Source organism: Sorghum bicolor, chromosome 8 (assembly GCF_000003195.3).
Source record: "Sorghum bicolor cultivar BTx623 chromosome 8, Sorghum_bicolor_NCBIv3, whole genome shotgun sequence".
Classification (NCBI taxonomy): Eukaryota; Viridiplantae; Streptophyta; class Magnoliopsida; order Poales; family Poaceae; genus Sorghum; species Sorghum bicolor.
In genome coordinates, this window is record NC_012877.2 from 5,482,174 (window position 1) to 5,626,352 (window position 144,179).

The 144,179-nt window shown below is 41.5% G+C and overlaps 10 protein-coding genes across 16 annotated transcripts; 7 read left to right on the forward strand and 3 right to left on the reverse strand.

The window, feature by feature from the left end:
- On the reverse strand, positions 936-3,016 carry LOC8076285 (transcription factor PCF3). The gene has a single exon (XM_002442854.2). It carries the CDS (start codon positions 2,814-2,816, stop codon positions 1,500-1,502), a length of 1,317 nt encoding a protein of 438 aa, XP_002442899.1. The 5' UTR covers positions 2,817-3,016; the 3' UTR covers positions 936-1,499.
- LOC8076287 (dystrophia myotonica WD repeat-containing protein) lies at positions 30,563-37,288 on the forward strand. The gene is made up of 11 exons (XM_002441856.2): positions 30,563-31,010; positions 31,454-31,774; positions 31,858-31,966; positions 32,067-32,169; positions 32,920-33,007; positions 33,109-33,192; positions 34,741-34,837; positions 34,945-35,032; positions 35,545-35,650; positions 35,739-35,828; positions 36,384-37,288. The coding sequence occupies exons 1-11, from the start codon at positions 30,828-30,830 to the stop codon at positions 36,810-36,812; spliced, it is 1,698 nt and encodes a 565-aa protein (XP_002441901.2). The 5' UTR covers positions 30,563-30,827; the 3' UTR covers positions 36,813-37,288.
- Positions 40,073-46,712, forward strand: LOC8079885. Its single transcript, XM_002441857.2, has 4 exons — positions 40,073-40,120; positions 40,258-43,067; positions 45,316-45,626; positions 45,931-46,712. Exons 1-4 carry the CDS (start codon positions 40,073-40,075, stop codon positions 46,275-46,277), a joined length of 3,516 nt encoding a protein of 1,171 aa, XP_002441902.2. The 3' UTR covers positions 46,278-46,712.
- Positions 56,322-61,495, forward strand: LOC8079887 (uncharacterized protein At1g04910). Of its 2 annotated transcripts, XR_002446647.1 has the most exons (11): positions 56,322-56,973; positions 57,738-57,810; positions 57,931-57,998; positions 58,514-58,602; positions 58,838-59,035; positions 59,141-59,345; positions 59,420-59,587; positions 59,928-60,095; positions 60,311-60,501; positions 60,963-61,169; positions 61,281-61,495. XR_002446647.1 is itself a non-coding variant. In XM_021445650.1 (10 exons), the coding sequence occupies exons 1-10, from the start codon at positions 56,554-56,556 to the stop codon at positions 61,099-61,101; spliced, it is 1,719 nt and encodes a 572-aa protein (XP_021301325.1). In that variant the 5' UTR covers positions 56,322-56,553; the 3' UTR covers positions 61,102-61,495. The 2 variants fall into 2 exon arrangements, 1 of the variants encoding a protein (XP_021301325.1); XM_021445650.1 differs by having other exon boundaries at positions 60,963-61,495.
- Positions 66,420-70,917, reverse strand: LOC8079888. The gene is made up of 7 exons (XM_002442856.2): positions 70,891-70,917; positions 70,712-70,819; positions 67,636-67,739; positions 67,207-67,541; positions 66,988-67,090; positions 66,820-66,890; positions 66,420-66,734 (listed from the first exon to the last, which is right to left on the reverse strand). The coding sequence occupies exons 1-6, from the start codon at positions 70,915-70,917 to the stop codon at positions 66,887-66,889; spliced, it is 681 nt and encodes a 226-aa protein (XP_002442901.2). The 3' UTR covers positions 66,420-66,734; positions 66,820-66,886.
- LOC110429860 lies at positions 72,180-73,079 on the reverse strand. Its single transcript, XM_021446547.1, has one exon. It carries the CDS (start codon positions 72,820-72,822, stop codon positions 72,436-72,438), a length of 387 nt encoding a protein of 128 aa, XP_021302222.1. The 5' UTR covers positions 72,823-73,079; the 3' UTR covers positions 72,180-72,435.
- LOC110429657 (protein-lysine 6-oxidase-like) lies at positions 91,875-93,094 on the forward strand. The gene has a single exon (XM_021445927.1). The coding sequence runs from the start codon at positions 91,925-91,927 to the stop codon at positions 92,672-92,674; it is 750 nt and encodes a 249-aa protein (XP_021301602.1). The 5' UTR covers positions 91,875-91,924; the 3' UTR covers positions 92,675-93,094.
- LOC8079889 (dirigent protein 22) lies at positions 103,055-103,979 on the forward strand. The gene has a single exon (XM_002441861.2). It carries the CDS (start codon positions 103,205-103,207, stop codon positions 103,739-103,741), a length of 537 nt encoding a protein of 178 aa, XP_002441906.1. The 5' UTR covers positions 103,055-103,204; the 3' UTR covers positions 103,742-103,979.
- Positions 110,169-111,355, forward strand: LOC8079890 (dirigent protein 22). Its single transcript, XM_002441862.2, has one exon. It carries the CDS (start codon positions 110,568-110,570, stop codon positions 111,135-111,137), a length of 570 nt encoding a protein of 189 aa, XP_002441907.1. The 5' UTR covers positions 110,169-110,567; the 3' UTR covers positions 111,138-111,355.
- Positions 118,892-122,474, forward strand: LOC8079892 (UDP-N-acetylglucosamine transferase subunit ALG14 homolog). Of its 6 annotated transcripts, none has more exons than XM_021465939.1 (7): positions 118,958-119,249; positions 119,388-119,439; positions 120,281-120,448; positions 121,366-121,502; positions 121,602-121,751; positions 121,828-121,887; positions 122,078-122,474. In XM_021465939.1, exons 3-7 carry the CDS (start codon positions 120,295-120,297, stop codon positions 122,252-122,254), a joined length of 678 nt encoding a protein of 225 aa, XP_021321614.1. In that variant the 5' UTR covers positions 118,958-119,249; positions 119,388-119,439; positions 120,281-120,294; the 3' UTR covers positions 122,255-122,474. The 6 variants fall into 6 exon arrangements, with proteins under 6 accessions (XP_021321612.1, XP_021321614.1, XP_002441909.1 ...); XM_002441864.2 differs by having other exon boundaries at positions 120,295-120,448; XM_021465942.1 differs by lacking the exon at positions 119,388-119,439 and having other exon boundaries at positions 119,006-119,031; positions 119,068-119,249; positions 120,295-120,448.

Sequence of the window (144,179 nt, forward strand, 5' to 3'; positions counted from 1 at the left end):
TGCCTCTTGCTTCACTCTGTTTTTGGCCTCCCGAGTGTTCTGTCCAGCCTACCAGAAATGTCCATGCTCAGCTTCATCATCATCATCAGCATGGTGTTTCATGCGCAAACAAACAAAAGAAAAAGAAAACTGACCACAACGACATCCGTTGACAATGATTCTACTGAAAATGTGCTTTGTAAACTACCCACATGTGAAAGGGGAAAAAAGGAGAGAAACAGTTTTGGCCGTGTATAGTGCGGTGCCTAAGGACAAAAAAAAAATGCAGCTTTTGTTGCATATCTAGTGACCTCACAACATGCAGTTTTGGACCTATGCACTGCATGACAACGTGTAAAAACACACTTATTAGACTATCTCGTCACCCAAAATACAAGACTCATTTATCTTTTGAGTAGCGCTACAGGTAAAAGGTTCCATACCTATTTTTAGTCTTCTACAACAACAAGACCTAAAAGACAACACTCTCTGCAAATGGGTCTCGATGAGAGAGAATAACCAAACCAAAATACAAGACCCATTTATCTTTTGGGTAGCGCTACAGGTAAAAGATTTCATACCTATTTTTAGTCTTCTACAATAAGACCTAAAAGACAACACTCTCTGCAAATGGGTCTCAAGGAGAAAAGATAACCAAATTTGAGTTATGCCTCTCCTGATACTCAAAATAGATCTTCTATATGGATACTCTATTGTAGGCTATAGGTATTGTGTTGGAGAGATCCATTTTGAGTTTGGGTTCACGATGAGTCTCCTGTTGTAGACAGCCTTAGTACTAGCTGTTACTTCACAATGCATGTAGTACGTAGAGCAAAGGTAGAGAACAAGAGTTCCCAATGACAAGAGGTGACCCCAACAAGAATTTCTTTACAAACCCAGCAACGGAACGGAACAGCACACGACACAAGAACACAAAACAGCACACGATAAAACAATGCAACGGGTCACACAATTCACGGTGACATCATAATAGTAATGAACAAACAAACCGAATCAAACAACGCAGCAACAAAAAGAAAAAAAAAATTCAAGATGATCGATCAGCAGCTGTATATACAGATGATCCCTCTCAAACTCATCAGACTCCTGTCCTTTGCTCGGCCCTCCTAATTCGGACCCACTCACTAATCATCATCACCATCACACCCCGGTCTCAACTCAACAACGCAATCATTCATAGAACAATCCCAAAAAAAACAAAATATTCAACACAAACAAATTCATCAAAGAGAAAAAAAAAAACTAATGAACTAGTAGCAAGAAGAAGCTTTTGCTCCCGCATTCGCTTTGCCTTGCTTCACTTCTTGCTTCCTTCCTGCACAAAAGCTAGCAATCTCCATGATTGGATCCCCACGGGTTGGTTTCCTCCTCCGTCCAATCATCATCCAAACTCCAGTCCGGCGACAGCTCATGGCGATCCTCACGCGAACAAGACAGAGAGATGCGATCATGGTGGCGGGCGGATTCGCTGCTCATCGTCGTCGCCAGCTGCGAGCTTTTTACTGTGAGCTGTTGTTGTTGCCGTTGTTGTTCTCCTCGGCGCTGTCGTCGTCGTCGCCGCCGCCGCCGTCCTCGTCGTCGTCGTTGCCGTCGCCGCCGCCGTGCCCGTGCTGCTGCTCCCCCTCGGGCGGCTGCTGGTGCTGGTGCTGGTGCTCCTCGCTGCCGCCGCGGTTGTACGCATTCAGCGCGGCGAGCATGCCAAGATTGGTGTCCGACATGGCTCCTCCTCCGCCGCCGCCGCCTGCGGCGTTGTTGGGGTAGCTGGCCCTGGACATGAACTGGAGTGGTGCCTGCACGGTGCCCGTGCCGCCACCACCGCCGCCGCCGCCGCTGCTGAAGGACCACATGGGCTGCTCGGCGGGCCGTGCGGCGGCGGCCGAGCTCGCGGACACGGGCAGCATCCAGAACCCACCGGATGGAGCCGCGGCGTTGGGTGCCACGGCCCACATTGCCGCGGAAGGCGGCGGCGGTGGTGGGGTCGCGGCCGCCTGCTGCTGCTCGCGCGCCTTGGGCGCGCTCGGATCTTGGCGGTCGTCGTCCTCCTTGAACAGGTCCTCCCGGTAGCGCTTGCGCATGTAGGCGTCACCGCCGGCGTTGGGGTCCTGCTGCGGCTGCGGCTGCGGAGGGAGGAGGTGGTGGTGGTACCCGGCCATCATGGCGGACATGTCGTGCTGCGCCGCGGGGCCCTGGTGCTGGTGGTGGTGGTGGAGCGGGTGGAGCGCGAGCGCCGGGAACGGCGCGGCGCGTGCGGCGGCGGCGGCGGGGTTGCCTGCGGCGCCGCCGGAGCGGATGGAGATGTTGAGCGAGGAGTAGTTGGCCGGGATGGTGCCGGTTCCCGTGGCCGCCACGATGGCGGGCTCCGCCTGCTGCAGCAGCCACTCGATGGTCTCGCCGTCCGACTTGTGGCCGAGCTCGCGGGTGAGCTGGAACACCCGCGCCGCGCACAGCGCCGGCATCCGAATCCGCCGCCCACGCCCGTCCACCTTGGTGTGCCGGTCCTTGGACGGACGCTTGGCCGCCACCACGGGCCCCGCCGCCGCCGCCGCAGCCGGCACCAGCGCCTTCTTGTTGTTGTCGGCCGCGGCGGCGGACGACGACTGCGGCTGCTCCGGGACGGGCGTGATAGCGAGCGCGCTCGCGAACGCCGACTGCGGCTGCTGTTGTTGAGGCTGCGGCACTCCGGAGTTGGACACCCCCGGGCCGGCGTAGTAGAACGGGTGGTGGTCGCCCCCACGGCCGCCGCTCGACGGGCTGTTGCTGCTGGACGGCGCCCCGGTCCCTCCTCCTCCTCCTCCCCCGCCGCCGCCGTGGTCCATGCTCCCGCCCGAGACGCCCGCCTCCCGGGGTCGGCGGACAAAGGAAGCACCCAAGAACCTTCCTGGAAGGAAGGCGGAAAGGCGTGCGGCGGCTTTCGCTGCTTTCCGGACGCGGTGTGGCGGCGGCGGCGGCGGCCGGAGGGGGAGGAGGGAGCACGTGCAGGGCACGCACGGTGGGGGAGGGGGGGAGGAGAGGCGGCGCGGGGTTGGGTGGGGGTGGGGCGCGGGTGGGGTTGGGAGGGAAGAGAGGGCAGGGAGGAGCGCAGGGGGGGGGGGGGGGATGCAGAGAGAGAGAAAGAGAGGGACAGACAGCGAAGGGTGGTCGGGTGGGGCGGCGCTGCGCTGCGCTGCGGCGCCCTTTGCTGGACTACTCTCTCGTTTATGCTGCCGCCTTTTCGGCAATTCTCTCTCGTAATTTTTTTTTTTTCAACCCTAGGAGCAGCAGATATGGAGTGGCGTCTCCTCTCGTTTTCACATTCCCACTTTGGGGTTTGCGTTTTGATTGGTGGACAGACGACTCCGGAAATTCGCTGCTGATCAAAAGTGGGCTATAAAGAAAATGTGGTATCCTCGTCAAAAAAAGAAAATTGTGGTACACACATGAAATTGCACGGTTGCACCATGTTTATTACTATCAAATTATATAGTGTTTCGATTAGAGATAGTATATAGTGATTAGGTGCATTGGAGACTCTCTAGTACTCGTACACTTAAAACTCTAGACAGTGAATTGTTTTTTTTTCTCTCTTTTTGTCATTGTGATGAAGCACGCAATGTGCTTCGTTACCATGCCATGGTCGTTTGAGTTATTAACAAGTTTGTCGCAGACTCGAGTCTAACACCACGTTCGAATCGCTTCCATCACCATTTTAAGGTTGTCTCTCATTTAAATTCATTTTTACGAAGGGTTTAAAACTTTGTTAGGTCAAACCATCAAGAAACTCACCTACAAATAAGAAAACAGAATATGGCAAGATATCAAGGAACATAATATCGTTGATATGAAATTTTTTACTACACCATTTTACCTACTCTATTTTTTTAGTCAACCTTTAGCGCAAACCTAAATAGTTACATTGTTCTAGTTTCATACAACTACTTTATATCCACGATCATATCTTTTGGCTCCAGCCTATGGACTATTGGAGCATAACACGCAAAAACCCATAAATGCAATCGACCGCTAATAGATGAAGCTGCAAAACGAGTCAGTTGTTACGTGTTGGTTCTAATTGCTTATATTTTTTTACTATATCTTTATCCTACTCTATATGTGTTTTTTAATCAAACTTTTGCGTGAAGCTATACGGTTGCCTTCTTGTAGTCTTATACAACTATATTATACCCACGATTATATCTTTTGGCTCAAGCATAGAACACACAAAAGCCAATAGTCCTACCCAACCGCCAATAGATAAAACGTGTTGGTTCGAATCTTATTGATATGATCTTTTACTATATCTTTTTTCCTACTCTATATGTGGTTTTTTTAATCAAACTTTAGCGTGAAGCTATACGGTTACCTCCTTCTAGTCTCGTAGAACTATTTTATATCTACGATTATATCTTTTGGCTTCGGGCTATGGACTATAAGCGCAAGACACACAAAGGGCCAATAGCCGCACCCAACTGTCGATAGATGAAACACGCAAAACAAGCCAGTTTCTTACGTGTTGGTTCAAATGTTATTGATAATGATTTTTTACTATAATTTTTCTTACTCTATATGTGGTCTTCTTTAATCAAACTTTAGTGTGACGTTATATGGTTACCTTCTTCTAGTGTCGTACAACTATTTAGTATTCATGAGTATATCTTTTAGCTTCAGGCTACGAACTATAAGCGCAAAACACGCAAAAAAAACCATAGACACACTAAACTGCTAATAGATGAAACACACAAAATGAGCCACGATTCGCAAAAAATGGTATGTATGGTAACATAAGAGATTGATTTTTTTGCCATCATGGATGTAAAAACTCTACACAATGAATCATTTTTTTGCCATTGTCATAAATAAAATGTAATGAGACTTTGTTAATGTGCAACAACCATTGTAGTTGTAAAGCCATTAGTTATGAGAACAATTTTGTCATAGACTCAGAATCTTCTGATGCCACGTTTGAATCACTCCGGCCCATTGTCGTTTTACATGTGTTTCCCACCTTTGAAAAATTTTGTTTGGATCAAACCGTCTAAAAATTTCAAAGCTCGCATGAAGATAAGGAAACCGAATAAGACGAGACATGAGAATCCTAACATTGTTGATGCGGCTTTTAGCACACACTTTTCCTTTATTTTCCTACTTTATAGACAGTTTTTTTTTTAATTTAGTTTCGGCACAAAGCTAAGCGGTTACCTTCTCTTAGTGTCATACATCTACTTTACATCGACAATTATCTCTTCTGGCTTTACACAATGAGCTACAAGAGCAAAAGACACGAAAGGTAGTGGCAGTGGCACCTAACCGTCAAAACACTAGACATACAGAACAAGATATAGCTCTTACGTGTCGGTTCGTCTAATAGCCCCAACTGCATGATGTTTCATGTCGATCATCCTTGGACTAGTTTGATCCACAAGGTACGCTTTAAAATCATATATGTTAGATGTTACCATCACTTCTATCATGTCTTATAAACAAGGCGAGGACTATAGGATAAACATGTCTTGCTTGTTTCTAAACAAGTCGAGACTAGGATAAACATGTCTTGCTTGTTTACTATGACGTTTTAGACAAGGGGAATAGCCTTTTTGTCTTGCTTGTTTTTGTTATATATGAACACTCGGTTTATTGACTGATTGTAGTACTGCTCTTTTTATTCAAAACTACACGTCACTTTAGTTTTGAATAAAGTTGAATATCTCTATCTGTAATCAATTATGTGGCGAAAATATACTTATTAACATATATATAAGTTGAAATAGATGCAACGTCAAGACATACTCATAGGTGAATATGATGAAACCAGTTTTTGATGTTTGTAGATATTGGTTCGAATTTTTTTATATGAGCATTATTAAAGTTAGAGAGAGTCGGTTGACAACAAAACTGAAATGGAGTATATAGACAATAATTGGATTGGAGCCAACAGCACTCAAATCAAATATAATACATAAGTTGGGTTATCAAACGCGTGAGGCATATTCTTAGCATGATGGTCTCCCAAAAGTCGGCGGTGGTGCTATCCTGCTAGGGCAGAATTTTCCCGAGACCGTCCATAACTGAGAGTGGAATTCTCCTGTAAAATAAAATAAATAAAAAAAAGAAAAGAAAAGGTAAAAGAGCCTTTTTCCCTCTTTTTGTGCTGCGCTGCTGCTTTCCGCAGGGTCCTTTTTTAATTTGTTTTGGAGGGAAGGGAAGGGAAGGCGGGAGCCCGGTGGCGGGAAAGAGTAGAAGGTGTGTGGTGTAGGCCGCCACCCGTGGGGCCTCGGGAATGCATGCATCATGAGCAGGGAAGCGACCCTGGCTAGGGCCTTGTTTTTAGTTGCAATTTTTTTTTACAAAATAAATACTGTAGTAGTTTTGTTTGTATTTTACAAATATTATTCAATTATAGGCTAACTAGTTTTAAAATTTTCATCTAGCAAATTATAGGTAAAATTGTACAATTAATTCTTTTAGTTATATTTAATACACTTAAGATTTAATGTGACAAGAAATCTAAATTTTTTTTTACTATAAACAATGCCCGGCTCTCCTGACTCCTTTCCAGCCTTTTGCGCCAGGCACGGCCAAAAGCCTCTCTGCCTGTCTCTCTGCTGCACGAGCCCCACACGCGATCTTCCTTTTTCTTTTTTTTTGTTAACAAGATCCTAGCATACACTATGGACTTGTTTAGTTCACTCCGAAAACCAAAAAGTTTTTAAGATTCTCCATCACATCGAATCTTGTGGCACATGCATGAAACATTAAATATAGACGAAAAAAAACTAATTACACAGTTTAGCTGTAAATCACGAGACGAATCTTTTGATCCTAGATAGTCTATGATTAAATAATATTTGTCACAAACAGCCGAAAGTGCTACAGTACCGAAAATTTTTTACTTTTCGGAACTAAACAAGGCCTATATTTGTATATAGTGTAATCACAGAGGTTACTGCACTGGTGCTCTGATAGTCTGATCTTGGATGTGGCCAGCATTACTCGTAAGCGTGCTGGTAATCTCGCACGAGACCAAGAGTCAAAGAGCAAAGCACTGCAGCAGTGCGGTGGCGAGCGCATCATCAGGCCAGGCATGAGAGTGAATCGTGCCGGATTTTGACAGTGTTTGGAATGTTTCTCACATGTGTAGCGGACCGACATGTGCCGTGTGTATTTGCACACCGCAGAGCACGGCTGCAGTGGCGGCGTCGATGCCGACCGTCGCTTTTTTCTCACGACCTGTGTGTCACGTCCGTCCCCGCCGGGCGCCGCGGCGGTAAAACAATTCCTGCATGTGTGGTTTTCGTTTTCACGAGGGTTGACACGGCCACCTCATGCCGCTGTTTTTTTTTTCGTTTTTCCTCACATTTTTTACATTGAAAAGAAAAAGGGTCCTGGTGGTGGTAGTTGGCCGCGTTCTGTAATTCTTTCTTCCTCTGCGTTTCTCTCTCACGTTACCTACATCTGTATTTCACCGAGTACCGAGTATTGCATTTTTTTTTTTTGTCTTTGTTCGTTCTCCCATATCCCCATCTGTGAAGAATTGATGTAGTACGTATGTAGCAGGACGGTTCCGTTCATGAATGTACCCACCTTGGTCACAAAGAAAAGAGATCAAGGCCGATAGATATTTCATTCGTCTTAAAATAACTATTCGTTTTCATTTCTTAACAAACAGTTTTGACTAAATATATATTAAGAAAACATTACTCACTCTGGTCCATTTTATTTAGGGATGAAAACGGATCGGATACGGACGAATATCATCGATATCATATTTGTTTTCGTATTTCTGGTCGAATTCGGATTCGAATACGGATAATATCAATTATGTCGTATAAGATACGATTGGATGTCGACATCATAAATATACGATTTAAGTATTCGGATACGGATACGGTATCGGATGTTGAACATTCGGACTCGGATACGGACTGATCTGAATCCCTCTAAACGAATTCGGTCTCGAATACGGTCGGAAAATATTCATACCGTTTTCATCCCTAATTTTATTTGACATATGGAAAATTGACACGGTCTCCTAGACTACATTTTGACCATTCATTTACTTTATATTATATCATTTATACTTATAAACTTATCATCATTGACCAATATAATTCCTTACAAATCTAGTTATATAAAGTTTGTGTTATAATAGTTAATGGTCAAAGTTTTTATAATTTAAATCTTGAAATATGCGTGTACGCCACGTAAAACGGACCGGAGGAAGTAATACTTATGATATATAATTAATATTATTAGAAAGATCTTTAAACATAATTTTTTAATAAATTTATTTAGAGATAAAATTTTTACATGTATTCTCTGTTAATTTAGTGAAACTTATTATACATGAACGATAATTATTTTAGAACGGGGAGAGTGGATAGATTGAAGATAGAAAAGTGGTTGGTTGAGTGATTTGGTGCGTAACTGGCTGGCTGGCTGGAGAGTCAGCACCTCACGTCCTCACCTAGGAGACGAGAGTATGGATGGATGGATGGATGGATGGCCATGGGTAGTTATGATTGAGGCCTTGTTGAGATGTAGTCACATTCATATTAATCCATATGTATTGGTGTAGTTGAAGTCGAATTTGAACTAAGGCCTTGTTTAGTTCTACAAAAATTTTGCAAAATTTTTCAGATTCGATGTGATGAGTATGCATGGAGTATTAAATATAGATGAAAATAAAAACTAATTTCACAGTTTGGTCGGAATTGACGAGGCGAATCTTTTGAGCCTAGTTAGTCCATAATTAGACAATATTTATCAAATATAAGCAAAAATACTACTATTCCTATTTTGCAAAATTTTTTAAAACTAAACAAGGTCTAAATTCTATCTCAAACTACTTCAGCACATGCGGATTCCAACACATACACACTTCGGTCCGGTCCGGGCTGGCTGGCTCGGCCACGGGCACTCTCCGTTCTGGCGGGGCGGGGCTGTGGTTCCTGGTCCGGAGCGGGGGACAGTGCAGGTGCGGGGTGTCAGACCGGGGAGCATCTAATGCTGCTGACAGCTCATCGCCCAACAGTCTCTACCCTCTCTCTCCTGTCTCATCTCCTGTACAGTAATAGTACAACTATACAGCCAGACTGTAAAATCTGTACTAGTACCGTAGTAGTATATAGGCACAGTAGGAGTACGTGTACTACTATAGCTTGTCTGTTTTCACCAGTTTTTTCTGCTCCATTCTAAAATAACTGTTGTTCTCGTTTTTTTAAGAAACAAATTCAACTAAACAGGTATTAAAAAATATTATTACTTGTAGTATATAATTAGAGAATGTTTAGTTTGGGATGTTAAAAAGTTTAACACGTCCAGTTTCGCTCTTATTTGATAATTGTTATCCTATCATAAACTAATTAGGTTTAAAAGATTCATCTATCAAATTACTCTCTAACTATGTTTTTTACTTTCGTAAATAGTTTATATTTAATATTTCATACATATAAACCAAACAATCCCTTAGTATTATGAGAAAGACCTTTAAATCTATAAATTTATTTGAAGATATAGATATTGTATGTATTTTTTTATAAATCTAGTTAAACTTGTGGCACATCAACTCAAAGCGACAGTTATTCGAGTAGCACCAAGCCCATCTGTCAAAACAAGGATCACTGGATATTTTTTTACTATAGTATTTTATTTTTAACTGACAGCGCACACGCATATAAAGCATGTAAATAAAGAAAATAAAGTGCACTTTTCCAATCCTAACAGCACCAATATCAAAAGAAAAAAAAATGAAGCGAGAGCATGGTGCCAAAGGAATATCCGCGCTCTTTTTGTGATGTGAGGAGTACTAGTACGTATATTATTAAGCGCGTAAGCTAAGCATGATGATGCGGATGAATGACTGAATAATAATTAAACAAGCTGATCGCGTGGAATGTCTTTTACCTGCGCATTAACATGGCCGGATAGCGCTAAACAAAACTTTTGGACGAAAAATAATAATTATCCAGTGGCGCCGACGATGAGGCAGAGGCAAGTGGGGAATTGGGGGTCTCCTGACAGTCAACTCCAGCCTGGCCCACACCGGACCGCATTAAAAACAAGGTTGGGTTTAGGGAGCCTCGTGGGACCCACTGGCGATACACTGATTGCTGTGTTGTGTTGCACGCTGCACCCATGTCGTCCGTTCCGTGGTCACTGGTCAGCAGTCAGCAGAGGACAAGACGAGCGAGTGAAAAGAGAGCGTGTACCTTGTTTAGTTCTTATTTAGATAAAAAAATGGATTTTAATATCGTAATATTTTCGTTTTTATTCAGTAAATATTATTCAATTATAGAGTAACTAGGTTTAAAAAATTCGTCTCGTAATTTATAGGTAAACTCTCCATACATGTGCCGCAAAATTCGATGTAACGGAGAATCTTGAAAAGTTTTTTATTCTTGGAGTGAAGTAAACAAGGCCTAACTTCCAAAATTTTTTAAAAAATAGACATTATACTACTTTCGTTTATATTTAATATTGTCCAATCATGAACTACCTAGGCTTAAAAAATTTGTCTTGTAAATTACAAATAACTGTGCAATTAATTATTATTTCTTTTATTTATATTTAATACTCATACCATAAAACTTGATGTGATAAAGAATCTGAAAAATTTATAAATTTTTTTTAACTGAACAAGGTCTTAGGTCTTGTTTAGTTTCAAAAAAATTTAGAATATCGATACTGTAGCACTTTCGTTTGTATTTGACAAATATTGTCCAATCATGGACTAACTAGGCTCAAAAAATTCGTCTCGTCAATTCCGACCAAACTGTGTAATTAGTTTTTATTTTTATCTATATTTAATACTCCATGTATATGTCTAAAGATTCGATGTGATGGAGAATCTAAAAAAATTTATAAAATTTTTAGAGAACTAAACAAGGCCTGTTTAGTTCAACCCGAAATCCAAAAAGTTTTCAAGATTCCCCGTCATATCGAATCTTGCGGCACATGCATGAAGCATTAAATATAGACGAAAACAAAAACTAATTACACAGTTTGTCTGTAAATCGCGAGACGAATTTTTTAATCCTAGTTAGTTCATGATTGGACAATATTTATCAAATAAAAACGAAAGTGCTACAGTAGCGAAATCCGAAATTTTTTCGAAACTAAACAAGGCCTAATGAATGGGGACGGAAAAGTGGTTATCAGGCCACGTTCCACACTTGTGGGATCCATCATTTCTCCATCTCGTGCACGTACTACACGGAGGAGACACAAACCGCGCGCTGGTTCCCATGCACAGACGCCAGCCAAGCCGGTCAAAGCAGAGCCCTGCATGGCCTGCCTCCCACACACACGAAGTTTTTTAAAAAAATTACAAAACTTTTAGATTCTTTATCACATCAAATAACCATTAAATATAAATAAAATAAATAACTAATTATATAGTCTACCTACAATTTGCGAGACGAATCTTTTGACTATAGTTAGTCCATGATTGAACAATATTTATCAAAAACAAACAAAAGTACTACAGTACCCATTTTGCAAAAAAATTTAGAACTTTGTTTAGATTCAAAAAGTTTTTGGATTTTGACACTGTAGCACTTTCGTTTTTATTTGACAAATATTATGCAATTGTAAAGTAACTAGGCTTAAAAGATTCGTCTCACGATTTAATGCTTCATGCATGTGACGCAAGAGTCGTCTAACGAGGAATCTTGAGTTTTTTTGGTTTTTGAGTGAACTAAACAAGGCTAAGTTGTTTAGTTCTAAAAAAATTTGCCAAAAATTTTAGATTTCATGTCACATCGAATCTTGCGGCTCATGTATAGAACATTAAATATAGATAAAAATAATAACTAATTATATAGTTTGCTTGCAATTTGCGAAACAAATCTTTTGAGCTCAGTTAGTCTATGATTAGGCAATATTTGTCAAATACAAACGAAAGTGTTATAATATAAAACAAATAATGCAGCTCCTTTTATTATTATATATATATATATATATATATATATTATGTATATAAAGCCCACAAAAATTCTAAAAATACTAGTAACTTGCTAGATTTATCAAAGTAAAATGATTTTTGGAGGCTCTTTTGCAGGCTCTTTGGAGCCTAAGTTGGAGCAAGAATCCATCTATGCACAAAAGCAATTCAATTCTTGCATGCATGGTGTTTAGCGCCTCCTCAATGAGTAGTGAATAAAGTTAACCGGAGTGAGTTTCATAAACATTTAATTTCAGCCTAAGTGTTTTTTTAAAAAACATGTTAGACTAGCTAGTCTGCACTTGCTAACACGTTTATCTCCCTCCTTTCCAGCCAATTCTTCCTAGACTAACGATTTGGCAAGGATACACCCTTGGATGGCCAGAAACGGGTCCTCGACAGAGGTGAAATGGTGAGAAGTTGATGCCAGAACTACATTAAGGCCCTGTTTAGTTTCATACTAAAAATTTTTCACTCATCCTATCAAATCTTGAAACACATGTATTGAGGTCTTGTTTAGTTACACGGATAGGTAGTATTGAGGTCTTGTTTAGCTACACTCGAAATCTAAAGTTTTTTCTCGTAAATTATAGATAAACTATGAAATTAGACAAATAGAAAGGAAATGTTGAAAATTTTTGCAAAAGACCTCAAATGCAGTGCGTCGTCGGTCTACGACTCTGGCCATGTTTAGTGTCCAATTATATATTAATTGGACTTAAAAGATTTTGTTTCGTGATTTATAGATAAAACTGTGTAATTAGTTATTTTTTAAATCTATATTTAATACTTCATGTATGTGCTGCAAGATTCAATGTACTTGAAATGTTTTTGGATTTTGAAGTTTAAACAAGGCCTTAGTTTGGTGGATGAAACTAAGGCTAAGATTCGAAACCATGAAGAATCTCAATTTTTTTTGACAACTAAGGCTAGTCTCAATGCATTTTTTATAAGAGTGTCATGCACATTAAATAAGGTGTCATATAAATAAAATTGTTGATTTGGCAGAGTAAATAAATGAAGGAGTTTTATCAGATTAGAGAGGAGTTTCATCTCTATAAAACTCATGTAGCTTGGTTAACTAGTTTATAGTTTTAGTGCTATAAAATTAGGGAGCATATCTAGTGGAAACTATAGCCTTCGTGAAAATCTATGCAAACCACAGCAAAAAATTCGTCTAAATTCACAAAAAAAATCACACATGTAGACAATATGATGATACATAACCTTGTAAAATATCTTGTTCGAACTCGAATTCGTTTATGCGATATAAAAATAACAAATTTCTAACGGATCCTGTGGACACCTTTCTGGCTTGAAATTTGTTATTTTTATATTTCACAAACGAATTCGAATTTGGACAAGATCTTTTACAAGATTGTGTATAATCATATCATCTACATGTGTGATTTTTTAAGTGAATTTAGATAACTTTTTTGCCATAGTCTGCACGGGTTTTCATAAAGGTTGTGATTTCCACTAGATATGTTCCCATAAAATTATGCAAACTGGCCTAACAAGGCATATGATGCGGAGTTTTTGTCAACAAACCCAGGCGTCCACGGTGAAATGACATCCGTCGGTCTGGCTCTCAGACGCCGCGACCGGCTGGAGAATACAAAAATGACAGGGCGGTGACGCACGTGACCGTCCGGTCTGCGCCTGCATGCAAGCTTGTAGCCTGAGTCCTTGTTTAGTTCACCCTCAAATCTAAAAAGTTTTTAATATTCTCTATCACATCGAATCTTACGGTACATGCATAAAACATTAAATATAGACGAAAATAAAAATTAATCACACAGTTTGACTGTAAATCACGAGACAAATTTTTTGACCCTAGTTAGTCTATGATTGGACAATTTTTACCACAAACAAACGAAAATGCTACAGTTCGGAAAACTCAGTCCTCGTGTGAACGGGGGGTCCGGTCGGAGTCGGACGCGGTGGAAGTGAAAAGCTAGCGACGAGTTAAAAATGGAGGCGAGGTAGCGGCACAAAAGCCTGAAAGCAGTGCAGTCGCGCGCGCGTGCGGCCGAGATCTTTTACTGCCCACTTCTGTACTGCCTTAAGACCAAAGTCCACGCTTACCCGACGGCCTTGTTTAGGTTTAAAATTTATTTTTTCAATTATTATATCAAATCTTACGACACATATATATATAATATTAAATATAAATAAAAAATAAATAATTATATAGTTTCTCTATAATTTACTACACGAATCTTTTAAACGTAATTAGTTTATGGTTGGACAATATGTAATAAATACAAACAAAAATTCTACAATTTTAAAATACAAAAAAAATTAGATCTAAACTAGACCTAAGTTTTCACCCAAAACTTTAAGTTCTATCGATCAAATGTTTGGATACATAGCTAAAGTATTAAATAAAGACAAATAATAACTAATTTGATCAGTTGCAAGAACTTTTCAAGACGAATCATTTAAATCTAATTAATCCATGGTTAGATACGAATTGCGACAATAACACATGTACTAATTATAGATTAATTAGACTTAATAAATTTCTCTCTCGATTAGTGATGGATTTTGTAATTTATTTTTTTTATTAGTGTGCGAACACCCTATACAACACCCCATATACTATCCGACATAATACATCCATAAAAGTTACACCCAACAAAGAAAAAAAAAACAATCTTTACTTTGCGGCGACAGAGCTCAAAGCTGTCGAGCTCACAAACACGTCCACTACACGTGCACAAGATAGAGTGACTGTGGCATCTGTGCTGAAGCGAAGGGCGAGGAAACGAGAGGGAGGAGGTGGCGCGCGGTCTACCTTGCCACTACAACCGAATGTGAGGAAGGAGGCGACACGTGACCTGGAACCGAACGGGCGAGCGAGCGAGGGCCCGAGTAATAATAGCTCCCTCAAGCGGAAAACCTAGAGCCATGCGTGAACAAACAAATCCAACTGAAACCCCACGTGATCAGAACTTCAAGCTTTGCGAAAACACTCGCGTCGTTCAAAACAATCTCAACTAAAACGGATATGGTGGAGTGAGTCCGTACTCGTGCCGAGGTCCGTGACAAAGTTGCACGTCGTCGCGGTATCGTATCGAACGAACTTGGGCGCAACACAGCACAAGGATGGATGGGTCCTGTCCTGTTTCTTCCGGCCCCTACTACACGTGGCATGCCTAGCTGGCACGGGAGGAGGAGGAGGAGATGCGGATCTATGATGATTGGTCGCACTGCCGCTTGGGCGAGGGCCCATCCGTCGTGGTGGCCTGGGCCCAATGGAGATGTGGGCCTTGCTACGGATCGCGAGAATGTGGGTGCGCGCTGGAGTCACGAACCTGCTTGGGCCGGGCGCCCACTGCTGGACGTGGACCTGGACCTGGCGACTGTGACCCCCAAGGTAAACGCAACGTCTCTCGTGCATGCATGCTCGCGCACGTGGGCATGCACGTCCGCTGCCAATGGGTATGCTAGGCTTGTTAACTTTATTACATGTCAACTAAGGTCTTGTTTAGGTTCAAACTTTTTTTTTTAAAGATTTTCCATCATTTCAAATTTTTGAACACGTGAATGAAACATTAAATATAGATAAAAAATTAACCAATTATACAATTTGTCTATAATTTGTGAGACGAATCTTTTAAGCCCAATTAGTCTATAATTAATACCAAATACAAATGAAAGTGCTATAGTAGCTAAAGCTAAATTTTTCCCCCAACTAAACAAGGTCTGAGTCAGGAAGCTTCTTTAATAGTATTTCCAAGGGTTTAGCAAATGACTTCCTATCCATAATTTTTTAGTAAAACGAAAAAAAAAAATCCTCTCCAACAGTTTGACATCTCAATTCCCACATCTTTTCTAACTTGGCATATCTCTATATCTAGTGCGCAAATATACGCGCGGACTCTATACTTGGTATTGGTCTTTCTCCTCATGCTTAGCGGGGCTCTTCGTTTCGTTAGCGGGTTTTTGGGTTTTTAGAATTGAAATTTGCCAAACTATTGGAGATGAGATCTTTTTTTCTCTTCCCATATTATTTTAGGAGTTGGCAAATAATAAGATTTGCGAAACAAATTTTTGGAGATATTCTAAGCTATAGTATTTGTTATGGATAAAATTCGTACCTGTCAAACTTTCTTGAGTAGTTTGACTAGGTTTATAAAAAAATATCAGCAATATTTTATCTCCAAATATATTTAATATATAGATATATTCATCGGTTCATGTAACGCTACAAATTATGGATCATAAATGTTATTATTTTTATATATTTAGTTAAAGTTATATTTTTATTATTTTTTGAGAAATGAGAATAACACATGTCACATTTATTGTTTTTTTTTTCAGAATCTTTGGAGGTTAGAGCATCTCTAGCATGTTACCTAAACCAACTACCTATCCTATATTTAGGTAGTGGAGGCCAAAAAAACGTCTCCAGCAAGCTACCTATCAGACTACCTATTTTTGTTGGTCCAATAAATTTCCCTTTCGACTAGCCAGATCGGTTGGCTAAACAAATGTGGTTACCTATTTCTCCCACCCCCACGCCTCTCTCTCTCTCTCTCTCTCTCTCTCTCTCTCTCTCTCTCTCTCTCTCTCTCTCTCTCTACGCTCGCACGCGACGCTCATCCATCTCTGCCGCCGCTACTCCCTCCCTTATCAGCACCAGCAGCGGCCCTCGCTAGTGGCGGTACTCCACCGCAGGAGACCACAACCCCTTACTTGCTCCCTCCGCTACCTTGCTCGGTGCAGCCTGCCCCTTCTCCCTTCGATGACGGCCGCAACCCCTCCCCTGCTCCCTCTGACAATAGTCGTAGCCTCTTCCATGCCTGATGTCGCCTGCCTCTGCTCCCTCCAACGGCGGCCGGGCAAGACCGGCCTCCACCATTGCGACTGCTGCTCCACCGATCTCTGTTGGCCTCGCCCCTGCTTCCCTCCTCCAGTGACAACTTCATCCGTGGAGAAGAAAATGGAAGAGAGAATGACATGTGAGACCCTTCTGTCATTCTATTAGGATGAGTTTAGATAGTCTATTTTAGATAGTATTGCTGGAGTCGTAAGTAAAATTTGAGTTTGAAGGACCGAAGTGCGGGCAGAGACTTAGTGTCTGCTTATTTGAAATGTTCATTAATGATTCTTTATTAGGCTTGAAACTAGTAGCTAGCTATATTTATAAAAAAAATCTAAGTGTTTATGTTGAAAAAGAGCATAAAACAAAGGAGGCTGTCAAAACAGGATTGTTTTTTTTGTTGGAAAACAGGATTGTTTGGCTGCAGACGCTTCGGAGCCAGAGCTGGAGCTAGAACCTTGGGCCTGTTTTTCTCGCCAAGGGTGGCCCGTCTGGCCCAATATGACCTGGGCAACCGCAGCCTGGTTCTTGGGATAGGTAGAGCGATGTTTATTTCTCTATCTCAGTAAATTGCATGAATCATTATTATTCACTAGCAAAAGTGCCCGTACGTTGCAACGGAATTGTTATTGATTTGTATCTTTTATTCGTCTTATTGTCTATATTTAGCGATGGTGGCCTTGACCTTGTCATACGGTAGGCAGAGACAAACCATTCCCTGATATAGACACTTTCTTCCTTAAGAATTTTAATCTAAACATATCCTCTTCTCTAGGCCTTGTTTAAATCCAATTTTTTTTAGATTTCGCTACTATACCACTTTCATTTTTATTTGGCAAATATTATCCGATCATGGACTAATTAGACTCAAAAATTTATCTCATAAATTATAAACAAACTATGCAATTAGTTACCTTTTTTATCTATATTTAGTGCTTCATGCATATGCCATAAGATTCGATATGACAGGAAATCTTGAAAAGTCTTTAGATTTTGAGTGGTTCAATGTGACATGAAATCTTGAAAAGTCTTTACATTTTTAGTGGAACTAAGACCTTGTTTAGTTCCCAAAAGTTTTTGCAATTTTTTCAGATTGTCTATCATATTAAATCTTGCGGCATATGCATGAAGCATTAAATATAAATAAAAAATAACTAATTGCATAGTTTGCCTGTAATTTGCGAGGAATCTTTTGAGCCTAGTTAGTCCATGATTGGACAATATTTGTCAAATACAAATGAAAATACTACATTAGCTGTTTTGCAAAAAAAGTTGGAATTGCTTAGTTCTAAGAAATTTTGCAAAATGGCATTGTAGCACTTTCGTTTATATTTGATAAGTATTGTCCAATTATGGACTAATTAGGCTTAAAAAATTGTCTCGTAAAGTACGGACAAACTGTGCAATTAATTATTTTTTATCTATATTTAATGCTTTCTACATGTGCTGTAAGATTCGATGTGACGAGAAATCTAAAAAATTTTGCAAATTTTTTTGAAGTAAACAAGGCTAGGCCTAAACAAGGCTAAGTACCCTCTGAAAGGTCCTTGTTTGGTTTTGGTAATTGAGTGACAACTTAGGTGGACTAATAGTGTTTATATGAGATACACAGGAGATTAGTCCACAGGTGATGATGTGATGATGGAGGAGCTCATTGCATATGAGACATGACATGGAGTCATGTGACCAAGGTGGAGAAGATCAAGATGAGGCTTGGCTTGATGGACCGGTTGCAAGAGTGAAGGGCAAGTCGGAGGCTTTGAAGCGAGGGACCGCGTGTGACGGTGAAGCTTGAGCAAGACTTGGCGCCGATGTACCAAGACAACGGTGAAGAGCAAGTGAGGTCAAGATCGATGAACCAATACGGTCATGTGATGATATGAAGTGGATCATATCATTTGGTGATTGGTTGGTGCATGTGTTGCATCAACTTTGGAGGAGATGGAATGGAATGCGCAAGGCAAAGGTATAACCTAGGGCATTTCCATTTCACCGGTCATAGGTGTGTAGAGAAGTTTATGACCGGATTTAGGATAGATGGCCGTACTATCAAGAGGGGCAAACTTGTTTGCATATCGGTCATCTAGTGCCACTTGAGCGATCTAACTTTGTATACGTGTTAGGATCGAGTGGCGTGACAAGTTGAGAGGCTAACTCCTTTGGGAAAATGTTTGTGAAAATGCTAACACACTTGCACTTGGTGGTGTACACTTGTTGGTGTTGGCACACCTTAAGGAGGTAGAAAGTTTCCTTTGTGCCGGTGGAAAGTTTCTTGTGCACTAGTGAAAAGTTTCCTGTATGCTGGTGGAAAGTTTCTTGTCTACCGGTGGAAAGTTTCTTGTGCGCTAGTAGAAAGTTTCTTGTATACCGGTGGAAAGTTTTTTGTTTGGCAGTGGAAAATTTCCTGTGCACCAGTAGAAAGTTTCTGACTGAAAACTCACCGGACGCTCGGTTCTGAGGCACCGGACGCTGCCCCGGAGCGTCCGGTGCGCTCTCGGTTGCTGAGAGCTGTGCACCGGACGATCAGCATCGGACGCTGACCGAACGCTGTGGGTGCGTCCGGTGTTCCTGAGCTTTTAACGGAGTTCTCTGAGTAAGGGTCCGGTGCCGACCTGGTGCGTCCGGTGGTAGCGTCCGGTGATCTTGCGTTTTGACAAACTCTCTGCGTTCTGGAGCACCGGACGCACTGTTCTAGCGTCTGATGGCTCCTGCAGTGAGTCCGGAGCCCCCGGTTTTTGCCCAGTGAAGGGGCAACGACTAGTTTAGCCCTTGGGGCTATAAATAGAAGTGGTTGCCGGTCTTGGCTCGTGCTGAGCACCCTTGGGACTTAGTGTCCATGCTTGGGGAGTGCTAGTGAAGCCTCTAACTCACATATGCTTGATAGTGATCATCCGATTGTGTGAGTGAGCGATTCTAGTGCGTTGCATTGAGAGATTGCATCGAGTGGCACTAGGTGTTCATGTTGCAAGCCGGTGGTGCTTGTTACTCTTGGAGGTTGCCACCTCCTAGACGGCTTGGTGGCTTGTGACTCCGTCGAAGCACGCAAGGAGATTGTGCGGTGCTCCGGAGAAGAGATTGTGAGGGGTACGGTGCTCACCCCGCGGGGATCGCGAAGAGCAACTCTATTAGATCGTGTGTGTCATTGAGCTACCTCACTTGTGGGTAGGTTCTTGTGGTGTACTAGTGAGGACGAGGTTCGTGCTACACCTCTTAGCCGCCGAACCACCAAGTGTTGGTTGACACAACGGGGACGTAGCTTGGTGGCAACCAAGTGAACCTCGGGAGAAAATCTTCGTGTGAACATTGTTCTTTCCGTTGGTTTGCAAATCCCTAACACAAGCTTGTTCTTACATTCATATACTTGTGCTTGTGTAGTTGCTCTTGTAATTAGTTAGCTTGTGTAGCTTGCTAGTTACCTTCTTGCTTGTGTGGCTAGAAGTAGTTCCCCTTGCGTGACTAATTTGGTTTGTGTAACCTTGTTAGTCACATTGCTTAGTTTGTGGAGCTAAGTAATTTGTGCTCTCTAATTTGGCATTGGTTGCCTTGTTTTTGAGCTTGCTAGTGAGCTTAGGTTTTGTGCGCTTTGCCTCACTAGCTTGTGTAGGAGCTCCCCGGTTTGTAAAGTACTAGTTGCATAGGTTTGTGTGATCTTGCTCCTAGAATTGTTTAGGTGAGCTCTTGCTAAGGTAGCACCTTGCTTGTTTGTTTAGGATCTTTTCAAGGTGCTAGGAACTTAGATAGAGGGGTGTAGTCTTGGCTAGACCGATAGTTTTAATTCCGCATTTGTTTCGGTTAGCCGGTGTGTTAAAGTTTTAGAAAGGACTATTCACCCCCCCTCTAGTCCGCCATCTCGACCCTTCAAGTGGTATCAGAGCTAGGTCTCTCATTTGTGGTCTTCACCGACCCGAGAGGATGGCGACTTATGGGCTAGATGTTGAGTGTCCACACATTTTTGATGGCACACACTTTGCACGGTGGAGAAATTGGATGCAATGCAATTTTAAGTTTATTTCTCCTCAAATGTGGTGGATCGTAGATGTGGGCTTTTCTTGTGCAATTGATAAAAAGGTTGCAACTCAAGCACAAAAGAAATGCCTACATCTTGATTGCCAAGCTACTAACATCTTCTACTCATCTATGAAAGATAATATATTTAGTGAGATCATGGATATGAAGTCCGCCCATGAGATTTGGGTATTTCTCAATAAGAAATATGGGGCAATATCCAAAGAAGATGATGTGCCAAAGGTGGACGCAAATGAGGATGTTGAGCATGACCACAACATGGTGGTTGTGGAGGATTGCTCCACCTCATGGTCAAGTGAAGAAGAAGATGATGATCATTCTACAAGATCACTTGACAAGGATGATGATGATGCCACAAGTGATGCAAATGATGATGTTACCTCATGCACACTTGATGATGAAGATGATGGCTATGAGAGTGATGCTTCCACAAGCTCATCTACTACATCACCACATTGCTTCATGTCACATGGTGACACTAAGGTATCTATTGGTGATGTGATTATTGATTGTGATGGTCCAAATTTTGAGCTTGTATGCAAACTCTCAAAAGCTTTAAGAAATGAGTTAGCAAAAACAAATAAATTGAAAAATGAAAACTCATTTCTAAAGACCACATGTGAACAACAAAAGCATCTACTTTATGTTACTACTTGTTCACATGAGGAGCTAAAATTGGTTCATGAGGAACTTTGTGTTGCTCATGATAACTTAGTAAAAGATCATGCTTTTCTCACTAAGTGGCTTTCTAATGAAGAAACTAAAACTAGTGAGAGCTCTTCATTTGGGTCAAATGATCAATCATATGATATTACTAACCCTTGTGATGTAGGCAAGAAGCATGTATCCACCTCTTGTGATGATTTATTATCTATGCCATGTTCTTCACATATAGATGCTTGTTCTACTTCTATGTCTTGTGAGACTAACCTTTTGAAGGAGAACAATGAGCTCAAAAATGAAGTGAAGAATTTGAGCAACAAGTTAGAGAGGTGCTACTACTCAAAAGTCACCTTTGAGCATATATTGAAGACTCAAAGAAACAATGGTGACAAATGTGGCCTTGGCTTCAAGAAGAAGATGACAAAGGGCAAAAGAAAGCAAGAGAGAGAAAAGCTCTCTCATTTCATGTGCTATCGGTGCCATGAAATGGGTCATCTTGCTAATGGTTGCCCAAACAAAGAGAAGCTCAAGAAGATAAAAGAAGAAGAGAGGCTAAAACATGTCAAGTGCTTCAAGTGCCGCACTTGGGGTCATCTCACCTCAATGTGCCCAACCAAGCAATTGGTGAAGCATCAAGTAAAGCCTCAACAAAAGCCACAAGTTGAGCAAGAAAAGAAGCCCCAAGCTCAAGTCAAGATCTACCATGAAGATGGTGGTGACATGGGGATGATGAGGAAGAAGACAAGAAGGGGAGGTAGACAATCAAGATCATCAAAAGACCTCTCCCACATCAAATGTTTTGAGTGCAAAAATGATGGACACTTTGCCTCGAGGTGTCCTACCAAGCTTGAGAAGAAGGCTCAAGCAACTCTCAAGAGGCAAGGCAATGAGAAGCAACACATGAGCAAGGAAGAAAAGGCTCAATCAAAGAGAAGTTGCTACTTGTGCCGGAAAAGGGGACACATGGCTCATTCATGTTCCCTAGGTAATAGTTCTAAGCCTATTTCAATTGATAACCATAATATGCTTAGAAAGGATGGTGATGGTACCTCTATGGTTGCTATTGCAAAACATCCCACTATACATACTAAGGCATCGCCTAAGTATGTTGCACCTAACTTGAGAGGACCCAAACTAGTTTGGGTACCATCAAAAAGTGGATGATTGTTTGTAGGTACCATCGGCATTGGAGACTTGATTCAATTGATTCTATATTGTTCATCATATGATTGAGTTAAGTATTGAAGCCTAGTGCACATCCAAACCCAATGCCATGACAAGACTAGTGAAGTCCAAATATGCTATAACATACAAGTGCAAATATTCAAGTTGTGGTGATTTATTGGATTATTTGATGGCTTGCAAATACATGAGTTGAAGCTTGCAAATTGGATGATCATAAGCTAACCAAGGTATATCTTTGTTGATCACATTCATTTGGGTGCATATGAGTTGATTGAATTGGATAAATATGCAATGTTGCTTGCTATAAGATGTTTGAATGGATTAAATGTTTAGTAATCAAGTTTGGATTGATTTGAGTTGGATAAGTTCATAAGATGACTTTTAGTGAGTGGATTGAATTGATATATGTCTTGTGAAAATATTCAAACAAGTCTTTTTCAAGTTTGATTCAAATTGAAGAAGTATAGCTCAATTGCTTGAAATCTGCCAAATATTGAAAACCTGAGCTAGCTAAGATCAAGTCTGAGTCTGAGTGATCAAATCTTATTGGATGGCTTGAAATTTGGAATGCATGCTGTACAATTATCATAGAAGACGCTGTAGAAATTTCATGAGAATTGGATAAGGGATACTTCAGTTTTGGAGTGGATCTTATCAGCTATAGTGCAGCAGTTTTCAGCATGTAGCAGTGGTGGAAGAATTGAAATCTGGTAGCAATCTAGAAGTCAAATGAAGCTCAAATTTTTACAGCTGCTATATGACTTAGTGAATCACATCTCCACCAAATTTCGTGATATTTGGATCTGTACATTGTGAGATATGGATATTTCTTTAAAGGGTACAGAATCTGTCAGAAAAGTGACAAATATTGGATTGATCTAGAGTCACTTAAATTGAAAGGTCCTCAAGTTGGAAATATGATTATAAGTATTTGAGGCACCTAAGTTTGGTTTTGAATTGATCTAGAAGCATGACAAGTAATGAGTACAAAGTCATTTGATTATAGAATGTACTTGGTGTGCACATTTTAGTACTCAAATTGAAGATCAAGATCAAACTCAAGATGAAGATGAAGTTTAAGTTCTAGTGACTATTGGAGATCATTTAATAGAAAGAAAAGGACTTAAACAAGTAGAAAGAAAAGGACTTAAAGAAGGATTCATGGTTACTCATCATATTAAGTCCGTCACTTGAATCAATCAATCAAAGTAATTCAAGTAAGTATCAAGGATGGTTCTTTGGAGAGAGGTCACTTCTCCCTATGTGAGGGGCGTGCCGCCCGAGGAGTGGGTAAACCAAGTGTGGTGCTTGGAAGGCTAACATGGAAGTGGTGATCTAAAGGACATTTGAGATGCTTAGTTGAAGCAATTAGGATTGAACAAGAAAGCAAGCAACAACCCAAAAGAGAGCTAGTTATGATATTTCAAGTGATATTCTTAGTAGTTCTCTCATGCAAGCCATGGTCAAAAGAAGAAGCAAGCCAACCACAACAAGATAGTGCACTTGATCATAAGTGGTTCTAAATTCATATGGGTGAAGATTTGATCTATCAATTGGCATTTCTAATTGATCTTCATCAAGCATATAGTTGGACTTCACATTGCTATTTGGAGCTAAATTGGAATCCTATTGACTATCCTCTACTCCAAGATAGCAAAGGTATCATTGTAATGTGCATGATCATTTCATCCCTTACTAAGTATGCGGTTAGTGCATATAGTACATGCTTAATAGGATCATGCATGACAATTGAAAAGTTTTAAATTCATAGCCTACCACTATTGCTTGAATGATTAGTTGATCTAGTGGTATGTATATGAGTTTGTTCTTGAGCTAGTGAACCCAAGTACTTGATCTACTTTGGATTGTTAACAAGTGACAAGTACAACATTGGCAAGACAACCCTTAATATGAGGTGTGAAAAAGCTTGTCATTGGTTCAAACCGGACTTGGAAGCTTAGGCAAATCAACATAGTTCAAGTCAACAATTAGAAGCTCATGATTAGAGTACAAGAACAAGACAACTATGCAAATGGATATCTAGACTTAAAATGTTTCTTCAATTGGTATCCACCAAATGGTACTCATGATGATGATAGCATATGTTCAAGATAGCAAACAAGTGGTTCCATACTAGAAGACCTTAATTGGTAGAAGAATCCCATATGGTATCGGACAAGATATTTCAAGAAATATCACATTTATACATATGGTTATCTATCATACAAGAAGGTGGTTCCACAAGTGATCCTCAACTTTAAGTGATCATCAAGCAAAGAAAAGTTCCCTCACCAACAAGATTGACAAGTGAATGACCCATGCTATGACATAGGGGGAGTGCCCCACCAAATGGTATCAAGGTCAAAGATCCTATGTGGTATCTCAAGAGCAATTCAAGTAATGTCATTCCAACACATGGTAATGTCCATCAAAAATGCAAGATTCAAGCCTCAACCATCTATCCCAATGCAATCCTTTGTCACAATGACATTCACACCTTTTCAATTGGTATGAAGTGATTTAATTGGTATCACATACCTTTTATGGAAATTGATGACAAAGGGGGAGAAGTTGGAACAAAGATATGATCATGGGATAAGTTGGACAACAAAAGATATGTTTCAAGGGGGAGAGATCAAAGATAGACATGGACAAGGGAGCAAGATTAAAAGAAAAGATGATGGATCAAAATTCTTGGACAAAAGAGAAGCACACAAGTAGGGGGAGCATGCTCATGATAATTGATTGTTTGCATTTGATATGTGCATATTCATGAGATTGCTTGCATTGCATAAGTTCTAAATTCAATATGCATGCTTGTGTGGTGTATGCTAGTTATAGAACTTGAATGATGATATGATAACTAGCATGCATAGGTTGGTAGCTGGACTTGTGTTTTTCAAGTAAAACTAGACCTTTGTTTATAATGTTGATCTCACGGGGTTTCTAGTGTTTTTGTTGTCTAACTACTCATGGTGCTAAGGATGGTGTACATTGAATGCTTCAAATGCTATCGATTTTGGTATCGAGCTACAAAGGTTTATTCTATACACCTAAGCACTTAGTAGGGTTTTATGGTGCTTATCCAAATCTTGACATAGAGCTTAAATGTTGGATAAGTAGCATAAAATCCAAATCAAGTTAGCAATTTACACTTGTGTGAAGTGCTAGCTTGAAAAAAAGCTTAATTTCCATATCTTTGTAAGAGTTGTCATCAATTACCAAAAAGGGGGAGATTGAAAGGTCCTTGTTTGGTTTTGGTAATTGAGTGACAACTTAGGTGGACTAATAGTGTTTATATGAGATACACAGGAGATTAGTCCACAGGTGATGATGTGATGATGGAGGAGCTCATTGCATATGAGACATGACATGGAGTCATGTGACCAAGGTGGAGAAGATCAAGATGAGGCTTGGCTTGATGGACCGGTTGCAAGAGTGAAGGGCAAGTCGGAGGCTTTGAAGCGAGAGACCGCGTGTGACGGTGAAGCTTGAGCAAGACTTGGCACCGATGTACCAAGGCAACGGTGAAGAGCAAGTGAGGTCAAGATCGATGAATCAATACAGTCATGTGATGATATGAAGTGGATCATATCATTTGGTGATTGGTTGGTGCATGTGTTGCATCAACATTGGAGGAGATGGAATGGAATGCGCAAGGCAAAGGTATAACCTAGGGCATTTCCATTTCACCGGTCATAGGTGTGTAGAGAAGTTTATGACCGGATTTAGGATAGATGGCCGTACTATCAAGAGGGGCAAACTTGTTTGCATATCGGTCATCTAGTGCCACTTGAGCGATCTAACTTTGTATACGTGTTAGGATCGAGTGGCGTGACAAGTTGAGAGGCTAACTCCTTTGGGAAAATGTTTGTGAAAATGCTAACACACTTGCACTTGGTGGTGTACACTTGTTGGTGTTGGCACACCTTAAGGAGGTAGAAAGTTTCCTTTGTGCCGGTGGAAAGTTTCTTGTGCACTAGTGAAAAGTTTCCTGTATGCTGGTGGAAAGTTTCTTGTCTACCGGTGGAAAGTTTCTTGTGCGCTAGTAGAAAGTTTCTTGTATACTGGTGGAAAGTTTTTTGTTTGGCAGTGGAAAATTTCCTATGCACCAGTAGAAAGTTTCTGACTGAAAACTCACCGGACGCTCGGTTCTGAGGCACCGGACGCTGCCCCGGAGCTCGGTTGCTGAGAGCTGTGCACCGGACGATCAGCATCGGACGCTGACCGAACGCTGTTGGTGCGTCCGGTGTTCCTGAGCTTTTAACGGAGTTCTCTGAGTAAGGGTCCGGTGCCGACCTGGTGCGTCCGGTGGTAGCGTCCGGTGATCCTGCGTTTTGACAAACTCTCTGCGTATGCGTCCGGTGCGCACAGGACGCGTCCGGTGTAACGCAGTAGAGCGTCCGGTGGTGCTGTACAGGCGCGCGTGCGTAGTAGCCGTTGGCGACAATGGTCGAGTTCAAACGGCTAGCGACACGTGGCTGTTTCTGGAGCACCGGACGCACTGTTCCAGCGTCTGATGGCTCCTGCAGTGAGTCCGGTGCCCCCGGTTTTTGCCCAGTGAAGGGGCAACGACTAGTTTAGCTATTGGGGCTATAAATAGAAGTGGTTGCCGGTCTTGGCTCGTGCTGAGCACCCTTGGGACTTAGTGTCCATGCTTGGGGAGTGCTAGTGAAGCTTCTAACTCACATATGCTTGATAGTGATCATCCGATTGTGTGAGTGAGCGATTCTAGTGCGTTGCATTGAGAGATTGCATCGAGTGGCACTAGGTGTTCGTGTTGCAAGCCGGTGGTGCTTGTTACTCTTGGAGGTTGCCACCTCCTAGACGGATTGGTGGCTTGTGACTCTGTCGAAGCACGCAAGGAGATTGTGCGGTGCTCCGAAGAAGAGATTGTGAGGGGTACGGTGCTCACCCCGTGGGGATCGCGAAGAGCAACTCTATTGGATCGTGTGTGTCATTGAGATACCTCACTTGTGGGTAGGTTCTTGTGGTGTACTAGTGAGGACGAGGTTCGTGCTACACCTCTTAGCCGCCGAACCACCAAGTGTTGGTTGACACAACGGGGACGTAGCTTGGTGGCAACCAAGTGAACCTCGGGAGAAAATCTTCGTGTCAACATTGTTCTTCCCGTTGGTTTGCAAATTCCTAACACAAGCTTGTTCTTACATTCATATACTTGTGCTTGTGTAGTTGCTCTTGTAATTAGTTAGCTTGTGTAGCTTGCTAGTTACCTTCTTGCTTGTGTGGCTAGAAGTAGTTCCCCTTGCGTGACTAATTTGGTTTGTGTAAGCTTGTTAGTCACATTGCTTAGTTTGTGGAGCTAAGTAATTTGTGCTCTCTAATTTGGCATTGGTTGCCTTGTTTTTGAGCTTGCTAGTGAGCTTAGGTTTTGTGCGCTTTGCCTCACTAGCTTGTGTAGGAGCTCCCCGGTTTGTAAAGTACTAGTTGCATAGGTTTGTGTGATCTTGCTCCTAGAATTGTTTAGGTGAGCTCTTGCTAAGGTAGCACCTTGCTTGTTTGTTTAGGATCTTTTCAAGGTGCTAGAGAACTTAGATAGAGGGGTGTAGTCTTGGCTAGACCGATAGTTTTAATTCCGCATTTGTTTCGGTTAGCCGGTGTGTTAAAGTTTTAGAAAGGACTATTCACCCCCCTCTAGTCCGCCATCTCGACCCTTCACTCTCACCGTGCCCGGATCCAATCCAACAATCGCTGCCACTTTATCCACTCCTAGTGGTGGGGGCGGCCACCACCACCTGTCGCCGACGCATGGGGCCAAGGGAATCCGACCCCACAAGTCATCCACCAGTGCTGCCTTCTTGTGCGCGTCATGGCAGCGTCTATTTCTGGACACTTCTCCCCAAAAGGCCAAGTAGCAGGCTGTCATCCCCGTTGAAGCTCTGTCTGCCTGCCTTGCGCTCCTCCATCGAATCATTCGATTCGCCCTGCCTCGCCTCGCTCGCCCGCCAGATTCAATTCACCCGTCACGGTGATCGGGACCGGTCAGTGCTAGGGTTGGTTAGGGTTCCGGTGATCGATCCCAACGAACTCAATGGTGTGCATCTGCTGAGCTTGGGAAGCAGCTGGCCATGGCTCCTGCACGTCGCGCGGCGGCGATGGCGGTCAAGCTAGAGGTGGAGGAGTTCGGGGCTGACGAGTGCGGGTGCCAAGGCAGCTCAGCTGATGGCCCCGACGCGCCTCCGCAACCACAACAGGTAGATGTATATCCGGGGTTGTGGTTTCTCCAAAAATTTTGTGTGCTCGATTGGCGGAGAGCTGGTTAGCGAGCTGGTCTCACCATGTTTAATGTTAATGGGGGGGGGGGGAGCTCTGTTAGGATTTTTTGGCGAAACCCTATGACCTCTCGGGCAGGAGATTCAGGAGATCCCGTTGGCTTTGCTTGGGTTTGGTCTTCTTCACCTTTTTGTTTTGGTTCGGCTTTTGTTTTGGTTCGGCGTCTGCCTTCACAATAGCATTGTCCGACTTGGATTTCGATTTAGACGTGTTCGAAGCCGGTCTACGGAGAGGCGAGACGAAAAGCACTCCAGACGAATACGTTAGCTGAAATTTTACCTCTTTACTATTAGGTAGGACTTGATTTGGTATGTGAATTTGGTTTGGACGCGGTCCGGTCTGGATCAAACATTGAAGGGAGGAGGCGATCTATTCTGCAAACCGAACGGCCACAGGAGATGGAAGAAAATATTGAGGGCAGACTGAAATTTTGGCTCTTTATAGATAGGTATAGATTAATTTAGAAACAAATATGAAGTCACTAATAATAAATATAATTATCTCATATCAAAGTTCACTATGGCCTTTATATTACTCCCTCTATCCAAATTATAAGTTATTCTAAAAATATTGAAGAGTCATTAGTTATATTTTTATAGTAATATCTATTTCATGATATAAATCAGTAATGTTAATAAAATTTAAGGTACTTTAAGTGTCTAAGATTTTTATAAAATAACTATAAATGAAGAGGGAGGAAGTACATGTACATCCGTAACCCGTCACATCCATTTTTTGATGGGGGACGTATATTGTGCAATCCAGCGTCGTGTGCAACCTATGCAACCACCTATTAAGGTCACATGATCTAGATCTAACGTCTGAGATTTTTTTACTTAAACCCTTCCATCTTGATACACACGGGTTAGATTTAAATCCACAGGTAGAGGGGTTTAAGTAAAAAAAAACTTCAGACGTTGGATCTAGATCCTGTGGCCTTAATTGGTGGTTGCATAGCTTGCACACGAAGTTGGGTGGTATATAATTCGATGCCTGGTTGATGTTGTACTGCAATATCTAATATTTTTGAATAACCATCCTCACTAGAACGGCGCGGCGCGGGCGGCGGGGTTGGCGGCGCCGGAGCGGATGGAGACGTCGAGCGGGGAGTAGTTGGCCGGAATGGTGCCGGTGCCGGTGGCGGCCAGGATGGCCGGCTCCGCCTGCTGTAGCATAGCAGCCACTCGATGGTCTCGCCGTCCTCTGAGTTGTGGCCGAGCTCGAACACCCGCGCCGCGCACAGCGTCGGCATCCGAAGCCGCCGGCCCCGCCCGTTCACCTTCATGTGCCGGTCCTCGGACGGCCCCTTGGCCACGCCGGGCCCCGCGTCGCCCCCGTGGCCGCCGCCAGCGACGGCGGCGGCTGCCCCCACCCACTCCTCCTCCCCCGCCGCCGTGGTCCATGCTCCCGAGACGCCTCCCGGGCTCCGAAGAACTTTTGCTGGGTGGGAGACAAGGAAAGGAAGGGACGTCGGCGGGAGGGGCAGGATGAGACTCGGTGACGTCACGGAACGCCCCTTCGCGCGCGGGCGGTCCCGCTGACCGGTGGGCTCCGCTCTTTTTTCTGCTGCCATTTTATTTAATTTTATAGCTGAAAAATAACATTAACATCGTTTTTAATTATTTTTTCGCCTTCAAACTACACCAAAGCAGTTATTCATCGTCGTCTCGTCTCGGACTCTCGCCTCTCGGTCTCTTCTCCCAAATCGGGCCAGCCACCCAGCCAGCGGCCACCGCTCTTCGACCCCTCCACTTCACCGCCGCCGCCGACGCCGCCTAGATCCGTCTCCGCCTCCGGGAAGACCTACTCGCGCTCCCCTAGTCCCCGGGGACCGGCGCGGAGCCGGCGGAGTTAGCGGCGGTAGGGTTGCGGCTGGGAATTGCTTGCGGGGACGCAGCGGTGGCGCCTGGCATGGCGGGGGCGCCCGGGGTGGGGCCGGGCGCGGGTGCCGGTGCGGGTGCGGGAGGGGGTGGCGGCGCCGCGGCGGGGCTCAAGACCTACTTCAAGACGCCCGAGGGGAGGTACAAGCTGCAGTACGAGAAGACGCACTCCGCGGTGCTGCACTACAGCCACGGCGGCAAGACCGTATCCCAGGTACGGTTCCGAAGTGCTTCTGCTAGGAGATGTACGCGGGCTGCTGCGCTGGATGGATGCTTTTGGTTTGCTTTTCATTACCGCTAATAGTATTTTAATTGGGATTCACGATCCGTTTGAGGCAAATTTGCGGCACTGATTGTAGAATTATGTGCTTGGTGCTACAGAATAGAATTATTATCTTAGACATTTTGGACGGTTTAGTTTAGCTGTTGGTTCCTTGGACGCTTCATCATTTAAGTCGTGGTTCTGTTTGGTTTCAGTATAAATAAATAAATAAATGGAAGCTTTATGTTAGTGGAGAATAAGATATTAATGACTTCTGTTGATTTATTTCTCTATTCTGCCATACGTTTTGGGCTTCTACAGTTTGATAACAGGCTTATGTTCTGATTGGGAAATGATTTACGATGGCGATTGCTTTGTATTTTTTTTTATCACAGTTGACAGTGGCATACCTCAAGGAGAAGCCTGCTAGCCAGGGCTCCCAGCCATCAACGCCAAGCTCCAGCAGTGGGATGCGGTCTGCGGCAGCAAGGCTGCTGGGCAGTGGGAATGGGAGCAAGGCGCTTAGCTTTGGCGGCAGCAATGGCGCTGGCCGGGCTGTTGCTGGAAGCAGCCGTATAGGAGGAGGAGGAGGCCTTGGTACATCTACAGGCCTTGGTGGATCACAAGGTGCCACAAATTATGATGGCAAGGGTACATATATTGTATTCAATGCTGCTGATACGCTATTCATCAGCGATCTCAATTCTCAGGAGAAGGTATTCAGTTGTTTTACTGGATGCAAGCTACGCACAGTTTTTGGTGTCTTGCTCTTTTCTGATCATCTGTTTACTTGCACTAGGATCCACTAAAGTCCATCCATTTCAGCAACTCAAACCCACTGTGCCATGCATTCGACCCAGAGGCCAAAGAGGGGCATGACCTGATCATTGGGATGGGATCAGGGGATGGTTAGTGGAGATGATTAGTTGAGCCCTTTTATGCTTCGAACTGGACTGTGCATAAGTATGAGACCTTCATTTTTCGTTTCTTTTATGGGCTGTTGTGCAGTCTATTCAATGTCGCTGAGGCAACAGTTACAAGATCCTGGAAGAAAACCAGTGGCAGCTCTACATTACAATAAGGGTGATAAAGATGTCTCGCCCAATGGAAGGTATGATTGAATTTATCATTATTAATTTGAATGACATACCTGACACATGTTATGATCTATCTATCGACATTGTTCATAAATATTTTAGATTACATGTTTTTTATATTACTGTTCCGTGATTTTGCATATCAGATTCAGACATGATCAAGGTAGCATAGGTAAATGTCTGTTAATATGGATACATGAACGCATCATTCTTATGTGGTTTTAAGTTCCGAAATTCAGATTTTAGATATGAGGCTAAGTTTAGTAGCTAGCAAACTTACCTGCACCCACCATGATAGGCCTTTTTTAGCTTTCTACACTAGAGTTCTGACATAAATGTGTGCTTCAGCAATGCTATGAATCTAATCTTAGTGGAGCCAGTTCTTGTGGTTCTATGTCTATATATATTCCTCGATTGTGCTTTCAAGGAGCACTTTCGAAGCCCAAACTTGCTTTTGTTGCCTGAAGCAATCTCGTTTTGAAGTTTGGATAATTTAATTCTTTGCATGCTCATCCTCTGGTGATAAAAAGCAGCTGCTTGCTTGCCTTTGAATCCTTAAACTTGTTTGCTAGTGAAATTAAAGCGATAGTAGTTTTCTTAACTGGCTTCTCTGGAACTTCTTTCAGTGGCACCCAAGCTATCTGAAGCTTGATATCAGTGCAATATAAGCATAATGTTGTTTTGTTATAGTCCATGTGGATGCCTATCTTATTCTATTTATTTAAATTATCTCTAATTAAGATTTGGATATTAATGTTTTGCAGTCGGTGCACTTCTGTCGCATGGGTGCCAGAGCGTGAAGGCATTTTCGTCATTAGCCATTCTGATGGAAATTTGTACGTGTATGATAAAGTGAGCAGCTGCTAGTTATAGAGTTTGATAATAATTTGGCAGACTTTATTTTGAACTTTTGGTTGATTTTGAATTGATGCTCTATCGTTTGTTGTTTTAAGAACAAGGATGGGAACACAGACTGTACGTTTCCAGCTGTGAAGGATCAATCCCAGTTTATGGTTGCACATGCAAAGTCGAGTAAGGTATTTTAGGTTCTTCTGTGACTGGTTTCCTAAAGGGAAAAAGTCTACATCACCCCTGAACTATGGGGTGGTGTCTACTTTACCCCCGAACTATGAAACGGTCTAATTTACCCCCTGAACTATCCAAAACGGTTCAAATCACTCCTTGGACGTTTTTTGACGGCGTTTTTGCTACAGTAACCATGGTTTTGCTACAGTAACTGTGGTTTTGACTTTTTCTTTTTTTCTATTTGTTTTCATATAATCTTTGAAAAATCATAGTAAATCACAGAAAAATCATAAAATAGAAAATCTAATTTTGTTGGACTCCGCATGAGTAGATCTATGCAATGAATATATAATATATGGTATACTTTAGTATATTTTTTTTCTGTAGCTTTAAATTAGTTAGAAAAAATCAAATTTTCTCTATAATTAATTGGAATAATTCATAGCTGCAGCTTCTATGGTCCAATTGTGGTGAAATTTTTATGGTCGACTAATTATTCTATGCTTGAACTTTATTTATGATGACATTTATGGTGAAATTTATTTATATTTAACAAGCATAAACCTGAACAAATCTATAACTAAGTTATATATGATCAAATGAGTACGAAATTTATACTAAAGTATACCATATTATATATTCATTGCGTAGATCTACTCATGCTGAGTCCAACAAAATTAGATTTTCTATTTTATGATTTTTCTGTAATTTACTATGTTTTTTCAAAGATTATATGAAAACAAACAGGAAAAAGGGAAAATCAAAACAGCAATTACTGTAGCAAACTATGATTACTGTAGCAAACTACCGTCAAAAACCACCTGGGGGTGATTTGAACGGTTTTGGATAGTTCAGAGGGGTAAATTAGACCGTTTCATAGTTCGGGGGGTAAAGTAGACACTACCCCATAGTTCAGGGGGTGATGTAGACTTTTTCCTTTCCTAAAGTGCATTACTTTGGTGAAGCAAGATGCTTTAGCCATTAGCATCAGTTAACATTATAATATGTGCTCTTTTTGGTTGTTAGTATTAGAGAATAGCTCAACCCTTCAGCTCTACGCAGCATTATGTTAGATACTAAACCATGGCAATTACTTTTCCTGTCAAAGTTGCACATAATGACACAAGTATTTAAGACAGCACTCCATTAAAATGATTCCAGGTGCAGAGTACCTATGCATAAGTGACTGAACTAAAATACAAAAGTTGTCCTTTAGAAGTGTTAATTTTTTAAGTGTTAATTTTTTACTTAATTGATTTATGCTTGCATTTCAGTGTTTGCTCCAAGCATCAGCAACATTTGTGGTAGCATGCTGTCTGTCTTGAACACTATACTTTTGTACTACCTCCACCTGGGCAATGTTACTGGTTTGACCACTATATGTAGAATCTATTGTGCTACAAGAACTTTATTGTTCTATGAGTTTACTTGTTAGATTATCTTGTAAATATTCCTGCTTGACATTTGACTAGAAGAGTTTTGATCAAAGTATAGAACATGATTGGCCATGAAATGTGCAACATAATTAACTGGGATTTATGTTATGAATAACATTGCAGAGCAACCCAGTTGCTAGATGGCATATATGTCAAGGTTCGATCAATGCGATTTCCTTTTCACCAGATGGCGCATACTTGGCGACTGTTGGGAGAGATGGTACTTGCTTTGCCCTAGGCATCTCAAGTTTTTTTACTTCATCATAGGCTCCACCGATTTTCTTTCTTTCTTAAACTAATATCGAAATACTGATAAACAATATGCAGGTTATTTGAGAGTTTTTGATTTTTCAAAGGAACAACTAATATTTGGTGGAAGAAGTTATTATGGTGCACTGTTGTGTTGCACTTGGAGGTAAATGTGAATGACTTGTGTAGTTTGATTTGTTTGGGAAATATATCCACCTATTTGTTTCCCTTGCTATGCTCTCTAATCTTCTATCCACATATTTTATGTTTTGTGGTACTTGCTAGTCATGACTCATGCTTGTGCTGCTTGGCAACTAAGTTTGCTGACTGCTCCTACTCAGCCTCAATTCTCAAAGCTTAAAATATGTTGCTACTAAACTTCTAATGATCACTGGTTGGCTTCCATCTGCCCTTGGTTGTTCATGCTTAACAGGTGTCTTTTTTAGTCATGTGATTCACAACACTTTTGTAGCATGGTTTCTTCATCAATTCATTTTTTTTTGCTCGGCACCATGGTCTAATATCCCAGTTTCAGTAAAGTTGCATTGCCTCATTCATTTGATCTCTACCTCAATACTTCACTGATCTATGTATCTGCAAATGTTTTATCACTATTATATGGGTTTGTCACACAAAATAACATTTCAGCCTCTAACCTTTTTATTGTTCTGTCTACAGCTCGGATGGAAAATATCTATTAACAGGTGGTGAAGATGATCTTGTGCAGGTATGGGGCATGGATGATAGAAAGATAGTTGCTTGGGGTGAAGGACATAATTCATGGGTAATAGTTTTGCCTGCCTTAAACTTTCTCAGTGTCTCTTGTCAAATCTTGTTCATTGAGAATGAGGCTATTTTTCTTCTGGTGGCAGGTTAGTGGAGTTGCTTTTGATTCATATTGGTCCCCACCAAGTTCTGATGGAAATGGAGAAAATGTCTATCGTTTTGGTTCTGTTGGTCAGGTATGCCTAGTTTATATAGTAGAACTGTAGTTTGAATTTTGAAATATTACAGCACAACCTATGTATGTTCAAAACATATGGGAATTGTTGCAAGCTCTAATCCTAACTATATTTATAGAAGGCTAAGATACTTGATTTTGTTAATAAAAATAATAATGACACCTGAAATTGGAAGACCAGCCTTTCCATTTTCTTGCCTTGCTGGTTTATTTTGAGACCTAATATTAATGGAGCTGTGGGCAGATTTCTCAGTCCACTGTTGAAATGTGTGGAACTGATCAATTTGCTTACTTCTTTTCAGTACTGACAGGGTTATTTTCTTATGATTTTTTATGTTATGTAAGTAAATATAAGTATTGGGCAGCCATTTTCCTTGCATATTCCTGTTTTGGCATGGAGTTATTTGCCTAGAACTTTTGGTTTGGATATCATTTCTTGAGCATACTACTATAAGCTTAAATATGACCACATGACAAGCTTTAGATTGCAAGTTGGCATTTTGCTTGCAACATGATTTATTGCTGGCATAAATTTTTCACTGTTACATACTTGTAGGACACCCAACTACTTCTGTGGGACCTGGCACTGGACGAGATTGTTGTCCCACTACGGCATCCTTCAAGTGCCTCACCGACATTTAGCAGTGGGAGCCCTTCCGCGCACTGGGACAATGCATGCCCTCCGACAGGTGTTCTGCAACCTTCTCCTAGAATGCGAGACGTCCCCAAACTCTCGCCCCTTGTTGCCCACCGAGTACATGCTGATCCCCTATCTGGCGTGGTGTTCACCAATGAATCAATCCTCACCATCTGCCGTGAGGGCCTCGTCAAAATCTGGGTTCGACCAGACCAGAGTGAAAACAATCAACAATCAAATCCTTCAGAGTTTGTTTTAGGCCCTGTCTCAAAGGATAGGGCGATCACATCTTCGAATAAAGCAAGTAGCTCCAGCTTCAAGAAGCCATCGTCTGTTCTTGTTGCATGACGAATCAACAGGATGATTCTTGTGGGTATTTCTGCTTAACGTGGCATCAGTGGACATGGATCTTACTTATTCCATGATTGATGGCACGTGAAACTTCAAGGGGAGGCTGCAAGTATTGAAGGTGAGCATTTGTTTGTAGATGTTCCCAGGAAGCAGGGCCAGTGTTGCCGGTTTTGTGGCATGGAAGAATAATGGGATATGCTCTTGTACAGACACATAAAATTGTATAAATTCACTGTGGCCGTTCCATAGTCATACCCACCAAAAGATGATTGGACGCGACCATGTATCCATTTTAGCTGGTAGATATGGTATCCTTAAGCTTTGTTACTTCTAGGAGGCTTGTAATTATGATTTATGAATCATGATATTTAAGGGATGCTCCAGTCTTGCCTGTAAGTTTTGTTACTATTTCCTTCTGCATTTTGTCAATTATTATAGTGGAAAACCATCACCCCTTGTATATTGTTTTTATTCGATGTTGACGTGTGATTGATTTATGATGCAAGGTCTTGGATCTTTGCTACAGTGCGCAGATGAGCTGGAAACAGGGTAGCTAAGCCACGGTTCCTAGTTCATTTTGAAAATAAGATAAAAACATCGAGGCCTTGTTTAGTTCTAGAAAAATTTTGGTTTTCGCTACCGTAGCATTTTCGTTTGGATTTGACAAACATTGTCTAATAATGGACTAACTAGACTCAAAAGATTCGTCTTGAAAATTACGGGCAAACTGGATAATTAGTTTTTGTTTATATTTAATGCTTTATACATGTGTCTAAATATTCGACGTGACGAGAAATCTTAAATTTTTTGAGTTTTTGGTGGAACTAAACAAGGCCTGAATATCAATACTATAAGTACATGGAGGAGCCAGAGCTTTAGCAGCCCCATCAAATGATGTCTTTTCTCGTATTTTTTGGAGCCCTTTTGAGCTCCTGAATGTAAGATGCTCCATCCTAAGTCTTAATGAAGCTTTTATTAAAAAAACTTAAGTTAACTTAGCTAATTTTTAGCCCCAACTAATAGCTAGCTCTAGTGATCAAAACATGCCCTTAATAAAGCACATAAAATATTCTCATCTCTCATATCTCTACCATATGGGATTTGACTAATGCCTATTCACTTGAGATTATCTATTGAATTTGCTAGTCATTTAGCAGTATTTTTCTTTTAAAAAAAATCAGTTAACCGTAACCATAATGTCCAAACGCTATTTAGCGAATTTGAATATAAAAAAGTCTGGTTCGACCTCTGTTATTCTAAAAAACAGTAGAATTTATATGGGAAGTCTAAAATTTATCCGCATCACGTCTTCCATACACAAATTCGTTACAAATTGGTTCGTACGAGGACGAATGGCACACTTAAGGGTGGCAAATAAATACAAAATCCTCAACTTAATAGGTAGGGGACATATAGATGATATTTATATTTTTGTGAGAAATGATAGTCCAATGATAACGATAATCCTACCTGCGAGGCGTTGCCCATGGGAAGAGGAAAAACCAAAGCACGAGCACCGAAGCATGGGGAGACGAATGAACCGAGATGGTTACAAAGAAAAATTATTCATAATTGATTCATTCCTTTGACATATTTTATTAATCTAATCATCATATATATAATAAAAAAGACATAAATGAAAAGTGTACCGTAACTTCGTGCATTGTTCGTGAAAATACAAGAAGCTTATTGGTAAGCTGAAGTCTATGTAAATCTTGAGATTGATTTTTATTGTGCGCTGCAACAGGAGAAAAGCATCAAATGGCCATAGAAAGTTATGACATAATGTTACATTCTATTTATAGTTATGTTTTTTTTATAAAATTTAAAGTCCATAATTTATATTGATAACCATGACATCTATAGTATTAGATAGTTAATATTTAAAATAGTATATAGCTTGGAGACATATTTATTTAATAATAAAAATAGAAATTAGTCAAACCTTCTCTTACTTTAATATTACCTCTTAATATACCTTAGTATTATATTAAAACATGAGAAGTTTGTTGGTAGCTTTACTTTTTTATTTAGATTAGGATTTCTATGAAATATGATATATCAGTTAAATGTATGTAGATTATAAACACATGGACTTAAGTGTTCATATGACATAACGACACATCATGCAAAGGTAGTGAAAGCATCATCAAGCATAATTTTAGTTAAATTAGTAAATCAGTGAGATATACAGGAACTGTGCTAAAACTTTTACCACAAATCAAGTATCATATTAAATAGGCTATTATAAAATTTTTATAATAATTGGAGCAAGATAACTACAATTATAGTTTTACACTAAAAAGCATAGGCAAGCATCTACGAGCAAAAAAGATATACTAAAATTTATGATATTTTTTGTTTACTATATAGATCTAAATGTGTGGAGCTGAACAAAATTGGTTTTGTAATTCTTAGATTTTTCTATGAATTACTATATATTTATTAATTTTTATAGGAGATTTTGCATTAGGAACCCTAGAAAAACTTCTATTTTTTTCCCTCTTCCAGTAGTCTATCTACGGTGCGGCCGGATTTGGCTGATAAATTTGCAATTAGGCCCTTGCACTTTCTTTATTTTTAACGTGCTCTAATGTGTATAAGAGATTTTATATTGGGAACCCTAGAAAAGTTTTTATTCTTTTTTCCTCCTCTACAACGTACCAGCGCTGATTCTACCGAAGCGGACATGGTGGATAGGCAGGGTAGAAAAGTATTGTCAGACTGAAATTTTCTCTTTTTATAAATAGGTATAGATTAACTTTTTTTTTGTGGGTTGCCTTTGGTTAACTTTATTTTTTTGAATCAACCTTCGGCTCTAAGGCCCTGATATTAAGACCACGTGCTTGACAACATCGCAAGCCACAAAACTATTTACAAACTCTGGTAGAGGGTTAGTCCAGATCATCCGAGTCCCAAGTCACAACTCAAGCTAAGGCTAGCCAAACAATGGGGTGCCGAATTACAAGTTCTTGGGACTAATAAGGGCACTCCCAATGCAAGACTCTATCATAGAGTCCAAGACAATTAATTACATATTATTTATAGTACTTTGCTGATGTGGCACCGTATTTATTGAAGAAAGAGGTAGAAAAAATAAGACTCCAAGTCTTATTTAGACTCCAAGTCCACATTGTTCGAGGTAATAAATAACTTTAGACTCTATGATAGAGTCTGCATTGTGAGCGCCTAAGATATTATCGCTACGCACAAAACAGTCGCTAAAGTCACCATACCACATGGAGCTAAGTCCATACATGACGAAAGGTGGAGAGCCTGTTGCAGCAGTGAAGAATAAACTTTCAGTAAAAATCCTTGATATACCAAGATCTGTGGCCTTTGATTAACTTTGTTTTGCTTTGGTTCTTCGGGGAAAAAAAAAAGAAGAAGACTTTGTTATGCTTTCGGACATGGGCTCCACAGGCCCAACTAAACAGTGCAGGCCCACCACCACATCAGCAGCATAAAACGCCAACCCCTAACCGCCCGCACCCGAACCCACGGCGATCCCCATTCCATTCCTCTCCGCCCGCCGCCTCCGAACCCCATCGCCCTCGCCCGTCACTACGGCGACGACTATTGCCACAACCGCCGCCACCTTGATGCGTACGACCTTCTGAGGCCTGGATCTGAAGCCCGTCTCGATCCCACAGCCAGTCACCCACCGCTGCACCACCTGCTCTCAGGCCGTAGCTGCGGCCTCGCCGGCGCCGGCGCCATGCGACGCGGAGGCGGAGGAAGTGGAGGTAAAGGAGGGCGAGGAGCAGGAGGAGGTGGAGGAGCGGGCTCCGGCCGCAGGGACGCGCGCTACGGCGGCGCCTCCTACCGCGACGACCGTGGTAGGCGCCCCGACTACCGCTCCCGCCGCACCCCGTCCCCGGACCGCCGCCCGCGCCGCTCCAGGGGCGAGGACAACGACCGCGACTCGCCCCGTGGCGGCCGCACCGGCTACGGCGGCGACCGTAGCCCGCCCCGCGGTGGTCGCATCGGCTACGGCGGCGACCGTAGCCCGCCCCGCGGCGGCCGAATCGGATACGGCGACCGCAGCCCGCTCCGCGGCGGCCGTAGCCCTCCGCACCGGCGCGACCGCGACCGCGACGCGTCGCCCCGCCGTGGTCATGCGCCGCACAAGGATGCCTTCGGCCTGCCGGGCGGCGACCGCCACGCGTCTCCCCGCGGGCGCAGGGAATACGTCTCGCCCCGCGGGGCCAGGGACTACGAAAGGGCGCCCTACCGCGAGGAGCGCGACAGGTACGACCGCCCTGGCCGCGTTGCCGATCTCGGCCACGATTCCCCGCCGGCCTACATGCTCCCTGATCACCCTTCCGACCTCGGACGTCCGGCATCCCTGCGCGCCGGGAGGAAGGAAAGCGACTATTTTGGCGGCTCTCGCGAGGACTGTAGCCTTCTCAAGGACGACTACCTTGGGGGCGGCCCTGGTCCGCGGAGCATCGGAAAGGAGAACGAGTTGTTTGGAGGTGATGGCATTACTCTCAGAATAAGTGCAACTGAAACGGGAAGGACTAGTGCCATGTACTCCCAAGACCGCAGTTTCTCGCCTCCACCACCTCTGTATCCCTCTGTGCCGCACGAGACTGGATTCTTGACAGGAGGATCTGCCATGAAGGCTAGTGATATTTATTGTGCAGGAAGCACCCAGCGGCTGCATGATGATGGCGATTTTAAGTACAACAAGAATGTCCCATACATTGAGAGGAGTAGGGATACTGAGAGGCATTATTCTGGCAGTAGGGACTCAGTTGTTGAGAAAGGTGGAGGTGCAGAAAGGTTTTATTCTGCTGATGATGTGCCTGCTGGGAGGATTAGAGAAATGGAGAGGCTTTACTCTAGTAGGGGTATGCTGGAGTCTGACCTGGTCCTTGGTGATCCTTCCTCAGCCTTGCCTGCCAAGGACCACCATCCATACAGGATGCACACTGAACCTGGCTACGAGACAAGCAACGGATACAACATGGATGGCCTTGGCAGGTCATCTCATGACTCACTGGGGTATGGGAGTGGCCATCCTCATAGGTTATCAGGAAGTCCATTAGAGCATGGCAGTGGTCATGGTGATGAAACATTATTGGATATTGCAAGGCAGACACACTCTAGGCATACACCAAGAGCTGCATCCTTGGAGTATGATGGACATGATACATATACTGCATCAGAGAACATACGTGGGAATGTCCCACTGAATTCAAGGCACATATCAGGCTCAACATCTTTGAGAGGTCTCAGGGATGAAAGGATTAACGACAATCTGAGGTTATCTCGTAGGATTGAAGAAGACAAGGGTAGCTTTGAAGCCATGCATCAGGACACAGAGCACTTATTTCAACATCCTTATGATGGCGATGCTTCTGTACAGTACCCAACAGTAAGGGGTGGTGATGATCGGTACTCCCACTCCCCTGGAACTGAACCTATTGGAATTGTGAGGCAGGCAGCCCGTCAGCATGAGTTTGATTCTTTTGGTTACTCATGTGACCAAGAAGCTTCCCTTATGGTTTCTAGGAAACGGTTCAGAAGTCCTGAATATCATGATCATGAGATAGATGTGTATCAAGCTGATCATGGGTTTGCAGGACATGAGCACTATGATGATGATATTGATGAATATGATCTACCCCCATCAAGAATGTCACGATATGACATGTTTTATGATGATGAATATGATGAAAGACATGATGTGCCAACTAATGGTGATGTTTTCTCTAGGCTTGCTTTGCCACATGAAACCAATGGGGAATGGACTGATATGGATCGGGGGAACCATCCTCATTCTGACATCTTTGGTTATGGGTATTCAAAACACGTACCTATGTATCAGAGGCTGTCTAGACCCAATTCTCACTCACAATTTGGGGAAGCTCCCATGCTTGGAAGAGGAAGAGGAAGAGGCAGAGGAAGAGGAGGATTGACTAAGAGTGCAAAAAAGAGACTGAGAACTGCTCCTCATCAGTTCAATGGTGGGTACCCATCAGATAGAAATGAATTTCTAGGGTCAAATAAATTTTCAAAGTCAGCAAAAGATGAACCTAATGGTTCTGAAGTAAAGCATGAAGATGCTCCAGAGTACGAGGATCCTTCTCTGCAGAAAGATCCACCAGAAGGTTCAGAGGAGTTCAGTAAACAGGTTGAGGAATCATTCCTTAAGTACGCAAAGATATTAAATGAGACTCCAGCTACACAGAAGAAATACCGTGAGGCATCAAAAGGATCTTTGTCTTGCTGTGTCTGTCGCAGGTTTGTCTTTCTTTGCCTGCGAACTAAACAGTTCCTCCTATGACTTCGTTAGCAGTTGCCTACTTGCTGGGTATGGTGACTGGAATGGAGACATCCAAGGAAAAGTGTCTCCTGTAGTAACATTAAAATGCACCTTATACAGTAGATAAGCTTTATAATTTAACCCTATAGTTTAGATTAACATACTGAGTTATAATTGATATTTCTCTCTAGGAAATTGGCAGAATGTTATGTAGCTTTAGTGCCCATTCTGGCCCTCGTTAAATCAAACCTACATGTTTTATGTGGGTTGCGTTATTATGTATATGTGCGATTAGTAGGATGGAATAGGCTCATGGGGTGTAGTCACAAAGTTCCTGGGAAGATTAGGTTGTGGAACGGGGATCAAGGAACATAGTACGCTCCTTAAGGAAGTTTTTTTTTCACTTTGGGGATGAGATTGTTCCCACATTCCTGGAATGGGAATGGCATTCCCGGTGACAAACATGGACATTGCTCATGGGATTGAGTATGCATAATGAAGATTTTGACGAACCATCATGTGAATGTGCTGGACTATGGTAACATTCTCGGTTCAATGTTCACTCACATCTCTAAAGCATGTTGGTGCTTTTTGTAAGGATTCAGACAAACATTGGCGCCCAAAGGTTTGAAGCATTGGTCTTTGTTGTGAACTGCCATTCTATCATGTGGCGAGATCAGATGGTGATGCAGCTTGTATGGCGTGCTGCATTGCAGTCTTTCAGGTGTGTTTGTACAATGCGGCTGAAAGGAAGTAAAAGTAACAGCATTGTTGTGTTGATGAGAAATTAGCTCCAGAGTGTCGTTGCCATGAGTTAGTTGGGTTGTCGGAACTTCTTGTTGATACTTGATAATGTTTTGGCACCAAACACGATTCTTCCCTATGAAGTCAGGTAGCCACATTGCCAAACTGCTCTTTCTCCTTGGTAACATGGACTGAACACACTCGGCAGGCAAAATGTGCCAATTTGGAGACCATTAAACATGTGCCAATTTGGAGACCATTGTGCAAGTTCGGCAATTTGATTGGAGAAATAACATTATGACTTCTTTATCGAGCCCTCAAGCATGTTTACTTCTTTAGACCGTACCTAGCCTACCAGTACCAGTATATTAGAATTTCGCTAGCACAGTTTGAAAACCATGCGTGCACAGGTTTGCCAAATCAAGATGACAAAGGTTGCTGCTTACATATGTCTGGAGCAGTAGAGTAGCCTGAGCTATGCATGGCCTGTATGGCATGCTGCTATTTATTTCTTGCTAGAGTCTGTAGGTTGAGCTATTGGTCTGAACTAACCAAGGGTTTTGTTTAAACTATAAGTAGGGCTTTATGCTGTTGTTTTGATAAGTATCTTACCTTTTGCTGTCCTGGTAATTTGACCATGAATTCTACTCTTGCATTTGAAATGCTTGAAATCTAATTAGTTTTGCTATGGTATCTATACTAGTACATACAGTACTGATCAGCTCCATATAGACTGCTGTCCTTTTCATGTTATAGGTTTTAAATTAAATAGTGTTTGTATAACAACTAGTACCAATACACCACACCACTTATACAGGCATATTACTTAGCTATAGTTATTTATTTATATGATTTTCTATCAGTGATTATCGAAACCTTTCTATGATCAAATAAAAGGTGTGTTTGGTTTATTTTTTTTCAACAATAACTTAGATTACTAAGTGAAATATGCTGCAAATTTGATTATTTGCTTGTCCTAACCAAATGCCACTGTATTTTGATTAATTTACATCAAATTTAAGCTCAGGCATTGGTCCAAATGTTTTTTTTATTGAAGCAGTAGTACTGCATCCCATTATTTCCTTGAGTTGGTGCGCAGTAGTAGTGCGTCCCATTATTTCTGAGTTGGTGCGGCAGAGGTTGGGTTCAGTTATATGAAACATTGCTTGGATGTTTCTGGATTAGTACGGCGGAGATTTGGGGATCGAAATTTTTTACAAAGTTTTATCTTCTGATTATTTAGTTTGTTATTGGCTCTTTGTGTTCCATTTGTTTTTTTTTTTGGAAAAATTGATGGCTGCACCCTTTGTGAATCGTTTTCAATACTGTGATGTGAATGATCATGATCATGATGCCCTGAAGAGGATTGTCAAAATGTAGTTTCTTTTACCTGCATAGTTTCATCGACTGAACAATCACTTGAGATTCTAACCTGAAGAAATACTCTGTTTATTTTGCTTTTTTGTTTACTTCCTACAACAGTGTAGCAAGGAAGTTTCCAGACCTGGATGCACTGCTAGCACATGCTTATGATACATGCAAGGCGGGTTTGAGGACAAAACATTTGGGGTTTCACAAAGCACTCTGTGTTCTGATGGGGTGGAATTCGCATGTTGCTCCAGACACTTCTAAAGCCCATCACTCCATTCCATCCGAGGAAGTAAATGCCATGAGGGGAGATCTTATGCTGTGGCCTCCAGTTGTTGTGATACAGAACAGCTCGACTGGTAAAGAGGCAAAGGATACTGGTGCAAAGGTTGTGTCCATAAAAGAAATTGAAGGTGTATTGGCAGGTTAGTTTTCACTGAGACTAAAAAGATCCTATCTGTGCAGCACGTAGTTAACATCTTGTTTCTCTGTATGGCAACTTAGGATAGTGGCTAAATATGTGCTCATGTTGTCTTCTGTTAGCATACTCTGTGTGTTCCTTTGCAATTCTAGTAGTATTTTTGCAGAGCAAAATGAATGTTTTTGTCTATTATTTTGTTACAATTTTGTGGTGCAGAATAATTCGTATAAGTATCCTCACGCTATATATTTTGTTATTAGTATTGTTTGACTTATATAAAATTTGTTTACGTTGTCTTGCTCATCCAGATATAGGCGTACCACCTGAGAAGGCGAGGGTTAGCCATGGAAGACCAGACAATCAGAGCGTGTTCCTCGTCAAGTTCCAGCCAACAATATCTGGGTTTCAGGAAGCCATGAGAGTGCATACCCATTTCTCAAGCAGAAACCAGGGCAAGGAAGAGCTCCAGCTGATGAGAGACAGCAAAGGTAAGAAGGCTGCCTCTACTGAGAGCCTGGAAGAGCTGCTGTACGCGCATATTGGGGTCGTGGAAGACCTTGCACTGCTGGATGATGGAACGAAGAAGAGATGCAAGGTCAGGAGCATGAAGGAAATTGAGGCAAATGCAGATGCAACACTGAATTTAGAACCGTGAAGCTGCAAACAAACTAGATTATAGGTTATTAGGTCTAGTACTAGGATCTGGACCGTTTAGGTCTTCCTTTTGCTTTGTCCTGCCGCTGCTTGCTTGTTCTTGTGGCTGTAACGTCAAAGAAAGGTCTAAGTTTTGCTTTTGCCATTAAGAGTGATGAAATTCCGTTGGCCTTTTGTCTGGGGAAGGCCTGCCTCGGTGTGCATGGCAAAAACATTTTGTTGCGCCCAGTGGCTAAACGGAAGGTTTCACTGCTTAATGGCAAAAGCAGAATTTCCTGGTCGAAGAACCATGTTTACTATTTGTATCGAATGGATCTTTATATTAGGGTTGTCGTGCTATATGTATCGAATGGATCTTAGCATTATGGAATCCCTACCTTTCAAGAATTTTTTGCTGACTTGACCTTATTTGATATTTCATTCGTATTTTCTTGTATGCATGAAGTTATGTTATTTGATGTAGGTTTGGTGGTGGACTGTTTAGATGAGAAAATTCACTTCCTGCATGCGCAATTCTGCATACATGTTAGGGAGTGAATGTGTTGCATCGATGAGAGACGTTGAAGGTATGCTAGTGCCACTGCAGTTCCAGTAGGGGGTAGCAATGGTGAGTTACCCACACACCACTGGATCCGAATTGTGGAGGCAACCAGCTCACCAGTTTGAGTTTGTTTCAGCCTATCTGTTCGTTTCACTGAAATTTAATTTATGCTGATATTTAATGTTGTGAGAGAAAAACACTGTTTGTTTGTTGCAAAGTATTAAGCAGTGGTAGAACAGGTAGGCAACCAGCTCATCAGCTTGAGTTTGCTTCTGCTGTGGACTTAGCAAGCGACCAAGTTTTACTTTGCTATATTAGTTAATACATCCGTTCAAAATTATACGGCGATTGGCAATCTGGCTGAAGGTTATTCAGAAGCTTTAAAGCCCCTCACTGCTAAAACAACCTACAGTAATTTACTTAGACTCTATCATAGAGTCTAAAGTTATTTATTACCTCGAACAATATGGACTTGAAGTCTAAATAAGACTTGAAGTCTTATTTTTTCTACCTCTTTCTTCAATAAATATGCTGCCACATCAGCAAAATACCATAAATAATATGTAATTAAGTGTCTTGACTCTGTGATAGAGTCTTGCATTGTGAGTGGTCTTAGGGTACTCACAATGCAGACTCTATCATAGAGTCTAAAGTTATTTATTACCTCGAACAATGTGGACTTAGAGTCTAAATAAGACTTGGAGTCTTATTTTTTCTACCTCACAATGCAGACTCTATCGTAGAGTCTAAAGTTATTTATTACCTCGAACAATATGGACTTAGAGTCTAAATAAGACTTGAAGTCTTATTTTTTCTACCTCTTTCTTCAATAAATATGCTGCCACATCAGCAAAAAACCATAAATAGTATGTCATTAATTGTCTAGGACTCTGTGATAGAGTCTTGCATTGTGAGTGCCGACGCTATTATTAGGAAACAGGTCGATGGATTGAGTTATGCATAACGATGATCTCGAGGAGCCATGCGCGATGTGGAATGTAAAATTGCCGGTTCCATGAGGGCACTCACAATGCAAGACTCTATCACAGAGTCCAAGACAATTAATTACATATTATTTATAGTATTTTGCTGATGAGGCAGCATATTTATTGAAGAAAGAGGTAGAAAAAATAAGACACCAAGTCTTATTTAGACTCTAAGTCCACATTGTTCGAGATAATAAATAACTTTAGACTCTATGATAGAGTCTGCATTGTGAGTGTCCTGAGGGCACTCCCAATGCAAGACTCTATCACAGAGTCCAAGACAATTAATTACATATTATTTATGGTATTTTGCTGATGTGGCACCGTATTTATTGAAGAAAGAGGTAGAAAAAATAAGACTCAAAGTCTTATTTAGACTCCAAGTCCACATTGTTCGAGGTAATAAATAACTTTAGACTCTATGATAGCATTGTGAGTGCCCTGATGATGCCACAGGCTACTCAAAATCTTCATCTACTCGTAGTACCTACGGACCATGGCTGCTTTGTCTGATTAGCTGTAACAAGGGAGGGCAAGTTCTCTCTCTGCCGTATCCGGATAATATGCATCCAATAGGGATGTCTATGTTATGAAGCCTTCTGCTCGTTTTGTCCGTGTGCCGCTGTTGATCTTCAGAAGTTGTTATTAGTTGTCCTGGAATTGGGGTAATCATCTTTGTTTGAAAATTTACTCGGTGAAAATACGGAAGTTGTCGAGATCTCTATAGATCGGTTGGAAAGTTTTTTTTTCTCAAATACGCAAGAGCGTTGCCTATAATTTGTATTAAGGAAAAACGAGTTAGAGTAACCGGCTCAGCCGGTGCACTGCGTGGTTACATTTTAAAGGAAGCAAATAATTTGTTTCGTTTACCTCAAAAACCAAAAAGTTTTTAAGATTCTCTGTCATATCGAATCTTGCGGCACATGAAGCATTAAATATAGACGAAAATAAAAAACTAATTACACAATTTACCTGTAAATCGCGAGATTAATCTTTTCACCCTAGTTAGCCTATGATTGGATAATATTTACCACAACAAACGATTTTAGGCCGATTAGCTTATGCAACGTGATATATAAGGTGATCTCAAAGTGCTTGGTGAATCGATTTAGACCCATACTGGACAGTATCATATTGTCCCAGGCAGGCTTATTACAAATAATGCTTTGATTGCTTTTGAATGTATTCATATGATTCAAAGAGGCAGTGGCAGGAATTTTTGTGCGTATAAGCTGGATTTGTCGAAGGCGTATGACCAGGTTGACTGGGGATTTTTAAAAAGCTTGTTGGAGAAGCTAGGCTTTCAAAGTCAGTGGGTGCAGTGGATCATGACTTGTGTTTCGACTGTATGCTACTCAGTACGCTTCAATGGAGTGCCGTCGCGCTCCTTTTCCCCATCACGTGGTCTACGACAAGGTGATCCGCTCTCACCATATTTATTCTTGTTAGTTGCTGATGGTCTCTCTACTTTGTTAAAGCACAGTGAAGGGCTTGGTGAAATTGATGGCCTCAAAGTTTGTCGGAGGGCACCGAGTGTGTCTCATCTATTGTTTGCAGATGATAGTTTATTGTTTTTCAAGGCGAACATGGAGCAGGCCCAGGCTGTTAAGTCAGTGATTACTACTTTTGAAAAAGGCTCTGGACAATTGCTAAGTCCAAACAAATGCTCTTTGCTGGTAAATGAAGATCTGGATGGCGCAGTCTCGGAGCAGGTGCGCTCAGTTTTGGGAGTGGAAAGAGTTGATTTTGAGGCCAAGTACTTGGGACTGCCAACTCCAAATGGACGGGTCCGGAGAGGGCTATTCCAACCCCTCGAGGAGCGCTTCCACAAAAGAATGATCGCTTGGAAGGAAAAATATTTATCTGCAGCAGGGAAGGAGGTGTTGATCAAATCGGTGGCTCAGGCCTTGCCAATTTATATTATGAGTGTTTTTAAACTTCCTCTAATCTTGTGTGATGAACTCATGAAGCAGATTCGTGTTTTTTGGTGGGGTGCTGAAAAGGGTCGAACGAAGGTGCAATGGATCCCATGGGAAAAATTGATGCTGCCGAAGGGTTTGGGTGGTATGGGCTTTAAGGATCTTCGCTTGATGAACCAGGCGCTGCTCGCTTGTCAGGCCTGGAGACTTGTGGCTTTCCTCGATAGTCTTTGTGCAAGGGTGTCGAAAGCTAAATACTATCCCAACAGTAAACTGCTAGACCGGGCTCCGGCAGGTGATGCGTCACAGACATGGAGAGCTATCGAATATGGTTTGGAGCTGCTAAAACAGGACGTCATTCACCGGATTGGTAATGGAAGATCAACTCAGATTTGACGAGATAATTGGCTACCAAGAGGGTATGGACTGAAACCGATTGGTCTTACGCGCTCTTGTCGGCTTCGATGGGTGCATCACCTCATTGATGACAGTGGTGCTTGGGACGAAACGGCTGTTCAGAGGTATTTTTTTCCTTGTGATGCTGTTGAAATTTTTAAGATCAAGCTGCCTGCTCATGAGACCCCAGATTTTGTGGCCTGGCATTATGAGAAGACGGGTTATTTTTCTGTTCGCAGTGCTTACAGATTAGCTGTCCGTAATTTCTATGGGGCTGTTAATATTGCGAGTAGTTCCAGTTCTGTTGAAGGTCGGGCTGGATGGAAGAAATTGTGGCAGATTGATGTGCCATCCAAAGTCAATGTCTTTGCTATGAAGGCTGTTAACAATGGTCTGCCTACTCGTGTTAATAAGAAACATCGCCACCTTGACCAGCAGGATATATGCCAGATATGTGGGCAATATGCTGAAGATGTTTACCATGCCTTGGTGGCTTGTCCACATGCTGTGTCCCTGCGGCTGGCTATGAGAGAGCACTGGGTGTTACCGTCAGAGCAGATGTTTGCTAAGGCTGATCCAGAATGGTTGATGATGCTGATTCACAATAATTCCTCAGAGGTACCGGCAAATGTTTTTATGCTCTTTTGGCACACTTGGAGTATACGAAATAAGGTGATCCATGAGGATATATGTCCTTTTATTGCCAGCTCGGTCACCTTCCTAACCAGGTATATGACATCTGTGAATAATATCCGACAACAGACTGAGCACATGGATGCCAAAGGAAAATATTGTGCAGTGTCTGGGGCTAGTAATGCTCAGAGGCAGATTCCAGTTCAGAAGAGGAAATGTTGGGTGTCACCACCGCAGGGTTCTTTTAAGATCAATGTTGATGCTGCGTTTGATCAGCTATCTGGTGATGCTGCGATAGGGATTGTGATTCGAGATTGGCAGGGTTCCATAAAACTTACCGCCTGGCGCTTTTTATCTCATTGCAGGGACGCTGAGGAGGCCGAGGCGACAGCATGCTTAGAGGGCCTTCACATGGCTTTGAGATGGCCACATATTCCCCTCATCCTAGAATCTGATTGTCAGTCGGTGGTTGCCAAATTTCATGCCAAGGGCTATGATCGTTCTGCCCTGTGGAATGTCTTTGCGATGATGCACGACGCCGGCAGCCAGTTATGCAAAGTAGAGGTTGTTAAGATTAGTAGGGATCAGAATAATTTGGCGCATGAGTTGGCGCGTTTTGCTTCTAGGTCTAGGGAGTGTCAGTGGTTTTTTTGATTGTTTTCCAGATTGGGTTGTGTCCCTCTCTTGTAAGGATGTTACTTAATTTTAATAAAGTTGTTCCGTTCGCAAAAAACAAACGAAAATGCTATAATAGTGAAATTTAAAAAGTTTTCACATCTAAACAAGATCTTGATAGGGCTCCAGCTCCAGGTCTCCTAGTGCATTTCCGCTAGCGCCCTTAACCCCACCGCACCGATCCAGCGATCCGCTTTCATCTTGATGATTTGCATGATTTGCAGCAGCTCAGCGATCGTCGCCATGGAGTTTAGTTATCATGTTATCATCCAATTTGTTGTTTATTTTGTTCATCAAACCTAAATAATCAGTCGAAGATATTTCACAAGTATGCAAGCAGAGAGAGAGAGAGAGCTGGTGTGATTCAGCTCCAAGGCATTATGGAAGCTTTTCCCTGAATCTGCTACCTGGTGTAAAATACTGTATCCGAAGTTGTGAAGCCTTCTTTCTAGATTATGTGGTGCATCCCGAAGCAATTTCTCCGTCCAGAAAATAGTTTAATTTAAGAATAATACCGAGTAAAACTATTTTTAATTTGATTAAGTTTATAAACAAAAATCAATATTTCTAATATTAAATAAATACCACTAGATTCATCATAGAACCTGTTTTATGTAATAAAATTTAAAACTAAATTATGTCAATTTGGTTAAACTTTAGATACTTCGACCAAGAACTGAGATTACATCATTTCAGAATTAAGTCCTGTTTAGTTTTCACCTAAATTTTTTTCATCTCGTCTCATCAAATGTTTGGACACATGTATGGAGCATTAAATATAGATAAAAAAAACTAATTATACAGTTTACATAAAAACCGTGATACGAATCTTTTAAGCCTAATTAGTCCATAATTAGCCATATAACACACATGTGCTAATGTCAGATTAGTTAGACTTAATAAATTCGTCTTGCGGTTTCCATACGAGTTATGTAATTAGTTTTTTTTAATTAATATCCAAACACCCCTTCTGATATTCCATACAACATCTTAGTCCTTGTTTAGTTCACGATTTTTTGGGGGTTTGGCTACTATCGTTTTTATTTAGCAATTATTGTCCAATCATAGATTAACTAGGCTCAAAAGATTCATCTCGCAAATTATAAGTAAACTGTACAATTAGTTATTTTCTATTTATATTAATGCTCCATCCATGCGTTCAAAGATTTGATGTGATGAAGAATTTTAAAAAATTTTAGATATTAAACCAGGCCTAAACAAGATCTCATGTGATATTCAAAAACTTTTCACCCATAAATAAACTAAGGCCTTGTTTAGTTCCCAAAACTAATTACGCAGTTTATCTGTAAATCGCGAGACGAATCTTTTGATCCTAGTTAGTCTATGATTGGATAATATTTACCACAAACAAACGAAAATGCTACAGTAGCGAAATTCAAAATTTTTCTCAAACTAAACAAGGCCTTAGAATTGGTGTAGTAGTACATGCTAGGAAGTAGTAGGAACTGGCTCGCTCTGGCTAGAGCAGGACTGATGAGTGAACAAAGACGATGGTGAGCTGCAAAACGTTTTGGAGCACGCATGCTTTTTCTGGCTCGCTCTGGCTCTGGGTTTTACTGTTCTAGCCTTTTGGCTCTTGTGTAGAAAAGCCCAGCCTGGGAATGGCATTGGCTTCCGCAGGAGCAAGCAACGGTCGGCAGCTCACCCAAGAGGACAGACAGGGGCACAGTGATCGAGGCCGTATAGATGCAGATGCAGATGCACTATTTAGGCCTTGTTTAGATCTATTTTTTTTTGAATTTGGACACTGTAGCACTTCGTTTTTATTTGACAAATATTGTCTAATCATAGAATAACTAGACTTAAAAGATTCGTATCGTGATTTACAGATAAACTTTGTAATTGGTTACCTTTTTTATATATATTTAATGTTCCATGCAAGTTTCGCAAGATTCGATGTGACGGAGAACCTTGTAAAGTTTTAGGTTTTTGGGTGCATAAACAAGACCTTACCCTCCTCCTCGGAACGAGAGACAAAGACAACAGGTGTCCGTCCATGGCGTTGAGTTTGCAAAATTTTTTAGATTTTAATATTGCAGTATTTTTATTTTTATTTGATAAACATTGTTCAATCATAAAATAACTAGACTTAAAAGATTTGTCTCACGATTTACAGATAAACTATGCAATTAGTTTTTGTGACGAAGAATTTTGAAAATTTTTAGAACTAAACAAAGCCATAGTACTGCTACCCTACTACGTATAGAAATTTGTTTTGACAGCACATGCATCCTGGATACACAATAATCTACAGTCAGGTGATATATTTTCCTGAAAAAAAAAGGCCTTGTTTAGTTCACCCCGAAATTCAAAAAGTTTATAAGATTCTCTGTCACATCGAATCTTGTGGTACATGCATGGAGCATTAAATATAGACAAAAATAAAAACTAATCACACAGTTTGACTGAATCTTTTGACCTTAGTTAGTCTATGATTGGACAATATTTACCACAAACAAATGAAAGTGATACAGTAGCGAAATCTAAAAACAAATTTTACATCTAAACAAAGCCCGAGCATCTTAAAATTTTTTTCACATCTAAATAAGGCCCGAACATCGTAAAATCAACGCGGTAGTTACCGCCAGATTTTTCGCGCCGTCTTGTTTGGTGGCAGTTAAAGTGCAACAATGGTCACTACAGGCAGCAGCCGCCCAGGTCTTGGTTGGCAAACTGCAATTATATCGATAGTTAATAGGATAGTTTATAATTTATTAAATTAGACTAGAAAAGAACGGCGAGTATCTATTTAGATCATCCTTACTATCTACCGACCATCAATTGGTGATTCTTTTTTTTTGTTTTGACGTTGACATGATGAGCCGCTAAAAGGAGGTTAACGAAACCTCCTGGTCCTCGATCTGCCCTTAGTGCCGGCTCCACTCCTGCCACTATCTTCACGCACGGCCGGGGGGCTTTGCGTGCTAAACGCCACGGTGTCCTGTCCACCAGACCATCACCCATCGAGAGGCGCACCGTTGAAACTTGAAAGTTGCGGCACCCGATCGAGTCCTCCAAAACAAAACAAAAATATTTCTGGGGAGCTCCGTCAACTTCATAGATTTCGTGTGCCGGTCTTAGGGCGTCTTAAAGGGAAGCTGTGAAATCGCTAGCGATGTGAAGGTGAAAGAGAATATAAAAAGAGAAAAATATCAGTGAGGAGCGCATTGTGTCAGAGACCGTAAAAATATTGGAGTCCATGCGAGACTATCGCTTCAGTAGTCGCTAGCGAGTTCGTATTCTCGTCCATGTGGAATAAAATAATATATTTGCTAGCGACGTCGCCCACCGTTGCGGGCGCCCTTAGGTCTCTAGACGCACCTGTGTGCGTGTGCTATCTTGTCAATATGGCAATGCCAACAAGATAGAGGAAAAAAAGGAGAAGCAAAGTTCCGAATAAAACATTGTTTTAGTGCACCATTAGAGGTGATACAAGATAGCACACCAATGGACGTTATCAAATAGATGTCTCAATGTGATATAGGTTAAAATGTTGTTTATGGTTATAAGAGCATCTTTACCAGATTTCTTATGCTCTCCTCTATCCCTTAAATAAAAAGTATAACAACCGCAACAGATCTCCTATCCCTAATTATCTAGGAAGATCTCCTAAATCCACCATTCTCTCTCCTCAACAAAGGAGAGACCTCTCCCTCTTATGAATCAGGATGAGGATTTAGCAATCTGTTGGAGCAAAAATATCTCATATCTTAAGGCACTTTTGAGAGAACTCCTAGGACAAGAAATACGAGATCTAGTTGAGATGCTCTAACTCAACTAAGGCTCTATTTGGATCCCTTGGCTAAAATTTAGCCCCCCCTAGCCGCCTAAAAGGAAGAGCTAATATTTAGCCCTTTGGATCCAAACAATAGGTTATAAGATGAGCAAGTATAACAATTGGCTTATAGTCAAACTAATTAGTATTTTTACTGATGTGGAAGAGAAAAAGAAGAAGACACAAGAGAGCTTTGTTCTTATTCAAGCACCAAGCTGGGCACGAAGGCATATGTATTATTAGTGGGCCTAGATAAAAGTGTATGTGAGTATGAATAGAAAAGATAGTGCATGACTTGGTACCATATAATAATAGAAAAACTCTTTTGTAGATAAGTAGAAGACAACTATTATATAATTTGACTCTTATATCTTAACTTATAGCCAAGTATTTGGCTCTATTATTATCTTGCTCTAACTAGGTAGGAGTTGAGGTCATGCATTTAACCACCTAAATTGAAGTTCTATATATTCGACTCAAATCTAGGTATCTGTTTTCTTTTCTTAATTAAAAAAACACAGCCTAGTCACATTTTTCATCTTTTTTAGTCACATTTTTCATCTAAATCGAGAATTTCTGGGCTTAAACTGTTGTTCCCTTTCCAAACAACATGCTAGTTTTAAGTACATATACTTGTTACAAAGGAGAGAAGAATAGATTTTACGAAATTATAGAAAAATATAGATTGATTTGGTTTTTCTACCTAAGCTTATGACGCACCTGAATATCCGCTATTATAAATAGCGAAAACGATGTACCCACAATAGCCAAAAAAAGAAAAAAAAACTTATAATCTCAATCGGGAACTCACGAAGTAAATTTTAAGCAATGAGAATGATCCAGGACGTGAGGGTGTTGAAAACAATTTCACTCGCAATCAAGATGCACACGCACTTAAGTCTTTTAGGCTTGTCGCATGCATGAAAAGCACCAAATCCGGCTACACACAGTAAGAGCACAAACAATCAAAGCTATTTTAGCTAGCAGTGTGCGTAACAAGGCGATCCGAGGTGATCCCACCATGACACGTCATTTTTTGCCCCCACGCAGATTCTGACGGTTACGCACACAAAACCACCTCGCGCCGCGCTTCTCCATTCTCTCGTCGCCTCGTCTCGTCTCGTCTCGTCTCGCTTCCCCCATCTCCATCTGCTTCCACCTCCCCCCACTCCACCCCTGCAGCCCTGCTCCGCCCGCCCGCCCGCCATTAATTCCGGCCGTTCCCACATCCATTCCATCCAGCTTTCCACCCCCACCCCACCAAGCTCGCTCACAGGGCACACACACACACCACATGGTCCCGCGCGAGCCACGCCGCCGCTGACGTACGGATGTCCCTCGCGAGTGCGGGTGCGGCCGCGGCGCGCAAGCCCGCCGCGGCGTGGCGGCGCCCGGGCGGTGTCGGCGGCGGGCGCGGCGTGGGAGTGGCGCGGAGGCGCGCCGTGGCCGCCGCCGCGGCGCTGCTCCTCGCGCTCGTCTACGCCGCGGGGCTGCTCGTGTTCCTCCTCGGCGGGAGGCTCTCCGGCGGCGGAGCGACGGCGGGAGGCCCGGGCCCCGCGGCGGTGACGGTGGCGTCCTCCCTCCGCCGCCGCACCCGCCCCGCGGATGCGGAGCCACCTCATGCTCAGCGCGGGTCGGTGTACCGCAGCCACCTCGTGTTCGAGCGCCTCTGGCCGGCCATGCGCGACGACGCCACGCTCGCCGCGTCCGCTTCCTCCCTCTCCGCCTCGGCCTCGTGGCGCCGCAGCATGGTGAGCGCTGCTGCCTCCTGCTGCTCCCGGGGGGGTTTTTTGTTTTGTTTTGTTTTGTTTTGTTTTTGCCTGCGGGCGAGGATTTCGGGTCCTCGCGTGCTTTTTGCCTGCTCCTTTGCCCCCCAAAAAAACGCCCGGTCTCTTGGTCGATTTTGCTGCGAGGATTACGCGAAACATTCGGCGAGTTTCGCCACGCTTTTCCTGCTTCCGCTCTGCGAATTCATAGGATGCGTGGGCAATGTGTTCTGGTTTCGTCGTGTCGTGTTCTTGCAGTCAGTTTTAGCTCAGTTATACAAAAGAAATGCTTCTTGCTTTTCGGGCCGCCCCTGCCATTTCTTTGTCGCCAGTTTCGGGCCATGGATTCTGGCGTGCATTTGTTTAGTACTCCTATATCGTAGTACCTTATTTAGTTATTTCTCCGATGCTCAAGAGTTCAACGTATTCCTTAAGTAACAAACTGTCTCATAGCTGTATACTTTGCCAAACAAGGAACCTAATGCTTGCAGTTTAAGCCTCTTTTGGTTCCAAACAAGACAGGCTTCGGATACAATCGCCTGGAAGCCAATCAGTAAACTTCTGCTATTCAATTTTATTTTTAAATAAAAAAATTAGGCCTTAGGACTTCCCTGGCAAGTGGCAACGTGTTCACATGTAGATTACCTTATTGCATTGCCTACTTTTGTTCGTTATGGGAACCAATCTTTGACCATTTATTAGATGACGTTGCTCCTAATATTTACAAATTATCGTTTTGGCATATGCAGTTAATGACATCACATTACCAGAATTCTGGGGACCCATGGATGCCTTGTGTCAACAGTAGGCTGACTCGATCAGGTACCATTTTGAAACCTTTGTATGGTTTCGTAAATCTCAATAACTGGGCAAAACAGAGATAGCCAAAGCATGGGTTTAAGCCAATTCTCATAGGATAAATGGCACTTTGGTCATTTGCAGAGTTGCCACCCTCAAATGGCTATCTCATGATAGAAGCAAATGGTGGTCTAAATCAACAACGGCTTTCTGTAAGTACCAGGACTGTTATTCTTGAGCAAATCTGTACTTATGGTTCTGAGTAGATACATATACATAGCCATTGTCTTATATGAAAGTCCAGTGCCTTGTGAATCCTTGGTCCACCAATAAATGATTTGGGCATTCTTGTTAGTGTACACTGTACTCAACGGAGCTGGCTTTGTTTAACAGTTTTGTTATGAAATCATGGAACTGGCAACAAGATATAATTTGTCGAGGAAAAAAAGGATTATTTCATTGGAGAAGCAGGAGCTTAAAATTTCTTACCTAAATGGAAATCCTCGGTTGTCTAGGACCTGCCGAAACAGTCTGGAGTATGACTATTATCTTGACTATCCATATGTGCTATTATATGTTTCTTTGTAAAAATATTTCTTCTCAGCCTAACTTTTGATTGCTGCTGTGGTCCCTGCCCATTAGCTGTGATGCTAATCTTATTATATTTCTTAAGTTCTTGGAATCTTCACTATGTTGAGTAATTATTAACTCATGTTTTCGATTGCAGATCTGCGATGCTGTTGCTGTGGCCAGCTTGCTTAATGCAACTCTTGTGATCCCAACATTTCATCTGAATAGCGTCTGGCGTGATCCTAGGTAATTATTTATCTGATTATTATGTTGTTTCCTTGCAATGATTAAACACCCTTTTAGTCTTTCTGTTGGCAAATACTTGTTTAAGAGTCTGAAGCAGTTTGTCTAAGTTCTAAACATTAAACTGGATATTTTAATATTCTGATTTGAGAATGATCGTTGGTATTGCTTCTGCACTTCTTATGAAGCAGTTTCATGAGGATATAGATAGTCATCTGACCTGATGTATTTCTTTCAGCAAATTTGGTGATATATTTGATGAAGATCATTTCATTGAGACACTCAAAGAACATGTAAGAGTTGTGAAGAAACTTCCTGAAGATGTTTTGCTGCGCTTCAATCATAATATCAGCAGCATACCAAATATGAGAACTAAAGCCTATTCATCTCCAAACCACTATGTGCAAAATGTTCTTCCAAAACTGCTGGAGTTAGGGTACAGCCCCCCCCCCCCCCCCTCGGCTGGAAAGAATAAAGAGAGCTTGATTTATCTGGGGCAAAGCCAATGCATGAGTTTCATTTTATTTTCTGTTCTTTGCAGGGTTGTGCGCATAGCCCCATTCTCAAACAGATTAGCCCTGTCAGTTCCATTGAACATCCAGGCCTTGAGGTGTTTGGTAAACTACCATGCGTTAAGATTTGCTGAACCAATAAGAATTCTCTCAGATGACTTGGTTGGTCGAATGACAAAAAAGAGTTTGTTGACTGGTGGGAAGTATGTCTCAGTGCATCTTCGCTTTGAAGAGGTTTCAAGTCTCTTATGCGTTCACAGTTATGGCAGCTTTTTTTTTCCATCCTACTAATACCGTGTATGTTTTAGGATATGGTAGCCTTTTCATGTTGTACATATGATGGTGGCTGGAGGGAGAAAACTGAAATGGACAATGCTCGCGAAAGGAGCTGGAGAGGGAAGTTTCGTCGGCATGGTCGAGTGATAAACCCTGAGGCAAACAGAAGGGATGGAAAGTGTCCTCTTACTCCTTTAGAGGTTAGGACTTAGGACCTCCTATTTCCTTTTTGTCTTTGTCTAGTACAGACACATTTTGAGTCTAGGCGTCTTAGGCTGTACAGCTCATGGGAGTCAAGCATTTTTTATGTTGGACAGACAGTTGCTTCGTATGCACTGAATCATGCAGTTAGTATTTTCTTCAAATTGTTATAGCCTTGGTTACTGCATTTCCCCTGCTTTTTTGTATTCAGTTAACAAGTCAGGTTAGTTGGTTAAGCTTCAGGTTATCACTGTGGAAGTTGTCTTTTGAAAAACATTTCAATATGTAAAAGGCGTTTACTGAAGATGATATATGTCCTCACTAAATGAATTTATGCAGGTTGGCATGATGCTACGGGGCATGGGATTTGACAATACAACCTCCCTATATGTTGCTTCGGGTAAAATATACAACTCTGAAAAATATATGGCTCCTCTTCGCCAGATGTTCCCTCTTTTAACGACGAAGGATTCTCTTGCTTTGCCTGAAGAACTTGCTCAGTTCAAGGTATTTCTTGCACCCGCACTCTGAAGTTCTTCTAATATTGAACAAATATGCATGCATGATGGTGTTACATTTACTACATATAAATTTGGAACCATAAATTTGGAACCATTTGATGTTCAAAAGTATCTGTTTCAGTTGAGGACAGAAGGTAGATTAAATGCTGCTGTTCTATTTGATGGACTATGTTATCAAACTCACCGACCAATTCTCTATAGGGGCACTCATCTCAGCTAGCAGCGTTAGATTACACTGTCTGCGTTCAGAGCGAAGTGTTTGTGACAACTCAAGGGGGGAACTTCCCTCACTTTCTGATGGGGCACAGACGCTACCTGTTTGGGGGGAATGCGAAGACAATAAAACCAGACAAACGGAAGCTGGTCTTATCTTTTGATGATCCCAATATCAGGTCAGTTTGAGCAGTCATCTTACATTTTTTTTACTGATAATACACATTATCAGTAACTGTAATCAATCAGTCTGTCACTTGTTGCTAGTTAAGTCAAATCACACAGAATAATTTTCATCTTTGATTCCATTCAGATGATAATTCTTTGCTAAAGCAACTGCTTAAAATAATATGTTTTGACCAATGGTCGACTTAGGCTATTGTTCATTACCTAACCAACTGCTTTAATGAATATATCTTTCCACCTACCCATTTGAACTGATCCCTGAATTTTTGACACCAGATGCCTTTTGTAGCTTTTACATACTTTTCTGAATATATATGTCCAGTCAACAAATTGCAGTGTACCTACGATTTGGCCTTCAAATGTATGGCTTGATAGGCAATCTTTGTTCTGGCAAAATTTGTTTAGAAGTGTGTTATTTATGCTAGTTTTTGTTTAAATCCTTTTAAAATCTCAGATGGGATCAGTTCAAGCAGAACATGCAGGAAATACTGCATCACAGCGACATGAAGAGCATTGCATTCAGGAAACCAAACGATTCGGTGTACACGTTCCCAATGCCTGAATGCATGTGTCAGCAAGATGGGATGATATAGGCCTGACAGAATAAACATGAGGCAAATCCTTTTGTGTTTTGGTTTTGAGACTGATACCACACAGATAGGTAGGTGTAGGCAGGTAACTTGTACATTCATAATAACCTGTAGGTAGTGTCACCATATGCTTGAAAGACTGACCAGGGATTCGCTGATTCATGTTGGTTCCACTATTCTAGGGTGGTCTATGGAGGACATACAGTTGGGGGTTGGGTTGGGCTGGGCCGTGGATGTTGACATCAATCACAACACTTGGACTTGAGAGAGGGCTTCTGACAAAATGAGACCCTACCTTCTTGATTGTATATGTAAAGGGGATGCCTAACTACAAAGGGGAAAAAGACTTTCTGATATAATATACCATGGAATTTACTTGTTCTTACATTACACTTAATCTTGTTCCTGGAATCTTGGCAGTTCCCTGTTTTGTTTCTGCAGATGCTGCTCTTGGGCAATGGATCGTCACTAACTTGATGAGTAATTGTTGTTATATTTCACGGTACAGGAATCTGTATTGTACTGCTGCTTCCTATCTTTATGAAAATCGTGAGGTTTCCCCTCCACTTATATATATAGCCATAGGTATCAATTCAATGGAGAAGAAGGAAACAAAGTGTCTTTTAATCTGAATGACATCGTTTTCCCTCGGCAGACATTAGGTTTATCCATCCGGTCTTATGTAAATTCAGACACTTTGAGATTATAACAGCTGCTATCATCTGCAGTACATACCGACCATAGAATTGCTTCAATCTGAAGACACGGGAACCGGCAACACATCTCTCATGCTTTTTTTTTTTGAAAAACAACAGAAACATACCAAGATGAGAGGTGGAAAATCAAATACAAATGTAGCAGAAGTTATCAAAGCTTGAACGAGTTTGATTTAGCACACAACTAAAAATGATCCGTGAGCGCAATAGATGAATGATATGACAAGACACAGCAGTAGAGTCCACGACGGCACGACGAGATGTGCATGCTGAATTGTTCGTTTGGGGGTAGAAAGTACTATTAGCTGATTTTTTATAAGAGAAAAACACTGTTAAATGACTGGTAGATTTGACTGATAAGCTCAAGCAAACAGAGATTCACCATGTTTTCATTTCTATCTAAAGTTTTATTTGATTTTCTCTCTTTTTTATTTGAATTTGAATTCACCGTGTACTAGAAAAAGAGAGTTTAAACAGGAACCGGAAGGTGCAACAAACCGGAAGGAGACCCGGCCGGCGGCCAGGAAAAAAAAAAGAAACACCACAGGCGGCCCAACCAAATGGCTAAAGCCCAAAGTGTTCTAGTGTTCTCATCATGCAAGCAAACTCTAACACGCAGCATTTTTGTTACCGAGATTCCAAAAGCAATGGGAAATGCGATGTTATTAAAGTACTCCCTCCGTCTTAAAAAAATGCACATCTCATTTCTTGATAAGTCAAACTTTTTTTAAATTTAACTAGAAATATATCAAACAATATTAATATTTATATCTACGAATAAGTATATTATGAAAGTATACCGACCACTTGATTAGGCGCTTTTAGAAAAATGAAATTCATATTTTTCATTGCGCCGGAGAAAGTTTTTGGAAAAGTCGCACGAGCGAGAAACACTCGTCGAACGCTGGATCAGACAGCGTCGGACGCTGGACCTACGTCCAACGTATGCAGCACAGTGAGGTGCAACTCGTCATGTGCGTCGGAGCGTCCGGTACTCGCACTGTAGCAGGAGAGTTTCGTCTGAAAACCCACCGGGCGCTGAAGGTGCGTCCGATGACGCTTCGTCGGACGTGTCTGCCGGTCCTGTGAGTTTGCAGACCTCTCTGAATAGCGTCCGGCGTGAGGTGGCGTGTCCGATGCCTGACATCCGACGCTTTGTGTTTCTGAAGCGTTAACGTTCGAGTGACCGTTGGCGATCAATGGTGCATGTTCAAAGACACTTGGCAGCAATTGAGCGTGTGAGGCAGGCGAGCGTCGGAGCATCCGACGCCCCCGCAGAAAGCCCTAACGGCCTTGGGGGCTTCTCTCTTGCTCTTTTGAACACTTAAGATATACTTTGAGCTAGAGAACACTCTCTCCACTCATCTCCTGGCTTGATTGCTAATTCTAGTGAGATTGAGTGAGATTAAGTACATTGCATTGAGAGTTCCATTTAGTGGCACTTGATCCTTGAGTTTGTTGTGGATTTCTTATTACTCTTGGGTGTTTCCCGACACCCTAGACGGCGTGGAGCAGCGGAGGTGTTGAGCTCATATTGGAGATTGTTTTGAGCCTCACCAAGTGATTTGTGAGGGGTTCTTGAGCCTTCCTCGTGAGAGATTACAATTGGCTACTCTAGTGGATTGCTTGTGGCTTGGAGGATCCCCATCTTGTGAGTAGATGTGCGGCACCTACTGAGGATTTAGCTTTGGATTGTCAATTAGCTCGTGATCTATCAAGTGGGTGTATCGCCACAACGAGAACTAGCTTGCCGGGAAGTGAACCTCGGTAAAAAATCTTATGTCATCTCTTGCTGAGGATTTTCTCATGTGATTGTAATTGAGTGATTGTTTGGATATATCTCTACTCTACAATGTCGGTATAATAATCACTCTCCTCTCCTTTACTTCTTGCAAACCCTGCTAGTTGTTTAACTTGTGTAGCCTGGTCTTCTTGTTTAGGGGTGTAGCTTGCCCTTAGTTGTAGTTTGTTGTTGTGACTTAGTGTTTAACCGTCTTGCTAGACTTGTGTAGGCTATTCACCCATCATCTAGACTTTTGGACCTTTCACTATTTACTTTCCCTTTTATTCTGAAAAAATTGTATTTTGGTCCATCATTTTACATAATAGAACTAAACATTATGCATTTTTTTGGGTAAAAAGGTGGCTATTCTCTATATTGGATTTTGCCTTGAAAAGGCCAAAAAAGTCCAATAGAGCCTCAAAAGACCCTAACGAGGACAATAAATTTTGTATTTTGAATGAAACTAAACATAACTTTAAAAATTTTAGCATTTTACATTTCATCATCTAAAGTAGCTAGCATTTTACATTTTACATTCAGTGGGAAACTAAACACACACTAAACTGAAAGGTGACGGCACAAGGCACAACACAGTGCGTTTGGTGGAAATCAATTAAGTGTTTACAGTTCAATAGTTCATTAAAGTCTTGTTTAGTTCCAAAATGTATTCAAAAGATTTCAAGATTCTCCGTCACATTGAATTTTACGGCTCATGTATGGAACATTAAATATAGACGAAAACAAAAACTAATTCTACAGTTTGCCTATAATTTGTGAGACAAATCTTTTAAGCCTAGTTCATGATTGGATAATATTTATTAAATACAAACGAAAGTGCTACATTACCAAAAACAAAAAAAAATTACCAATTGAACAAGGCCTAATTTGTTCAGTTGGCAAAATTTTTGGATTTTGGATACTCTAGCACTTTCGTTTGTATTTGGTAACTATTGTCCAATCATGGACTAACTAAACTTAAATGTTCACCTTGCAATTTACACTGTGTAATTAGTTTTTATTTTTATTTATATTTAATATTATCGTAAGATTCGATGAAACGAAAATTTTTAAATTCTTTTAACTAAACAAGGTCAAAGAAGTTGCAGGCAGGCTCTGGAGCTGCGATCCGCCAACCATGGTCGATCACCTGCCGACTGCCGCGACGGCGACGACGCCCAATGCAATCTGTTCCTCCATACCTTGACTTGCACAGCTGCTGCAGTCGCTGCTCCTCATGGGTGGTGCAGCAAGTGCAATTCAATGCCTGTCAGGAGTTAGATCTGGAGAAGAAGAACCCTCCATCTCCATGTGCTCACAACCCAACACCAATAGATACGTAGATAGGATCAGGTAGTATATTACTTAGGCCTTGTTTAATTTTCCAAAAATTCTAAGATTCTCCGTTACATCGAATTTTTAGACGAATATAAATTAAAAAAATAATTAATTACATAGTTTGTTTGTAATTTGCGAGACGAATCTTTTGAGACTAATTAGTCTATGATTAGATAATAATTGTTAAATACAAATGAAAGTACTATAGTAGCCAAATCCAAAATTTCTCACCAACTAAACAACCAACTAAACAAGGCCTTATTACTCTACTATAAAAAAACAAGAAGAAGAAGATCCTTTAGGCCTTGTTTAGTTCTTTTCCAAAACCTAAAACTTTTCAAGATTTCCTATCACATCGAATCTTTAGACACATACATAAAACATTAAATATAGATAAAAATAAAAACTAATTACACAGTTTATCTGTAATTTGCGAGATGAATCTTTTAAATCTAGTAATTAAACAATATTTGTCATATATAAACGAAAGTGTTACAGTATCCGTTTAAAAAAAATGGAACTAAACAAGACCAGTTTAGCCCATGTCGCATTGCCTTCGTCGCTTGAGCTCAGCGGCTTTTCGATTTATTTGTTCTTGTACTTTATCATGCACAGAAAAAAAAAAACCCTTCTGTCAAGAGTAACGATGGTCGCTCTCTCACTGTTCAAGGACACTGGACGCATGCATACTAGTAGCGGGTAGCATTTGTTGCCCGTAGTATTTCATTTTCACCATACGGGCTCTGTGTACTGTACAAGTGTTCCATGCGGAGTAGCTTTCAGAGTCTTTGAAGCTAACGTGGCCGCTTCAGTGTAGATTCTCACATTTTCAACGCATCATCATCATTTAAAAAACATGGCACGGCTCCGTTTTTTTCTCACATTAACATGCAAGAAAAAAAAGGACAAGGGCGCAAATTAAATTAAAGGAGATGCAGCGTGAAGAAGAACACCAAAATTCAACACGGCCAAGTAGTGCTTCGGCACTTTCACATATAAAGTCTTGTTTAGTTCACCTCCTAAACCAAAAAGTTTTCAAGATTCTCCGTCACATCAAATCTTATTTCACATATATGAAGCATTAAATATAGACAAAAATAAATACTAATTATACAGTTTATAGACAAAATTTTATAGACCCTAATTAGTCTATGATTAGACGATATTAGCCACAAACAAACGAAAATAATGCTACAATAACAAAATCTAAAAAAATTTCGCATCTAAACATGACCATAGTGTGGTTGCATTGCATTGCTGGCCGGGTTGGCAAAGTAGTACGTACTAGCTAGAGGTCCGTCAGTCGATCGGTGGCCATCACCTTTTGGAGGCAACACAGGCATGCCTGCCTGCCTGCCTGCCTGCATGGTTTGGAAGCAACTAGTGGAGGGGCGCGCGCCATCGCGCGCACGTGGAGACAGAATTACGAAGGCTAAGTAGCGTTGTAGTTAAAGGATATAGTGTGGGCCAGTACACATTGAGAGAAATTGTCGATTGAAAGATACTAAGTATGGTAGATCATGATTGTAATATTACATAAGTTATCACAACATTATACGGATAGGGTTCACAGGTTTAGCACTGTTATAATTATACATAGGGTGATGAATAATAGGAGGTGTAGTAGTGTTCACTGCTTCATAGTTCTATACATCAGGGGTAAGGTCTTGGTTTATGTACATAGCGATATCGAGAGTAATTATACATGTTCATTTCAAGGTCGGTAGTGATCGCCCAATTATCCTCGTATGCGGTCCCAAAAGCTGTGTTTGTGGAAGGTCCGGCCATGTTGTTGGATCAGTCTGTTGGAGAAAATACTCTGTAAATTTTTTTGGAACTATGAGTTGTGTTTTGAGCATCTGTTATATGAGCGTTTGAGAAATGTACCTGAATCCATGCATTCCATGGTTGGTCTATGCTGACCATCAGAACTCTATTTTCATGTGGCCTTCTTCTAACTGACATATCTCCGAGCGGTAATTCAGGTGAGGTGTTTGAGCAAAGTGAGCAAGATTTAGTAAAACATTTCAGAATATTAGTGTTTTATTTACCAACCATGAAAGCTCTGTGCTCAAATTGAGAACCCATTGTCGTGGCTCTGCTCTTTGTAGTTGATGTGTACAATGCTCTGGAGATCCTCCTTGTAGTAGCTTCTTTGCTGGAAAATAAAAAAACGTCAACCAAAGTTATGCTAGGATTCCCAGTGATTTGATTATTCAGTAAGTTAACTAAATGGATAACAAAAATGAGCTCCTCATGCATTAGTTGGTTTACCTGCAAGTTTGTGCCAGCTGTTCCATCCTGAAAAGCATACTGCCCATTGGTTGGTTGGTTGTCGAAGACGTTTGGAACGGACGACTGGAACACATCTCCTTGATTGCTGAATCAAAATCCTAAGCTGGAGCTTTCCAATGAGAAGACCGAGCTTGTCAAAGGGCCATAGGCTTGGAACATCTGAATGTTGCCAGCGACATGTAAGTAATCTACTAATTTGGTCGCTTGGTCCTTCACAGGATGGAACATGGGGAAAGTTTAAACTCGCATCTTTATATAGGAGGGTAGGCAGGTTGCTGAAGTCAATTGGGGTCTTACAAGCTTCATGAAGAGAACTGGGTTAGAAAGCAGTGAAATCGATAAGAATTTGGAAAAATGGAATTTTTATTAGGTGCATCGCACAGTTTGAACTGGGGCTCTGCTACTTACCTCAGGCCTGTTGTTGCTGCGATTGCACCTAGCTTATGATTTCGTCGAGCCTCAGCACCTTGCCAATCATCCAAGCAAAGATGGCGGAAAGAACTAAGTAAAATCTGTAGCTAAGGGATTGAGCAATAAGATCTTTGAATACAATCTTTTTATTACGATGCCACCACTATCCATCAATAAAGATAATACAGACAGAGCTATACGGGTAAGAATGTAGAGATGAAATCAAAATAAGGAGTACACATGTCATTTTTCTGCCAAAATTGATGGGAGTTGGCAACTTGAGATCAGTGAAAAAGAAGGGAGTTTATGACATAGTAGTACACAGTGTGACCCATATTAGCATGTGTAGGTCCTGTGAAAGTCAAAACAAAAGGGGAAACAATTTAGGAAACCGTGGCATCTTAACTGAGAAGACAAATCAGCAAAATCATTTAAAAAAGAGAAGCACATGGCCAAACTAAGGTGAGTCTAGGAGGTGAGAAGAAGAGGGACATGGAGTGGCGGCAATGTCCAGCTGAGATGTAGATGTTAAAACCATGCCATGTATTTTCAAGATGTAGGGGACAAATTTATGGATTTTAAAAAAGATGTAAGCAGGACCGGAGTAAGTAACTCTACATGAAAAATAGTTCTAACAATGACAACTAACATTGTCAGTGTCTGAAAGGTATATTGATATGGCTAACATTACAAATAGGGAGAAAGTGCATCAAAGGAAGATAGACTTGGCAACCTACAATTGATAGTACTGCACAGGCATATTGAAGGAACATTCGTTGCTACAAATGGGGCATAAGGCAAGTTTCCAACATGTAAATTAATTGCCTTGTGCTTGATGTTTGTCACACAGTTTCGTCCAAGTAACCTTTAAGTGTGGACTGTTTTTATCCAATATTATATTTTAATGGGAGGAGGGTCAGTCCACAATAATAAAAACTAAAATGTAGCAGGTTATCTGAACCAACTAATCTTACCCCTTACCTTAACAAACTTAACAGAAGGGTCTTTGTCCCCACTACCTAGCCATCCATTTTGCAGCTTCTAATAAGGTTCATTGATCTTCCCCTGCTTCTCACATAATAAATGCCTAGCTGCAGTTATAGGATTATCAGTCAACCTTTATTTTGTAGACTAAAACAGTGGGCACCATGGTAGTAGTATCTATGTAGCATATTGTCGGAATAGTAAGTATGGTAGCTTAGACTGGCATATACATGCAATTCTAATGTTGCCTCTAGTTTGTCCTGTATCTCGTAGATGCAGACACACAAACAAAGTGTGGCAGTCATCCATCACACCACTATTTCGTGGAAGAAAATATATGGGGCCAAAACACCAGAATGTTGAGTAAATCTAGTATCATATCTATTGAGCAGAAAAAAAACTTAATAATAATACTATCATTTTATCACCAGTTTAAAAAACAGAATGAAATTAGATGTGCAAAGGTTATTTACATGAATCACATGAATGTTGATCATATTCATTAAACGAGAATTTAGAAGAACTGCAAATCTCATAAGAGGATTTAACATTGTTATAAGCATCAACTACCTTATTTTGGTGAAAATAGAGATTTAAAATATCCTGTTTCCTGAAATCTATCAATATAGAAAAGTAGCTTTATGGGCCCGAAGGGTGATGGGGTCGAAGGTTTATCTTTAGAATAGTTTATGAAACTATGAGGTGACTAATATCTATCTCTGTATAGTAGGACATCATGATTTTCTGAGTTAGTAAGTTTCCCTGTTGAAGTCCAAGGTTTCTACCTAAAGGTTCGATCATATGGCACTGGCATATTTTTGAAAGGTAAAAGTTATGTAATAGAAGAAATGAAGGGTACTGTTATTTGACCCGTATTTGTCTAATTTCTTTTTTTTCTAGGTATGGCGAAAGTACTACTGTATGAAGAAAATCATAATGTCACTTTAAAAACAAACTCTAAATCCATAATCCTGAGATGATGCAGACAAAGTGAAATTGGACTTTCTTTTGTTCCCAGAAGCCTGTGACCATCTGCATCAGGATTGATGAAAAAGAATACTAAAGGAGTCAATTAAATCAGCATAACAAATAAGAATAATAAAAAAGAAAAAAAGGGTTAAGTTACAACACAATAAAAGCGTTGGCAAAACAGCCACCAACATACAATGCCTTTTCAAAAATATTTAAAGCCAAGTAGAGATACTAAACAAAGCCACATCTAAATCTAGCCTGTAAGTATATTTATAAAATGGAAGTTTGAACTAACATTTTTCCCATTTCGCTACACACTCTAGGATGTTGACATGGTAACACATGGGATAGGATAATGAGAACAGAAGAGTGATAATTTTTTTGTAAGGTACAAAATAATGGTTTACATGGCATTGAAAGTAAGAGAATCTCCTTTTTTCTGTGCAAATTTATTTAGCCAAGACATATATGTTTGTTGAGTCCACGTCTAAATCTAGCCTGTAAGAACTTAGTTAATTAGCTGCAGAAGGCTAAGTATTAAACTTCGACCTGTCAAAATGAAATAAGTACACAATAAAGTAATTATTGTTCCAATATCCTGGAAGTTCGCATAGTTATGGTCTATATAGCGAGATCCAGATTCATGTATCTAGGATTCTGACTTCCGGGGTTCTCTTCAAAATGCACAAAGCATCATGCAAGGACCGGTCAATGTCATAAAGCATGGAGTCATTTGGGCGTCTATGTGATATGGAGACTCGCACAATAGAAAACCTAGCACTATGTAATTATCTCCAAATTTAATTTGTTTCACTTAAAATGACAAAAAAAAAAATCTACACAATCCAAATTGTTTGGTCCATGCAAAAAAACGCAGAGAAATCCACACCACAGGAGCAGGCCAACTGATGCCGGTTGCTGTCATCCGGCTGATGCCAGATGCGCCGAGCAGCCGTGCTGGCGGACGTGAACCACCAGGTGCAGGCGCATAGTGCAGCCAGGCACCTGCTTCAAGTCGCCCACTAAGGCACAAATGCCGGCCAGGGCGCGCCCGCAAGGGAGAGGGATTTGGGGGAGGAGCCATGGGAGGAAGTAGGAGATGAAGAGGGTGACGTACCGCCAGATGCCGCCGAGCCACCGCCGGTGGCGGCGAGGAAGATGCAGGTAGGGTTTCGTCGAGCGCACGCCTACCGGCGGAAGGAGGCAGCTCTAGGAGGAGCCGAGCCTACGGCGAGCAGTGGGGTCCGGTCGCGCCGCTCCGTGGCAGTCGAGGATGGCCACCGTGGGGGCGCGTGCCGCAAGGGCGCTGTCGTCGCTGCCCATATCGAGAGGGAGACGGAGACCGACCGAGCGAGGAGGAGAAGGGTCGAGACGCAGAAGGCTCAGGAGGTGGAGCGGAAGCTGTTGTGTATATTTGCTTGTCGGGATTCTAACGAGAAGTTATAGAAGCCGAGGATAAGCTGGAGAAGCCAAAAAGAAGCAGAAGAAGCTGCTTTCGGTAAAATCCGCTTCGATCAATCTGGACCGTTCATCGAGAGATCGTACGGCTGTGTGAATTTCAGGTGACGTGGACCCTGCTTCTTCACCTGGAAGCTGCCGGATGGTTTGGGGGAGAATTGGCGCCGCGTTGCTCATCACCCCGGCACCGGCACCGTACCGCCGCCCACTTTTGTGGGTTGATTGTGCGCAGCGCAGTGTGGTGTGTGACCCGGGCAGGGCACACCACGCAGATACCGCACTATACGTCAGTGGAGCTGAAATTTCATTTCACTAGCTTCTCTGTTCTCTTTCCGGCTGAATTTGACATTTTGACCTTTTGAAAATTGTTGCGTGGTGTCGACGATTACGCACACCGTCCTACGTTTTTGCCTTTACACAAGAGTACAAGACGATGCATGATACGGTATTGCAGTTAGTTTAGGCCTTGCTTAGATGTAAAAAGTTTTTGGGTTTTAACACTGTATCATTTTCGTTTTTATTTGACAAACATTGTCTAATTATGGACTAGTAACTAGGCTTAAAAGATTCGTCTCATGATTTACAGATAAACTGTGCAATTAGTTATTCTTTTTATCTATATTTAATACTTCATGCATGTGCCGCAAGATTCGATGTGACGGAGAATCTTGTAAAGTTTTGGGATTTTAGGTGTATCTAAACAAGGCCTTAGTTTATTTACAATAGTGAATGTTGAATGTCCGCATGCATGCATGATGCAACGTTAACGAAACAGGTTGGGACGACTATGACAGTTGACAGTAAAAGGTACTGTATATCACCACTATATCAGGTACGGTTACATCATATACTCGCCCGGATTGGAAGAGCTGCAAGTCAACAATCAAGGAAGAAATTGCAAACTCATCATCTCCCTCTGTTTCACAGGGCGACGAACTGCAAACCGAAATGAAAAAGGAAAAGCTTTGGGGGTTTCAGTTTCTCTGTCCCTTCTAGGCCTCGTTTCCTTCTATCCAAAATCCAAAAATGCGGTATTGCAGTTAGTTTATTTACAATAGTTAACGTGGAATGTCCCGATGCGTGATGCAACGTTAACGAAACAGGTTGGTATGAGTATGACTATGACAGTTGACAGTAAAAAGGTATATCACCACTATATCAGGTACGGTTACATCATATTCTCCCGGAACCCGGATTGGAAGATCTGCAAGTCAACAATCAAGGAAGAAATTGCAAACTCATTTAATTTGCTAACACCTCTGTTTTCACAGGGCGACGAACTGCAAACCGAAATGAAAAAGAAAAGCTTTGGGGGTTTCAGTTTCTCTGTCCCTTCTAGTCTTCTTTAGCAGTTAGCACTACTAGTACAGTTTCGCCGTCGGATCAACAAGAAACGGCGGCTCCTTCTTCTTCCTGCCCCTCGTGGCTTCCTCCGACGAGCTCCATCTGGTCGTCGAGGTACTGGTGCAGCAGCCGGAGCCGGAGCCGGCCTCCGCCGGCGGCGTCCACCATCGTGCTCTCCACCTCCAGCCCGCGGCCGTCGCCGTCGCAGCAGCCACGCGATGCTCTCCTGCTGCTGGCCGTCAGCGTCACCAGCTTCCTCCTCACCCTGACGAAGCGGACGGCGGCCACGGCGCAGCAGAGCGGCGGCAGCCAGAGGAACGCCAGCGCCAGCACCGCCGGGACCAGCCACAGCGCCACAGCGGCCGCCGCCACCGCCCGCCACCACGACGTCGGCGGCGGCGGCGGCCCGGCCCCAGCGCCGCCCATTCGATCCGTCTCCGATCCTTAGCTTCCCGGCCGGAAGAAAACCGACGACAACCCCAGGCTTTGCTTGCACGGATGAAATGAAAAGAAAGAAAGAAAGAAAGAAAGAAAGAAAGAAAATGGAATGGACGACAGCCCTGGGCTTTGCTTCTGAGCAGGAGTAGAGATTTTTTCCCCTTTTCTGTGAGGGTTTGGAATCGAAGTCGAGTAGCGGCAAAGCGTTCTTTCTTCACTTAAACCAGGGGAATGAAGGTGTTGCTTGTGCCAGACGGTTGGGCTGCACTGCAGTTTTGGGTCTTGTTATTACTTCTCAAAAAAAAATTACAAAAAATTTTAGCCGTCACATCAAATCTTGCAGCGTATGCATAGAACACTAAATATAGATAAAAATAACTAATTGTACAGTTTATCTCTAATTTGCGAGATAAATCTTTTGAGTCTAGTTAGCCTATAATTAAATAATATTTATCAAATATAAACGAAAATAATACGGTGGGTAGCAAAATTTTTTGAACTAAACAAGGCTTGCTCGATGTGCCTCCCGGCGGGCTTTCGACGCGTCGCCGTCTTTGAGATCTTGCTTTCTTCGAGAGGAGAAGGGATCGCGGCCATGGGCACGCCATCTGATTTTATCCTCCTTTAGCCGGCTGTCATGATCTCTATTTATTTATGCGCTCCATATCCATATCTTCTATAGCTGTAATAGTACGTAGGTGCTGTCATATTCTCATATCCTAATAACGTCTGATCTTCAAGATGTCACTCCGGTGCGCACTGTAGCTGCAGTTATCAGAAATAATAGAAACTAGACTGCATTCTGATTTTTGGGACTATATTTTTTCCCTTAGCATTACATGCATGAGGTTCTAGAGACAAGGCCGGTGCTGCGGCCCTGGCTCTGCCCTTCATTAACATGATCCCTCGTCTAGTTTCTTTGTCATCACATCACTCTAGCTTAGGGCATCCACAATATTCATAAAAAGTTATACTTAATAAGCATTTAAGCCAAAGGACTCTAGCTCAAGCGGCTGAGCTTTCCAACGGCACCTCTCAGGTCCTGAGTTCGAATCCCCGTGGGAGCGAATTTCAGGCTGAGGGTAAATAATAAAAATCCTCTCCCTAGCGTAGATAGGGCTCGGGGGTTTTTTCGCGATCGGGAAGAATCGCTTTCTTCTTGCAATAATCAAATACCTACTCCTTCCTAATTAATTGTCGTCTTATGCTTCCGTACCATAAGTTTTAACTAGATTTATAAAAATATGTACAATATTTATATCTTTAAATAAATTTATTATGAAAAATGAATTCAACAATCTATCTGATATTAACTAAGTATCATAAATATTGAATTTTATATAAAAATAGTTAAAGTTATTTTTTGAAAAACAAGAATGATAGTTATTTAGGGATAGAAGGAGTAGCTATTTGTTATTACTCTCTCCATCTATGAAAAAAATCAATTTCTAGAGTTATCTTAAGCTAAACTTTTTAAACTTTGACCAAATTTTTAGAAACAAATGCTAAAATTAATGATATCAGTTAGTATCATTAGATTTATCATATAATATATTTTTATAGGATGTGCAATTTTATATTATAGATGTTGTTACTTTTTTCTATAAAGTTAATCAAACTTATAAAAGTTTAATTGACATAAATTCTAAGAATTGATTCTTTTGGTAAGTGGCACCACGCGACAAGCCTCTCACAACAAAAAAATGAACCATAAACTTATGGCTTGGCCACGTGTGTGTAGTGGGGACGGGGAGAACGAACGAGGGCCTTGTTTTGTCAAAAAAAAAAGAACGAGGGTCTTGTTTAGTTCAAAAAAATTTTGCAAACATTTTTAGATTTTTCATCACATCGAATTTTGTGGTACATACATAAAACATTAATATAGATAAAATAAATAACTAATTACATAGTTTGTCTGTAATTTGCGAGACGAATCTTTTGAACCTGGTTAGTCCATAATTAGACAATATTTGTCAAATACAAACAAAATTGCTACAGTGTCTATTTTACCAAAAATTTTAGAACTAAACAAGGCCCAGATGAGAATAACATTATATGGATTCTGGTGTGCTATTCTCTCCTATAGATCCCCACCATGGATGGATTACACGTGGCATCTTAAAAAAACATACCTATGTCCTTCAAAGCAGTACCTTATTTAGGCCTTGATTAATTCATTTTTTTACAAAATAGATACTGTAGCATTTTTGTTTGTATTTGACAAATATTGTATAATCATGGACTAATTAGACTCAAAAGATTCGTCTCACAAATTACAGTGCAATTAGTTATTTTTATCTATATTAAATGCTCTATTCATGTGCCGTAAAATTCGATGTGATGGAGGATCTGGAAATTTTGTAAATTTTTTTTAACTAAACAAGGCCTTAGATCGAGTAGATTAACCATATGGTTAAATTGAAGGTATATGTGTCATCATTTATGATAGGGGTTCACGAGAGAGTTAGACCCCAGCTCTATCCAATTTTATTTCGAGGCATGCAGCCTGCCGTCATGCGCTAGGGCTGATCACCGGAGCGGGTGGGCTTGAGCCTTCGCAAGAGCCACTACTTAAACCACTTCAATAATTCAATAATAATAATAATAATAATAATAATAATAATAATAATAATAATAATAATAATAATAATAATAATAATAATAATAATAATAATAACGATAACGATAACGATGATAATAGCGATAATAGAATAATAATAATAGTAATAATAATAATAATAATAATAATAATAATAATAATAATAATAATAGTAATAAGAATAACAACAACAACAACAACAACAACAACAACAACAACAACAACAACAACAACAACAACAACAACAACAACAACAACAATAATAATAATAATAATAATAATAATATTATTATTATTATTATTATTATTATTATTATTATTATTATTATTATTAAAAGTAATAATAAAAGTAAGTTCCTGTAACTTATTTTTTTTAATCATGCGGATGGCGAGATGCCCGTGAATCACTCGTTTAGGGGCTATAGTTTTTTTTATAATTAAAATCATGCACAGTGTTGGATCTCGAATGAATGCACGCGTAGGTGGGATGAAGAGAAAGTTAAGGCGTAACTTACCAGAGAGTAACTTTACTGTGCTCTTAGCATTAGCCTTGTTTAGTTCGTGAAAGGAAAAAACTTTTAAGTACTGTAGCACATTTATAACTATAGTAATTAATATTTAATTGTTAATTAATTAATTTTAAAAGATTTTTTTACATGTAAGCTATATAATTAATTATTTTTTTATAATTTATATTTAATATTTCATATATGTGTCAAATATTAAATATGATGGGGGTGGAAATTTCTTAGGGTGAGCCATTGTTGGTTGTTGCGCTGACGGATTGCCCTTGTGAAATTGCCGGGGGGGCGTACGACGGCATGGGCAACCGCGAACCACATGGGGGCTCTGAAAGCAGAAACACGTACAGAAGCGGTGCTCGTCAGTTTTGGGCAACGACCTTCGTGATGAATGCAGCTGCCAGCCGCCGCCACCATGACCCACCAACCGTGCTGCGGGTCGGTGCGGTCTGCAGTGCAGGTGTGGTCGGTGGAGGGTGGCGTTTGGCCCAGCGCCCCCCAGCCCGAACCTCCTGCTGCAGCTGCAGCCGTGCAGTCCGCACGGCAGCGGTTGGTGACTCACGCCGGCACGCGGTCGCCGTCTATGGCCTTGGCCTTTCAAAAAAATTCTCAATTTTTTTTTTAAATTTTTTTTTTAATCACATCAAATTTTTAGATATATACATGGAGCATTAGATATAAATAAAAAATAATTAATCACATAATTTATCTGTATTTTGAGAGACGAATATTTTGAGTTTAGCTAATCCATGTTAAATAATAATTATCAAATATAAACGAAAGTGTTACAGTAGCCAAAACCAAAATTTTTGACCAAGACCTTGTTTAGTTCACCCCAAAATTCAAAAACTTTTCAAGATTCTCCGTCACATCGAATCTTGGGGCACATGCATGAAGCATTAGATATAGATGAAAACAAAAACTAATTACACAGTTTGCCTGTAAATCACGAGATCAATCTTTTGATCCTAGTTAGTCCATAATTGAATAATATTTGTCAAATAAAGACGAAAATGCTACAGTATCGAAATCCGAAATTTTTTCGGAACTAAACAAGGCCCAACTAAAACAAGGTCTTAGTTTTTGTTTTTTTTAATTTGGCCATTTTTTGTTATATTTAACAATTATTAGTATTCAATCATAAAATAATTAGACTTAAAAGGTTTATATTAGTTATTTTTATCTATATTTAATGTTTCATTTATACGTCTAAATATTCGATATAGTGGAACGAATTTTTTTTTGAACTACCATGTGAGACTGTGGGAGGCAAAGGCAACTACCTGTTAAGAATGAAAAGTGAATGACGATTGTATTCGATCGGTGAACCGTGTGTACAGGTATTACAAGTATTTATGTTACGGTAAACGTAACTGCCTAATCTACGAATCGGTGTCTTGGCCTTGACGGTGTCTCTTCGGAAGGAGTACGATGTCCTTCGTACAGGCATATCCTTGATTCCTACGTAACCTATGGATAAGGCTAATCCTAACACTAATTATCCATTGATCAATAATTAATTAACTCTAATTAATCTTAACACTCCCCCTTGATCAATGGATCTTGTGTAGACACCGTTTGTATCTTGTAGAGTCTTTGATATTAAATCGTCAATCGTATTCTTAAAAGCTTTGGAAAAACCCTGTGGGAAAAAACCAAAGTATATTGATATATCTGGTAAAACTCCTTAAAAACCCAGTGGGAAAAATAAGGAGAAACCCCATGATATATATAATTCCCAATGTCTCTAGACCCTTTACGTAATTCTAAAGACTTAGTCTAAAGACACTTTGATCAAAGATCAATATGTCATATATTATCCTTGAAAAACCTCTGTGAGGAAAAATAGATAATATGACAATTACCATGTGTTAACATTACCTCATTAAAAACTTTATGTGAGAATGCTTCTTAAGAGTAAAACTCATATAAAGAAAAGAGTGTAATGTGATGCTTATGTAGGTTATCTCTTAATGAGATTCTCCCCCTGATTCTCGCAAATCTCTAAGTCTTCTCATACCAATTCCTTTGACGCATTTAGAAAATGATGAGTATGGTAGAGACTTTGTGAATAAATCCGCTAGATTATCACAAGACTTAGTTTGCAAGATTTCTATCTCTCCATTTTGTTGGAGTTCATGGGGGTAGAATAGTTTAGGAATAATATGCTTAGTCATATTACTCTTAATATAACCTGACTCCATCTGACTAACACATGCTGAATTATCCTCAAAGATAATTGTCGGTGCATCAACCTTTCCAATGCCACAAGATTGTATTATGTGGTTTATCATTCTGCGGAGCCATACGCATTCGCGTGATGCCTCATATAATGCTATTATTTCAGAATGATTGGTTGATGTAGATACTAAAGTCTGCTTTGTAGACTTCCAAGATATTGCTGTGCTACCATGCATGAATACAAAGCCTGTTTGCGATCTGCCATTGTGGGGATCTGATAAATAACCAGCATCTGTATATCCTATTAGATTAGGATCTTGACTTCTACTATAGAATAATCCAAGATCTCTAGTGCCATTAAGGTATCTTAAAATTGACTTAACTCCTACCCAATGACGTTTGGTAGGTGCAGCACTATGTCTTGCTAATAAATTTACTGCAAATTCAATATCCGGCCGGGTATTGTTAGCAAGATACATAAGTGCTCCAATGGCACTAAGGTATGGGACTTGTGGTCCTAATACCTCTTCTTCTTCTCCCCGTGGTCTAAAAGGATCCTTCTCAACATCTAAGGATCTTACTACCATGGGAGTCTTTATAGGATATGCCTTGTCCATATTGAATTTCTTCAATATTTTATCAATATAGGCAGATTGGTATACAAATATACCATTGGGTAAATGTTCAAGTTGTAAACCTAAGCAGTACTTTGTTTTACCTAAGTCCTTCATTTCAAACTCCGTCTTTAAATTATGACGAGCTTCATTAATATCAGTTTCACTGCCAATGATATTAAGATCATCGACATATACCGATATGATACAGAATCCTGTTGAGGACCTTTTAATGAAGACGCAAGGACAGTCATCATTATTTGTGTATCCCTTCAACTTAAGGAATTCACTTAACCGATTGTACCACATTCGGCCTGACTGCTTTAAGCCATATAATGACTTCTGCAACTTGATGCAATACATGTTACGATTTGCCTTATTATCTGGTACATGAATTCCATCAGGAACCTTCATGTATATATTAGAATCTAGTGACCCATATAAATATGCTGTCACTACGTCCATCAACTGCATAGATAGACGATTTTGTACTGCCAATGAGATTAAATATCGGAATGTTATTCCACTCATGACCGGAGAGTATGTTTCGTTGAAATCAACGCCAGGTCTTTGCGTAAAACCTTGTGCCACTAGCCTCGCTTTATACCTCACCACTTCATTGTTTTCATTTCTCTTACGAACGAAAACCCATTTATATCCCACAGGTAGGATACCAGGAGGTGTTGGCCTAACTGCCGAAAACACCTTTCTTTTATTTAGCGAGGCAATCTCTACTTCAATTGCTTCTTTCCACTTATCCCAGTCTGAGCGCTTCTTGCACTCAGCCATAGACTTGGGATCTAAATCAGTGTGAAAGACATTTGCAATTTCTTCAGAGAAATAACAGTCGACTATTATGGACTTACGATTATAAGATTCTCCAGTCTCAACAAAATTGATAGCGATTTCTTCAGTCCTTAAAGGTTCATCATTATTTCCCTTAATGATGGATCCAGGATGTTCCGATGTACTAGCTCCAGTGTTTATGCGCATAACTGAGCTAGAGTGTGGATTATAACTATCCATAGGACATACAATGTCCTCCAGGTGTTTATTAACCAAATTTGTATTTGATTTTGTAGTCTTCTTCTGCTTATTAGCAGATTTATCTTGCTTTTTAGAAGTGCTTCTCCCCCTCTTATTATTAATCGGGGGTTGAGTGGTTTTCTTTGGTACCTCCACTCTTTCAGGCACATTCCTTGCAGGATGATAAGACTTCGTGACACCATTATAATCTGTGAAAGCGTCTGGCAGATTATTTGCAATATTTTGCAAATTAATGATTCTCTGAACCTGTTGTTCAGTCTCAATAGTACGTGGATCTTGAAATGAAATGCTTTCAGCATTCCATTCTATTTCCTGGCATTTATTTCGGTACGATTCTCCCCCTAATGTCGGGAAATGATCCTCGTTAAATATGCAATCAGCGAACCGGGCAGTAAAAAGATCCCCTGTCAAGGGTTCTAAGTACTTTATGATTGACGGAGAGGAATATCCAATATAGATCCCCACTTTCCTGTGTGGACCCATTGATGTTCGCTTAGGTGGTGAGATGGGTACGTATACAGCGCACCCAAATTTACGCAAATGGGAAATACTAGGAGGATTCCCACGTACTAATTGTAAGGGGGAAGTATCATGATATGCAGTTGGTCGGAGTTGGATTAAGTCTGCAGCGTGCAGAACTGCATGACCCCAACACGACGTAGGCAATTGACAATTCATGAGTAAAGGTCTAGCTATAAGCTTAATTCGTTTAATCAATGATTCAGCCAGTCCATTTTGAGTATGGACATAAGGAACAGAATGCTTAACCTGAATTCCCAATGCCATACAATAATCATTAAATGCACGGGATGAGAATTCAGCAGCATTGTCCATACGGATAGATTGTATCCGGTGTTCAGGATAATGTGCCTTCAATTTTATGACCTGAGCCATAATTTTAGCGAAGGCTTGGTTACGTGTCGATAGCAAAGACACATGAGACCATCTAGTAGATGCGTCTATCAAAACTAAAAAATATCTGAACGGCCCCGATGAAGGCTGAATCGGACCACAAATGTCTCCTTGAATTCGTTCAAGAAATTTAAGTGGTTCAGCTCGGATTTTAAGATAAGATGGTCTTAAAATCAATTTCCCAGTAGCACAAGAAGTGCAACAAAATTCTTTATTTTGGGGAAATTTAGCTTTTGTCATGTCGTGACCTATTGAGTTGTTAATAATTTTCCTCATCATCCCTATTCCTGGATGCCCAAGTCGATCATGCCAATTTCGGAATGTATCGACATCTTGGAAAATTATTTTATAAGTAACATGTGGGACAGGTTTTATATATGTATAGTACAATCCAGTTTGGAGTGAAGAGAATTTTTCACAAATTTGTTTGCCATAACCCGTAAGTTTGGTTAATAGGAGATATTCCTTATTATTGTCTACATGTGTTTCTGCATGTAGACCGTTCTTACGGATGTCTCTAAAACTTAGAAGGGTACGGGTAGAATTAGGATACAGTAATGCATCCTCTATCGTTATTTGTGTACCCATAGGCAATGTAATAGTGGCTCGTCCAGAGCCAACTATCACAGTGTCTTTACCATTAATGGTCATAATATTTCCTTCTTTTTTCTTAAGATTTTGGAAATATTTAATTTCTCTAAGTATAGAGTTTGTGGTACAAGAGTCCACAAGGCATAATTCTTCCGCCGATGGATTGCTTGTTTTCGACATCTATATGTCATATACTTTAAATTAAAAGAATGAATATGCAACAATAACGTATCAAAAGAACAAGTGTATATAAATATTATATATATATATATATCAAATAATATACAAAGTATAGTATATTTATTTATATACAATCAAAAGGTATAAGCCTGCTATAAGATAGCTATTATTATTACAACACAAATTGTCAAGTCTGGACCAAACTACTCTAGATCTCCAAATATGTCTCCAGATCCGAAATCTATGAGCATATTATCAGTAGATGGGAGATCCTCAACAGTGGTGTTCTTTTTCTTAATCGGGGCTTGCCGAGAACAACCCACTTCTTTATCCTCAGAGGCAAGATTGAAATGGGTTTCATATTTCTTGTCCTCTGTTGGTTTGGTCTCTTTTAATGACTTTTGATATAATGCAACCAAGTGCTTAGGAGTTTTGCAATCCTTGGCTAAATGCGAATAATCCCCACAACGATGACACCTTCTGTCATTCCTGGGTTTCGCATTGTCTTTCTTTTTATTGTCGAAGCCTTTCTTCTTATTGTCGAAGTGAGACTTGTTGCCTTTCTTGAACTTGCGCTTATTAAACTTGTTCCTTGGATCGCGTCGTTGGAACTTGTGTTTATTCCTATTATCCTTCTGTACATTATGAACCTCGGGGAGAGGTGCCGATCCAACGGGATGTTTATGATGATTCTTCATAAGAAGTTCGTCATGTTTTTCAGCTTGAGATAATGTATGGATAAGCTTGGAATAAACTGTATATCTATGAGCCCTATATTGTTGCTGAGTAACTCGATCAGAAGGATGCATAGTAGAGAGGGTCTTCTCTATCTTATCAGCATCATTAGGCTCTTTCTCACAAAATTTTAAACGAGAGCAAATTCTATGAACAGCATGATTATAATCAGCCACGGTTTTGAAATCTTGTAAACGTAGATTGTTCCATTCGTGGTTGGCCTCAGGCCAAATTAGTTCTTTTTGCTGATCATAGCGTTCTTTGAGAGCAACCCATAATTCCCGGGTGTTCTCAAGCATAACATATTCTGCTTTTAAATCCTTATGAATATAAAAGCGTAATAATGCTAAAGCAGAAAAATTTTGTTGATCCGTTACAACAACCCCTTGTTGAGGTTCTTGTATAGTTGAGGAAAGTTTCCTAGCCGCAAGTGCAATCTTTATATCAGATGCCCAAGTTGGATAATTGCTTCCATCTAGAGCGAGTTCCTCAAATTCTCTAGTGGTAGACATATTCCTATACATGTGATTATTATTTAATCAATTATATGTATAGGTTTTTGATACAACGTTGGTGTGTTGTAATAATGAATACGATTTAAAAATGTTGCAAGTTATAAAGCTACAGAGATATAACAAAAAACAATTTAACGTAAAAACAACTCATATGTTGTCCGTGTGATTTAACTTGTGGTTTGCAAGGTATAAACAATGCTATATTCTATTATTAAACTATATTTGTAACAAATATATCGCTGGAAGGTGGTTGAGTACAGCAATATATTTTAAACAGGAAATTTACGTTACAAATATACAATTTTGATGTTGCGCAGAAATTAAGTTGCAACACAAATAAATAATAGATTGAAACAAATATATAATATATAAAGTAAAACTTGGCAAGTATTACAAACCACAAATATATTAATCACGTTCACAGCATAGTATGTAGGTACATATATACAATTCATTACAAAGCCACAGATTGCAGAAATTTAAATTGTACCGAATCTTCAGACTATGCAGAAAATAGAAACTAAAAAAAAAAAAAAATAAAACAAACAGAGAGAAGCAGGCCATCCGCCGTCAGCCAACCAGCCCAGTCAGCCAAGCGTGCGTGCGCTCGCGTGGCCCAGGGATTGGTGCGGCCCAGCAGTCCGGTACAAGGAGCAGGTTAGGGTTTCATCCTAACCGTCCCCATCCTCCAGGCCGCCGCCGTTGAGAGGCCAGGCCGCCGCCGTCCGCCATTCGCCGTTGCGCCCGCGCCGCTCGCCGTTCCAGTCGCCGGATCTGCATAGCCTGCCACCCTCGCACACTTCTTCCCCGCATCAAGTCGTCCATGGCCCCGAGGAGTCGGCCATGGAGGTTGGCCGGCAGGGGCGCGTTCCGGTCGTCCCTTGAAGAGGAACGCCGGGAACGCCCCAGCCAGCCGCGCGCCGTCGCTTTAATGACGAGGTGCGTCCTCCCCCTCAACCGAGGAGGAAGGGCGACCGGAGCCGATGGGGCGTGGTGCGGCGGCGGCGACGTCGGCGTAGGAGCGCAGTGAAGACGCCGCAGATGAAGCGCGAGGAAGAACGGCGTTGATGTCGTAGGCGAAGCCCGGTGGCCATGCTCGTGCTCCAGCGGCGTTTCCATTCCAGTGTGCGGCAACCGCCGCGGGTACGGATGACGACGGCATCAACGATGTGGGCGGCTTCGGCAGCGTGAAGGCGTTCGGCGACGGCATCGGGCGGTTCGGCATCGGGCGGATCGGCATTGGGGGCGGAGAGTCTCCCCCAAGGCGCCTCGCGAAGATGGTGGCGCCGTGCTCGGGGCAGACTCCCGGGGCGAACTCGTAGCGGCGTGGCGACGAGCGTCGGGCTCCGGCGACCGTACGGACGCCGTTGAAGCGGCGCACCGGAGCGCGCCCGGCGTCGATGTCGCGGAGAGCCCGGCGGACGGCGCTCTGGATGACGAAGCGTGGAGGACCGGCGATGCTGCGGTTGGCGAGCGTGGACTCCACCGCGTTCGTGATGGTGTCCACCATCGCGTTCATCGAAGGCGAAGAAGGAACCGAAGCCATGGCAAAACTTACCCCTGGTGAGTGGCTCCGACGATCTTCCGGCGATCTCCCTCTTCCCGGCGAAGTTCTCGGCCTACGGTCTCGGCGGTTGTCGAGCGAACAGTGCGTGATAACGTGTTAAGAATGAAAAGTGAATGACGATTGTATTCGATCGGTGAACCGTGTGTACAGGTATTACAAGTATTTATGTTACGGTAAACGTAACTGCCTAATCTACGAATCGGTGTCTTGGCCTTGACGGTGTCTCTTCGGAAGGAGTACGATGTCCTTCGTACAGGCATATCCTTGATTCCTACGTAACCTATGGATAAGGCTAATCCTAACACTAATTATCCATTGATCAATAATTAATTAACTCTAATTAATCTTAACACTACCAACCACCCCGTTCCGTTGCCCCGACGCCCTGTGCGGCTCGCTGTGCCCGGCAGCCCGGCACGACAGGAACAACGTCGGGTGCTTTTGCGCGGTCCCCCTGGGCCTTCCGAATCCTTCAAGCCCAAAGTCCACTGGGCCACCTTATCTTTGGGCTATGGCCCATGACAAGGCAGCAGCAGGCGGTTGCAGTACCACCTAGTGGAAAAACTCTATTTTTCCTCTCTTTAACTTTCAAAAAGTCTATTTTATCTCCCTCGACTCTAAAAATAGACAAATCTGCTCGCTCAACTTTTCAAAGAGTGTATTTCACCTTCTTAAAGCGGTTTCGAAGGCAGTTTTGCTACAGTGAATAATGGTTTTGCTACTGTTGTCTTTTTCTTTTTTATTTATTTTTAGATAAATATTTAAAAAATCATAGTAAATTACAGGAAAAAATCATAAAATATAATATAATTTTGTTAGACTCTACATGAGCATATCTACACAGTAAATATATAATATAATATTCTTTAGTATATATTTTTTTTGGTTGTAGCTTTAGATCTATGCTTTTCTGTAATTAATTGAAATAACTCATAACTGCAGCTTATATAATTGTTTTGTCACACTAAAACATACATATATTATATGTTCATTGTGTATATATACTATGTGGACTCTAAGAAAATTAGATTCTCTATTTTATTATTTCTCATTTTTCAAAGATTGAGCCAAATAAATCAAAAAGAAAAGGACAAAACCTTTATAGCAAAAACTTTGTACTAAAGCATATCATATTATATGTTTACTATGTAGATCTACTTATGTGTAGTCCAAAAAATTAGATTTTTTATTTTCTGATTTTTTTGTGATTTACAATGATTTTTTAAAGATTCAACCAAAATAATTAAAAAAGAAAAAACAAAACCACCATCAGTGTAGCAAATCCACTATTCACTGTAGCAAAACCGCCTTAAAAAACGCTCCAGGAAGATAAAATGCACGGTTTAAAAAGTTGAGGGATATGGTTTGTTTGGTTTTAGAGTTGAGGTAGAAAAAATTAAGTTTCGTGAAAATTCAGAGAGAAAAAATAGACTTTTTCCCTAAGTACACCCCCTCCTCTCCTCGTCAGGTCGGTCGTCACTAAAATCAAAATCCAGAGCCCAGCGCCTTACGTCGACGATCCTTCGATGGAGACGTACGTGTTTGGTGCTTTCAGCTGAAGGCTACCCGATAGATGATGGCCGATGGCCGATAGGGGTAGTGGGTACCAAACTATACCAGCAGCAGCAACTGCGCCGGGCTGAGCCACAGCTACCGGCTACGGCAGACATCGTATCATTGCTTTTGCACCGATATGTGGCGTCATATGAAGATTGTACTTCCTCCGTTTCAAAAATAAGTGGTACTTTTATATAATTTTTAGACATGTTGTTTGGCTGTTTGTCTTATTTAAAGTTTTTGGTATAATTATTATTTATTTTTTACGACTTATTATATTATTTTATAATTCACATAAAAATTTTGAATAAGAAAAAATATCAAATAAGATGTCTAAAAGTAAAACACATCATTTATTGTGGGATGGAGTATGTAGAGAACAAAATCTTAGCCGATCAATACACCAATTGTTCCATTGTTACTTTATACTTTGATGATTTCTATCTTTAGAGTTAATTCTCCCTTTCCTCGGCAAAAGCCGTTGTAGCTGTGAGCTGTCGAGTCTCCGTGCCATAAACAGTTTGACCATATACCACTTCGTCTTCCGCATCGCCATTAGCCTTGACGTTTGATGATATGCCGGTCGTGATTCTAAGTGACAAGATGTTTTGCCTGGATATGAATTCATATACCACTTATCCAAGATATAGATAAGTCTGATGAATTCTATCCTTGACATCTGCTTGTCACTCAGAATTTATCAAACTTATCCATATCACCATTAGCCTTGACGTTTAACTAAACAAACTCATCAAAGCAAAACAAGTTCTTTTTTTGGATCGAATCAGAATTTAAGTCTTATCCTACAAGAGCAGTATATTGATTGATGTTATTTTTTTGTTCTCGATGCAACTATCTGAGGCAACTAGGTTGGTAACGACCGTCCAAAGGAGCATCCGAATGTTCTGAAGTTAATTTGGACACCGAATGAACTTAATCAAAGTTCACTTAGTTCACAAGAAAAAATGTTAAGAATGACTTTAGTATGAGCCCATGTCCCTATTTTTTGTTTGTGGTAAAGGCCTACTTTTCCAAGCTCAACACAAACAAGAGTTGTCAGACCAAGAACCCTACTTTCATACTGCATGTGGGACCTGATCACCATTGACATAATTTTTCTTCTCTTTTCTATTCCCTTTGTTTTCTCCTTCCACCCCTCTCACCAGCGGCCAATGATTGGGTGTGGTCATGTGGGTGTAAGGTGGACGTATAGGGGGTTCTAGACCTTGAGGGCGATTATTGGTGACAAGCATGGGTGTGAGGTTGGCTAGAGCCTGCGAATGTGTGGGCCGAGGTTGGTGATGTGGCTAGAGCTACGACATGGGTGCGAGGTGCGGCTGAAGGAGCTCGAGATCGACACCAGGCCCCAAGCTATGGCTGCCGAAGGTCGGGCGATGCTCAGGGAAGAACGGATGAAGGGATGGCGGGGAAGACAAATTTGGTGGTCAGCGGCGATAGAGGGGCACATGTAGGATCTAGGCGGGAAAGCAGTGGAAACTGAAAAGTAGTGGCCTCAAGGTGAGCAATGTGCTTATTATAGGAATGAAGGCATGTGAGAGGAGGATTTGAGGGCCTTGTATATTTTTTATTTGGAGCTTAAGTAGAGATTATATTGAAGTTTGATTCTAATTAGTCCCTCGATCCTCAAGATACAAGATATATAGGGACCTACCTACGACCCTATCCCTTGCTCTAAGGTTGTCTCCAACAGGGGTCTCATTTGGGAACTCAAACCTAAAATGGGTCTCCAACACAATACCTATAGCCTTCAACAGAGTATCCATACAGAAGACCCATTTTAGGTATCAGAAGAGGCATAACCCAAATTTGGGTATCCTCTCTCCTCGAGACCCATTTGCAGAGAGTGTTGTCTTTTAGGTCTTGTTGTTGGAGAAGACTAAAAATAGGTATGTAATCTTTTTCCTGTAGCGCTACCAAAGGACAAATAAGTCTTGTATTTTGGATAATGATTGTCGGAGATAGTCTAACCACAATCAAATATCGCATGCCGACACTTTGGAACACAAGTCCTGTGCATGCGTGCTGCGTGCATGATGAGTACATGCATCATGATAGGCATGCATCATCTTTCATTTGACGACGTTCGCATCTAGAGGAATGCACGTGATATTTATATGCATGATGGACTGTGTAACCAAAGTCATGTACTGCGGTCATGATGAGATCATGTGTGGCTGACCACCGATGTAAATATAGGACCATTCAGAAAGGTGGCGTTGGTTAGGAGCATATATATTATGTAGAGAGGGGAAAGCTGGCGAGAAGTAGGAAAGATTAGTTGAGATGTATATATATGTGGGACATTTGGAACCTTTATTTAATTGTTCATTCTTTGTTGTCAGTACATACGTGCTCTCTCTTGCATTGGCCGGCCGGCTTGTTGCCCATCCATGTTAGTACGTCCTGTCTTGTACTGTGGCTTGGTACACAAATGCTAACTATGTGGGCCACTGCCAGCAGAGAGGGCAGCAATGTGTCGAAACGAAAGAGCAACATGAGTTGAAAACTGTTGGTATATGATCGATATGATCATGCAAGGGATCGGAATCAGATGCATTTTTTCTTCACCACTATCGTCGGATGCTGCCGCCGTCGTTTCTGATGATGTCCCATCGGGACGTCATATGTGAGTAATCTTAATTACCCCTGCTATATCTATATGCCCATAAATAATGCTTTACAAAAAAAACTAACTTCAAAAGTAACATGCATGGCTTTCAAACGTCTTGGTTGGTCACATTCTCGTTCAAGTATTTCAAACACACCAAGGCTTTGTTTGGATATAGTTGGATTCATATCAATCCACATGTATTGGAGTGGGTTGGAGTGGAACTTGAACTAAATTTTACCTCAATCCACTCCAATACACGTGGATTGAGGTGAATCCGACAACACTCAAAAAAGGCCCAACTATTTTGCAAAGCTATGGAGGAACTGCGCGGCATATATACTATGTAATTCTATATATGCAGTCATTCTTAGCTGCCAAGTCACGTAGTAACATGCGCCCACATGAACCATTCACCAACCTTTGGCGACCTGGCGGCCATTGCATGCTGCATTTTTGTAGTTTGTACAAGATTTTTGTCAGAAGGGAAGGGTGGTAACGGACGAATCATGGAACGGAGAAGTGCCGAGAGAGACGAGAGAAGACGAAGAGCATCCGGCACGCCATGGACGTCGACGACGGGTCCAACGACCGCCAGTCCCGATCCACCCATGTGCTGCTGGCGATACAGAGCAAAACAAGAACAACCCCTGCTGCTGCTGCTGAAGCCTGCAGCGAGAGGCAACGACAGAAAACACGTTAACATCTGTGATGCCCCCCATATGCATCCAAATTCAAAATGCATCATTCCCTGCATGATTTGATTAAAGCCTTGTTTATAGTTCCCACCAAAAACTAAAAAATTTTCAAGATTCTCCGTCACATCGAATCTTACGGCATATGTATAGAGCATTTAAATATAGATAAAACAAAAACTAATTGCACAGTTTGTCTGTAAATCGTGAGACAAATTTTTTAAGCCTAGTTACTCCATGATTAGACAATGTTTGTCAAATAAAAACGAAAATGCTACAGTAGCGAAATCCAAAAAAATTTCAGAACTAAACAAAGCCTAAGGTAATTTGGACTATATTTTATTCTGAGAGAGTAACTAAAATATATATTTCATCTAGTGTTGTTTTGCGGATAGAGCCCCAAAAGTTTTACTTGATTTTCTTTTATTTTTTTAGTAAGTGGTTGAGGTTATGTATTGTTATTATTTACATTTTTTAATTTATTAATTACTCGTATCAGCAGGTCTTTGAAACTTGGATATTCCTCAACAAGTGTGTAAACAAACAATTTAGCAACCAAACATAGCCACCATCAATACAATTTCCAAAGGAGAAAAAAAAACTATACTTTAGGGAGTATCTACGTTATAATCTGAAAATATCATGGCTATTTGAAACAAAAGTCGGTCATTTTGACAAAAAGAACCCACTTAGTATTAGTATCTTAGAAATGTGTTGGAGTGGCTACAATAAGCTAGAACAATAGTGTGTGGTTTGGTTCACAGGACCTTTAGTTGTCAATCCGGTTAAAAGTGAACGTCAACCTCATGTCAAACATCTCTTATGTCCTTTTTCTTTGTGAATTAAACACCTACAAACATACACATAAACTCATTCTACGAACGTAGGCACACAAATTAAACTCTACCCTTACGATCATTTCCAAATAACTGAACCAACAATACTACTACCTAATTCATTTTAGGAGATACCCATTTGTTTATGGTAAACAATATTGTTGTCTCCAAAAATATCTAGTCATGAATGTATTTTCAGAAGCGGGCGTCTTTAAAAAAATCATCCGATCAAAATAGTTGTTATTAATAAAGGGGACCATTTTAAGTGTGTCGCTTCTATAAATTAATTAACGGAAGCAACCATTTTAAGATGTCCATCTCTATAAGTAATTGTCAAAAATTCATAACTTTTGTGTATGAAATCGAATGAAGATAAATTTTATATCAAAATTGTAGATCTTAATGAGGTTTATAACTTTGTAGTTGACAACTTTTTTATTTAAAATAATTTAGACTATCAATTTTTTGTTCTAATTTCTCAAATATCTTAAATTTAACATTTAGATTTTCTGAATGACACTATATGTTGACATGGTCTAGACCAAAGTTATAGTTATCAGTTAAATCCTCAACTTTATAGTTGATAAGTTTTTAATTTAGATTCGTTTGGAGTGCCAAATATGTGTTTTAAGTTCAGACATTTTGAAATTTAAAATTTCCAAATGATGTTGGATGTTGACAAGGTCAATACCAAAGTTATAGTGGTCAACACAATATACACCTTTATAGTTGACAAGTTTTTCTATTTAAAAATCACTTAGAGTCTTAAATATTTGCTTTAAGGTCTCTAATTTTGATATTCAATTTTTCCAAATTTACAAACAATCTTGGAAAGAGACACATCACCAAGTTGTAGTCCTCAAAATGGTCTAAAACTTTGTAGTTAAAAATTTTTATTTGAAACTATTTAGACGCCAAAATATTCAATACAAGATGTTAATACAAAACAATATCATCTAATATGTAAAACTTATGTGTAGTGTAGGGCTACAGAGGGGTTGTACTTGTACAAGGCCGTAAGTCATGGGTTCAAATCCTACACAGGTGGGCATCTCTGTAAATGGCTAAATCATACGAATACTTTTCCATGCAGTGCAAATCTTGAAGTCGATAAAATCACCACATCATTTACTATTGAAATAATAGTATCGTTTAATCATAAAATAAATAAAAATATATAAGCCAAATCGAGAATTTGAATCTTGTTAAATATGTTCCACTACCAGAAAGATAATAAATTTTGACTGGCCGGCAATAATCATAAGATGGACGACCAATGCAAGAGCCTAGTCGTGCGTCTAGGCAAGTTTTGTCCGTAGCATTATTTTGCTAAGAGTTAGTAGTAGGCAAAACAAGGCCATTTATGCAAACTAGGAAATCAACCATGAATTTTAGTTTGTAAGTAAATACACTCAAACACACGCATACACATGCGTGCGCGTCCACACACACGCAACAAAGAGATTGGACGATGGGAGGTGTCGCCTTTGGTGCACAGGAAATGCGTAATACCACTGAACGCATACGCATGTGTAAATCGTGAAAATTCTAGAAAATTTTCAGAAAAAGGTATAACCAACTCACGTTGGACAGCCCTACCACTAGAACAGAGACCCCCATTCGCCACTACTCCACCGTAATTTGAGTGAATTTCAGCACTAGCATATATAAAAAATTTTCACCGAATAAGGAACAATGAGCGGATCGCAAATAGTGATAGGATGTTTGTTTTTATAAAAGTTTTAACCAAAGCCATGAATAAAAAATTCTAAAACATTATATGGATGCAAATGTAAGGGGCCTTTCTGCAAATACTCCAACGGTATTTATCCACACGCCCAGCTGACCCCCAACTGCCCGCCGGAAACTACAGCAAATCCCTCCGATTCGATCCCCAACACAAGCCAAGCCATGCGAGCATCTCAGCACCACGCGCCGCCGCAGCCACTGCCGCTACCGCCGCCTCCGCTATCTCTCCCGTCGCCGCCCCGCGCACCTCGCCGCGGTCGCCACCGCAGCTGCCCCTCCTCCTCCTCCTCCTCCTCCACGTCCTCTTCCTCCATCTCCAGCGCGTCGTCGACCTTCTTCTGCACGTCGCCGTCGCCGGCACCGTCCCCGCGCGCAAGCACCACCACCACCTCGCTGGTTCCATTCTCATGGGAGCGCCACCCGGGCGTGCCCAAGAACTCGTTCCGAAGCGGGTTCAGCTCCCCGACCGGCACCCCGCTCCCGCTCCCTCCGCCGCTGCTCCGCCCGGCCCCTCGACGCCGGCGCCGGCGCCACCAGCGCGCCAAGGCCGGAGCCCCGGCCGCGTCGTCATCCTCCGACGCCAGGGACGACCCTTTCGTCGCCGCCTTCGCTGAGTGCACCAGGGACGACGACGACGACGACTATGCCGCCGCGGACGACGATGGCAACAACGACCACGGCGACAATAAACACTGGCCGCGGGTGCCGGCGAAGCCAGCAAGAGTGTCATCCGGCCGGTGGTGGATCGCCGGTGGCGGCGGCGGCGGGCTCGTGGCCTTCCTCGACATGCACGGGTGCAAGTGCAAGAGCGCCATGGATGTCGTCGCTGACGGCGCCTTCCACCCCCGCCGGCTCGTCGCTGCTGCAGATCCCAGCAGACCGCCGCCGGTCGTCCGGGGAACCCCAAGATAGGTAACAGAGGTGTCGATCTGAATCTGATCAAACAACCTTGTTATATAATTCTAGTATCAAGGTGTAGATATAATATATATGTATGATGTGGAATTAAAGGATTGGGTAATGCTCTTCGATCTCTGCTGATGGAGGAATCGAATCGGATCACCTCCTCCATCGTCTCCACAGTATTAATTGGCTCCGTTGACGATCTTGCTTTGTCGTTGCTTCTTGGGAACACTGAAAAAAAATATGATCAGACGCCAGAAGCTATATATGTGTAAGATTAGTGTGTTTCTCGTTCTCTAATTTGAGCATTGTGCTTGATGAATGATCAACCTACTTGAATGATATGATGATGTGCTAGTAAAAGTTTGGTCATCATCTTCAGATCGAGCATTTTGATCTTGGGTTTGTTAATTTGATATTATATACATACATGTTTATGAGGTTGTTGTGCTACGTGCCAAACTGTACGTCAAGTATTCCTGTATATATGCTGGTGAGATGCATGATTAGGCCGGCTGTTCCTTGTACAATGCAAGCACCAAATTAAAACATCAGCACGCAGCAGATCATGTGATGACATGAACCATGCGAAAACAGAGCACGAGCTGGCATTGTACAAAAGAATGGAATAATGGTGTCCTAGCTGAGCTCGTCCACTTCATCAGTAGGTACCATATACATGTCGCCCCATAACTCAGCAACAGATTTGGCGCGCACTGTGTACCATGCATGAATAATAATGCATGCGCGTCTCGTCTCGCTCTAAGCTGCTAGTAGGAGTTACGTTGTTTTACATCATGTATAATCATCATTTATACATGCATATGCCTGTTGGCTGTTGCCGGGCTACACATCAGCATCATCATGATGGCTGAGGCTGGTGCTGCCATGCATGCATGTCCCCTGGCCTTGTATGGCTGCGTGCTCCTGAAAACTTAGGGGCCGTTTAATTGGTGGAAATTTTTAGTTTTAGCTGCTGTAATACTTTTGTTTGTATTTAATAATTGTTATCCAATTATAAATTAACTAGGCTCAAAAGATTTATCTCGTAAATTACAGACAAACTATATAATTACTTATTTTTTTATCTATATTTAATATGCTCCATGCATGTGCCATAGGATTTGATGGCATGGAAAATCTTGAAAACTCTATAAAATTTTTGTGGAACTAAACAAGGCATAAACAGTCCCTTATATAATGAGATCGAGGGCGATCTGTATCTCGCAAGTGGTCAAGGGGAGACAGGTCGATGGGGGGCCGTCCGTCCGGCCGGCCGGCACAAATGGTTCGGCGTGTCCATGTGCCGGTCGTCTCCTTCCACATGGTACCCCACGATGAACTATCATTGACAGGGTGAAGTGTTCTAACAAATTAAAATTAGACCGTACTTCGATCCCTTGGTTCGTTTTTGGTGGACGTAGTTTGTTGATCATTCTATAACACGTCAACTGTTTAGTTCCCAGAAAATTTTGCAAAATTTTTCACATTCTCCGTCATATCGAATCTTTAGACGTATGCATGGAGTATTAAATATAGACGAAAATAAAAACTAATTGAATGGTTACGTCGAAATTGACGAGACGAATCTTTTGAGCCTAGTTAGTCTATGATTGAATAATATTTGTCAAATACAAACGGAAGTGCTACAGTGTTGATTTCCCAAAAATTTTCGAAACTAAACGAGGCCTAAAAAGTTTTTTTAAACTTTTCAAGATCTATAACTTGTGTGTTTGCTTGTTCCTCCATCTGATGTTATTTAAAAGATTTTAATTTTAAATATGAGGAAATTTAAATGTAGTTTTTCATGCATTAAAGATCTGTAATGAAAAAGCTATCAACTAGGCAAACGCTTTGACCAATTAAGCACACTGCCATAGAGTGATAGAGGCATACATTTCGGTGCAGTCGCTGCTGTACGTGATTGTTATAGGGACTGGGACTGTGGTGACTGGCCAGTGGCCACGCTCACCACGGTAGCGACGACGCCCTGCAGTATGTGTGGCCAACTATGGACGCCAATAACTATTAGTTAAACCATGATTTTGGTCAAATGAGATATTCTGAAATGAAGGGAGCACTTTCCCTACTCGTGGATTTTGTCCAACTTACATATAGATACAGATTCCCCTAAAAAAACATATAGATATCCATTGACACGGAAAAAAGAAATTCCACCTACTGGCCAAGCATGATCAAATAGATAGTAGACACTGCGTGGAGCCTATACAATAGATAGATGCGTACACCTGGATCACTGAACCAAGAAAACAAAACCTAATTAATACAGTATATAGTTAGATTTGACTGGTCAAATGCATCGATATCTAAGGAAGACAATATTCTCTGTGTCCTTGAATAAATAGATCTGTAGAGTTGTTTTAAGTTAATTTGTTTTTAAATTTTGATTAAATTTCTAGAAAAAAAATCAAGATTTATCATTAGATATAGCATAGAATATATTTTTATAATGTGCCTATTTTATGTCATATGTGTTGTTACTCTTTCTTATAAAGTTAGTCAAACTTAAAATAGTTTGACTTACATGAATTCTAAAAATTGATTTAACAGGAACATGAGGACCAGTGATAGAGTTTACTCCTTTAAAATATAAGAGTCTATATCTATGCATTTCTTTTCCGCCCACGAATTTATAATGTCGAACTCTTTTTCATGATATATTTAGAATTATTGTGAGTGAGTTTTGTAGCGGTGGCTACCTTTTTTAATAATATTGGACTGATGCCTTGATTTTTTATGAGACTGAATCTCTAGAAATTTTATTTATCTAAAAATCGGCCATATAAATCAGGTTACAAAGATTTCTTTTTCCCCTTTTAGATAAAATAAGTTTTTTTAAAATATTGAAAATATTACATCTCTTAGTACAAACTGGTTTGTTCACTAGACCATACAACTTTAAACCATGACGTGCAAACAAAGTCTAAGTGGGCTATAAACTGGATTGATCGTGTCTACTTCCATAAAAGGCCCATCCATGCAACGACCAACAAAGACTAGGTGGTAAAGATGGGACATTCCTCCTAGACCATGGGGCACGGGCTCTTGGGCTCTCGTTCTAACAGGCTGGCTCACTAGTTTGTGTGATTGTGTCTAGTACGTTAGTCAAGTGTGTGTGGACTGTGGAGGCCTAAACAAAAGTTTAGCCCAATTTTCTTCCTAAACTATTTCAATTCTACCTCACTCTCTCAGTCCCATATCAAATCAACCTCTATAGCTATCCTCAGTCAAAGTATTTTAAATTTAATGAAATATATAGAAAACATTTATGACACCATATTAGTATCTTTAGATACAGCTTGAAGTATATTAAATATAATATACTTACTTGATGCCATAGATATTATTACCCTCTACTACAAAAAATGGTCAAAGTTAAGATAGTTTGACCGTGTAATTTTAGGACCTCATTTTTTGGAGTTGAGGGAGTACCTACTAAGGATCTTCGTTTTTCTCTTTTCACCTAACTTTTATGTTCGAATAGAGGGAATGGACATTATATGTTAGAAATAAAAAAAGGCATCACTATTTATGTTTTGTACCTCTAGGGTTAATTTTGTAATAGATGAAACTTATGTAAGATGAAATATCTTAATGTATTTTTGTAGTGATCTCTATAAATCCAAAAAATGAACTTTAAAGTTTAAACTCAACTTGTACAAAATCAATGATCGAATTGTTTTTGGAAGTTTCTATTCTGTTTTTTTTTTCAGCATGGATACTCTAAAAGATTCAATAATAAGTAATAGTAAAGATGCACGTCTCTTTTTACCAATATTTTATAATTCTTTAATTCCGGCCTCTAATTTGATCTCACATTTAACATTCTACTTCAATTCTACTAATAGCTATATATATATATATATATGCAATATATGGTGATGCAATTGGCACAATCTCACAGCTCTAAAATGTACTTAAATAGTTTAGCAGCCTTCCCCTTGCTTCTTCCAGGAAATTATCTGTCTGTCAGGCCAGACGTCGCGGTTACACATCTGTGACGACGTGCTGATGAGTGTGATGCGTCGTTTTCACTAATCAGGTACGAGAAAAATATTGTCCTGCTTGGACGTGCTAAAGTAGCTTAATTTGAAGCCAGGTAAGTGGCGATGCAGCTAGCACGCCTGGGAAAATACATTGGGTAGTGGTAGACTACCTCTCTGCCTTTTGTTGCACGATCAGAGCATTTCTTGTCCTTTTGAATTTTGATGCCAACTTTTGGTTTCCTGCTGCATGAGTAGAGATGAAAACGGATCGGATACGGACGGATATCATTGATATCATATTTGTTTTCATATTTTTGGTCGGATTCGGATTCGAATACGGATAATATCAACCATATCGGATAAGATATGATTGGATGTCGACATCACAAATATACGATTTAAGTATTCGGATACGGATACGGTATCGGATGTTGAATATTCGGACTCGAATACGGATAGATTTAAACCCCTCTAAGCAAATTCGGTCTCGAATACGGTCGGAAAATATCCGTACCGTTTTCATCCCTATGCATGAGCATGAATGGAGTGGGCTGTAATTTTTAATTTTTCATCAACTACGAATCTATCCAAATCTCAAAAAGGTTCCTGCGCAACAATCCTAGATTTCGAAAGGCAAAGTTTGCATAACGAAATGCGCCACTCAAACACGAGCCAAATGATTTTTTAAGAACTAAACATGAGCCAAATGTTAGTAAGACATGTTGTTTCAGGCTTTGGTTCGTATAAAAGTCCACATAGACGGCAAAGGCTCACTCACAAGCATGCATTGTTCTCATAGTTGTTTGATTGTTTTTTCTTAAAAAGAATGAACGTGTAGGAGAGGCACATATTTTTTGTTTACGGGTAGTGACAAAAAAGAAGAAGTTAGATTTAGATTGGACCAGATAAAAGCTGAAAAAAAAACAGGCCGGGACGGAGAATTACCCCGTTTGAATTAATTTGACAAATTAGTGAATGTTACTTACTCCTCACTAAAAACAATGGTAGAGGAGTACTTCAAACCAATTGATTCATCAGGTTATCGTCTACGGTGGTCCTTCTAAAAAGTACATCTCACATCTTCACCATCTCAAAGGCTCATATCTGTGTTTAACTTGTCATTAACAATCCACATAAATTCCAAAACTGAATAGCCAAACTAGACAGTACAACACAAAGAGAGAGACCAAGCAAGATGGACGACATTAATTAACTAACAGGGATGCAGTTAATTTTATACTCCGCATGATGCTTATTTGCTTCAATGCGAGCTCGGCAGTTTTGAAGGGAATGTTATTATATTATATGCATGAGAGCGTAATGCTTAGCAGTTAGCTCCCAAAATGACGTGGTAATAACAACGCATGCAAGTAAGGATGAAAATAGAACGGAAATATCCCGAACCGAACCGAACCGCTTTCTATATTTGATCCGATCAAATTCGTATTTTGTTGTCCGACTTTATCGTTTTCGTTTTCGTATTTTAGATGTTTCGTATTTTAAATGTAAAAGTAGAAAACGGTTTTGATATTTTTCGACCGTTTTCTAATTTTCTACTTTTAATTTAAAATATTTCGAATTTAAAATTTGGTTTAAACCGAATTTAGTCAACTATAGTGTCACACAGCCCAATTACAGACTACTCACCATGCATCTGTGTTCTTTCTACTGGTGGCTAGTTGCGTTCCTGCTAGCTATTAATTGCTTATTCTAGACTTGTATTTATGTGTGGACTATTGTATTAAATACCTAAGACCAAAGATCATGCACTTTTTAATTATTATATGCACTTGAACTTGATCCTGTATATACTTAGTCAAGCACTTGGTACTATATATCGGTATTTCGTATTGAGTTTTTGTATATCGACCGTGTTCGACATAGATCTGATCGAATTGGTTCGTTTTCGAAATTCTCGATATTTCGTAAGTTCGTGTTCGTTTTCGTGTCCGACTTTATCGTTTTTGTTTTCGTTTTCGTATTTCAAATGTAAAAGTAGAAAATAATTTTAGAGTTTTTTGACCGTTTCCGACCGTTTTCATCCTACGCCGGGTAGATGGTGTTGGATCGATTGGCCGGCAAGCATCCAACATGTGCATGTTGGAAGGAAGACATCATATATGATGTTGGCTGTGTGCAGTGGTCGGTCGTATAAGTCAGTCCAATCCACTAAAGCAGTTTTGATTTGCTCTCAATCAGTTAAAGGCTTGTTTAGTTCCGAAAAGTTTTTGAATTTGGCTATTCTAGCACTTTTGTTTTTATTTAGTAATTAATGTCTAACTATGGATCGGATCAATTAGGCTCAAAAGATTCGTCTCGCGATTTACACGTAAACTGTGCAATTAGTTATTTTTTTATTAATATTTAATGTTTTATACATGTGCCATAAGATTCGATACGATGGAAAACCTTGAAAAGTTATTAGATTTTGAATGAAACTAAACAAGGCCTAAGTCAACAAGCGCCATATATGTACTACTAGCTAGTTATTGCTGCACTTTGGACGTTCCAAAGCGAGCGATTACTTGATTTAATTTGACAGGCACATAACAAACAGGATATCCTGCATATTCGTGTGCTACACGCTTGCATGGCTGTTGACTTGCAGCTGCCGTTCCATGTGGCTATGTATGTATGTGCTCGAATGCCCAACCAGCAACAAACTTAATTTCTAACAGCTCAGATTTCCATCCGTTTTCTCCATGCTTGGTCTCTCTTCAACTTCGCCTCAGCTCGACGCCAGTCAACTCAAAATCTCTGCCGTGTTTTACCATCAAGCTGGATCTGCTGAGCACGTACGAGAAGTGTTGTTGCACACGGTAATATAACGCCCGGGACGGGTTTTATTGACGAAGATCGTCTCCGGCACGTTCCTACAAGGCCTGTGGCCTGATCTAGCTAGCTATACCAAACAAAGCAAACCATTTTTCACTCGGCATTCTTCCCATCTGAACGCTCGAACGGGAACATTTCACCGATGGTTTTCCGTCTAATGTTTTCCGCACGATGTCCGTTGGTTTATGACGATGCTACGTGTATAGGACCCGCTGAGCCCTACATAGACGTGCATTTGTTTTGACTCCACATACACATGCGTTTATTTTGACTTTTCCCAACGTACGTAAGTACTATATATGTTTTCTTTTCTTTTCTTTTCTATTTATTATCCTTTTTTCTTTTTATGCTTTATTATTTATTTATATTTTATATTTTCTTTTATGTGATTTTTTTATTCTTTTAGTTTTTAAGTTTTATGTTTATTTTATTTTATTTCTTTTTGTTTTTCCTTTTGTTTTTTTATTTTGCTTATTCCATTTCTTCGTTTCATGTGTTTTTTCTCTTCTTTTCTTGCTTTATTTTTATTTTTATTTATTTTATTTGTTTTTACGACTTGTTTAGTTAGTTTCTTTTTTTCTTATCTTCTTTTTTTTTCTTTCTTTTCATTTTTTGTGCTACATTTTTTTACTTTTTTATGTGAGGAAATAATTATTATTCTTTAACTTTTTGTGTTTTTTCTTTTGTTTTCTTTTCTTATTTGTTATTTTCTTTCTCTAATGTTTTTTAAGTTGTTCATGTAGTATATATATGATGTTCTATGTGTTTCTGTGATGTTCATTTATTATACACTTGATGTTTTATGATATTTTTTATGTTCACGTAGTATATATGTGAAGTAATATAATTTATTTTGATGATGGTACAAATGTGATGTTCACGTATAAGTATATATACACCGATATTTTTATGATGTTTTTATGATATTCACATGTGATGTTGTATAATACATTTTGTGATGTTTACATAGTAAATATGTGATGTTCGCGTAGTATACCTCTGATGTTCTATAACAAATTTAGTAATGTTATATGGTGTATTTAGTGATGTTCACTGAGTATACTTATGATGTTCTATATTATATTTTAGGGTACTTGAAAAGTATCCATATAATGTTTTTTAATTCTCTACTACTTATTTTATTTGTTCCTTATGCTTTACTCTAGATTTTATTATTCATATTAACATTATGTATTTATGTATTTATTTATTTATTTTTATATTATAATATCAATATTATGAATCTAAAATTAGAATACCGCTCTTCTAAACTGGGAACATTAGTCTTATGAAGACAGAGTCACAGAACATTGTCCTGTGAACCTATAACGTATCTTAGCTTAATAGAAGAAAAATATTCGTTAATAAAACTTTATCCAAATATATTCATGATCTAGTATTGAAGGATTTATCGAAAGAAAACCAATGGTGTAATTGGATTTCAATTTATGAGTCATGACCTTTTTAATTCGTTAAAAAGTGATTTGCATGGATGGGTGAGTAGGCCCTACAAGATGACATGGTGGGTGGTTACTGAGTGGCGGCGTTTCTAGGCAGGAAAACTAGGGCATTGATCATAGACTAAGGCCGGTCTCAGTGGCCCGTTTAAATGCACTATTTCCAAAACAAATTTGCTGACAGAACATCAATGAAACGAACAATGAAACAACCTCTACAATGCATGAGTTTCACCTTGATGTTTCCTAGGCTGGGCAAAGCATTTAATTACTGCAAAATGATTGTATCACATGCAAGATGGTGAAACGATTTAGTTCTCAGTGGGGATTTCATCCTGTTTCACCGCGTGGGAAACATCGCCCGCGGAGTTTTACCATGGTGAAACTACTTCATTCTCTCCCCTCTTCGTTTCATGCAAAAAGTGCAGTTTTTCTGACATGACGCTCTAATAAATAAATGTGCATGACATCCTGGTGTGAAACTCCCACTGAGACTGGTCTAACTAGACTTAAAAGATTCATCTCGTAAATTATAGATAAACTATGTAATTAGTTTTTTATTTTCGTCTATATTTAATGCTTCATGCATGTGCCACAAGATTCGATGTGATAGGGAATCTTGAAAAGTTATTGAATTTCGGGGTGAAGTAAACAATGCCTAGGCGAGAAGGGTATCAGCACAAAGATGTGGTCCGATATCAGACCCTAGCAGTCCCCTTTTTTATTTGTACTCAAGTGTTTAGATCCCTTGACTATCTTACTATAACTAGTTGGAGATCCCAATCAGAGTCTCCATGTTAACCTTCATGATATTCGCTAGAACACAATGAAATAAATTCAAGAAATTCTTGCAAAAATTATGGAAATTATAATTCAGTCTACACTATATAATCTGCATTGATAATAGTAGCCTTAGTAAGCGTTATGTTTTTGTAAAAGTTACCCGACACCATCACTATAAAAACAATATACGCTAACCTCTAAATGGGCATGAAGATTACCCACCTATACAATTATATGTACAAGAGTTCTAATTCAGTTTCAGTATACAAATTTATAGCAACTAGTAATATTATACGACAAGAATTCAAAACTCGAAATCTAGATCATTATGTTATGAGAGATAAGAGCTAAACTAAAAAACACTATGATTTAAACTAAGATTTCATTGAAATGTGCATGTTGAAGACAACTAGAGGTGGTGCCATAAGACATAACTATGATTAATAAGTCTACTATAGAGATTACAGAGTATCGGTGCTATAAAAAATCTTGCGAGACTGACCCTTTGATTTGTAGAGGCAGGTAAAAATATATGTGTCTCCAGGGAGAATAAAAAAAATCACATAAATCATTTTTGAGGCATCGTGGGCCATTTTTCAGAAGTGAACCTCTAAAAATGGCCGATCTCTGTTAATAAGGTTGTCCGCTACCGCTCCGTGTGGCCTATTTAGGCTCGTTATGAGCCTCAAGTATATAATGGATGATGAAGAAATTCTAACCACTTGGTCACCCCTCTTCTTTTCCACCGCTATGAACTTCTCCTTCAGGCTCGACCTTATCTCCACTGATGTCGTCCTTTATTTCCTCCACTCAGTCGGTGCCTCCGCCTCCCCCACACACGATCACTACACCATGGCCTAGTGATCGAGCTTGGGCGCCCCAAGTTCCTCTCTCTCCTACACGGCCCTCCCCTCTTCGCTCGACCTGTCATGTGGAGACAATAGCAGGGTGATTTCTTTTATTTTTATTATTAATAGAGACGAGCATTGATACGAAGGGACAAAGATGAGAGTGGTGCCTACCTCTATTGAACACTTTTGTCATTGTGAAGTTGGATTATGTAGAAGTATCTATTTATATGAATATCAATAATTATGGAGGGAGTTGGTGGATTAGCTCGATCAACACTTCATTATATTAAACAATTGACTACACTCATGACCAACATTCCGCCTCGTCTGAATGGCAAGACCTTCCACAGCGGCATCCCATCTTCCAGGACCCTCCAGCAGCATTTATATATGGTATCTCACCAAATATTTCAGCGAAAGCAATCACCCTAACACGCCAAGCACATAATTCTCCCCGCCCACTTCACAAACTGTCAACTTCCGAAATTAAAGCTTCTCTAGCACCCTGCCACTCCATCTCGCTTGCGCATAAATAGTCGCGCGCGCAGACGCCATCAGCACCAAGAACGACACGTCTCAACCCTCTCATCCCCGGCCGGACGCGCCATGGCCGCCGCCGCCGCCGTGCTCCTCGTCGTCCTACTGCCAATCCTGGTGGCCGCCGCACCTGCCGCGTCGGCGGCGTCGTCCGGCGAGAAGAGCACGCACATCAAGCTGTACTGGCACGACGTGGTGAGCGGGCCGAGCCCCACGGCGGTGCCGGTGGCGCGTGCGGCGGTGACCAACACCTCCAAGACGGCCTTCGGCGCCGTGGTGGTGATCGACGACCCGCTCACCGAGGGGCCCGACCTCAAGTCCTCCAAGCCCCTCGGCCGCGCGCAGGGCACCTACATCGGCGCCGGCAAGGACGAGGTGTCGCTCATGATGAACATGAACTTCGTGTTCCAGGCCGGGAAGTACAACGGCAGCACCGTCGCCATCATGGGTCGGAACGCCGTGTTCAACGCCGTCCGGGAGATGGCCGTCGTCGGCGGCACCGGCGTGTTCAGGATGGCGCGCGGGTACGCGCAGGCACGGACGCACACCCTCGACCTCAAGACCGGCGACGCCACCGTCGAGTACAACCTCTACATCAAGCACTGATCGAGTGCATGCCTGGTCTCCATGTATGGAATAATGGAGAAGGATCGTCGTCAAGGATATAGTTTTTTCTAGCGTTTTCCATTTGATCAGTGTTTGTGTTGTTCTTGTTGAAACCTTAAGATTATGCGAGAGGTCAAGGTCTCGGTAGGATGGAGATTAGTGTTGTTGTAACCATAACCACACGGCACCATTGACATCGGAATGAATAAGGAATGAACTGGAATGAACCATGACTCCACCCTGATGATTCTTTCTTGGGGATCGAGGTGCTGTTCTTGTTACCACGCCTGTGTCGATCTACAGTCTTGGTGTCACATGTATGGGATGGGAGAGCACACCCTGTACGGCGCGGTAGTACGTCGGAGTACGGCGCGGGTAGGTGCAAATATTCTCACCAAACCAAGAAAATCAGGCGTTGAGAGTAGGAGACGACATGACTATGGGCCGTACGACGAGACAAAGATGAATGCCAAATGTCGCAGTATGTATTTATGTATGAATTAGAGAACTTTGGAGCAAATTAAGGCCGTCTGCAATGGTGTGCAGAAATCCCTACATGGCGGCATGGCGCTGTGATAATAATTTTTTTAAAAAAAGTAATAACTTAAGGTGGCTGTGGCTGCGGCTGCTGCCCCTCAAACCCTACTCTCTCATTTCATTCCCCACACGTCGTGGCCGCTCATCTTTGCCTGTCTCATGTCTTGCGTCTCTTACCGCTGGCCTATCACGGTTGTCGCCACTCTCGTCATCATGCCCGTCTCCAGCGACGTATCCATTGCTAGATCTTGCAGATCTCCTCTCATCCTCCTCTACTCTCGTACCATCATCTTTGTCCCAGTCTTGCTGGATCTTACAGATCTCCTCTCATCCTCCTCTCCTCTCGTACCCTCATCTTCGTCCCAGCCTCTCTGGCCACCGACTGCCACTACTATCACTTCTCTTGTCGTCTTCCCCATTTCCGACAACCTCTCCATTGGCCAATCTTGCATATCACATCTCGTGCTCTTCATCTCTTGTCCTCTCGTACTCTCGTCTCCCCCCCCCAAATAATAGATCTCACATTGATCTCATTGCTCGCCATTAGTCTTGGTGGTGCTCCTACCATAGTGTGTCTTCATCTCCACCTCTCTGGCTCTAGGCTTTGCATAGCAGGTAAGATTCAAAACCCTAAACCCTAGATCTCTTCTTTAGATTTCCCCCAAACCATAGATCCCTAACCCAATCTTGTTTCTGCCCAATTTTGGTCACAGATCGTCGGTCGATGCGTCGTGTTGGTGTCCCATGTGCCGTTGAGGTACAAGGCCAAGAGGGAGAAGATGACGACGTTCAAATGACCATGGATGACGACAATGTCGTCTACCCTAAACCATCAATGAAGACATTATTGCGTGCAGCCTGACCCTTTGGAACCATCAATTGTCTTGTGGTTTTGTGTTACTAGCTTTTGCAGTGTTGGTGAAAAAAGAAGGGGCGAAAAGATGATACCATCATTATAATTAATCTGGCTTCATTTATGTTGCACAATTGAGGATTTATAGAATTAGTATAATAAATAAGCTGCAAATAATAATAGCCATGATCACTGTTGCTGCATTGTGTTGTTGTTAGGTTTATGTCAACCATGCCATCTATTGGGACTTGGGAGAGCATTTGTACATCTTAGTACTTCATTGAAGTATTGTGTCAAGCATCTCATTCTCATTCACTCTACTAGATCAAGAGATGACAGAAGTTAGCAACTCACAGACTCTACAACACAAGACCTCTGATAAGTAATACTGCGTCCCAAATTATAAGATGTTTTGGTATTTCTAGTTTCATAGCTTTTACAGTGAGTCTAGGCATAATATATATCTAGTTGTGTAGAAAAAGTTTGAATTTAGAAAGTCTAAATGTCTTATAATTTGAAAGAAAGGAGAGTACAACTGGGTACACTTGAGATAGAGTTGGGGAATAAGTAGCAAAGTAGGGGAATCAAGTATATAGGAGGAAACAACACATGTATAGCTCTAGAAGGTTCTAGAAGTACAACAAGAGAAGGTTGAGGTCGAGGAAGAACAAGAGAGACACATGAGGAAGAAGATAGAGATATTATGTTCTCTAAATATCTGATATCCTTTATAGCTTGCCATCCTGGCTCCTTTATCTCCTTGTCTTAGTGTTGACCTACGTCTTCCTTAGCCCAGACCCAACTAGCACATATGGACACATGTCCTTGACATTTTAGTTGTTGGTATAATGAGACAAAAAAATGCCACATGGATCATGGTGTATCAATAGGTTGGGTCCTAGTTTCTTGTTTGGTGTCACACCTTTGGTTGAAACATCAAGACAGTGGCGAATGCGCAACTTTGGAATATGTGTCTCTGGCACCATCTGCATGTCATTATCATTTTCTACTATGCTAGTGAGGTGCCTGTGAGGGTGATCTCTACTGGATCTTGAGTCTACATTAGTGATGATGGTTCTTTTCTAGATCATGGTAGTTCCTATTTATGAAATTATGAGGTTTGTGCTCGCTACTTCGACCATGTATGGTGTTGATGCTAGTGACGTAGAACAGAGGGGTAGCTAAGTGGGTTTCAAGGATTTATGGCGGATGGACATGTGCTCTGTCCTCGTTGCTGTGGGTAATGCACATAGGTTGATGGTTGTCGAAGCATAGAGTCCATCTCAAGCGAGGTTTTTCATTGGTTGTCTCTTTTCTCCTCTAAGGTAGCACACTACCATAGGCTCATTTGATAGCCTCCATGTGATGTATTTCTTCTAGCCTCAGTGTTCTTGCTAGTTTTTCCTTTATCCGATAATATTATTGATGATGATGGAAAAGTGTGAAAGACCTCATTTTTGGGTAGCCATCTATAATCTTTGGCTACAATTTAGGTTCCAAGTGAGACCTAATTTCCTATTATTTTCACATTTTGCTCTCGACCTTCGCTATTCGTCGAGTGGCCACACATGTGCCTCGAATTAATCCTGTCTTGCTATATATCATGTGGAACGTGTGGAGGATACACATCACATTATTCACATATAGCTTACACTCAGTACCGCGTTATGTTTCATGGCCCGTTGAAAACTTGAAATAATTACAGTGTTATAAAAGAACTTCAAATATAGTGAGATTTCAAAGCAAGCACCAGTGGTCAGTGGCCAACCCGATTGGGTTTGGTTGTGCTATAAGTCAAAGTCAAGGTGTTGGGCTATCCCCTCCACATGGAGGTTGATTTGGAGCCTAGCAAAGCAGCAAAAACAGCCCACAAGCCCAATGCTTGTGCACCATTGATCTTGTCTCCAAATCAATGGTTGAGATTGCTTCTTGGGAAATACATAACCCAAACCCTAGCCTCCATTCTCTATGAGAGAGTGAGTGCTGCTGCTACTGAGAGTGGAAAGAGCAGAACACACACACCACAATGTGAGAAGAGAGGAAGAAGAAGGAGAAGGAAAATCTGTCCAGATTTGGTGGCTGTAAACCGGTCATCTTCAAGCTGGTGATTGGAGGCTCAAACGTGGTTGGTTGGCACCAAATTTGGTGAGCTTGTTTCTCACTTAGAGTATTTCAATCTGTTAAGTTAGTTTAAGGATTGGTTGAGTATAGCACCAGATTTGAGAGGGATTTTATCAGTTCGGGTCTCTGTAGTTTCAGAACAGAGCAGTTTTGGTAAATGATTTGTTTTGCTAGTCAAACTGTGTCCGATTGAGCTAAAATTTGGTCAGCCGTTAGGGGACTCATGGATCTACTTGCCTACCAAAATTTATGCATAGTGGAGATGTAGTTTAGGAGATATGAACTGATTACCGAGGAAGACAGAATCTGTGACTTCTTTATTTGTCTGTTGTTATTCCTCTTGTTAGAAGGTTGTGGTTGTAGTTGATGCCAAGTTGTAACTTGATGAATGTGTTTATGCTAGTGTAATCCTCTAGATTCTCTAGAAAAGACTTCTTGTACCCATTATTGATTATAGTGGAAGTTTGGAGCTTGGAGTGGACCGGTTGGTCCTGTGGTTTTACTCCTCACCTTGAGGAAGTTTTCCACGTAAATCGCTATGTTTATTGTGCGTGTGATTGTTTATTTCCATTGCTAATCTAATGGTAGATGTTCTCCACATGATTCATCATAAGTTGAGGGATTAATTGTGTATTGTATTTACCCTTTTATCCCAACAGAAGACAGGTCTCGAGTCTCTCAGTTGTGTTCACAGTCAGACACCCAAAGGAAGCAGATCGCCACCAACCGCCAGGTACACCATACACCGTACACCAACTGACGAGGCGGCGATCCTCCATTGCCCATGCTGATTTGTGGGCCCACCACCTAGCTCTCTGCTCACACCCAGCCGGCGTTCATGCCAACCAGATTGAATTACGAGATGATTAGTTGTTGGGTTTTGAGGCCTGGTTTAGATCAATTTTTTTTTGGATTTTGATACTGTAGCATTTCATTTGTATTTGATAATTATTGTCTAATCATAGACTAACTAGGCTCAAAAGAATCGTCTTGTAAATTATAAATAAATTATGCAATTAGTTATTTTTTATCTATATTTAATGTTCCATGCATGTGCCGTAAAGATTTGATGTGATGGAGAATCTTGAAAAGTTTTTAGATTTTAGGGTGATCTAAACAAGGCCTCGACTATCTACACAAATTTCTTATAAATTGATATGTATTTCAGCTAGTTCTTTTTGCTCTTGGTTCTCAAAGAGTGTTGTGTTTTTTAAAGTGATTCTCATGATAAATGAAGGTAGAAAGTATTTATGTACGATGAGTCAATTAGGAAAAGCTATTTTTTTCTAGCTGTTAGCCTTCTAGTTTTACAGAACTGCTTCACAGATTTAGCATACCTTTCGATAAAGCTCCCTCTATATTTTTGAGGGCATGTTTGCTTGAGCTCCAGCTTTTGATCTCTTTTGGCTCAAACACCGGCTTTTTAGCTTTTTAGCCTCCAACTATTGTTTATTTTAATAAATTATAAGTTTCTACGCACACCAAAAGCTAGAAAAGCTCCTCCAAACATGCTTTTCAGTTTTTAGTTTATTATATATCCTAGAAGCCAGCTTCTACTTTTTAAAAGCCAATTCAAACGCTGGGTTGTTTGTTTCAGCTTCTGCCTTTTGGTTGGCTTTCCATAGAAGCTAGCTTCGAAAGCCAAGAAGTTGTTTCAAGAGCCTTGCTAAACAAACCATTAATGTAATATAATATATTTATCAAATACCAATAAATATTGACGATTGTGTGAATATCACAACGATTTTGTATTTGTAATTAGAGTAAGTACTAGATATGGAATATATATATAGCTTCTTGAAATGCCAATCAAATATTTTTAAGCATTGATATGGTTTTTTAGCTTTTTAAGATAATAGAAAACGTTTCAGCTTTAGACTTCTTCAGAAAAGAAGCATTAGGCCAAACGTATTACAAAACTCACACACCTCAAGATGTAACTTATTACAATCACACCACTAAAGTCCAATACGAAAATAACCAACCATTAGCTGACAAGAAGCTCATTGCTCTTGACTCCAAGGTTTTGCACACCTTTAATATGCACTCCTTGTTGTTATCCAAGCCCTGCAATAGAGCCCTGTTAGCATTTCTTATGCTCAAGTGATAATTCCGCAGCACCAAGGAGTATTTCAGTGTATCGTATCCACACAAGTAAGTGTAGCTACGAGTATTAATGAATATCTGTCTCTTGACTACATTACAACTAATGTACCGAAGTCTATCAGGGGTAAGTCGCTAAATATTGAGGGTAATGATCAACAAACATACAGAGTCTTACAAAGGTAAAAGTAGGTAGATAGCTAGTTGGGAGGACAACAAGATGAGTAGATCCATAAGATACTTCTCTACTGCTTAACAAGCATATACTAGTTATATAACTAAGCGCGCCTGGTGTCACACACCTAACGCGGGCAGTGACCGTCAACAGCGAGAATGGGCCAGGCAGGGTCCGTGGAGGGGCGCCAGCGCCCCTACCCTAGAGGGGGGGGGGGTGCATGCCCAGGAGGAAGGGGCGGCATAGCCGCCATCGCCATTATCGCCACATTATCAATATCTAGTTACCTTAATAGAGTTCTAATAGATTTGAAAAGAGTTGTGATTGTTAGAAAAGAAGGATCCAATTACTAAGGATCTCCTAAGATTCCGTAGGGATCAAGTATGTGATTGCTTAGGGGCTAAGTCTCCCAGAACTATAAATACAAAGAGATATGTAACTATTAGAATCAAGAAAGAAATAGTCAAAAGACTTTTATCTCTCCTCTCTCTAGCGTTGTCGCGCTCTCTCTCTCTCTCTCCCCTCTCTCCCTAGTGCCACCGCCGCCCTCTGCCTGTGCACTAGCACGCGGCCGCCGCCCCCAAAACCTCCACGACACGCTTGTTAAATGTTACACCTACATATTAGTAAGCACACTCTAAGCCTCGGAGGAGAGAGCGTGGCCCAATTCCCACTTCTATAGTTCCTACACATCTCCTTCTAGAACGTAGAGTACTTTCCACGGCAGCACGTCTTCTCCGCGTACCCCTACCCCTACGCGATGGCATCTGAGATCTGACTAAAGCAGTTGAGCCCAGCGCGCGAAAGCAACCACGGAACCACCCAACACGCCATGCATACACAACTGCTGGTCAGTGGTCGTTACTCTGGTCACTGTAACTGTAAAAGGTCCGATCATTGAGCATGCTGCCTTCATGCACTAGAATACCAAACCCACACACTCACAAGTCGCCCATAGGCTCGCGCGAACGCCATTTGTTGCACACCACGACTCGACGGCACTGATTATACCAATACCAACAACCCATATCTCATCCATGGCAGTCATCACCGTGATGCTCCTCCTCGTCCTCGCCGCCGCCGCCGCCGCCGTCGTCGCGGCGCCGGCGGCATCTGCGGCTGCTGGCGGAGGCGACAAGGAGACGCACATCAAGCTGTACTGGCACGACGTGGTAAGCGGCGCGAGCCCGACGGTGGTGGAGGTGGCGCGCGCCGCCATGACCAACACCTCCAAGAGCTTGTTCGGCGCCGTGATGGTGATCGACGACCCGCTCACCGAGGGCCCCGACCTCCTCAACTCCTCCTCCGCCGCGGCCGGCGGCGGCGGACTCCTCGGGCGCGCGCAGGGCACGTACATCAGCGCCGGCAAGGACGAGGTGTCGCTCATGATGAACATGAACTTCGTGTTCCAGGCGGGAAAGTACAACGGCAGCACCGTGGCCATCATGGGCCGGAACGCCGTGTTCGACGCCGTCCGGGAGATGGCCGTCGTCGGCGGCACCGGCGTGTTCAGGATGGCGCGCGGGTACGCGCAGGCACGGACGCACACCTTCGACCTCAACACCGGCGACGCCACCGTCGAGTACAACCTCTACATCAGGCATTGATTAATTATCAAGTGCATGCTAGTAGCTCGGTCTCGATCCACGTATGTCGGCATTCTTTTGACGATTCTCGTGATGAATACGTACGTGAAGATGCATGAAATCATGGAGAAGAATCAAAATTCAGTTTCACTTTTGTACCCTTTTCCGTTTGATTTTGATCTGCTTGCATTGTGTGACGAATGAACCGGAATGAACCATGCATGATTCTTTCTTGGGGAGGACTAGCTGTTGCCTGTTCTCACGCTTGTGTTGATCTACTTGATCTACATACAGTGCAGTGTTGGTGTGGCCACTGCCCCTTGTCCGCCACCTTGCTTGTCACTCCAGAGAGAATAGAGGACCACAGTACAACACTTTGCTTCACTTGCAGGGCAGGTTGGGCAAAGCTAGCTGCTCCAATTACCCCAGCCTCACGCCTTGGATCCATGCATATTGGCCTGTCAATTCTGGTACGGTGTCGTTTGATCAGGTCCCAAAAGGCTTCTGATAATAAGTTCATTTATGTGACTACTTTGATGGACAACAAAATGGATGCTTCTTGGCGATCCTCCGTGACAACCATGTACTAGGTGTGTCATAAAACGGCATGAACTTTGTGGAATGAACGATCCATGGCTCCAAAATTGGAGTCCACAAGAGGAAGACCAGGACTTGTCATGCATGCTTTGGTGTGCTTATAAGCCTATACATTTCTGTTTATTATGAGTGTGTTTGGTTGACAGCCTAGTCTGGTCATAGCTTTCTTGGGCCAGTTTTTGAGTGTTTGGTTACATGAACTAGGCCTAGGGCCTGGCTAGGACGGGCCAGCTGTACTGCTGAAGCCAGGCCAGCTTTGAACGGCTAAACTAGTTGTTCGACTTGGGCCAGGTCGAAGCCAGCCCCCATCCGCGCTCGAAGCCAACCCCCATTCCCCTCCACCTCCAACCGCAGGGCTGCCAAATCCGCCTCCGCGCTGCTCCGTCGCCGCCATGGCGCTCTCCAAGCCTCTCCTCTCTCGCCTCCTCCCCCTTCGTTCCCCTCCGCCTCCGGCCGCAGGCCCGCTTCCTCTGCCTCACCGCCGCCGCAAGCGCCGCCTCCGCGTGGAGCCACCGCCGCAAGCGCCGAACTCCCGCCCGACCCAACGCGCCGCCGGCCACGAGCTTTCTCGTCGGCTGCCTCGTGGCCAAGGAGGGCGTGTACTTCCTCCAGGAGTCAAAGACCACCGCCAGCCGCCTCTGGGAGAAGCTCCCACCCTTTGCTTCGGCGCCCGCCGGGGGCGCGCGTGCGTCGGTGCAGCCCTCCCCCGACGCGCTGCTAGAGATCCTCCGCCACTCCGTGCCCATCAAGGGGACGCCGCCCCCAGCCAAAGCCTCCCTCTCCACGTCCTCCCGCTGGGCCCTCCCGTCGGGCGGCGCCGAGGTTGCGGGCTTCCACCCCGACGCGCTCAACTCGGCCACGGGCAAGAAGGCCAACCAAACACATGGAGTTGGTGGCAAGGCTTAGATGGTATATGCAACCAAACAAGTCCACCTTGACTTGCTAAGGCCAAGCTTAGGCTAGCCAGGCTTGAATCGGAAACGAATCAAACACACCCTATGTACACCTGTGGTCTCAAAAACCCTATACATACATTGAGGTGCTGTTTGGTTCTAGAGAAGCAAACGTGTGTAGATGGAATAGTTCTGCAGCGGCAATGCAAAGGGAAACATTCATTACTAATTTTGTTTCGTCCAGTTGTTGTGTGTTGCAAGAAGTGAGCGCAAACGTTTTTCAGTTTTCACCCACCATCGGGTGTAACCGCGGGTGCAGTCTGTATCTATTCCCACGTTATCTGATTGCATGGTCTATGAAACAAACAATACCAACGCAAGTAGCGAGCGGTGATCGGCCACATTAATAAATGAGCCAACCAAACGGCATATGTGATCTTTTAAGAAGTCAGAAGTTTTAAAACTTAACTAGATTTATAGAAATATTATTAATATTTTATCATACAATTTTGTATTATTGCTATTAATTTAATTATATTTTTTATATATTTTTTTAGATAAGGGATATAAATATCCGGTCTCTACATCTAGGGATGTACACAACCAATTATTACAACGTAGTCAATAAAAGATAGAGCAAACATGGCGAAACAAATGACCATGGAACTAAAGCAAACAATAAAAATATTTCCATCCTTTATTAGATACGTGTAAAGCAATTGTCTCCAATTTCTTGCTTAACACTGAGAGGATGTCTTTAGCTTCCTCATCACGCTACAGTGGGGCCAGAAGCGAAGCTAGAATGCTCTCCTCTGCATGATAGAGTTAGTTTTGAGTTTGTTAAAAATAACATCATTTTTTTATATTAAGCATCATAAATATTAATGTATTATATATATTTGGTTAAAAGATCTAGAACCATTTTTGAACGGTGGGAGTACATTTTTAACTTCACGTTACTTACTATGTTCCTACTATCACCATTGAGCACACCCTGTTGGATGGAGCCGACGCACTATGCCCCTCTGGCGGCGCACTATTGTTGTGTCCATAAGCCTTGTTAAAGGAAGTCAAGGTGCTCCGATGACGGATTTCTCTAGCCAGGAAGAATTGCTTCAAAAAGCTTGATAGAGTGTTGATATCTAATTCTTGGGAAGTGGAATTTCCTCTCTGCAATCTTAGGAAGATTCCTAGGTATATGTCAGACCATAATCCTTTGATTGTGTGTACCGACTTATACCCGCAGATAGGATCTAGACCTTTCTGCTTTAAAAATTCCTAGCTGCAACATGCGGACTTCACTAGAAAAATTAAAGAAATATGGGAAAGAAAAGTTAAAGCTAAATCATCCATTGACTCCTGGAATATTAAAATGGATAGGGTCAAAAAAATTTCTCAGGGCCTGTTTGGAACGAAGGAATAGAAAACATAGGAATAGAAAAAACGCAGGAAAGTAAACAAAGTGGCAAAATAGAGGAAAGAAAAACTGCAGGAAAAAATAGAAAGGGGCGTTTGGAACATAGGAATTTGTAACATAGGAATTGCAAAGCATATGATTTAACAAAGACACTTAGCACATAATGACGATTTGGAACATACAAATTTGTAACACATGTATTTGTTTTTATTCTTACTTTAAAGGGTAGGACCTGCTATAGTGCTATCCATGAGTTATATAGCTTGCAGTAGTATGGCTACATACGCGAGAGCAAAGCACAATGCATGGTGATACGGCTTGGCTAATCATTTGTCCCCTAGCTGTGTTAGCGCCTTAACAGCAGCATGGTGCCTCGGACTTCCGCGAAGAGCAGAAAACCAGAGCATGGAGTGGATTTTTTCATTCCTGTGAAAACGCGAAGGGACTACAGTATTCCATAGGAAAGGGAGGGGTGTTTTCCTGTGTTCCAAACAGCATGGTTGCTTCCCTTTCCTTTGTTTTTCTTTCCTTTGAATTTCCTACAAAAAATCCTATGATCCAAACAGGCCCTGTCAAAGGCTGGGGACAGAATTTGAAAGGGCATACCAAAAAATACAAAAGAATCCTTCATGAAGAACTTGTGATTTTGGAGAATATTGAGGAAAATGAAATTCTATCTTCTGATAAATTAGACAGAAAAACTTTCATCCAAACTGAGCTTCTAAGGCTCCTTGAAGAAGAAGAGAGTTATTGGCATAAGAGATCCAATAGTATGTGGCTTTTAAAAGGAGATAATAATACAACTTTTTTCATCGTATGGCTAATGGGAAAAAAGAAGAATACTATTTTTTTCCCTGAATGATAATGACCAGGTCATTGAGGGGGGATGATGCCCTGGTGGCTCATGCTACTTGCTTTTATAAAGATTTGTTTGGACCTTCTACCCCTTCTGGCATCCTTATGGAGCCTGGCTATTGGGACAAGTCCAAAAGGGTTTCTGAACATGATAATATTGAATTGAGTAAGCAGTTCTCTGAAGCTGAAATTAAAGAGGCAATTTTTTCAATGGAGAAAAACATAGCCCCAGGACCAGATCATTTTCCTGTGGAGTTTTACCAATAGTGTTGGGAAATAATCAAGGATGATCTAGTGGCCCTTTTTCTGATTTCTACAAACTAGAATTGGACATTGGCAGATTCAATTATGGTGTCATCACTCTCTTGCCCAAAGTAAAGGATGCTAATAATATTAAGCAGTACAGACCAATCTGCTTACTAAATGTGAGCTACAAAATTTTCACTAAAACATTGATGCTAAGGCTAGAAAAGGAGATGGGGAAAATAATCAATAGGAGCCAATCTGGTTTTTTTGAAAGATAAAAATATTATGGATGGTGTCTTAGCTTTACACGAGATTCTACATGACACTAGGATTAAAAAGAAAGAAGGGTTAGTTCTTCAGTTGGATTTTGAAAAGGCTTGATAAGCTAAATTGGGAGTTTCTTTTTTATTATCTTAGACAAAGAGGGCCGGGTTCTGTGATAAGTGGTGTGATTGGATTAAATTGGTCATGGTGACTGGTACAGTTAGTGTTAAAGTTAATAACACTACTGGTGGGTATTTTACTTCTAGTAGAGGTGTAAGGCAAGGTGATCCTCTGTCACCTTTTCTATTTAATATTGCGGTTGACTCTCTAGCTAAGATGATTTCTCTTGCTCAAAGAAATAATCTGATTACTGGTTTAGTACCAAATTACATTGAACATGGGGTTGCTATTTTGCAATACGCGGACGACACGATATTGTGCTTGCAGGATAACAAGGAACAAGCAACCCATTTGAAGCTTATTTTATACCTCTATGAGTCCATGTCTGGCCTCAAGATTAATTTTTCCAAAAGTGAAGTAATCATGATAAGTCAAAATGATTCCAAGAGTGTTGAATTCTCTAATATGTTCAATTGTGCTATCGGTAAGTGGTCCCTATTGCCGGCTCTAGGCTTCATGTGGCTGATTGGTTGCCTATTATTGAAAAAGTTATGAAAAGATTGGATGGTTGGAAGGGAAGTGTGCTGAGTTTAGGGGACAGGCTGACCCCTATTAACTTCTGTTTGAGCAATCTACCTGTATATGTAATGTCGATGTATTGGTTGCCTGTGTCAACCATAGAAAAAATGGATTCTGTGAGAAAAAGATTTTTCTGGCAAGGAGGAAGCCTAAAGAAGAAGTATCATCTTGTGAAGTGGACCAAAATTTCAAAGCCTAAAGATAAGGGAGGGCTAGGCATTAAGAACTTAAGAAGAATGAATATTAGCCTTCTGTGTAAATGGTGGTGGAAGGTGGAGACTGGAGAGGGTATCTGACAAGATATTATTAGGAAGAAATACCTCAAGAATGGGAGTTTACATCTCTTGAGGAAAAATCATAAAAATTCTCCGGTCTGGAATGATTTACTTAGAGTGAAAGCTTTTTACCTGAAAGGCAGATCTATGATTATTGGGAATGGTAAGAATACCTGTTTTTGGCATAATCGTTGGTGTGGACTTGTCTCCTTAGCAGACAAGTTCCTCCGTCTTTTTGAAATAAGCGAAGATCAAGATTGAATGGTGGAAATTATGAACAATAGGAGATGGAGCTTAAGTTTAGGAGATGGTTGCATGAAGAACTTCAAAATCAGTCGGGCAGACTCCAAGATATTGTCTATCGTTGTTGTACTAATAGCAGCAAAGATAGAGCGGTGTGGGACTGAGAGAAATCTGGTTTTTTTCGGTCAAATCTACATACAATATGCAAGAATGATTATGGTCATAATAATAATAGAATTTGGAAAGCTAAGATCCCTGTAAAAATCAAGATTTTTCTGTGGTTAGTATGTCAAAATGCAATTCTAACTAAAGATAACCTGTGCAAATGGAAATGGAAAGAAAACAAATCCTGTGCTTTTTGTACAGAGGATGAAAATGTTCATCATATCTTTTTTGGGTGTCTGACGGCAAATATATTTAGAGTATTTTAGCTTTCTCTCGGGGATCTGATTGTAGACCTTCTAACATTGATCAATATTGGATTTGGGTTAATAAGATTCTGCCATATAGCCAGCAAATGCATGTTGTTGGGCTTGCTGCCGTTTGTTGGGCGCTTTGGCATTCGCGTAATGTTGCTTGTTTTGAAAAGAAACTTATCAAATCTTCTACTGAGATTGTGTGCATGATCTGTTCTTTTTGACCTATTGGGCAGGGCTACTGAAGGAGAATTTGTAGGCTCAGGTTATCCAAGGCGCGACTGTGGTGAAGTCGGCGGCACTTTTCTTCCACAATCAAGGCATTCAGACGGGTGCAGGACAACAAATGGTGCCTTATGATGGTTGATACTCATAATAGTTGACGTCTCTGAAGTCTCTCTAGAGTTTGCTGTAATTGGGCTTAGTCGTACGTTTAGAACTTCAAACTTGTGGTCTGTGCTGCAGCAGTGTTGTTGCTGGCGTTTATCCATGTGTTTTGGCTAAGTGCCCTTGGTGTTCCTAGGCCGCAACACCGTTTTTGTTTCTGTTTTCTGAGTTGGGTTAGCTGAACTTGGTTTGAAATACCTTTGTAATTTCGTTGCTGCGGTAATGAAATTCGTTTTTTACCGGTGTGGAAAAAAAGCAAGGCGAGAGAGGCAATGGTGGATGGGCAGGATTTTTTTTATTTTCAAATTTAGTTTTCAAAACAAAACTATCCCGACAAAAAATTTAAATATCCACATATATACTCCCATTGCCAATTGATACTCCGATATATTAAGGCCTTGTTTAGATGTGAAAATATTTTGGATTTCATTACTGTAGCACTTTCGTTTGTTTGTGGCAAATATTGTCCAAATCATAGACTTACTAGGATCAAAAGATTTGTCTCGCGATTTACAAGCAAACTGTGTAATTAGTTTTTGTTTTCGTCTATATTTAATGCTTCATACATGTGCCACAAGATTCGATGTGACGGAGAATCTTAAAAACTTTTTGGTTTTCAGGTAAACTAAACAAGGGCTAACTTATCGCAAAAAAAAAAAACTGACGGAATTGACTCTTCCTCCATTTGAAACGGATGGATTTTTTTTCTTGACAGTATGCCTTAAAAAATCAAAGACTTTTCACATGATGGAGACAAAATTTGAAGAATTGTAGAGTTTGGTGAGATCTATAACTTCAACTTTTCTGTTGGAAGTCACCTTAATGTTGAAATAATTGATACAACACTCAGATTTACATAGATATGAAACTTGTGAGCTAAAGTACAGATCCCATTTCTAACTTTAATATTTATATCTTCACACGAGGTCATACAAAAAGGTTATGATTTTTAGAGATAACGAGGGAACAATTTATCCATCGCTAGCATTTTCATGTGATATTATATGAAATGGAAATTTAAAGATCTCGATGAGTTATTTATAACTCCCATAGTTCATCGTATCCCCATGTGAAGCCATTTTAGTTCGAGTTAATTGATACAAGGTTGAGATATGCATTTGTAGATCTGATCTGTATCGAATAGTTAGGCATCAAGATGATTTTAAATTGAGAAGTTCAAACTTTATTAGATATCAAGTTCTACAATTTTTGTATAAATTTATCTCACGCGAAGATCATATGCAAAATGTATGATTTTTTAAGGTTTGAAAAAAAAAAGATTCAATCATTGAATCGGCAAATGCCACCTGTTTACTTACGATATGAGTTAATATCGCCATACTAAATGGTTTGTGGGAGTATAAATGCTCATTATTTGTTAAAAAAATAATAAAGAAAAAAAATATTTATTTAGTTCATTTGGTTATACTACACGGATATCTATTTCTCCATCCTCACTTTGTTAACCTGGCTCGCCACGGTGGATCCTAAATGACCAGGCTGCCCCTCGCTGTGGGTCAAGGCGCCAGGCCCAACCTCCTAGGCCTCCACCACTTCCCCCACCGGGATATCCCGACCCGCCCCAGCGCTCGCTCGTCTTCCCCGCGGCAGCAGAAGCCGCAGGCGCTTCGGCGGCGACGGCGGCAGCAGAAGCCGCAGGCCTCGCCTCTTCATCTCATCTCGCACTTGCCCCGCCCGGGATCCCGCCCCGCCCCAGCTCGCCCCTTCGTTGGTCTTCCCACGGCGACGGCAGCAGCAGAAGCCGCAGGCCTCGTCTCCCTTTCCGGCGGCCGTACTTGACGAATGCGGGATCAGGGATGGATCTCCACGCCGGAGCAAAGGTATGTCCGATCATCCACCCTGTCTTCCTCGATTCGAGCTATGGTTGAGTGCTTAGGGTTAGTAGGGACATAGGGCTCGTGGCCGTGGCCATGATTGGCATCCCAGCGTGATTGAGTGTATTTTTTTTTGTTTCGTAGGGCGGTTGATGTAGTAGATTGAGACAATGAATTCCGGTGACTGCCCGCTTTGGTAAGTAACTAAGTATCATCATTCGAGTTGGATTGGTGGTTCTTGGTTGTGCATCTGTGCGGAGTTGGATGTACTCTAACTCACCCATAATATTTTTTTGTCAGTAGGGACTTATTACTCTTGTATTGAGGATTTTAGGATAGTAGTGAGGCAGCATGCCATAATGGAAGAGTTTGAGCTCGGAACTGAAAAGTCTGAGAGAAAGATTTAGGGGTTTCTGTGCGTTTGTTGGCCCAAAATAGACACGTATGTCCCAATTGTAAGAGTGATATCTGAAGAGGTGTCATCCGTTAATGGCAAAAAGTTCGTCTCGCCCGTGGCCGATCTCCTCTATCCGCTCGCCACGTCGCAATCCAGAGAGGAGACTAGCTAGGTCGAGCACCACCTGGGGCTCAGCGTTCTCGCGACTAGTTCTGGCGCGGCATCCGCCCTCTGCAGCCACTCACCACTCGCCCCCGCGACCATTGTTGTTGTCCTACTTCGCTACTCGCCAACTTGGCTGGCGACGAGCACGAGCACCACCAGGACAGCAGGTATTCCCTCGCCTTGGTGTTCCCTTCCTGCTGTGCGAAGCCGTGCGCCCAAACCTTAACGTAATTTGTAGGTAAAACCGTGCGCCCAAACCATAACATACTATTCGTAATTGGATCTGAATCTAATTACAGGTGTATATATATGCCTACAAACTTTGATTGCTTTGCAAAAAAATATTGGGTGTACATGTGTACACCCATGTCCTTTACTGGGTCTGCCCGTGATTAGAAGGCATAGTCCAAACAAGAAGTAATTTTTGTAGATAATATTTGTAGATAGATGTGTAAACTTCTTGTTTCACGCTCAGCTACTTCAACACAGATGGGTCTCAACGCCGCGGCGGCTGCCTTCTACGCCTTTCCAGTACTCATCTCTGTGCTCACAGTCCGCTTCTTCTATGTGCTGTGGCACAGTGGCCAACCAGTGTCGAGGCCGCGTGCCACTGGATTGCGTTGTCTCATAGTCCTTGGCTCCGGTGAGTACCATATTGCGGTCTTTCCTTCAAATACCTTACGGACAAGTCTTGGATACAGTTGCCTGGTATATTAAACAGTACTCAAAGGTGTAAGGGCATGTATGAGTACCAAGATGTGGTTATACTGAATAATTGTTGGTAACTGCAAGTTCATATGCGAATTTATTTTCTTCTATGGTAACGAAAGCACAACTCTTGGTCACCGTATATGAGAATTGACTTTTCACTGACTTGATCATGATAGACTGTCACAAAAAGATCGTGGGACAAAATCTTGTTTCTTCTAGAAACATTATTGTTCTGCTCCCAATCAACCGTAACATTTGTGCTGCAGCAGTTTTGCTTCCTAGAGGGCATTGTCACAATTTATTGAAACATGGTGTATGTTTAAACTCAGTTTCTATATATGTTGCCATGTGCAAAGTTCATAACACAGATCGAACTAAAGATGTTTGTTATTAACTAATAATATAGCTTATATACAATGTTTAGTTACAACACTAGGAATCATCATGCTCCTTGTGCAACTCTGATGACCCTGAACTGAGATAGGAGTCCCCTTTTTGTGCAACTCTGCTAGACATTTTTCAGCTCCAGCTTCTATTCTTAGCAGGGCACATTTTTTAATATTCTTTTTTTGCACTTTGGTTGACTCCCTTCAGCAGTTGTCAATCTGCTAGTGTCGCAATATCTTGTCTTAGTCTCTTATTCATTGTCACCCTATTTAGCATGTAGTGGCTTCTTTAATAGCGGTATTAAAACTGTCAAGATCTCATCGCTAGCATTATTACTATTTTACTGGACTCTTGTTCACACTCTTGCCAGAACATTTGGTAGTTTCTTTGAGTTATCAAGTGTCTAAGTTGTAAGATATGTAGCTTGATGAAACATGTATTATTTTGTGTTTTGGTTGTTAGGAGGGCATACCGCAGAAATGATGAATATTTTAACAACACTTCAGAAGGATAGGTTCACACCAAGATACTATGTGGCTGCACTTACTGACAACATGAGTCTTCAAAAGGCACAGGTCTATGAACAGTCACTTATTCAGGTGGAGGTCAATTATTATGTTGCATTGAACCAATTATATGCTGGGAACTTGCTAAACTATATAGAATAAGATATATGATTATATTTAGTGTCATTTCAGAGCGATGGAGCGAAGACTGCCGAGAATGCTCATTTCATGCAGATATACCGTAGTCGTGAAGTAGGCCAATCTTATATTACATCCATCGCAACTACATTGCTAGCCACATTGCATGCTATGTGGCTAGTAATAAGAATCAGACCACAAGTGGTGTGTACCTAGTTCAAACTATGGTAGCTATTTGCAGCACGAGTTTAAATACTAAAGTTCTGTAATACTCCTTCAGATATTTTGCAATGGTCCAGGGACATGCTTTCCTCTATGCGTCTCAGCTTTCCTTCTGAAGGTAGCCGTCACACTCTTGCTGATGCTTGCTTGCTTGATGCAGTATGGGACTTGTGCGATTGATCTTGGAGGATGAATGGATAATATTGCCATTGATCTTACTTGCGATGTCTAATTTCTTCGCCCCAAGTTTCAGGTTGATGCCATATTTTCTAGTATCTAACTAGTTTAGGATTGCTGTCTTTCTGTAGGTGCTTGGTTTGGGATGGTCCTCCATTTTCTACATTGAAAGCATTGCAAGAGTGAAGAAGCTATCACTGAGCGGTTTACTGTTGTACAAGCTACGGATAGCTGACCAGTTCTTTGTGCAGTGGCCCCAGCTGCAGCATAAGTATCCTCGAGCATGCTATGCAGGTCGTTTGATGTAAAGGCTTGACCATATCTGACATTGGGATATTGAGCAAGAATCTCTTCTTCAAAGCAGAATCTTAAATCAATGAGTCCTGATATACACCCTTAGACGTCGATGCACTTACTCCTTAGTCTATTTGGAGTTTGTGTCTAATGACTTACTTGAAAGATTCGTGCATTTACATATACAACTGACTATACTACTACTAATAATAGTGACTTTGGTTCAACTTCGTACTTTTCTTTGTATTTTCCAACTGAGAGTTTCAGAATACGATGACAGTCTATGTACACATTAAACAAATACAATTGTGGTTGCCTTCAAAAGAAAGGGGTTTACAAACACGGCAAAATATTCAGTGCAAACCACATCTTTGGTGCAATCGTGAAAACCCTTTGCAAAATCATATTTATGAATTTTCAAAAATTTTGAAATCTCTTAAGTATAGTTTTATAATAGGGTTTTCATGGATTGCACCGAAGATGTGGTTTGCACTGAATATTTTGCCTACAAACACTCACATTTCATATTCATATATGTGGGCATGGAAATGCATGTTATAGTTTACTTACATAGTCTTTCTGAATGTAAGAGAATCAGAGTGGGTTATCAAGGTTTTGCAGAGTGTAAAACTTATTTTCTATGTTTCGAGGTATATAATCTGTTTATAATTGTGCCTGGTCCCATTTGATTGATTCCAGTCAGCAATGACTTGTGCGTTGGCTTTCAGTTCAATAATCTTCACAGTATTTGCAAATTTCTCTAAAATTTAGTGCTGTTCATATATGCAACAGCCAAAACGGTTCCTGTTAAGAGCTACTTTGGTCATTACTCATGAATCAGACAATGGCTGGCATAGTATTGGCTACCATGAGAACACTGGTTAGCTTGTGCGGGTCCGAATTTGGTATCCGCTTAACGAAGAATTTTGAGAGTTCCTACAGCTGAGGCTCTCTTGTAAACAGGAATATAGGCCTTGTTTAGATTTTTTTTTTTTGGATTTTGACACCGTAGAACTTTTGTTTGTATTTGGCAATTATTGTTCAACCATCATGGACTAAGATTGTTAGTGTTGGTCGCTGATTTATTGTGAGAGAAAAAAACTATTGGCTGGCAGAAAAAGTACGGCTCATAAGGCAAGCGAACGGAGTTTAACTAGGCTCAAAAATTTCTTCTTGCAAATTAAAGTCAAACTGTATAATTAGTTATTTTACTACGGTAAATAACTGTAGTGAATCAATCCATTTGGGTCCCGATGGTAACCAGGCGCCGCCGCACGAATTGTAGGTTGCGCTGCAGGGTGCACTTGTTTTGTCGAGATGGAAGGGAGCCGCTGGGCGGCAGCGGCTTTGGCGGTCCTCCCGGTCCCGGACAAGCTCATAGTCGAGATCCTCACGCGGCTGCCGGCCAAGTCGCTCTGCCTCAATTGCATCTGATGGGCTTGACACGCCCTCATCTTTGATCCAACCAACTGCCCTGGCTCCTCCACTGAGTACACAAGGTTTATACATTTATGAGTTCCAGCATGACAGTTGACAGATTTTATTACCTTAATACAACAAGTATTTTATTTGTTCAACATGTCAATTAAAGGAAGTTATGAAAGACGTAATGTGATGCAAGCACTTATTACCTTAATGCTGTCGAATTGAGTGAGCATGACAATTGCGGGGCACTGTGTTTGGTCGAAAACCGGGCGAAGACATAGAAAAATAATGTAATGCAAGGGAGACACATGCACACATATTCGAGAACCACATATTTCATTAATTCTTTCTTGAATATACAAAATACATGATCAACGAAAAAATTGTCTTCTTCCGTCTTCAGCGTCATGCTTAAGGAGAGGTCTGACTTGTAGAGAAAATTGCGTAGTTCGCCGATTCCCGGGGCCTGTTGGGCGCGTCCGGTTAATTACATCCGCAAGACGAGCTTGCGGAAAACCTCCGATTAAGCTGCGCTCTATGGTCGTCAAATATATTAGTCGCCGTCGTAGCCATATGTGATATACAGCATAATGATTATGGGTGGCTTTATGTCGCCGAAACTCGGTCACGACATTGCCATCGCCACGTCGGAGTAATAAACGGAATATGTTAATAAAGGGGGTGACTTTCGCCTCGTCGGTGCCCAGTCATGTACGCCGACCTTCATTAACACGGACATATGTGAGTTGCCTTTGCCTCGTCGGTGCCCAGCAACGATCTGTCTGATCCCGTCAATTGGGACGTGTAGATGGACTCGTAACCTCGCCTCGTTGGCACTTCGCCAGAGTTCCGCCTAGCCTCGTCGGTACTAGACGCAAATAGTATAAATCCGCCAAAAATCAATTAGCGGCAAAGTATTGCTTGAACGATGCTTTCTCATCACAAGATCAAATTGACAGCCTCCCGATATTACTTGTGTTAATTCGGGCGTTACACTAAATTTGGTCGCAACGATTTTTATACGTAGGAATAGAACTTATAGAGGCAAGCGCTTCATTAGTCACCAAATCTTTGTGACCATGGATAGCCATAATAATTCGCTATCCGAGTCAGTACGGCAAGGTGTTTTAGTACATGAACGGCGTGGTAAAATTGCCATCATGATATAATAGAGCCAATAACTAGCTCAAACTCGTAATCATGAACAATTGCCATTCGGGAGACTTGCAGAGCCTCGGGTAGAAATTCAACAAGTCGTACGATCATGTTTGCATGCATGCATTGCGTGGAGCAACTAGCAGGGGTATCCAACTATTTATGATATGGCATCCTCTCCGGTCCAAGGAACAGGGCGCCGGCATGTACATGTGTGTATGTATCTCCAAGACATATATATGATGGCAACTCTCATCATGACATAGTATATGCTCGAACAACAGTTGCTCATGTGATTGAATCGACAGCCTGTCGGCATCAATATTTTATAACGAAACGAGGCGTACTCATCTCGTGTCTTGACTTTTGATTATCGCGACAAGCGGGAATTTCCCGTCTTGCGTGTTACGATGAGCGTTTTTTCCGTCTCACGCGTCTTGTCTTTTATCAGCACGAAGAGCGAATGTTCTCGTCTTGAGCACTGCAACGAGCGGAGATTTCCATCTCGCGCATCCCCTCTTTTAGCGTCGCGACGAGCAGAAATTTCCGTCTCGCGCCCTGCAACGAGCGGGACGTTGCCGTCTCGTGCGTCTTGAACCCGTTTTTATATATAGAGCTTGGCTTTGCCATCAGCAACTCGACAGACGACCTCGCGCGGCGAGGGTTCTGACGTCGTCAAGTTGCTGGCCTTCTCGTGATAGTATATCAAAAGAACGACTTTCATCGTGCTTTCTCCCCTGTCGCCGTGGGAAGAATAGAGTAGGCTAAAGCGACCTCTCCGCCGCCGTAGAAATAATAGAGTAGGCCAAAACGACCCCTCCGCCGCCGTAGAAATAATAGAGTAAAAAAAACAGCTCGGAGTAGATGGATCTTATGGACGATTGCTCTTGTGAACTTGCATTGGATCATATGTTCGCTGAAAAAACGTAACAGTGGATATGATCGGAGTTGGAAACTCAGCGAAAGCGCCCAGCAGCAGGGCCTTCGGAACAGTGCGTGGACCATATGTAGATGCAGACGTGCAGTCGATATGGCAGAATTGCCATCCGGCGAAACTCGTACGGACATTGAATTTTTGTACAGCATATAACTCGATCATGTGCATGGCTTGGAGCAACTAGCAGGCCCTGTCATCTATTCGTACGGCAGCCTCTCCAAGTAGCAGAGCGGCTACTATGTGTGCGAGTTTATGACGGTGTATGCCAAAAGAACTAATCTTGAGCACCTAAAAGTATGTAACATGTATATATAATACGTATATTTCATTTATTTGTTGCTATTTAATAAATCCTATTCATATCTCTAACTTTTTTCTTTAATGTCTATTAAAGGAGATGTGGCTGAAGGAGCAGGTGTTGGATGCGGTGCGCCTAAAAGGAATTCAGGAGACAATCGCAGGATTTCTTAATGACCAAGTCCTAGATTCCGGCGGCGAGTGCTATTTCAACCCTCAGGAGTAGATGAAACCAAATAACGATGATCATTTGTACGATGCTTGAGTGGTGGAGAAAAATTGTGTTGTAAATACTTTGTCCGTGAAGCATATGTGTAAATATTTTATTATGGACCTATAGATATAATTATTTATATATATATAGTGTTTTATAGTATATTTATATGTAATCCTTTAAATTATATAAATTATATAGGTGCGCGTTCCATAAACTACCAGCAAACAATACGCATTCGAAAATAACAATAACATAATTGTAAACCCTAAATGGAAAACCAAATGAAAAGAAAAAGAAAAAAGAAAAAAGAAAAAAATCTTTAGTCCCGGTTGGTAGCAACAACCGGGACTAAAAGTGGAGGCCAGGTGGCACACCCTGGCGCACCTTTTAGTCCCGGTTTCTGTTACCAACCGGGACTAAAGGTGGACCTTTAGTCCCGGTCCACGGAACCGGGACTAAAGGTGGGACATTTAGTCTCGAAACCTTAGCCCCGGTTCCGTAGCCGGGACTAAAGGCGCTTACGGCCCGGGGCTAAAGCCCTTCCCTCACTGGTACAGGACTGGCCTTTAGTCCCGGTCAAAAACCACTTGTATTCCCGGGTAGCGAGCCGGGACTAAGGGATCGGGACTAAAAGTCCAACCTTTAGTCCCGGCTCCCAGACCCGGGCCGGGACTAAATGGGGACCTTTTTGTCCCGGTTGGTAACACCAACCGGGACTAAGGGGGCACAAGGCAGTGACGTGGCGCCACCCTGGCCACCCCTTTTAGTCCCGGTTGATATTACCAACCGGGACTAAAGGTGTTTTTTGTTTTTGTTTTTGTTTTCTTTTTTCTTTTCATTTCTTTATTGATTTTGGTTTTCAATTGTATATGTTCTCCAATTTAATCGTATACGCCGCAATTATCCGTATACATTGCACCTATACGAGAGCGTCATTATTATTGCACTCAAATAAAGTATGAAACTACATATATATTATCCGTATAATATATATATATCTATATATATTATATAGCTATACACATACGTACATACACATTACATTTACAATAATAATATTATGTACAAGTAATAATCAAGTGTGCTGCCACCGGTTAATGATTACATAATGTTTGCCCGCCCACTCAAAGCTCATACAAGTGTTCGTCCTTGTTTGGAATGGGCTTGAAGCCCTGCGGGTATAAGTGGAACTCGCCGTCTTCCGGAATGACATGATCGTTGATAAATCCGGCGATCGTCTCCTGGACTCCTAGGAGTAATGTGTACTCGAACACTTTATCTTTCATATTCCACTCCTTCCATTTGCATTAGTTAGAAAAGATATTAATATACATAAAATCTATTTAGTTTCAACAAATAAATAAGATATGAATTTACTGTATACACATGCATGTTACTTACTTTTAGAACACTTTCAGCAGGTTTAAATAGGGTGCACCGCATAAATTCACAAACATAGTATCCACATAGATTCGTTCCAAACGGCTGCGTGGGCACCCAAGGGAGTAGAACAGGAGGAGGAAGTGACACATTAAGATCCGTACGATATTTTTGTTGTAGCCAAGCCCAAGCCCTGCCCAATAAGACGCTCGTTGATTAGGTATAGCTAGCATAATAAAGTAAAGGAGCACGCATCGATATTTAAAGTATGGTATATACTTACCTCTGGATTATGTCTATTATGTCTTGATAGAGTGCCAGGTCTTTTTTCATTGAGTCCCACACATGTATTCTTTGTTCCGTGATCTTAATCTCAATAAGTATCCAATGATCTCTGCATTTGTTTAGAGTCAACTTATATATGTATATCTTAATGCCAGATTAACTAAGACATGATATAACACAACACTTACCCCATATTGTAAGGGAAGAGTATCTTCTCCGTATGTCTTTGGTTATAAAAGAACCTCCGGAGGTTCTTCTCCATTTCCTTAGGCTTCAGATTCAATGGATCTTTAGTTTTAGTGTCCTTGTACACGACATATGGATCGATGAAACCAATTCGATTGTCTTTTTTCAATATTTGTTCTCTCATCATGTGTCTGCACATCGTGAGCGTAGTTATTACGAATACATACATATGCTATAATGGGATTAATGATTGAAAGGAAGAATCACTTACAGACAGTAGCAGCTCATGAGAGATTTGTCAAGAGCATTCATATGGAGAAGTTGGTGTACTTCACTAAAATCTATCCATATGACGTCTTCTCCACGGAAGTAGTGTCGGTCGCGGACTCGGACGGCAATCAATTCTTCTTGTTTATGTACTGAGCTGACTCTCAAGTAGTACTCGTGCAGCTTGTATATTTGCGTACCAAGTCCTCGTACCTTCTCAGGGTGGCACATACTCCTGCCGTAAATGTACCGACTCTGATATTCATCGACACCTCCGTGGATTGGCGCATCGGTACGCCCTAGAAGTGCTTCTAGGGGCAGCCCAGTTTCTTCCATCCAATTCCCGAGCTCATCTAAGTCCACATTTGCAGGTATAGTCATTGCCAGCAAGTTGGCATTTGAACCGTACTCATTCGCAACCACTAGTGGCTGAACTGATTGTTGTGCTTGTTCGCCGAGCTGTGCAACTTTTTGCTGGACTTTTCTTTTGTCTGCCTTGATTTTCTTTAGGACAGTACGGTCGTAGTCTGATATTGTTGACCCTGGTTGTTTACTCGCAGCACGGTTCGCGTCTGTCATTTTCTGCACCACTTGACGTAGCTTTGAACGAGGATACATTAGGTATGGCGGCTCTTGCTCTGCTTTTCTGTCAGCTTTGCATTTTTCAAAGAATGCTTTGACTTCCGCTTTGCTTGCAGCAAGCACTTCCTCATCGGTCTTCTCATATGGAAGCTTGGTCGTCTTGGGGATCTTCGTGTTCAAAGCTTTCCTCTTTGCCGCAGGTGGTTGGAGTGATCTCTGTGTCTCGGTAGACGACCTCTTCCTCCTCGATGCAGCACCAGCCGGTGCCGATGAGGCGGCGGCCGTTGTCGTCGGCATTGGCGGAGGCAGTGGCGCAGGTGGAGCTTGTTGTTGTGGAGGAGATTCGACCGCGGGCGGCGTTGGATTCCTTCGTGGAGGAGATGCGGCGGCCGGTGGTGGGGATGCGGCCTTCTCTTGTACGTCGTCGTCGTCGTCGTGTCCCACGGCACTATGGTCATGCGGTGAATGGACAGACGGACTTCGGTGGGGGGAGGCCCTGGATTTGAAGAAAACAAATAAGGTATATGTATACATGACTAAATGTAATTTGATACATTATATAATTATAGAAAAAGCAGTAGCGTCCACAATAATCCGCACCTGCTAGGGTTCGGTTGTGGCGGCGGCACCCCAGGAATAATGATGTACCGTTTCCTCCAACATATGAATGTCTTCTCCGCTTCACCAAGTGTCTTCTCTCCATCACCGCCTTCGATATCGAGAGGCACATTTTCACGGCCTCTGACCACTCTATCCACCGAGACACAAGCATATCCGGCTGGTATTGGGACAGAGTGGATTGTTGGTGTCTTGGTGGGGTCGATAGGAGATATGACACCGGTAGCCACCTTTACTGTGCCATCGCCCTCCGGAATATGGAGCTCACAAGACGTCAACGGAGCGGTGACGTCATCCACCGGGAATCGCAGCCCTACGTCATCAACTTGCCTCGCAGGCGCCTCCGTAGAAGCACAACTGCTCTTTAGATGAGCTGAGCAAGGGCTGATGTTGGCGGCCGGTGGCTGTGATAAGCTTTGGAGGCGGGAAGTTACAGCTTCCTCCACGGCCTTTTGGATTTTCTCATCCATTGTGGCCTTCAGCGCTTGCTCCCGCTCAAGGGCCCGTTGAGCCACTTCTTGGGTCTTTATGAGTCCTTCCTCCAATCTGCGTATCCGTTCCCTGTCCTCTTCCTTCTTTCTCTGGCGGCTTCTATAAGTTTCCCTATCAGCAGGGAAGGCATGTTCCCATGACACGGTGCCATAGCCTCTCGTCCGTCCACCGTGCTCAGGGTTCCCCAGGGCGAATGTCAATTCATCTTTATCTCTATTCGGCTGCCATTCTCCACTTTCAGCGATGGAGCGGGCTTGATGGAATCTTTCCGCAACAGCTTGGATGCGTTCCCCATACACGACCTTTCCGGTCTCAAGGTCCAGTGAGCCTCCGTGAGCGAAAAACCAGTGCTTCGCGCGCTCAGGCCACTCGAGGGATTCGGGCACCAACCCCCTGTCGATTAACTCTTTTTCGGCTTTTTCCCACTTAGGAACTGCAGTTTGGTAGCCACCTGATCCCATCGTGTGGTGGTAGGTCTTGCGTCGGGCATTCTCTTGGTTCTTTCTAACCCGTTCCTGAGCCTCTTCGGACATCTTGAACCGTACAAAGTCGTCCCAAAACGGCCGTAGCTTCGCATAGTTCGGAGAGTTGAAATCTGGAGTCATGTTTTTCTTGATGTAGTCTTGATATAGACGCTTCTTATAGCCCTGGAACATTGGTGCCATCTTCTTCATAGACCAGTCTCGGACTCTTTCCTTCAACTGTTCATCGTTTGTCTCCAGTGTAAAATGTTGCAAGACATCACCCCAGAGTAGCTCCTTGTCACGTATAGAGACATAACTGATTTCTGGGTGTTTCTTGTTCTCCTTCCATTCACGGACACTGATTGGGATCCTATCCCGGACAAGGTACCCTAAGTGGTTCACGAAGGCCCTTGAATGGGGTCCAAGTGGCTTGCCTGTTGCTTCCTCAAATTCTGAGATTACTAACCGGCCCTCCATAGGCTTCTTTGGGCCTCGTACTCTCCGGCTGGTCCCCGTGGTTGTCGTCGAGCCAGAGGGCTATGTAGAAAGAAAAAAGACAATTTAATACAAGATATTATTTCGAATTATATCTGTAAAAACAAAGGAGACTGCCATATTACAGACCTGCTGGCCAGCATTGTCTTGCTCATTCGGGTCGACCAAATACTGAGAGCAGTCATCGATTCCCTCAGGGTTTTGGTCGCCTTCGCGATCATCGTGATAAACTTCTTCAGTGGGACCGCAGATCAGGTTCATCATTTCCTCTTCGTGTTCTCTCGGATCGGCCATTTCTACAGAAATATGTGACACATCACTACTAGCACTACTGTGTATACTTGACAAGGAAACAATATATAAAACTAGGGTTTAGGGTTTAGGGCTTAGGGCTTAGAACATCACTAAATACATCACAGAACACTATAGAACATCACTAAATACATCAAATATATACGTGAAAAAAACTAAATACACCATAGAACATCACTAATTACATTAAAGAACACCGTATATATATTAAGTGAAAATAAATAAGAAATTGGTACTATAATATACATGAAAATAATTATATATGAATTTGAGCAGAGCCAATATTCTAGATTTATAAGAAATTGGTGACACATGACTACTAGCACTACTGTGTATACCTGACAAGGAAACAATATATAAAACTAGGGTTATAACTTAGGTTTCAACTAAGGGTTTGGGGTTTACGGCTTAGCCACTAATTGTACCACTAATTATAGCACTAATAATTGTACCACTAATAAATCCATTTCGACATACCTGTAGTTTGAAGGCGGTGAGACGGCGGAGAGACGACGGTCGGTGCGGAGACTCGACCGGGACTTTGGTGACGACGGCAGAGAGACGTCGATCTGAAAGAAGGAAGAAATAGGGAACAAATATTATATCACATTTACATATTGTGCCACTTGCATGAAGCACTAAATATAGAAACAAACGAAAATGCTACAGTACCAAAATGCTATAGTGTGAAATACAAAATTTTTTGGAACTAAAGAAGGCCTAATTATTTTTTTGGAACTAAACTTATTGGAATAGTAGCATTTTGGAACTAAACAAGGCCTAATTATGGACTAACTGTGCAATTAGTTGTTATCTATAACTCTTATAAAGCTAAACCCCACTACATCATTCCCCACTAAGTAACCCACTAAATATTTTATCTCTTCATATAAGGTGTCCACATCATTACTCACTAAGTCCATGTCGATCATACTATATTAATTACAAAAAATGACCATGACATATATATCATGTGAAATACTTTAAATCTTTAATTTATTAACATACAAGTTATGTACATACAGTATTTGTTTCATCACCAATTAATTCCTCTATAATGTAACCAAATATTAGTTTTTGTTCTATTAGCTTAGAAATTTTTTACTAGATCTAATACAATAAAATATATGCAAGTCAAATTCATATGTATACATACATAATAGACTCAATATCATATAGTAATTCCCGCGGCAACGCGCGGGGAATTCACCTAGTTTTTATCTATATTTAATACTCTATGCATACGTCTAAAGATTCGATGTGACGGAGAATCTAAAAAATTTTACAAAATTTTTGAGAAACTAAGGCCTTGTTTAGTTCACCCCAAAATCCAAAAAATTTTCAAGATTCTTCGTCACATCGAATCTTACGACACATGTATGAAGCATTAAATATATACGAAAATAAAAACTAATTACACGGTTTGTTTGTAAATACATGCATGGAGTATTAAATATAAACGAAAATAAAAACTAATTGCACAGTTTGGTCGGAATTGACGAGACGAATCTTTTGAGCCTAGTTAGTCCATAATTGGATAATATTTGTCAAATACAAACGAAAGTGCTACAGTGTCGATTTCCCAAAATTTTTCGGAACTAAACAAGGCCTAAACAAGGCCCTAAGCTCGGCTCGGCCGCCGGTGAGGGCCGGGCTCGGCCGCCGGTGGGCGCGCGTGGCCGCGCGGCCGACGGCGTCCTGCCCGCGCCAGTGAGGGCGCAGAGGGCGCGGCCGCGCGTGGCTGCAGCGCAGGCCGGCCGGCGAACGGTCTCTGCTCGATCGCGGGGCGGCGGGCGCGCGCGAGAGAGAAATAGAGAGAGTGGCGGCGGGGGCGCGGCGTACGACGGAGGGGGCGAGGCGGGGGCGCGGCGTACGACGGAGGGGGCGCTCGGAGCGGCGGCGGCAACGACGGCGTCGTAGACGAAGAGAAGAACGGCGGCGGTTAGGGCTCGGGCGCGGTGGGGAAGAAGAAGAAAGGGCTCTGCCCTTTATAGGGCAGGGCACCTTTAGTCCCGGGCTGTGGCACCGCCCGCCGGGACTAAAGGTTTTTCACCAAATTATGCCGCCAGTTCAGGCGCCATAATTTGGTTTTCCCTTTTTTTATTTTCACTTTACATTGTTAAATGCATGATAAATTAAATAAATCTGATAAAAATTTTTATAAAATACACATTAATTTTATTCTGCTCTACTCTTGAGTATAAAATTTTTAACACAATTGCTTTTTAAATATTTCATATTAATCAAAATAAATGTTATTCATAATGAATATTTTGTTAATGCAAAAATATAATGACCAATTAAATTTTAAAAAATTGTTAGCTTTAGACAAATACTTTGTTTTTTGGTCATTTGGACGTTAAGCTTTTGTTTCTTTAGTAATAATTATACAAATGCGCGACATTGATTGTATAAATTTGAAATTTAAATTTTTAAAAGTTGTAAGATGTATTTGGGAACCCTGGATGGCCTCAAATGGAAAACTCATGAATACAAAGTTTGTTCCACTCATCAAGACCTACATTTTCTCTCGTGGTCACATTTTCATTTGAAAAAGTTTGGACCACTCAATTTTGAAATTTGAATGAATTCATAACGAAACGCTAATTTTCAGAACCATGGATGGCCTCAAATGGAAAAGTTTGTGTGAGATTCAAGATTTGGTGAGTATTGTCTACATAAACTTTCCCAAATGGAAAAATGGACTATATAAAAAGTTTGGATATTGATGAGCTCTAACAACTTGGTATTCAAAAGATTTCCATTCCAAGTCATTTTCTCCGTCGTTTGACCAAGTTTGACCAAAGCACGTCTTCGAATTTGAAAACACGTGCCTCGGACTCGATCAAATTTATCCGGATGAAAATATGATCCATATATGAAATGTAGGTCTTGATGAGACCTAACAACTTGGCATTCAAAAGTTTTCCATTTGAAGTACTCAGGTGGGTCATTTGACCAAGTTTGACCAAAGTCAAAATAGTGGGTTTCACAAACACACACTTTGACCGAGCCCTGGATGGCCTCAAATAGAAAACTCATGAATACAAAGTTTGTTCCACTCATCAAGACCTACATTTTCTCTAGTGGTCACATTTTCATTTGAAAAAGTTTAGACCACTCAATTTTGAAATTTGAAAGAATTCATAGCGAAACTCTAATTTTCAGAACCATGGATGGCCTCAAATGGAAAACTCATGAATACCAATATTGCTCCACTCATCAAGATCTACATTTCATATATAGACCATTTTTGCATTTGACAAAGTGTTGGCAAAGTGTAGTTCAAAATCCACACTTCCCACGTATAGTTTCATAAAGTTTGTGTGAGATTCAAGATTTGGTGAGTATTGTCTACATAAACTTTCCCAAATGGGAAAATGGTCTATATAAAAAGTTTGGATATTGATGAGCTCTAACAACTTGGTATTCAAAAGATTTCCATTCCAAGTCATTTTCTCCGTCGTTTGACTAAGTTTGACCGAAGCCCGTCTTCGAATTTGAAAACACGTGCCTCGGACTCGATCAAATTTATCCGGATGAAAATATGATCCATATATGAAATGTAGGTCTTGATGAGACCTAACAACTTGGCATTCAAAAGTTTTCCATTTGAAGTACTCAGGTGGGTCATTTGACCAAGTTTGACCAAAGTCAAAATAGTGGGTTTCACAAACACACACATTGACCGAGCCCTGGATGGCCTCAAATAGAAAACTCATGAATACAAAGTTTGTTCCACTCATCAAGACCTACATTTTCTCTAGTGGTCACATTTTCATTTGAAAAAGTTTAGACCACTCAATTTTGAAATTTGAAAGAATTCATAGCAAAACGCTAATTTTCAGAACCATGAATGGCCTCAAATGGAAAACTCATGAATACCAATATTGCTCCACTCATCAAGATCTACATTTCATATATACATTTCATGAATACCAATAGTTCAAAATCCACATCAAGATGTTACAATTATATTACACATAATGTTACAATTATATTACACAAGATTTCAAGTACAAATCACTACCATTATCAAGCTAGCACAGTGGTAAACTTTTTCTTAACATAATGCCCTTGGTTATGATCATTCCGTAACCATGGAGTGTCCTCTGCAGCGAGCATGATGCTTGGGTCTTTGGCCACACAGAAGGGTGGGATCCGTTCATCCTTTTCATAATCCTCTGACACGTCTGACTTGTCTTCAATTCCCACGATGTTTCTTTTCCCTGTAAGAACGATGTGTCGCTTTGGCTCGTTGGTGTTTTTCTCGTCTTGTTTCCCTCTCTTAGGTTTTGTAGACATGTCTTTCACATAGAACACCTGATTCACCTTAGTACCGAGGACGAATGGATCGTTTGTATATCCAATATTGTTGAGGTCCACTGTTGTCATTCCGTACTCCTTATCGACTGATACCCCTCCTTTCATCTTCACCCATTGGCATCGGAATAAAGGGACTTTAAAATTATGTGCATAGTCTAGTTCCCAAATCTCCTCTATACGACCATAATATGTGTGCCTGTTCCCATTCGTGTCCGTGGCATCCACACGGACACCACTGTTTTGGTTGGTACTCTTTTTATCTTGTGATACGGTGTAAAATGTATTTCCATTTATCTCGAACCCTTTGTATGTGAGGACGTGCCACGCTGGTTGCCTAGCCAACAAATAAAGTTCATCTCCAATATCTTTATCACCCTGGCATTTTTTTCTCAACCAGTCACCGAATGTTTCCATGTGATGATGCGTAACCCAAGTCTCATTCTTTCCAGGATTCTCGGATCGTACAAAATCCATGTGTTCCTCAATATAGGGTTCCACCACAATGGAGTTTCGAAGGACTGTGTAGTGCGCTTTATTGAATAAATCATCACCCTGGCTGATATATGTTTTCTTTCCTAGTGTACCCTTTCCACCGAGTCTCCCCTCATACCTTGATTTAGGAAGACCAATCGGGTCAAGATCAGGAATAAAGTCCACACAGAACTCAATGACCTCCTCTGTCCCGTATCCCTTGATGATGCTTCCTTCTGGCCGACCCCGCTGGTGAACATATTTTTTCAGTACACCCATAAATCTCTCTAAGGGAAACATGTTGTGTAGGAAGACAGGACCCAGAATATGAATCTCTTTGACCAGATGAACTAGGAGATGTGTCATGATATCAAAGAAAGATGGAGGAAACACCAACTCAAAGCTGACAAGACATTGAACCACATCGTTCTGTAGAGTAGCTAGATCAAGAGGATTGATTGCCTTCTGAGAAATTGCATTGAGGAATGCACACAACTTCACGGTGGCCAGACGTACATGTGGAGGTAGAATTCCTCTTAAGGCAACCGGAAGCAGTTGTGTCATAATCACGTGGCAGTCGTGCGATTTTAAGTTGACAAATTTTTTCTCTGGCACATTTATTATACGCTTTATGTTGGAGGAGAACCCAGATGGGACCTTGATGCTGCTTAGGCACTCAAACATGATTTCCTTCTCCTCATTGCTAAGAGTGTAGCTAGCAAGTCTTAAATACTGGCGTCCATCATCTGTCTGCTCTGGATGCAGGTTGTCTCGTTCTTTCATGCGCTTTAAGTCCTCTCGAGCCTCAAGGGTATCCTTAGGCTTTCCAAACACACCCATAAACCCTAGGAGATTGACACAAAGATTCTTGGTCAGGTGCATCACGTCGATGGAGTGGCGGACCTCAAGGTGTTTCCAATATGGTAGCTCCCAAAATATTGACTTTTTCTTCCACATTGGGGCACGCCCCGAAGCGTCTTTCGGAACAGGTTCGCTGCCTTCTCCCTTTCCAAACACTACTTTCAAATCTTTGACCATCTCGAATACCTCTGCCCCATCTCGGTTGCCTGGCTTGGACCGGTGTTCTGCCGTACCTTTAAAATGTTTGCCTTTCTTTCTCAACTGGTGGTTCTTAGCAAGAAATCGACGATGGCCAAGGTACACGACCTTTCGGCATTTTTTCAAATAGGTAGCTTGAAGGTCACCAAAGCAATGGGTGCAAGCATTATATCCCTTGTTTGTCTGTCCTGAAAGATTGCTTAGAGCTGGCCAATCATTGATTGTCACGAACAACAATGCTCGTAGGTCGAATGCTTCCTGTTTGTACTCATCCCACATACGCACACCTGGTTTGCTCCATAGAAGCTGGAGTTCCTCAACCAATGGCCTTAGGTAAACATCGATGTCGTTGCCAGGTTGCTTCGGACCTTGGATGAGCACCGGCATCATAATGAACTTACGCTTCATGCATAACCACGGAGGAAGGTTGTAGATACATAGAGTAACAGGCCAAGTGCTATGACTAGAGCTCTGGTCCCCAAAAGGATTAAATCCATCCGTACTCAATGCGAACCTTAGGTTTCTTGCGTCCTCTGCAAATTCCGGGAATTCTCTATCAATTCCTCTCCACTGAGAACCATCTGCAGGGTGTCTCAACATGTTGTCCACCTTACGGTCTTCTTTGTGCCATCGCAACAACTTTGCATGCTCCTTATTTCTGAACAAACGTTTTAGGCGTGGAATTATTGGAGCATACCACATAACCTTGGCAGGGATTCTCTTTCTCGGACGTTCTTCATCCTCAACATCGCCAGGGTCATCTCGCAAGATCTTGTACCGTGACGCATGGCAAACAGGGCATTCATCTAATTTCTCGTGCTCACCACGGTACAGGATGCAGTCATTAGGGCATGCATGTATCTTCTCGATTTGTAATCCCAAAGGGCAGACGATCTTTTTTGCTTCGTATGTAGTGGTGGGTAACTCATTAGGCTTCGGAAGCATCTTTTTTTGGATCTTCAGTAATTTTCCAAATGCCTTGTCAGAAATACCATTCTCTGCCTTCCACTGTAACAACTCCAGTGTCGTTCCTAGCTTTTTCTGTCCCTCTTCGGCCGACAGGTAGAGTAGCTTCTTGTGATCCTCTAGCATTTGGTCAAATTTAGCCTTCTCCTTTGCACTTTCGCAATCTCTCTGTACGTCGCGAATGACATCACCAAGAGCATCGTCATCATCAACGATACTGTTTCCTGCATCCCCGTCTTCATCACCTTCGTCCTCTACTGCGAAGTCGCAGTATTGAGCAAAAACATCGTCAGGGTACGCTTGCTCTTCTTCACCTTCTTCCATCATAACCCCAGACTCTCCGTGTTTGGTCCAACAAATATAGTTTGGCATGAAACCATTCGTGAACAAGTGCAAGTGAATTTCTCTTGAGTTTGAAAATTCCTTCAAATTCTGACAAACGGCACATGGGCAGCACATAAAACCATCCCGCTTATTTTGCTCCGCCACTCTGCGGAATTCTCTCACGCCCTCAATGAACTCGTTGGAGCGGCGATCAGCATTGTACATCCAATGGCGTGCCATTAGATGCATTATCATGGAATTGTATTTTTTCTATTAAAAGCTATAATTTTATCAGTAAAGAAAATTAATTTCAATAATTTTTAAAGTGAAAAAAAAATTATTTAACAATTAAAACAAAAATTATATTATTAATATTTTAAAATAAGAACATGAACATATTAAAGTACAAAATATCCTATAATATCTATAATAGAACTTAACATGATTCGTGTATACATAGTAGTAATGATTTGTGTATACTAGTTTTTAGCGGACACACATTTACCATCGTTCAAAAAAATTCAAACATGAGAAGACGATGATTGCTCAGATGGCAACATGAATTAATCAAAATAGACATATGTCCAATATGAAATTACATATGGCGGTGAGAAACATAGGAGGATGAAGCTAGCAACCTTTCAAACAAACCGACGACGACGTAGAAGCGTTGAAATGGATCAATCGTGGGAGATGAGAGCACTAACAAGCAAGAACAATGGAAGAACAAGCAAGAACAAAGCACCTCGAGCTCGGGCAGGGAGAGGAAGATGGGAGGAGGGAGATTCAATTTATAGCGGGGAGGATTTAGTCCCGGTTGGTGTTACCAACCGGGACTAAAGATTTCTTTTGTCCCGAGCGCCGAAATTGTCGGGACTAAAGCTCATTTGGCACATCGACGAAAGGTCTGTTCTCTAGTAGTGCCTGTACTAGTGCAAGTATGCGTCGCCGCCTGGGACTCGTTGGCCGGCGCGAGATACTCGGAGTTGTCTCCTTCGTAGGCAAGGTGAAGCCCCGTGATGATTATCCACTCAAGGAGTTATCGATTCTTCTAAAAGACTTTTTATGCTTGCGTAAGAATCCAACTAAGGCCCAAACAATCACCAGGCTAAGTTAGGCTAGCCGAGATGGACCACATCGGTTCTACATAGCGCTCTGCTTATATATAAGCCGTATACAATACGTGCATATGATTCGTCTTCAACTCCTCATATAATCATGTGTCTATGACAATACGTATTCCATGGAGACTCATATACGTCAGGACATGGGATCCATACATGGGTACATACCTATGTTATTTAGGAATAAGCTAGCTAGTTAAGAAACTAACCATATATATACACACTCGTCATGCATATATGCATGCAAGTAGCTCCGATAAACTTTTAGCATGTCATGGGACCTGACCAAATTTCAGTCCATGGGTCGATCCAGAGATCATCGAACGTACGAACTTAATTAACACCATATAATTTCTAAGAAGTCATAGCATATGCTTATTCATAGAGCCATACATAAAAAATATTGCATGGGTCACTCCCTGCTGGCAGCCCGTGTTACTTGGCACAGGGAATATTATATTCCAAAAATTTATCATACAAATGCCACCCGCCGAGTTGAGTCTATGCGCGAAGCAGCGGAGATTCGACTCGGGGAAATATAATTTCGACATATATACCTGACTTCATGATCATAGCCTAGCTTCATTTTTGTCTCAAACGGCTTACGGTCTCAAAGGTATCTTGACACCACAAGTCGACAAATATTTAGAAAATATGGCGAAAAATCATGCCACATTTGAGGATATAGCGAAGATCATACCATATCCTAGATAAGTATTCTGATCCCATTGCAACTGAAAATGCTGGTGATAGTCAATGGAGTATCAAAAACTTGGTGAAATTTATCAAGGTAGATGCAACCGTTTAGTTATAACGGTGCTAGCCATCCCTCCTGAAGGGTTTCACAATTCCACAATCGTCGCTCTGACTTGCTTCACTGCTCCCAAATAAATAGCATATACATCCGAAGCTCCATAGGTGTACTGCCAAAATATAATTTAGCCAAACAGCGTATAGGCCAATTTGTGGGTGAAGGGCCATCTTGGCACATAAGCATGGGGGTGTTAATATAGACATGCCTTGAGTTCTTCTTGTATTCCAAAGAATGAGAACATTGTTTTTTTTAAAAAAAAAATGTCGGCTTTCCCATGAGTCACCAAGCTATGGAGCATCTTCCGGCGACGTCATCCAAGGGTGTATTTTGACATAAAAGGTCAACGACACAACTTTCACTTGAGGTTTAGTTTCCTCGTGATATACGTGTTGAGAGATTAGCACTTCATTAGGACCTCTTTAGGTCAGAGAAATTATCTCCGAGCCTCCCTTCAGTCATGTGCCTCACACCTTCTACCATTGTCCAGTAGGGAACATAGGATACGGCTATATTTTTGGAATTGGTTTGGAGGGAAACTGGTTATGGTATTTCTTTTTTTTTGCCTTTACTTTTGCCGAGGACGATGAATAGCTATCCTCCTCCTTCGTTCACTTGACACCTTGATTATTTTTTTATTGAGAGCTTCGAGACACTTGACTATGTCTCCTTTTTCTTTCTCTCCTTTTATTTTGCTTCTTGGATTTTGTCTTCAATGAATTCAGAGGGTAGCTCTTCAACTTTATGTAACTAATAATCCTCGCAGGCTTATTTTTTTGGCCCTTGTTATCACCTCTTAGGGTGGCATGTGGCTTCACACTTGATTCAGACTTTTGTCGAGTCAGGTAGCCCTTTCATGCTCTTTTCCCTATAGTCTCCCTAGAGGCTTGGTACTCCCTTTTAACTGGACGTAGGTGAAGGGTGTGGTGAACCCACGACTCTCAGAGTCAGCACGGATCGAAATTCATCTGCCCACTTTTATCTCCTATTGGTGCCAACCATGTGCTTGTGTTGAGGTCCCTTTACTTCGAATTAAGTTGATCGGGGCATTCCCTGCCCAGGGACACGCCTTGAATGACAGCCACCAGAGGACTGAGCTTGACGACATATATGGGAGGAAGCCTTTTGTTGTTGGACATGATGTCCATTCATTTTAAGACACATTTTCTATAACGAGAGAAAACATGTTTTTATATTTTTTTAAAAAAAGAGGAAGGATCGCCCGACAATTAGTCACGCGAAATATTTTTTAAAATATCTGCCGTTGATAGGCGGCATAGGACGGAGTCCCTGGTCATCTATCAGCTGATATGCACCACCATCATAAACCTGCTCAATGACAAATGGCCCTTCCCACTTCGGCTCGAATTTCCCTTTCGTCCTGTGTGTAACGACAATAGGGCATCGAAGAACAAGAACAAGTTCACCTTTGCGGAAAACTCGTTGCTTCACCAATTTATCATAGGCCCTCACCATGTTCTGGCGATATAGCTCCAAATTTTGGAGTGCGTTGAGACGACCCTCCTCCAAAGCATCCAGCTCCTGAAAGCGAAGCCGAATCTGCTCATCATTTGTAAGTTCATCTTGGACAGCCACTCGTAATGATGGGAGCTGCACTTCAAGTGGTAAGACTGCCTCACTTCCATAAACGAGGGAGTACGGCGTTGCTTGTGTTGGGGTACGAGTAGTAACTCGATATGCCCATAAGGCTTCAAAGAGACGATCATGCCAGTCTCTTTTATACTTCGTCACAGTCTTTTTAAGTATTTTCCCAAGGGTCTTATTGAACGCCTCAGCAAGCCCATTAGCTTGAGGATAATATCCCGTGGAATAATTCCATGTAATATTATACTTCGCAATGAATCTTTGCATCTTAGTGGATGTGAATGCCTTAGCATTGTCGGATGTAATACTTCGTGGAACCCCAAAACGATATATGATATGTCGTTCTAGGAAGTTGATGACGTTGTCCGTCTTTACTTCTCGTAAAGGTATGGCCTCAGCCCACTTGGAAAAGTAGTCAGTTGCAGCAAGAATGTAGTGATGCCCCTTGGATGAGGGAGGCTCTATGGAGCCAATAACATCAATTCCCCACGCGTTGAATGGCCATGAGGGAACGGTAGGGTGAAGCGGAACCGGTGGTTGATGCTTGAAGTCGCCATGAATTTGACAGTTATGACAAGCCTTTGCAGTTCTAAGGCAATCAGCCATGATTTTTGGCCAGTAGTACCCAGCCAACCTGATCCTATGATACATCTTGGCACCCCCTTGATGGCCACCGCATACTCCATGATGCATCTCTTGTAGTATTTGACCAGCTTCTTTTCTTGAGACACACCGTAGGAGTATTTCTTGACCAAATGATCGTCGGTACAAGATCTCGGCCTTATAGATATATGATGGTAGGCGTTGTTGTAGGCGGCGCCTTTCTACCGAATCATCTGGCCAAGTGCCATGATTAAAATAATCAATGAATGGCTTACGCCAATCATCCTGCTCAACAATCATCATCGTCACTTGATTGACTTCATATTCTTCAGGAACAAGTTCAAGGACAGCGGGGAGTAGCCATCTCTCTTCTATTTTTATTTCAGCGGGCTCGCTACTTGGGAGCACTAGCGCTGCTGCAAGTTTAGCCAATGCATCAGCTGAGGCATTTTTGCCTCGTGGAATATGTGAAACTTGAACATTCTGAAATTTCTCCATGAGCTTACGTGCCGCCACATAGTATGGCACCAGCTCAGGTCTGCGTACCTCATAAATATCATTGATTTGGCGAACGACGAGCTGAGAGTCACCGTATGCTTGCAAATTCCGAATATCCATAGAAAGTGCAAGTAAAAGGCCAAAGATCAGGGCTTCATATTCAGCTTCATTATTTGAGCACTCTTCCTTAAGAAGGGAGAATGAGTGGTAGATGGTCTCGCCTTGCGGCGTCTTGAATACGAGTCCGGCCCCAGCTCTTTTGCTAAGCGTGCCATCAGGATTTGTTTCGGTACGAGATGCACCATCAAAATATAATTCCCACGGTGATTCAATACCGATGGAAAATACATCTTCATCAGGTAAATCAACCACTAGTGGCGAATCGTCCGGCACAGGGTGGGCTTATGGGGTCTGCTCTTGCTATGAGCTGAATTTGGTGTGCCAACATATAGTGCCGCAACTTCTTTAGCGCAAAGACGAGGGCCAAGCACAACTTCTCAATAGGTGAGTAGTTATGTTCGGCACCTACCATGGTGCGGCTCAAATAGTAACATGCGACCTCCTTCCCTTCATCATTATGCTGCGCGAGCAACGCGCCCACCGAAGAGGGCTTTTAAGGCTGTCGAGCGCATTTTGGCACTGCTCATCCCAATAGAATGGCACACCCTTCCTCATTAATCTTGAGAATGGCTGGGTGCGTCCTGAAAGATTAGATATGAAGCGTCGAATATATGCTAGGTGACCCTGATTGTACCGCAAAGGCACATTTAAGCGGGTTCATCTTTAGTTGATACTTCCGTAGCCTATTAAAGACAATACGTAGGTCATCCTGATGCTTTTGGCGATCCTTTGTTTTCACGACCAGATCATCAATGTAACACTCAACTGTCTCATGGATGAGGCCATCAAGGACCACAGTCATAGCACGTTGATAAGTCGCGCCCGCATTTTTGAAGCCAAATGTCATGACAGTGTAGTAGAAATTCCCTTTGGGTGTTCGAAAAGCTGTATCGAATGCATCTTGCGGGTCCATCTTAATT

Excerpts from the sequence above, each read along its gene's own strand:
- LOC8079887 (XM_021445650.1), top strand. The coding sequence starts at position 56,554 with ATGTCCCTCGCGAGTGCGGGTGCGGCCGCGGCGCGCAAGCCCGCCGCG. Across the intron at positions 57,811-57,930 it reads CAGTAGGCTGACTCGATCAG|AGTTGCCACCCTCAAATGGC; the intron begins GTACCATTTTGA and ends GGTCATTTGCAG. Across the intron at positions 59,588-59,927 it reads GTCCTCTTACTCCTTTAGAG|GTTGGCATGATGCTACGGGG; the intron begins GTTAGGACTTAG and ends GAATTTATGCAG.
- LOC8076285 (XM_002442854.2), bottom strand. The coding sequence starts at position 2,816 with ATGGACCACGGCGGCGGCGGGGGAGGAGGAGGAGGAGGGACCGGGGCG.
- LOC8079890 (XM_002441862.2), top strand. The coding sequence starts at position 110,568 with ATGGCAGTCATCACCGTGATGCTCCTCCTCGTCCTCGCCGCCGCCGCC.
- LOC110429657 (XM_021445927.1), top strand. The coding sequence starts at position 91,925 with ATGCGAGCATCTCAGCACCACGCGCCGCCGCAGCCACTGCCGCTACCG.
- LOC8079892 (XM_021465937.1), top strand. The coding sequence starts at position 119,226 with ATGGATCTCCACGCCGGAGCAAAG. Across the intron at positions 119,250-120,294 it reads ATCTCCACGCCGGAGCAAAG|ATGGGTCTCAACGCCGCGGC; the intron begins GTATGTCCGATC and ends ACTTCAACACAG. Across the intron at positions 121,503-121,601 it reads ATGAACAGTCACTTATTCAG|AGCGATGGAGCGAAGACTGC; the intron begins GTGGAGGTCAAT and ends GTGTCATTTCAG.
- LOC8076287 (XM_002441856.2), top strand. The coding sequence starts at position 30,828 with ATGGCGGGGGCGCCCGGGGTGGGGCCGGGCGCGGGTGCCGGTGCGGGT. Across the intron at positions 31,011-31,453 it reads GCGGCAAGACCGTATCCCAG|TTGACAGTGGCATACCTCAA; the intron begins GTACGGTTCCGA and ends TTTTTATCACAG. Across the intron at positions 33,008-33,108 it reads ATTTGTACGTGTATGATAAA|AACAAGGATGGGAACACAGA; the intron begins GTGAGCAGCTGC and ends TGTTGTTTTAAG.
- LOC8079885 (XM_002441857.2), top strand. The coding sequence starts at position 40,073 with ATGACGAAAGGTGGAGAGCCTGTTGCAGCAGTGAAGAATAAACTTTCA. Across the intron at positions 40,121-40,257 it reads CAGTGAAGAATAAACTTTCA|GCCCACCACCACATCAGCAG; the intron begins GTAAAAATCCTT and ends TAAACAGTGCAG. Across the intron at positions 43,068-45,315 it reads TCTTGCTGTGTCTGTCGCAG|TGTAGCAAGGAAGTTTCCAG; the intron begins GTTTGTCTTTCT and ends TTCCTACAACAG.
- LOC8079889 (XM_002441861.2), top strand. The coding sequence starts at position 103,205 with ATGGCCGCCGCCGCCGCCGTGCTCCTCGTCGTCCTACTGCCAATCCTG.
- LOC8079888 (XM_002442856.2), bottom strand. The coding sequence starts at position 70,917 with ATGGGCAGCGACGACAGCGCCCTTGCG. Across the intron at positions 67,542-67,635 it reads GCAGCAACAACAGGCCTGAG|TTCTCTTCATGAAGCTTGTA; the intron begins GTAAGTAGCAGA and ends TTTCTAACCCAG. Across the intron at positions 67,091-67,206 it reads CAGCTGGCACAAACTTGCAG|CAAAGAAGCTACTACAAGGA; the intron begins GTAAACCAACTA and ends TTTATTTTCCAG.
- LOC110429860 (XM_021446547.1), bottom strand. The coding sequence starts at position 72,822 with ATGGGCGGCGCTGGGGCCGGGCCGCCGCCGCCGCCGACGTCGTGGTGG.